The sequence below is a fragment of the Ischnura elegans genome, chromosome 1 (genome assembly GCF_921293095.1).
Source record: "Ischnura elegans chromosome 1, ioIscEleg1.1, whole genome shotgun sequence".
Lineage (NCBI taxonomy): Eukaryota > Metazoa > Arthropoda > Insecta > Odonata > Coenagrionidae > Ischnura > Ischnura elegans.
Window position 1 is genome coordinate 34,633,560 of NC_060246.1, and position 108,956 is coordinate 34,742,515.

Below are 108,956 nucleotides of genomic sequence, written 5' to 3' on the forward strand. Positions count from 1 at the left end.
AAGCAGATTAGAAAAAGAAGTTTGAGTTTTGAGATAGTCCTATGATCAATTTATTGTTAGTAGAAAACTCAAGCTTCGTGATTTGTCACCGGGCATTGGTCACATATTTTAATGGCAAATTAAAGATCAAATGAGGGTCCATGATGGGAGATAATTTCCCAGAATAATTTAGCATCTTTTTCGATTTAACCGGTCCACAATCTATCATCGTTCGCGTATTCGCATCGACCTGATTTATTTTCCCATTTCAGTCTCATTACTTTACCATTTATTTACTTCTCTTCACCTCCCAGAATACAGCACATTTAAGAACTTTATATCAGGGGATCAGAGCTAACAACCAACAACGATGGATTATCACAAGCACCCATGCCCTGGCAAGAGAGGAATTAACCCCGTCGGCACCGAGGCCTATAATAACAAGGATTAGGTGAAAAAGCGATTTACCAGCAATCCTAGTCACTGCCATCGGGCCCATTCTATCAAAATCTTATTATCACTCTTAGTATCTTAATACTCAGGTTAGGATTTTTTTTACATATTTTTACCGCGTTCTCATTGTAAGCAACCTCCGTGGAAAATTTCACTCCAATTAAACGTATTTACTGTCTGCCTTTTTTGCAAGAAAGGTCTTGTCTCCAGACCGAAGGAGTGACAGAGGCTCGGGTATATGGTAGCGATCGGTGGGACCAGGACAGCGTTGGCCTCAACGACACAACCCCTTTTCCCACTCCGCCCCTCGTCCACTTGATCTCCCCAGGGGACACAACTCTCTTCTGCTGCCCATGCACCCCCCATCCATACACAGCCGCTCACCTCTCCTGCCCCCGCGCTCTCGATTCCCTCGTTTCGGGTCTCCTCTAAAGCGGCATCCGTCTTCTTCACTCAACAGGCGAGCCAACAACAGTGTTCCCAGTGCCCTCGTCACAGTGGAAGGACCACCACCACCGCTGTACGCCATTGAGGAATCCTTATCTCTCGTTAATAATTAGTCACCTCTCTCTCTACCGCCTACTCACTAGAATTTGAGAACAAACAGGCTTATTTGCATTCGCTGGTAAAGAAAATATTCGAATAACTACATGTTTGTGTAAATTATATCACCATGAGAATACCAAGTACCATTGGAAGATTCAATGATGTTGACTTTCAGAAGAAAAATTAGTTGCAAAAGGAGGAATGTAAATCCAAGGAGGTAGAAAATGCCTTTTATGTTTCATACCTTCTTTAAGTGTTCAATCCTTTGATTGATTTGAATTCATATCTCATATCATCGCCATGAGGAACTGTCATCTCCTCCCGGTCATTTCCTTCGATAGGATATTCTTCTATTACCTTTCTTCACTTTTGCCACTCATTGTGCGAATATCAAAAATTTTAAACCTGATCCATAGCTCCCTTGGAAATTTTCTGCACAAATTTAGTTCCAAAAATATCCTAAACAAAAATGTCCATCCCGCAACAACGTAATACACGAAATGACGCGGGACAAAAATCTATTGACGTAAGGATGAATTGCACTACATAACCTAATACATAGAAAAAGAGAGGAGGTAGAGGAGATGAGGGAGATAGAGACCGACACCCAAAAACATGCATTATTATAATCCTAAAATCCATTTCGTAAAAAAACGGGGTTTCTGACAAAATCGATCCTTCATGTATCTAAAAGTTATGCTTATCGACCAAAGCTAGAGACGTCTGAATGTTTACCATCAAGATAACCAAATTCGCTTCCTAGGGAAAAATGACCTCTCAGGAGTTATCAGTGACTATCGAGCGGCATATCAGAATTATTTGATCAACCGAAATTCTATTTAAAAGCATTCTATTGGTGGCACGATAGAGAGGCTAAATCGAAATGATGAATATCACAACCTTATGTTTTCCTTTGTCCACTCAAACCAGAGATATAAAACACTCATATTTTCATACGCAACATAGAAAACACTAATTTTTACAAGAGTAAAATATGCATAACGGAACCAAAATGGGCCGATTACAAAAAAACGATGGAATCATCATTTCATTTTCATGGAACGCAGCGGTATGGTATTTGAAACATTCGTGAATAACTAGTTAAGTAGGTAGTGAAAAAATCAATGATGAGGTTTCATCGTCTTTATCATACGTCAACAATCCTAAGATTGGTTTCACGCAGCTCTCCTTTCGGCTTTCGCATCCGCCTTTTCATAGCGACGTATTTCTTCTCTTTTACATCCTTTATAACCTGTCTGTGTAACTCATGCAAGGCCATTACTTACCCTTCTTCCCTTCTACCAGTCCTTCTACTATTGTTTTCATCAGGCCATCATGCCTCATGATACAGCCAACTAAGTTGTCAACAAGAGTCAACAACACAACTAGAGTATATATATCAAATGGTCCCATCTTTTCCTTTGGTTTTTTTTTTACTTACTCGGTCGTTCCATTTTAACTTCATCATTCTTCGGTAGCACCACTTTTCTAATGCTTACTCTCTCGACTTCTCTGAACCAGTCAAAGTCCAAGCTTCGCTCCCATAGAGTATATATATCATATGGTCCCAATATATAGATTGTATTCTCTTATTTTTGTTCATCTTCAGTTGATATCTGGCGATTTCCCTTTCCATAGTTATCAAAGTCTTTTTCAAAACATGATGTCTCAGCTATGACTGCTGCAAACGGCCTGTCTTCGGCAACTCTCAGCACACTGATTCTTTCGCTGTCGATACTGACAACTAAAGCCTTTTCTTTGATGCCATTGACTGTTTTCTCAATGTAAACATTAAAAATTACGAGGGACATCGTACGCTCTTATTTCACTCATTTTCCCATCCTTGCTTCTTCGCAGTTGGGTCCAAATTTAATCATGGCTATTTGGTTTACAAATTTACTGTGCAGAATGTTACGATAATTGTAGAGAACACCAATTTATTTCATAATTATAAGCATTGAATGCCATTCCACGTTGTCAAAAGCCTACTCTAAGTCGACAAATACAATGAAAGTAGGTTTGTTTCTCGATTCTATTACGTACGAGCAGCCTAAGGGGCAAAACTGCTTCTCTTGAGCCCTCGCTTCTCCTAAATCTGAGTTGACCCTAGCTCAGGAAGTATTCTGCTCCTCGTTATATACTCCTGTAAATAATTCTCGTCAGTACTTCGACATATGTACCGTCAGGCGTATGTTCTCAAAATTTCAATGATCCCTATCTTCACACTTTTCATCTCTCTTCTTTATAGAAATTGGAATGATGATGTTCTTCTGGAAGTCTCTTGGCACATCTCCTATTGATTACTTTTCGCAGATGGTTTTGTACAGCTGAATTAAAGTCTTCTTTCCTGTGTTTTTGATTTCCTCTGCTAGAATATCATCCATTCCTGGTGTTCTACTATATTATTGAGTAGTTATTTTAATGTAGCATTAAATTCCTGGTGCTCTATTATACTAATGAGTGGGTCTTTTACAGTAGCTTTTAATTCCAATCTTAGGAAGCTGTCTGCAACGTCATCCTTTTCTACTTCTTTTCCGAATGGAAAATTTTTGCATTGAGTTTGCTTCCGTTGAATATATCTCTTCCAGGTATTCTTTCCAACTCTTCACTTTGTCATCGTTTTCAACGAAAATATTCCAATCCTTCTCCCTAATGATATTACATATTTTACTCCGTTCCTTGAAATGGCTCCCCACTATTCTGTAGGCCGCTTCCACATTCCCTTGTACGAGGTTATTTTGCACGTCCTCGCATATGTTCATCATCTACGTTTCTCTAGCTTTCCTCGCTTTGCTACAAATCTCGTTCCTTATTCTCTTGTAAAAAGCCTGTCCTTCCTCAGCATTCGCATTCTTATACTTTCTCCGATCTTCAATGAGTTCTAGGACTTCATCCGTGATCCGCTTTTTCTTGACAAATTTGCTCCTTCCTAGAACTTCTCCAGCGGCCTCCTGAAGCCCTTAAGAATAATGCATTTTAATCAGTTCATTCACACTGGGACATGCTAATTAAATACAAAGTTGTACATAACTTTTTTTATTTCTCTGAGGTATTTTGGGGGATCTATGCCCTCATCCCCCCCTTAGTTACGCCGTTGCCCTAGAGCCCCATGTAATACCAACATGCGCGTATCACAATGACTCAGAGAGTTTATGATTGTTTTGATAGGTGAGGTTAACACTCTACCATAGCCAAGCGGAAGATATTTGTTTATATTTAGTCCAGCCTATTACGTAGGAATGTTACATTAAAAATTGACCAGTAGCGTGTCCTGGTAAAGCTCAACACGAGGAATAAAGGTGTACCAAAGTGTGAGGAACTGGTGAATGAAACTTATCTCGAATATTTAAAGCGAAACCAAAGGTCAGCAGTCCAGCCATCCACTAACCCCCCAGGTTACTTCTAAAGAGCTATCATTGAAAAAAATCCTTGATAGCAATTCTAAATTCTTGATTATCAAGCAACAGAAGATGATATGAACCGAAGATTGAAATGAAAGAAAATGGGGGGTCGATAGTGCATGATAGCTGAATGAGTGCTGCCTTCCTCGCCTTAGGCCCACATTCAAATCCAGGCGATAGCAGAGATTTTTCGTAGACTTCCCGATCCCTACTCGGGTGCTTTGTGGAGGGAACTTCAATTAAAACATTCTTTCCGTCGGATGGGACGTTATGCCGTGATCCCTTTGGCACCTTTCACTAACGATAAGAGCTATTTGGACTCAGGACTATAAGCGCCGACGCCGAATTTCTCACCGCCATTCTTTCCATACCCCTCGCGGGTGGCGCAAATGACGTTCGCTGTCGGTTGCCTCTTGCCAACACAATAGCATACTAAAGGAAATAAATACATTAGAGTCTTACGAACGCTACTAGGTAAAGCACGCAACTGAAAAGTGTACAGGGCCCTCAATGAAAGGCTCTTGGTGGGTGGACAACTCAACGAGTTGCACTCAAACTTCATGCACGCGACGTCGGATATGTTCTTAAAACTCGCCAACATTGAACGCCTAATATTCATAATTTAGGCCTATTTTACTCGTGATAAACTTTGATTTCGAGCATATATGGATTCCCAAGTACTCACTGCGAGCTAAGGAGGCCGAAATTACCACCACTCAGCAGACGGGTTTGGAGGGATGACACACACTTCCTACGGAGTTAATGAGACAATCGAATGTAATGAAATTTAAGAACGAATGCAGATTAAAGCTCCAACAAGGAGAAAGGAATAATAAGGTCCCTTAGCCTTAACGGATGCACATAAAATACGAGCTTTAAACGTCACTTATTGACGACAAAACAAAATTCCTTTCTGGTGGAGAGATTCCTTTTCTTAGGAATTCATATCAACTTTGCTGACTGAACGGTCATACCAATGAAGGGAGCAAAGGATTTCAGTTTCTTATAGTATAATTCGGAAAATAACACAAATTACAAAAAATAAACAAAAAAATTAAAACAGAATTCCTTTCTGGTGGAGAGATTCCTTTTCCTAGGAATTCATATCAGCCTTGCTAATTGAACGGTCATGCCGAAGAAGGGAAAAAAGGGTTTCAGTTTCTTGCATTATAATGCGGAGCTTCTTGCGCACATAGGATTTTTTATACATAAGTAACCATTTTAATTTCAAAATCATAAATTTTTCTCAGTATCTCAGAAATATGGCGATTCCTTGGTCGGAGTAAAGTTTTATTAGATTTTGATGGCTTGAGATCCAGAAATATCGGTGGTATTTTTCCAAGCTAACACACCAAATTACAAGTAATATGAGTGCCGTTTCAAGATTTTTAGTGGACATATGATTTCTCATATCACTTTCCATAAATATCGTAGAGAAATGATGTAGAGCTCCCTAAAAATCTCAGTAAATGTTAAAAACAAGTTTATATTAGTTTCACTGGGTTTTCTATTTTTTATGCTGAAGTAGTGGAATAAAGTTAACTTCATTGCATTAACAAAATAAAACCACTTTTAAGGAGAACAGCAGGTAGGTAATTTTTGACTTGATAAAATAATCCCAACTCTCTAGATCCAAATATTAGGTTATAAACTCAGAAAAGACACAATTTAGGAGACACACCCTGATGATTATTGAAGCATGACGGTCGGAGTAACCACAACTCCGAATTTACGAGTGCACTTTTGTTGACTTTTCCGTCGCATCAAAGAAGCAGAGAGGAAAAGTAACTGGATTAATAATTTTATTTCCCGTTAAATCAAGAATAAGACAGAAGTATCAGTGCATATGGTTTTCCCAAAGTCTGATAATTTATATGAAAGTGGACCAACGACATTTTTTACCTTCCAAGGCCTACCGCATTATTAGAGATTCCTCTCATGAGCTTCCACTTCCTGAATTTGTGAGTTTACTTGCCTTCTGCCTGCAATTTGTGGGAAGAACCCTAACCTGCTCCCTCCCTGGATCCCTGATGCCTCAAATTCGATGAACTCCCTCGTCACGCCGGAGATGTGCGTGATCAACGTGTCATGCGACGTCAGTTGTGCTCGGCAGGTCTACTCGTCCTCATATCCGACTGTAACATGATTATTTCCCGCTTAACTCCGACTTATCAATCCTCTTCCTTGTAATAATTGAATGCAGATTTCTCGAGAGGTATTTCAGGCTGAATTACACATAATCGCCAAAAAAAATGCACGGCCACCAAATATTATCCTCTTAGCATCCATGGTATTTTCTCTTGTTCCTACACAACGTCGGATAGGTAACCTATAACAGATCAGAGGAGCATTGAACTTAACCTCGTTGGACTTAAATTTGCTTATTGCCTGTTCAACCAATTCATATCCACTAGATATCAATAGGTGCATACTGAAAAAAAAATTATGAAGAAAATAGAAGCAGGTACTTCCTACTCACCGTAACGAATAAATCATTCATATAAATGTATTATTCATCCCAATATCCTTTTACTTACGATTGAAATATATGGTAATAGGGCACAGCACAAGTAATTAAGATAGTACCCGTGCAGCCTTTAAGGCATAGCTTATATTGATTATTTATTTTTCTACAGCACATCAATGCACCTAAAAAAATGATTCCCTTCCGATATTCAATTGCCCTCGTTCCTCCGTCTCTTTTCCCTTGCGTTTCGTCTGATGTCGACGCCTTCGCCCTTAATTTCCTCAAACACGGCAGCCTGCCATTAGGGGGAGTTGGCTCGCTCCCTCCGTCGAACAGGTGCAACCAACGCCGTCGTCACATGCCAACCCAGGAGAAGCCTCTTCACTTGATTGCACCTTGTAGAAACTCCCTTGAAGGGCGGTTATGGCCATTTCGATGGGCCTAAATTCCGTGCTCATAATGCCACGCTCCCAAGTATTCCGGAAATGAAACAGCCACGAAATAAACATGGAGCCAATACCGCATAAGCGTTCCTCCAACCGCAGAAACACAAAGAACTGCAGATGTATCTGACGTCCGACCTGTCCATGTACTGAGTAACATATCGTTTGAGCCGTATGGGTAATACTTCTGGAAGTGCTATGGAATTAAAAGATGAAAGAAATAGCGATGGTTTTGTTATTTAATTACGTGGAAAAATTAATATAACCTTTATAAATTTTATTACGTAATGTGACCTTTTGCAGTAATGCCACATTCTTATTCTGAAAATTACTTAATGGGAGTTCATAACTAAGTATTCATTATTTTTTTCTATTTTTCACAGTTGATTCTAATAAATACGTGGATTCAGAATGAAAAGAAATTATAAATGGCCAATTTGATTTTGATTTCATTTCACTTAAAAATTCCTTCAGATGAGTCAAGGAAATACCAAATTTCCCCCTCTACAATATCTATCTACATCAACACTATCTAAATAATTTACATCTGAAAGACGTTTCATTTTTTAAAAATGTATTCTTCCCTCGGGCAAAGTCTCTACATTTCCGTCGCGCGGCGGGGGTACAACTGCAAGCACAGAACGCACATTATAGCCTTATCTCACAATGATAGATTTTATCCGAATTGATGCATTTCATTTTCATATTCCATAGCACGACAGAATAAGCTTTCTAACATTTCATGGCAATACTTTATTCTTCAGGTATATTCACTACATAGTCCCACTCTTATGCCAGATATCGAAATAATTTATTTTTCCGTTCATTAATATTCATCAGTGCTTTTTGAGGAATATATTTATTCCTGATCCCATAAATGATCTGTCATGCAGTTTTCATACTCATCTACCTAATTTTCTATAAAAATATCTTTGGAGGAAATTCCTTAATAAAATTGAAGTCTTTATTTTAACAATCAAAATCTTTCATTCCGAATCCAACCAAAATGCGACTATGAAAGGTATGATGATACTGCATTTTCTAATTTAGATCCAAAACCAACGTAATACGATCGTATATATCGTGGCAGACAAGTGTAATTAAGTCACAGGTATTGCAAAGGAAGCGTAATTAAAGTCAAGGAAGATCAGGAGATAAATTGCCGGGTAAGGTGACCATAAGATTTATCGATGATGAACGGCTATTAAGGCTGGATGAAATAACCTCTAATACATAAAGGGTTATATAAAATTAAAATGCAATAACAAAATAGTGAAAAATGAAATAAATTTTAAAATTAAGAAAAATTTCTACCGCAAAGGGGAGATGGAATCGCAGTTTTCAGCATAGGGGAATATACAAAGACAAAGGCCAAAAATATACAAATTTAGGAGGCAAAATTATGGAAAAAATTTCTTCCAAAAGGTTCACTCATTGAAAAAGTTTTACCAAATAACTACTAAGTAAAAATTCTAAAATGAAATAAAAACATGAAATGAGGAATTGAGGAGTAATAACTCTGCCTTCCGGGCTCGGCAACACGTATGAATTGGAGATAATGTAAGTTAGATCAATTTCGAACAAAGCCAGAAAATAATTTGGAAATACTTTCAGAACAACAAGAATTAAAGTTTTCTTTCAATTAAAAAAATAAATACAAGTAGAGCAATTCCGTGAGCATAATTTAGGCCAATATCTTCAAAACCAAAATGTTAAATTATCTATTCTTTTTTGCCGATTAGAATTTAACGATCTTCGAATCTCAATAGTTACTCAGGCGACTGAAGTTTTATAAGCATGCAAATGCCAACATCCCACTGTCTCGGTATCTTTCAAACCACTATATAATGTTAATGGGATGCTTTACAATGCTGTAAAAGAATTCCCAAATAGGTATATATACATTACAAAAAATATATAACACTTTCACACATATGTATTTCCAGCCATGATACGTAAAAATCAGTCAATTATTCTTCTTCATCAAATTCTTTCCTAGCTACACAAACCGATAGCCATACTCGACACATGGTTCAGAAAAATACCTACGCATTCCTAAGGAACGCGAGTTTCACGGTGCCCCGCGAGAATTTTATTCAGTCGCTAGATATGGAAAAGCGGAAAAGCGTTAAGTCAATCCAAAACCTAGATCCGGTAATAATTTTCCCGGGCACCCTGTCCCACCGCTATGCACGCCGACTGAAACTTCCCATTCCCGACCGCTGCACAGACATTTCCCGAGAAAGAGCCGAGTAATAATGGTAGAAAGAGAGCACGACCCATGGCGCCACCCTTAGGAACGCCGTCGTCCGTATACCTACTCCGTCCGCCGCGCGGCATCGAATCCTCACCGAGGCGACAGCCTACAAAACGGGTTATCGGGGGCCATCGACAGCTATCAACGTCGCATCGTCGGCCTCAACCACCCGACCGACTCCGCAGTATCCGTCCAACCTACTCGTCCCCCGGCCACCTCGCCCCTCCCCCTGCTCCAACCCTTCCCACACCCTCGGGCCATTCCCGCAACATCACTTCCCCCAACCCTCCACCCACCCTCTGCGGACCCGAACGCAAACATCCCCACCCCGCACCCCTCTCCGCATCTCTTACCTTCACGTGGAAAAAGAACAGTCGGACCCGTCTCGACTTGAGTGACCCTAACGAGGAGCTCCATGAGGTCTTCAAAAAGTCACACGCCCTAATGCCCACCCAACCGACCACCCACTTCCACCACCAAACCCACACAAGCATCCCTTCCCACCTCTCTACAGTGCTCATGTATACCTGTATGGAAACAGCCGACCGCAAAAAAATGAGATTTTTTTTCGTGAGACTCGAATTCTTGAGGCGCAGTAACTCCTGGCTGAATTTAATTCCACGCGAGCATACCTTTCACTCTCACTTATCTATCTCTTTCTCTAGGACTCCCTCCATAGCATGTCCGCTCTATTTCCTTTTCTCTCTTTCTCCTCCTAATCCTTTCTCTGCTCGCAACGGCATTCTCTGGATATTCCCAGGCTTTTCTGCACATCTATCCAATGTAAAAGGTCTCATGTACTGTTTTTGGGTTTATTGCAAATAAGTAAATAAATAAATAAAATAAATAAATATCTATATCCCAAAACTCTTCCCCTCTCTTGATCAGCTAATAATGAATTGAGTATGATAAAAATGTTTATTCTAAATCCCAAATGATCGTGAAATTCATTGAAAGATAGACAAATAGAAAAATCAGTTGTACAGAATCTCTTCACCAATATAGCATAAGAAATAGGGCATATCATTGCTATCACACAATATGGTCATCGCCAGACAGAAAAATTGTGCTTTGTATGGATTGAAATCAGTGCCAATTAGAAGCATTTTATATTTTACAGCTTCAAATACATTCGTTATTCTGGTAAGAGAATGAACATTCTGGCATTCTCTGCAGTCGATAGATACTGTTCTCACAGGTAGCCCAAACACAACAAGAGGAATAGCCTAGTAGAAATCTTGTTGCCTTTTGGTCGGAAGTGTGTAAAAAGTTGCACGCTTTTCTGGGTTGAAATGATGAATTTTGATGGGGGTCTCAAGATTTTGAATTTTAATTTTCAGTTGTGATGTCTTCGAGCCATGAGTTACCTAAAAAATGAAAAAATAGTAAAATTCTGCCGTAGTCTTGGAGTTTCAATCCTCCAAGTTATTCCAATATCTCAGTTTAATTTGAAGCCAAATAATATCTATTTGGGAGAATGTAAATATCTATCACAGTTCGCTATTTCATAAGTCAATTAAAACATTTATAAGCACTGTTTCAATTTTGAGATCAAATTAAACGTGGAAAAATACCTGAAAATATTTTGAAAACCAATTGAAGAAAGATACCACACATGCCCACGGAGAGTAAATAGGAGTAATGTAATGGTATTGCGTGTTGAGTAACGCCTGGACGTATAGGTAGATTAATCACAGTTAAATTATTTCTCCTAACTCAAGCAACGTCTATTGCAGTATCCTCCCATGACCCATGCACTCTCTGATCTCCAGATATTCCTCCGTCTCCATAGCGCCTCTCCCTCCCCGCCAAGAATCCCGCTGTGAATCTCCCCTTCCCCCAGGCTCAGTCGCATACACGCTGTACGCTGGACGGAGTGGGAAATCTGCTCGTATCTACCGATGGAATCGGAAGCCGCGCTAGCTATACGTCAGCCGCATTGCGGGATAAAGGACTTTCGTATTCGATCGCCTAAGCCTCGGAGGTATGGACGCTGGGGCGCTGCTTGGGTTGTCACGGCTTATGGGAACGAAACGATGGGAAAGAGTGGGAGAGGAAGATGTGAGGCATTATGCTTCGCTCTAGTAGAGTTTAGATACCTGGGAACAGAAATAGCCTACTTACGGATAAGGGGATTCCACAAACGATGATAATGCCTGAAGACGCTCACTTCTATTTGCGGTTTCTTCCAAGGATAGAAATGAAAAAACGTGACCTCTCCATATTTTTGGCGTGACTTAAATTCGGTATCTTTTGTCCTCAAGAATTTGTGTAGAGATGGTTAATAGTTATAATCACAGTCATACAACTTGACAACAAGCATTATTGTACACCAAATGCATTATTTTAGAAATACGACTTGTGCCGTGAGATACTTAAATGCTATCGTATTCAGCGAGAGAGTCTTTTTTCTAGCAATACAATGAATCATGAATACGTAAATGAACTTATCTAAAAACAAAAACTATTAAAACTATTCTATACACTAAATACTACGACCTATATACTATATACTAAAGCCTACTAACTAAATGAGAGCTATTGACGGCCAGAGAAAATAATATAGAGCAAAATTATGGATGTTAATTTAATAGACGAAATAAATACGCATTATTTGGCAATTATAGACATTACAACAAAAATAAGTGTCGTACAATAACAATTCTAATACATCTCCCTGAGGTAAATGACTAATTAGGTTAAATTGTCTCACATCGTAGTGAAGTGAATGAAAAAGATTTCTACAGTGAGACCTGAAGGCGTAGCAATTCTTTCGAGCGCTTTGAAATGAATCGCTTGATCTCACTTCAGATTACATCGTACCGTGTTTCTTGGCATAACTTTATGGACGCTTATTGCTAGAGAATCTGTGTCATGCGTCAAATCATGTGCTAACAGCATATGCTCAGTTGTCGCAGGCCGAATAGCAAGTCGTGTGAAAGAAGGCGGAGAGCAATTCACAGAAGATAATATCTCACGCATGCAAAGGCAGTCTGCGAAGCATTTCGCAATCGGTTCGAACAGAACAAAGGAATAGGAATGATTCCAATTTTTACTAGTAGCCACTAAATTCGATTAAATATAACCAAATTTAATTCTTTTTGAAGTAAAAATATGTAAGTGTTCGTATTTTGCCACCTTTTTGTTCGTTTGATTTCTTATATTTTAAAAAATAGGTTTCAGAAATCAAAATGATACAGTAAACAAGTCAAAAGAATGCTAAATTATGTATATTAAAGAATCACAGTCCTGGCGTTGGATACGAGGGAAATACCTGCAAATAATTTTGAAATACATATCATAACATATTTATTAATCAAGAAAAATGAAAGCTTTGGTCAACATTCTTTCCAATACAAAGTAAAGAACAATTGACCACAGTGTTAGAGGGAAAAGATGCTAAAATTATCTCCAACTTTGAATATATACCGTAGAAATTACTGATTTATCGAAATTTTAGAAACACCTGGTTCAGTTATGGAAAAAAATGCCAGTCAAAATCGATTTCTCAAGCAATCGATTTTTAGTCAAAATGATGAACTCGACTATTAAAATTTGAACCTAAATATCCATTATTCGAAAAAAAATCACGTTTATTATGCATCTGAAAAATATTCAAAATACACTTTTGAGATGCAGAAAAAATCTACGCGAATAAGATAAGAATAAATGCGTGATTTATTAGCAGAAAAATTTACAAATGCACGCACATTAAAATATTGGGATCGCCGCTTAGAACCATACGGTTTCAATAAATTTTTGGAAAGATCGATTGATATCGATGGTTTCTTGATGATCGAGAGCGTGCTTTCCAATTTCACCGGCCTTCGTTGAAAATCTTTCACTGGGAAAAAATGACGCTCTCATAGGCCGATTGTGACGCTGCTGAGATCAAACAAAATAGGCAAGATCGAGGACGAAAAATGGAGATTTGATCGAAACTCGAAGGTCAAGGCTCGGTCTGAATTTCCTCGATCTGTGGCATTTAATACTATATTTACGATTTTAATCGCAATCGATTTTTGCATCACGAACCCGGTTCCCTCCTATTATTGGCAATATAGGACGCGATAGAAGCGGCTGCAATCTACTGCAATCGTCTCAGCAGATGCATTTTATTCTAAAAAAATTTAAACACATGAACTTTAGCAACATTTTTATCCACAAGTGCCTCGCAAATCTGAATCAACTGCAATTGTAGTAAAAATACACACCATAGAGGTCGGAAATATGAAGAGAAACTTAGTAAAACCAAAGTACCATTGGGAGAAGAGGAAGAGTGAGAGGAGAGTGAGGAGGACACCAATATCTGAGAAGGAGTCCTGGGTCTGGTTGTTCGGACGAGGTGCGAGCGAGGAACAAGACGAGACGAGGAAGAGGGAGAATATCAGAACCCCTTGTTTGCCATGCAGATACGCGATCTCCTTGTCTCCGACTTACCCTCTGCTGAGTTTTGGAATCCCGTGGGCGCTTTCTTTCCTCCCCCACCCCCACCTCCAACCCCATCCCCTCAACTATTCCTTCACTCACTCGTTCGTCTCCCGATCCCCGAGACTTCTCTACAGGCCTCTCTCTCTCTCTCCTACGGAGCCTTGTCGCCTTCACCCTTGGGGAGATAAGATGTTCGGTCGAGCACTCTTTGGGTCCTCTGGGGGGGTGACTGATCTCAAGGAGGAGGAGAGGCGGGAGGGGAAGAATTGGGGGTGGGGGAGGGAGTACGAGGGGGAGGATGGGTAAAATTAAAAAAAAAGGGAAGGGTTTGGAGATTGAGAAAATGGTAGCAGAAAGCCTCGGAATAAGTGACACCTCAGTGGTGACACCTCGTCAATGGACAAGGGCTGATTTTAGTTAAGGACACAGTCTATTCCTCACAGCTCATCAAAAACTGGTACGGATCTCAGATGAACCGACGGAAAGGGGTTCGAGGGGTTTAATGGGCGGACCGGTACATTAGGACCATAAGGTTGGAAGGAAAAAATCTAAAAAAAATCATTTATGTCCTCATCATGCCATTCGCTTCACGGCCGATTAGTTTTCTCTGCCTTTCATTGAGGACCATAGTTGTACGCTCATTCCGTCGATTTGTATTTAAAAAACACCAAAAAAAATACATTGATATGTAACTTTTGCGTACAGAAAAGGATGCTCCTATGGGAATGTAGCGGTATTTATAAAATAGATTAACTATTTCTATTCATTAGGGATTAGCACAAATTGTTAAAAATATGGGTCTCACCTGAGCCTTATCAAAATACTGGCGAGTGTTTGACCCAGCCCTCTAGAACTTCCTATCCTAGCCCATTGGATCCCATGTTCCTTGTTTGAAGCCATTTTGTTTGGCCTATGTAACCAGTGAGAAAACGCACGTTACTTGTAATGCAGTGTTGCCCAGAGTAATTAGCGTCACTACTGAGACTGTAAGAGGTGGATAGCCACACAACTTATTAAATTACTGCGATCATTAAATTACCTCCCACCTTTGCATCCAACAAATAATGGTAAATACTAAATGCGAAATAATTAAGTTCAATGTCTTCTTAGCCATGATAATTGTAACAAAATGCAAGTATTCAGAAGCTGAAGTTTTATATTATCATCTTCAGGACAATCATATACGACAATTCTTCCCGAGCTGAAATGTTATTAATTTTATTTTGAGAAATGATAACACTATTTCTTAATGGGTTGAAAATATAAGGAAAATATCAACCAATATGTACTAATAATTCTTTAAATTATGAAAGTCATTTTCAAGCTGTTGAAATCTCTATGTTATTTCCAGAGGTGAAAAAAACAGAGGATGGAAGAAGATATTCTTACGCTAATTCGACGAAGGTACAACAAAACGCGATTTCCATATGCATATATATTCGGCGCGAACGATGTTCCTCTGACATGACATTTTGGCAGAGCCAGGGCTGCTTGGCGCTCATTTCTGAATTATACGTTCGTGCGGAAGGAAGGCGACGGAGAAAAAAAAACGTCAACACTCATCTCGTGGCGCGGAGCGAAGAACCGGAAAGTGAAGAGATGTGGGGAAGCCGAATAAAATGAGCCATTCCATTCCTTAACTTATAATACAAACGACCTCATTTTCTTGTGAGAGAGTTCTATGCGTGCCCACACGAACTTATTTACATTTACCTACTCACGTGACAGCCTATCGTCGTCATTCGCTGCGCCTGCAAGTGGACGCGTTGGTGTGTTCTCAGGAACGAGCATAGGGGCGGCCGATAGGAATAAATGACAGTGACTGGGTGGCTTCCTTGTTATTAAGCGAGTCTAACGAGCTCACTTATCGGCCCAGCTCTCACATGACCGCTCCGCTGACTACAGAAATCTCCAACAGAATCTGAGTGAGGATGGGAAAGGAGGAATAGGGTAAAGTGGGGACACGAAGGTAGAAGAAGGAGCCTAATAGCTGAAGGCCGAGAGGAAAGTTGAGACAAGAACCGCGAGATGTCAGCTGGGAAAAGCACTAGAAAGAAACTATTTCAAAAATAGGACGCGACTAAGTAATAACTAAAGCAACTTGATGAAGCAATCGAAACGTGGTGAAGCATGATCCAGATGAAGCATGGCCCAAGCAAAAGCTTCAGAGATTGCCTTTACGTTCACTCCAAGCACCTTCGGTGTCTATCGGGGACAAGGTAATCGTTTTTGACATGACTCGGGGTATAAGAGCATAGAAAATTCTCAAGCGATGAGAATTTTTCATCTAAAAGAGTCTATTATTATCTTTAATGAATGATGGGCTGTAATATCGGGGGACTATTTGTCAGCTTTGCAGCAGGAGGTATTCATCATACTTCCCACACTACGACCCATTTGACAATCAAAAATGTAGTAAATAGTGCAGATAAATCATTTATAAAGTTTTGTTGAATAAGGTTTAAATAGGTTTCTATCGTAGCACTTATGCATACAACCAGCTTTAACATTTTTCAACTCACATTTCCATCAATTCCCGCGAAAACTATATTATTATCCTGCCATTAGCCATTTATAGACAAATAGATTTGTACTTGACATTTGTCCACGTTTCAAAGAGTAGTTTATAATAATTTATTTTAAAAATATAATGCAGAAGAGTTTGCAAATAAATATTAATAAGAATCCATAAATTTCAAGCTATCACTAAAAGATAACTAAGTCACAAATCGATTTAGAAAAAGAATTAAAGGGTGGAAAAGAATTCAGCTGTTATTTTTCACATTATTTAAAGGTTTCTTTATCCAAATGTTTCATGTAGGCACTTGCAATTTCTATTTGCCAGGTAAATGCTAATAACTTTCACACTATATTTATTTTGAAGACGAAGGACGGGGGATCATTGATAATTAGTTGTGATGATTCCGCTACATAAATAACGAGAATTAAGCCCCCATGATTGCAATTTGAAAAATTTGATATAAATGCTACCTTTACATTAAAAAATGAATAAAATCGTTGAGGTAGCTTTTGCAAGAAATAGACGCGCACTGTCTCGTAAGAGAAATTCATAAATCCCAGGCCACGTATATTCCACGCCATGTAGTGACTCGCCTACGGTGAAAATCTCTGCCGGATGCAGTTCCAAAGTACAGTCATGCTTAGCTCCAATTATAGTTCTAGAGAAAGCCAGTAAGAATAAAGTAACTAATAGAGAAGAAAAGCAGTCACTAGCAGGAGAAAAAAAAATTCACTCATTGGTTACGCTAATGTTGGCTTGGATAGGTGAGGGTAGTGGTCACTCCGGACAGGCGTGCAAAATTCATACACTCAGGGTAAGAGGGTCGCGGTCTGGACCGCGGTCGACTGCCTCGCAATACGAGGATTTTTAGGGTGGATGTCCATAGGCTTTACTTATGATTTCAACCGAAGACATTTCGGTCAGCAGCCAAGCTGCTGTGAGCGTTTTCATTGGGAAAGGTATTGAAAAATAACAATTCAGGCAATATACTCGAAAGGAAGGCCAGACTGAATAGTCAGGCGGAGAAAAGATAAGCGGATGAAATCTACTAAGAAGCATAAATAGGGGAGAAATATTGCGTGGATATCTTCTCAGCTGATGGTACTGCAACTAACACACGATGACAAGGGGTGTCCTGCCAGGCTAAAATTTTATCAGAGTGACTTATCTGCTAGAAATCCTTCATAAATCCTACTTTTGGTAATTTGTCTAAATACTTGGACAAATAGATGACAAAAATCTATTCGGACCCTAAATAACTTCGACAACAACTCCCTGATTTTTAGATACTGCCTTCTGACATTAAAAAGAAATGCTACCAGAAGAAAACCTATACGAAAATGTAATATTCTTTAGAAAAACCAGCCATTTCATTCATCTTTGGAGAATAATTCAAATAAGTTGTAAGGAATTCTTAGAAAAATAATTTTTTTTACGTGACAAATTTCATATGAGCCATATCCGCCTTGCAACAAGGCTATTCAGAAAGAAATTTCAGTCAAAGATTAAAGTAATACACAGTTATTCGACAGAATTATTTTTTTAAACTCTGAAGAAACATGCCTTACCAATTTTTTTACCGGACTGCCACTTTTATTTATGCATTTTTATGCTGAAATAATAGATCCGTAAATGCCTAATGAGTCACACGCTGCCGTAAAGCGACTGAAGACATCACTCACAAAGCACTGCCTTTTACGCCTTTTTTCACAATGAGAACAAATATAAATAGCATTGAGGCAAATTAGACTGGCAGGGTGGATGGTCGAGAATACTCCATCCAAAACTACCGAGAAACTTGCAAATTCACGCTTCACAATCATCCCTGATCTCAAACTGCAAAACGGATATCGGCAGAATTTTGGTCGCCATCGGTTAGAATGATTAAAAAACTATTGGGAACGCAATGTTTTGCGGGCGAGAAAGTCTATTACGCACTATCAGCATCACTATTTAAGAAAGGCCAAAAGGTATCTATTAGAGCAATGATATAGACAAAGAGCTTTAGCTTTTTTCAGCTCACATTTCAGTCAATTCCTAAGAAAACTATCAACTATCTTAAAGTTACCCATCGTAAGAAAGTAAATTTTCAGAATGCTGGTACAATTGAATTCGATACGTAGTATTCAAATCTTGACTTGACAAAGGATGTAATAACAGGCTAAATACGCATAGCAATCACGTAGAAAAGGGATGAAATATGTTACATTAAAATAATATAAAAAGACTAAAAGGACATGAAAGCCAATTGCTATTTTTTGAAACCATATAAAAAAAAGTTATAAGTTTCTGTCCATTCAATTGCTCAAACGCAAATTTATTGGCGGTTTGGACTCGTCGCGGCTACACGAGAAAAAACCATGGCAATCGATTTTGTCGGCTCTTACGATATACCTTATATTTCAAAGCAAAGCTCCGCGGAAATTCATATTTGGAATTGATTTAATCTCTTAGCAAGAAACAACACCATCCACTTCCTTCCTTAAACAAAAAATGACTCCGATGCGCTACCTTCCAAAAGGCAAAATGAGAGGGACTGGGAAAAATCGTCTGACCGAATAATGAGAAAACTAGAGGAGAAATAAAGGGAATGGTGTGAACTCACGGCAACCGCTCATCAATCGAATGGAGGGGTGCAGGCGCGCGGCCCTCTTGTTCCTCGTGTTGGCGGAATCTGCGTATAGCGCCATAACTTCGCTATTGCATATTTTATATTTGTAACTTCATTATTTTATGGTTCATCGTGTTCAAGACTATATTCTGCACCTCGTAGGTAGCCACTAAATCCGTTTTCAAATGTTTTCATGAAAACAGTAATAAGATTTTAAAAAACATTTAACCAATAATTACTGGAAGGTTAGTTAACAAGTTTAGAGCAATTTATATCAAAAATTTATTGGTATAGAAAGCTAACCTTCTATGTCCGTTTTCCAATTTTTTCAGGAGTGCAGTATTAAGGTTTAGAAAAACACTCAACCAGTAATTACTGGAAGGTTAGGTAACAAGTTTAGAACATTTTATATCATAAAGTCATTGGTATAGAAAGCTAACCTTCAAGTAATTACTGATTAAATAAAAATAATCTTTAAACTAATCTCCTGAAAAATTAGGAAAACGGACATTGTGTCCTTCACCTCCGAGGTACAGCATATAGTCATTTTTACTTTGTTTTTGTTTACAAAGTAATAAAAATTCACCCTGGCTTTGACAGAAATAAAGTGAACATCGCTATCAAGTTTCAACTTTAGTTTTACTATTCTTATTTCGGGTTTATATTTTTAATTTAGTCTAAGAAGCCTTATGCCTCTGTGGCATCTGCTATGCGGCAGGGTAGAATGAGTGATAAATCAGCGTTCGCAGCCGTAATATTAAAACAATACCGCTATAGAAAAATATTTCATGAACAGTCACCTTAAAAATGAGTGAAAGATATGAATAAATTTTTATCAGCAGTCAGCAATGTGTATGTATTAAATCCGAATGAAAGTTGGAAGTATATTATTCTTGTCCTGAAAATGTTCTCACACTGCATGATGATTCACTTGCTGTCACTAGGCAGCGAGTAAGTTGACCTACGATTAGTAAGGTTTCTTCAAAGTAAGTGAGTTCTATTTTCTTCAACCAGCATATGTATTCCATGTGCTATTATGTTTACACCGGAGGAGAAAGTAAGAAGTGGAGTGAACGGGAAACAAGAGGAAAGTGTTATCATACCAGGTATCGGATAAGATAGGATAAAGATAACTCAGATTAATATTTTGACTTTTCGATCGATATTTAATATTAAGGAGACATAATACAAAGAAAACGGTAATTAGTTTTTGGACTACGCTAATGGTTATTCCATCCACGTAAATAAATTGTACCAGAAACAAAATCCCTGCTTTTTACCTGAAAGAGACTGAGAAAGAAAAAACATATCACCATAGAGCCTGGTAACACTGATACGATTCATAGTTTCTGTACATACCCTAAGATGCTTGTTTTACCTAAAGTGTTCGATATGATTGCATTGATGAAAAATCGCAAACTATTTGCGAGAAGATACATATTTCCGTGCCTCCGCTAAAATTTTACGGAATAGTCAGACGCAAAACTGAAGGATTTTTTTTATAATGCAGGACTTAAGTAAAATTTATATAGAACCAATAATTGCAAAAACGAAAACGGTTCATACGACGATAAATATATACCCCAAAAAGCGTAGGTATTTTGGCAGGGACAAGCAGAAAAATTCTCCCTGCCAAGAATATGGAACGCAAATTTCCGGGAAAATACAACCGAGCCATATCTGCGGATTATAGCTGATATATATATGATATAGATGAGAAAAAGGCAGTTAACAGAAGTAAAGAGCGTTGAAGAGATACGAAAAAAGAAGAATATCATAAACTGCACACAGTGTTATTCCCCATTAAGGTTTTATGCCAATCGGCACGCAAAAAAATGGAATTTTCCCAACTTGATTTATGAATTCCTGATTCTAAAAACAATTTTTACGAGCTAAATAAAAATCTTTGTCACATTTGAAAACAGAAAATCAAGCTAACAACTGGCATAAATATTAAAAGCAATGTTTATTAATGAATTTTCTTCATCAATTTTTATTTTCACTCTCAAGATAAGAAAAACAAATTTCAGATATTAAAAATTGTCTTTTTCACTGTATGTATTAGGAAAACGGTGAGGAACTGCAAATCAGTTATCATTTGAATAATTTAAAAAATTATTGGGAACATAATGATTTGCGGGCGAGGAAATAAATAACGCATCACAACCGCCAATCTTTGAGAAAAGCCAGAAGGTGTCTATTAGAGAACTGATACAGACAAATGTTTCACCATTTTTCATACACTCGGGCACAGAAAATTTTTCGCTAAAACAACATTTACAATTTCTTCTAAATCATTGCCAAGCAAACATGCATTTAAAGCATAATCTCTAAATGAATAAAAATTCTACACCATGAACCTGAATAGAGCCACTCATTTGACCTTACAAGAAAAGTAAATAACACGATTCCGACTCTTCAGCGTGGGAAGATCCATCAATATATTTAACCCTCCGTCGGTCGCGTCACATTATGGAACGCTATTTGTCGCGCGGCGTCTCACAGGCATATTTTGGAAAGGTTAAGCAAAATGCATTAAAGTAGAAATAACTGTTTTAATTACAATAAACCATAGAATCCATGGAATACTTAATTTCATGAATGGACAACGAATTTAGGCATAATAATGATGGAGATATTTATGATAATAATAAAAGACTGAGTACTACTTATTTTGACGCTTCTTACAATATTTCTTTCATTGAAATTATATCAACATGTTTAATTTGGACGGTAAATGCAAAAATATTTTCCACTGTTTCACAGTACGAATTTTGCTAATAACCTACCAAATAATTTGGACTACAGGGGAAATTATTGAATTTGGAGACATTTAATATTGACAGCGCGTTCAATTGCACTTGAACAAAAATATCTCCTATCAGATTAGAAAGTTATTATTCGATGCAACCTCAAAAATTGTTATGTATACATTTACAGTTAATGTTATGTATCTACATCAATGTAATAAGCCACCATAAACGTATGTAGAAGAGAGGATGGCGGTGATTTATTTGCCAAAGTTCACTCAAATTATGGGAGAACATTATGAAATTCTTCGCAATAACAGTTTCATTCAGGTGTTAAATTGATTACAATACATTCGTAGTAGTAAGACACATATCCAAAACTTAATGCTTTGAATAGTTGTTAGTATATATTACAAACGTATTTAAAAACTTTGCGATGAATATCACGAAGCTATTAGCATGTAACGTATTGTAACACACGTTGTCGCATGGCGTCTACCAGACTCCAAAAACAGCAAATTATCAAAATTTATTCCATAAAGTTGACAAAACATATTTGGGTGACATCATATTGGTGACTATTTCAGAATCATACAATAATAAGATACAAAGAATATAATTTTCCTAACTATGAAAATACGATGCGGGCAAAGAAAAGAAAATTGCCTGGCGTCTGGCAGACGCTAGGCGACCAACGAGGGTTAAAGGTACCATTAAATTGGTGTCGAGATACAAAGTCCAAGCACCATATCAGTCAATATTTTGACCTCTCACCCTTGAGAAGATACCCACAAAGTCTCTAGCAAATGGTTCTCAGCGATGATTTCGTTTACAGAAACTAAGGCTCCTAATTCAACTAAATGGATCGGAGTACACGCTACCTCAGGCCAAGAACATGATTCCTCCTTAACAATCGTTTAATATAAAAATTGAAATCAGTTTTCCAATCCATCAATAGCTTAAGTACCATCATTTTCACACTAATTTAAAATTCAGTACATCAATCGCCATGAGTTCATGTACTTGTTATTTCAATTTACACTACCTATTTATTCGCATCAAATTTTCAACCTTAGCCACTATGACCCCAATTGGGTTCTTTGAGAGAGTCGTAGGAAAGCAAACATAGAAAATGCGATTCCCAGCCTCTTTCATCATGTGAACGTACTAATTAACTGGAATAGATTCAAATCTGATATTGCAATGGCATGAACATTCTCATCTAATGAAAATACTTCCTTTCCTATTCTTAAAAGGAGACCGACTACAAAGCTGATGAAAACCAAAACTAGAGATTCTTATTTAATAGGATTTCCAGATGACTTCCCTAAGAGAAACTTCATTATCTCTGTATCTTTCAACTTCCGGAAGGAATATCCCGGCAGAAATGAGTTAGCAAAGGATTCACATGAAAGGCATTATATCAAGATTGCCTTGATCGATGTTGACAAAGGTTAACCGGAACAAGCTCCTGCATATCGCGAAGACGGATCCACAACGAAGCAGCTTTCCATTGCGGTATAGATTCGTACTAAAATATTTACATTATTAATCCGATCATCAACTGATAAAAAATAAAAATTAGCTTACAACTTGTAATTTGGAATTATTCGTAAGTCCATCGAGCAGGGAATCTGCAAGTTATATCACGTTAGCTACATATGTGTTTCAGATAAAATATAAAATATTCCGCATAAAATTTAGCACATCAAAGGTATTTCAAGCCCCAAGAATTTATTCTGAATTCATCAGTTAATACGGAAGGTGAGATATTCCTCGTTATAGTAATTCATATACATTTCAAGCACAATTACAAATCAATCATTGACAATCGCTCAATTTTTCAAGGGAATTACCAAACACAGCAATTAAATTTTATGTAAAAACCAGAGACTTGTTAGCCAGGTGAACCTTAACTGAGACACCAGGGGGTGCAACGAAAATGTATATGTACTCAGGAGATAACTTCGCCTTGGGCGAAACTCCATCCAGAAAACCTTAACTTCGCGCCGCAAGTTTTAACCAATTATATCATCAAGGTTAATACAAATAATTAAACCAAAGTTATGGAATCCTGGTTCAAGTCCAGAGCGAGATGAATAAATTGTATTGTGGAATTTTCGTGCAACTGTAATAAAAAAGTTTAGCAAATGCAATGACTATGCCATGCAATCGAATATTATGCTTGCTTAAAGCCATTCGGTCCTCTTAACAACTATGGAGCAGCTATTTTCTCCGATTGGAAACTTATAATTTTAGGCGCTGGATACAATATTTTAATGCACTAAATTCATTCATAAATAAATATTTTCAAGTATAAAACATACTAGCAAACATAAAAAATAATTTATTCCCACGGTAAATCACAAACACACGGAATTTTTTTTACCTAACTGGGATTCTAACAACGGAGCAAAACTTCTAACATTTTGATTACGAATTACGAATCTGACATCATTAAGCAACCTCTAAAGTTGAACAACACTGGTCATAATTAAAATACTTGATAAACAACATTTGTACTAGGTTGAACTTCACGACATGGCCTACAAGGTTTATTAAGGGGTTTTTTCACCAATATGTATTCCGTTGACAGGCTTTTCTTAACTTCTGGTGATCCGTGCGGATTTTGATATAGAATCGACCAACACTGCCAATTAGTTAAAAGCAAAGAGCCCTTAGTGCCAATTATCATTCAGTACTTGATGTGAATCTATAATATCCAATTATGGTACCACTACTTAAATTATCGAAAATATAAATATTATCGGATAGAAATAAATACAAGAGAACGAGTATAGATACATATAATTGGATAATATATAATACAATAGAACAAGAATACATAAAAGTTTAATGCATACATTAATATCTTCCAACGTCTTAGAACAATAATATGGCAAAAAAAACTGCATTACTTGCGATGAAAAAGGAAAGCTAAAATTTCGGCAGAGCTCAAGCGGATTATATCGCATGATAACACCCATCTATTGAAACATGAACCCGATTTCCTAATTAGCCATGCATATAACATTCAGCCACTCGTTCTATTGCACTACAGCAATTTTAAACGAAATGGAATTAAGGTATAATTTTCTTCTTGCATCAATGAAATAGTTTTACTATTCAACACCTGAAACTCCTATATTTAATGCTGCCAAAAGGACAAGACATTGGGCGCGCTTGTCTATCGTGACCGTTATTTCTACACTACGGACGTCGTTGACGAGATAATGATTTACACACCAATTGAACATGTACTCTATTTAGGGATGTAGAGAGGGGCCAATCCTCATCTATGCTTTGCATCCCGACTATCCCGGCCGATGGCTATCGTGGCTCACGATTCAGCCCCCCCCCCTGCCTCCCTCAACCTCCTTCCTTTCCTTCGGCCAACTTCCATAACACTTGCCTCTTCCTCCTCATTCACCCCACCTTCCCACCCCTTCCCCATCCCTCCGAAGTCTCCCAAACCGTGCCCGCCCACTCGCTGTTCAGCCTCCTCCGAATTACAGATACGACGAAGAACATATCGAAGTCAACTTATCGAAAAGGGTCGACACATGGAAAAAAGGAGGATTGAAAAAAAAAGACCTTTCTCTCACGATCAAGTCAGCTTTCGGTGACATGTGTTGATTAACGGGGCGGAGTTAAATGCTAAATTGTGTCAGCGTCCTCGCCAATTCTTCCGCTCGCTCAGAAATATCCAGATATATTGTGTATTCGAACATTTTTCAAAATGCCACCTCTAAATGACATGACGCGAGTTTTGCTCTAAATTTAGCCACCTTAGTTTATCAATTCAGGCTTTAACGAAAAGATACTTATTAAAGTTCCCGGAAAACATCAGGCAACAGATATTTTTCCAAGGTCGCAGCGAACCAATGCATCTCATTGAAGAGATGTAAAATAAAAGACTTTTTAAAAAAAATTTAAACACAAATTCATTTTTTTAACACAATTAAGAAGTATTTTTGGGATTAAGTAGTCATGGCAGAAAATATTTAGTTTATGCTCCATAAAAGCTCAAAGAAAACAAAGAGACCAGAAAATAATAAAAAACTAAAGTTTAAACAATGATGCGGGAACAAATTTTATTTTTGAAGACATAAAAACTTAGTCGTTCAAGAGGAAATGCAGTGCTGTTATGGAAATAGTTGGATTATGTAATGAAAAGGGTATGAAATCTAACTAAATATTTCATACCACACATTAATAGCTTTCAGCGTTTTACAGCAATACTGTGGCAAACCAAACTGCATTTATTACAACGAAAAAGTAAAGTTAAAATTTCATCAGAATGCCACTGGATTAGCTCATATGATTACACATATCTATTGAAGCATAAACCGATTTCCCAATTACTCTTTAGCATAGCATTTTTTGCAAAAACAACCACTCAGCATAATCATGGATTATATAATATCAATCATGACTATGTTAACCGCAATACTCTGCAAATACCGTCAATTTCAGCTTCCAAAGTTTCATCACCATTATCATAACGGTGAAAGTATAAAAGGAAAATTAGACAATTTCTTAAGGCCTTTTGAAATAATGTTTCGTTTTTTGTTAGTAATAATGCTAACTCATCGGTCTTTATTAGGATTCTGTAACAACGATAATTTTCCAAAAAAAAAGAAATAAATTCTCTTGTACTACCAGTGCTGTTGGAAGGAAAAGTTAAGATCATCGGGCTGGAATGAGTCGATGAAATCACAAGAATAATGCGACGCATTCTTCAAATCTTGAATATCGTATTTTCTCTTTTACTACTTTCGCCTCTCAACACGAAGCAACGAAGACAATGGCGCAAAAATGAAATAAGAGAAGCGAGACGGGAAGCTCTGGGCGAGGCTGCTTCGACTTCGAAAGGAGGCGAGCGAAGAGGTGTGGGTGAGCGAGAAGACAGGATCTTTGGCGTGACGAGCGGTCCATTCGAGGAAGATACGCTGGGAAGACGACGATACGGTGGGTATAGCAACGAAGGAATGGAGAGGCTCAATAATGCGAGGGGAGGGGGAACGAAGACAGCCAACCTGCCTTCCGCTCACCTGTTCCGCTGTTTTCTAAAAAAAATAAATAAAAAATAAAACATTGGAGGCAAAGATGAGTTCGAAAAATGTTAAGATAAGAAGTTATACCGCTTGAAGAAGCAAAAAAAATATTCTGATACTCTTGTTTCTGTAGCATGCGGACGTTTTTGAGACACTGTCACATTGACGTGAGAGAATATTGGGAATTTAAATATAAAAAATGGTTTGCATAAAGCATGAATGAATTAAACAATGGTTGAAATGAGATAAATGAAATGCATTCACTGGGAATATAAATGTTGATCTTAATTTAAGTGGGCCAAGGTAAAGACAGGCGTAAAGAACCCTGAATAAATGGATAAGAGATTAATTTAATTAATCTCTTATACACAATAATAAGAGATAATATTTAATTTAGCCTCCTGGCTAAAATAGGCAAATGGGCACTGATGGTATCCCATTTTATTACATTTTTAATCTCGAATTACATAAAAAATAAGCCTAAAACTATAATAGACATGATTCGTATATCGTACGTCCCCAAGAAAGGTAGGGTATCTATGTATGAATTAGTTTTTAACACAATCACTCTCGAAATGGGCGGGAAAAACACATTTTTGCGAACAAAAGGATATCATTTATTTGCTGTCATGGATTAAAAAAAAACAGTTTTGTGGTACTATGTATATACGCCGTCTTTATTCCTGGAATAAGTATAACATTTCGGTTGAATACACGAATGATTTACACAGGACCATTATTCAAATAATGCCAAGAAAACGGTATATAAAAGAACAAATGATGAAGTATATTTGGATTCCACTAAAGTTGCGCAATAAAAGTGAATGGCTTCCATTATTAGGATCTATTCTCACATTCTTGCTCCGTGAAGTATTCTCTTGATTTGGATTGAATAATTCGAGGAGAAACATTTATCAACCCCTCCAACTGTGGTAGCGAAAGATGTAACTAAGTAGAGAGTGTATTAGTGTTCACGAGAAAGATAGCTTACTATACTCACATTTATGAAAGAAGCCTCATAAAAAATAATTACGAAAAGCATATCTTGTCCGACATGATTATCTACATGAATCTCGAGTTGTCGCGCGCCTTTGCGTTTCCTACAACGCAAATATACTCTAAGATTTACACTGCACGTCTTTCTTCAGAGTCAATTAAAAGGCTTTATTGAACCGCAAAACGATTAGATCTTACGATACAGAAATACCGCCCTCTAAGAAAGATACCGCTTACTCAGAGACTATTCCTGAGACGAAAATAAAAGAATGTCATTTCCACGCTTAGATTTAGATGTGATTAAGGCTACTGCAGTGACAGCGATTGCTTCCATCGTGTCCATAAGTAGAGAGACCAAAGGAGATATCTCCTTTTATCACTCCTCCCTCGACACTTGGCGCTGAGCGGGGATTAATTCACTTTGACACAAGGGAAACGCTGGGGAATTTTCAGATGAGACACAAATGATTGGAAAGAGATGTGGAGTGGAATCAAAAGGTATTATACCTAGAGGTTTGCAATACAAACTTAGGACAAATAAGATTGATATTTTAGCATTCACACTTAAATATCCATTGCGAATGCAAACATTTTCAAATCACTCAAGCGATTACGCTTCGATAATGAGATGAGCACGAAATAATACTCCACGGCAGGGGCCACGGAGTTTTTCATTCGTTAATTACAAAAGATAATGAATGAACCTATGCGAAATACGATTTCTTACAACATTTGACTGTGAATCACATATAAGGCGATCATTATGATCAATAATAGGATCACAATAATATGAAACGGAAAACCCACATAGAAGTATCAAACAACGATAGAAGATAATACATCTCTACGTCAGCTGATGTGCAGTCAAATTTTAAAATTGTGTAGTTACGATGAAAAAAGTAAAATGTAGAAAAGAATTTTTTTGGAAAGACATCTCTGACTATTCACGGAGGAAGTTCATTTAAAGTAATGTATGTTCTTCGATGAACGGAGGCATTGCATGAAATTCTTACGTGGCGATCACGTTAACTTGAATGAATATCTTCCTGAGCTTTAGGCCAACTAAAATAACCAGTAACCCCTTTTACCTTTCAGTCGAATTCCGTCATAATTTGCCGATAAAACAAAATGCTAGGGGATTGGAGAGGGAAGGGGATCTGCACGCACCAACAGAAGGCACGGCATTCGACAGCTTCAGGGTCTATTCGAGGAGTGGAGACCGAAAAAATTACAATCGATACAAATAAAAGTCAACCGCGATGCCAGGAAAACGTTTGACCGCTTCCCATCGGCGGAAAACACGGTTATTCTCTTCACTCATTATCAGTAAATAAATCACAGTAATGTAATGTTTCTGAATTGGTCGCACAACACTAAACTTTCAGATAAGGTTCTCCGGAGTTTTAAGTTGTGAAATAATAGGCATTGGATTAAAACCAATTTCATTTATTAACAAACATGGATGAAGCACTAATAAAATGAAATCGAGTACTCTTAATCAAGAACAAAAGCAAAAGGCCGATAAGGTCGTGATCGTATTACTATGTTGTAAACGAACAAATATTTTACAATCAAAGGAGTTACCCATGTATTATCCTTCAATTTAATTTTGCTTAATAATCAGCTTAGTAAAACCTCATGTCTGTTTCCACACACTTTTATTTAAACCGACCATGGTTTCGGCAACTCGAACCATTATCAAGGTATCACGCCGGACACTGTATCTTTCATTGCTCCATAAATTTTAATTTCAAGTGTGTTTGCGTATTTTATTTTTTATTTATTATATTTTATGTATCATATTTTTATTACAAAATGTATTTGCATATGAATAAATCACATCCTTCGAACATATTACATTCATTTCTCGTCTCAAACTGCTGAGTTTTTTTCCTTAGCATTCTACTTCTAGCCTCTATTCACACGCACCAACCAACCACGATTCCGTTTCGAAATTGCGTAAAGAAGTTTCTTTTTCTAGCGTTGGATTTGGTGGACTTCCTTGCTAGTTCTTTTACCCTTTCATCACCGTAATTCACCCTGTCATATCATATTCAGAGGCCATGCATCATATTTTCTCATAATCCAGTCAGTGTTTCTCCTCACTGAAAGCTTAATCCTGATCCAGCCCTTTCATAAAAACCAGTCTAAATATTCCCTCATCGATAAATAAGAAGAGACAGTAAAAACTACTCGGTACAAGCGCCAGTGCATTAGCGAAAAATTGGATGTAACATGATGCAAAAATAATTAATCTTTACGCGGAAAGGAGATATTTAAAAAATATCTCCGAATAATTTTTCCTTGGTGGTATGAACCTTCTTTTTGAAGGAGAATTGCTGTATGTATTAGAGCAAACTTGCCTCTGCCAACTTCTTTTCTTTCACACCCTTTCTTCGACAGGCGAACAAGACGTAAACGTTCTGAGAATGTAAATAGTAGTAGGAATGACGAAACAAAAACTGTAAGATACCAGCTTGCGTGGTTGAACTGGAAGAATGACGTAGAAAGAACTGACAGACATCGGTTAAAAAGTTCCATTCAGAGCGAGTGACAGTTCGGATAGCGGACATGCAGGTACCCATGCGAGAGACTCTAGGGATTGAGGAGGGAGATGTGGAAGCCACGTTCGTAGAAGGAATTCCAAGCAGTGGTTGAGGTGAAGTATGCGAGGGGATAGGAGGCTCAGGGCGAATGCCTTCCTCCACCAATACCCGCTCTGGGTGAGGAGGCGAATTCCAATACTGGAACAATGCAATCGACTCACACAGCAAAAGTTTGGATTTTCCTAGCTGGACTTAGTACGGACGAGGCAAAAAAAACAAAAATGCCTACGAAATAATCAAAAAGGTAAATGTTATATTGCTTAAAAGGATTGGAAACAAGAGAACACAAGTAGGTTTGTTGCGCGGAAGCGATGCTTAACTTGCCACATGTTTGCCAATTTTTTGCTGGTATTTTTAAAAAATTCATACGATATTATTTATCGAAAATTATTGATGAGCGCTCAAAATAGACATTTTGTGTACATGAGAATATCACAAAGATAACCTTCCGAGTCACCAATACTTTTTAATCTACCGATCACAATACCGACAGTTATTTATGCAGTGTAATTCATGTCTTCATTGTTCCCTGTCTTTTAAGAAGTACCGTCAACTGGGAAAACTATGACCCAACTTTTCATGATATCATGGAATAAAACGAACTTACCCAATTTTAAAATTAATAAACAATGTATATGAAGTGGTTAAAATTGTTGACACATCATGTACTTTCAATATATGTTGTTTCTGATCCTCGAACTATTTAAAAAACGAGGATTTTGGGGTAACTGTGGCCCAATCTGATAAAAACATACAAATATAGTTCTAAACCATCAATTAAAACAAAGATACCCACACAAAATATCTCTTAGTGTACTGTTTTAAATTGGTCCTTGATTATAATCTCTAAATTTATTTTATTCGGGTAGAAATGAAAAATAAAAAACATCATTTCTGCTAGAAAAGAACTATGAATATTTTTACGTCTCTGGGCCAAAGTTACCTGGAAAGGGCCAATATTACCCCAGAGAACAGTATCTAGAAGATATCGATTGGATCTTTGTCTACCGAAAAGACTTTTTCTCTTCGGTAACCATGGAGTGGTAATTACAACAAAAACTTGGACTATATTAATTATTTTTCGTCCAAACATCTGTATAATGGCGCATAGTGAAATGAGCTAAATCAAAAAGTAACGCACATTAGCACAAAATAATGGATTAGATAGACTGGGCCTACTTCGATTACAATATTAACAAATATCCGACTGCCGGAGCCAAAGCAGTGATGCAGTTCGAGAAAGTCGCTAGAGCGATGCCTAATTAGTGAAAGCAGAATTTTGAAGAAGCTATTGTAATTTATAATTAATTATTACAATTGACCAATTTCCTTATTGCTCATTATTAGTTAAATTTGACCTTCGTAGAGAATTGCATTAGCATAGGAGGCGTTCATGAGCAGGAAGGAGCTTCTGAGAGGATCGCTATGTAAGAGTTTAAAGAAAAGGTTCGTGAAGAGTTTGATCAGGAGTGTAGCGCTCTACGGTGCGGAAACGTGGACATTGAGGAAAGACGACGGGAAAAGATTGGAGACATTCGAGATGTGGGTATGGAGAAGAATGGAGAGGGTGAAATGGACGGAGAGGAAAAGAAACGACGAAGTGCTGGATATGGTTGGCGAGGAGAGGCGGCTTTTAGATGAGTTACGGAGGAGACAGAATGTATGGATGGAGCGAATACTTAGCGGGGAGGGGATGCTGAAAATGGTGTTAGAGGGTAGAATGTCAGGGAAACGAGGGAGGGGAAGGAAAAGAATAGGATTTTTAGATAGATTGAAAGGGAGTAGGCCTAACAGTGAATTGAAGAAGGTAGCGCTGGAAGGAAAGGGAGGCTTCCAGATCACTTCTTTAGTACTCCATGGAAACCTACCTTAATCGGTAGAATACTGTAATAAAATAATTGCTGGTTTGCATCATCTTCATGACAAAATGGACATTTCCAATGGCGTTTTACCTAGTATTTTATCTAATTCTGAAGGATAATGATATATCTCTCAATAATGAAAATCGTAATCAATATTACCATCGTAATTACCTGCAAGAGAATCTCTGCAAAAATGATTAACAGGTTCTCAAATTAATTTTTAGGTACTTCTACAACTGACTAACTCACTGAAATATAGTTTCACCATTTCTTACTTAGGAGCTTATCCATTCCTTTTTTTTACTGGCCCCCAGTTCAATAATACAAAAAAGATGGCAAGGATCTATTGCCACCTATATCTTAACAACGTAAACTAAAAATCGATACCTCCACTGCAAAAACGCTCAACAACCGCCCACCGAATCAAATCCGCTCATCTAGTAGCCCAACAATACGAATCCGCTCAGCTGGCAGTGTTCGGAGCATAAACGCTCACCTCCAAGCTTGGAGAATAGGAGATGAACGTTTATGCTCCGGACACTGCCAGCTGAGCGGATTCGTATTGTTGGGCTACTAGATGAGCGGATTTGATTCGGAGGACGATTGTTGAGCATTTTAGCAGTATCGATATATTCAACTGGACTATTTCGATCAAATACCGGGCTACTCTAATCAATCGATCATAGCTAAGGACAATACCCTATTCCGGTTTCCTCTTCAAGTTAAATTATCATTTGAAAAATAGTTCAAAACCGTAATGGTAACGATAGATATCACAAATGAAAGGAAAATATATTAAACATATGGTTAAAAGCGGTCGTGCACGGTTTCATGACGTCCGACTGCTTTATTGGTTGCAACAGAAGTTCTTTCAAACAATTTTAAATCCATTAAAAATTTATATCATGATTGAAAACAGTAATGTTCCTACCCATGAGTTTTTATAAGCCACTGGCCGTGCAAGCTTGTCATAAAATCTGGGATAAAAGTTTCATTAATTCCGTGTCCTCCTTTTCCTACGTAAAACTAAATTTGCTTTCATTAGACGCGCCATCACAATTGCAGTAATACTTTAACATTTCACAACATAAATATATAAACAATTTCACGGAAAAGGTAGCGTGAAGTTTTTCTAAATAACTTGCTGCGCATCAAAGTTTTATCTGAAAAAAATCTTACGTTTCAATATTTATGATACTCAGTATTAATATCAATTATCATTATGTAAACTGAATGAATAACTTCCAAAATTAATCTCTCTAACTGGAAACATGGATTGCACAGACTGCTATTAAGTTTCATTCCAAAAATAGAACCTTTTTTTTTGAGCGAATACAACTGCTAATCATTATCCTACAGAATTAGATAAAATACTAGGTAAAACGCCATCGGAAATGTCCATTTTGTCATGAATATGATGCAAACCAACCATTAAGGCCGTTTTACATGGGGCACGGAATTGCGCAGGTTAGAACTGCATTAATTTCTACAATGGTGTGGAATTGCGCGAATGCATGAACGAAATTAGAACAGGCGCTATTTTGCCTGTGGTATTCTCGCATGTGTTCTAGCAATTCACCGCTTTACACGACGCAATTTTGACTGCGCCTTCGTACACACGTCAGATTGTGCAAGTAGGTGCCCCAAGTAAAATGGCCTTTACGAATGTCATTTTAACTAATAATGAAAAATAAGGATATTGGTCAATCAAACAATAAAACAAAAGCAAGCCATAATTTCAGAAAATCACTCGAGAGTGCACCGTTTCCCAAGAAACACGAAATGCGCCTGAAATTCGCGCGGCATCGCCAAACCCTCGCTCCGGGGTTGTCTCCCCTTGCTCTGAATCCGAAACATGAGAAGCACCAACCCGAACACCTTCCCCACTTCGCTTCCAACATCTCCCCGTCAGGGCCACGGGATTGGCCCGGAGGCCAGAGTCACATGACCCGCCCAGAATCCTATAGTCCTTCCTCCCCACACCCACCACCGCACTCATGCAGACCCCCTACAACGCCACCTAAAGCGAGCTGACAAGAGAGAGAAAAGAGAGAGACAGAGGGGGGGGAGAGGGGGCAGAACACAAAAGGGGGCGGCTGCAGCAAGGGATGGATTATGCGGGAAAGAAGCCTTTTCAGATTCGCCTCACTCACTACTGCTCGCTCGGGAGCCACCCTTCCTCAGCTCATACTCGATTTCCCATCATGCTCCATTTCACTCCCATCCCCCCCCCCCCCCCCCACCCCTATCCTGAAAAAGTCAACAGATGGAGAGAGCAAAAAAGGGAAGATCATACTATCTACATACCTATGAAAAAAAGGTAGGAATTAATAAACGATTTTAATTTTTTTCTGGTGAATATTTCTGACGAATATTTCTCGGGTTTGCATCCAGGTTAAAGCTTTTATACAACCAACTTTGCCAAGCTCAACGTTAATGGGACCGCGTAATTAAGAAAGCAATATAGATCCGCCTTATTCCTAAAAATTTCAATCGGGACACCGGCTTTCGTCTTAGAATTACATGGAGACCTGTAATCAGCAGTATGAAAAACATAAGGGTTAAACGTAAAGAATTTCAAAAGACCTTCAGCCAATCGGACGACACCTGAGCCGTATTGTTGTCCTCGGTAAACGGTCGATCCAGTTCAGTGTGAAATTGGACTTCCATAAAGTAACACAGCCTTGAGGATATCACGCCCGCCGCAAAGCAGCCATCATGGGAGTACGGAGGCATCAGTTATCATCAATGCTTGGAAAAGTGAATCTCCCGCAACACAGAAGAGTGCATCTTCATAAGACCATAATTCGGCCCATTATTTCATACGCAGCACCAGCATGGATTGGTCTTGCAAGCAAATCTGCTCAGCATATCCTGGAAGTAGCAGAGAGAAAATCGCTTCGGGTTGCCCTTTGTCTCGGATGGACACCGCATAATGACGTCCTATGGCCGTTAGCGCGGATGGAGCCGCTCGGGGAGACTCTTCGTTTCCATACACAGAAATTTTTCCAGGAGGTCGCGAGGTCAAAGTTTCCGGAGCTGCGACGGATAGCAGAATTCCCTGTGCGGCCCTGGGACAAATACAGAAGACCCTGCGCCGGAACCGGACAAACAGAAGATCTTCCTCCGAAGGAACAAAAGAACGCGGTCCCGTAGCGGGATTTACGGCCTCAACACAGGAGGCTTTTACAGGGAATAAGTCCCTTGGCAATGTGTAACCCGAAGCGAATCATAATCTGAAGAGCCCAACAGTGCTGAGCAGATCAATACCAATATAAGATTGGTATGAAGTACCGCGCGTCGTCGGAAGACAAGTCGTCTTCCGAAACGTCAGCTTGTATAAAAGCTTTAACCTGGATGCAAACCCGAGAAATATTCGTCACAAGGTAGGTATTAATTATGGCGAGGACTTAACCTCGCCAGTCTTGACAGGCAGCGGGGTTAAGTCCTTGCCTGCCACGCAAGAGGTCGCGGGTTCGAGTTCTGCCTATGTAGATTGTCCCTATCCTTATCATAGATGTTCGTGTACGTTTCATTGTCGGAAAAACCCGATGTAAAAGGCCAATGGAGCCGTTTTTGGTATTACAGGAATAAATAAATAAAAATAAGAACGCACAAATCCATCAGCCCAAACTCTATCCTTCACTATTTAATTTTTCTCAATTTCATGAAATTGCATAGATATGTAATTTTTGATGGGGTTTTTTAACGACAAAATATTTTGACAATGCCACTGCTGAAGTAAAGAAAAGAGAGTATTGTTCCCGCGTCGACTCCGAACAGTTGACTATGGGCTGTTAAAAGATAAAAACTTTAGCATCCTTTGATGTACATATTAGCCAAATTTTCTTCCACATTATTCCTTATATTAAAATAAGCTAATAATAATTCAGTATCATAATAAGCTAAATAAAAGATTCAGAAAAATATACCTTAGCCTTCCAATTGAAGTCTATCCAATAGCTTCGCCCTCTAACACCACGCTAGGGGCCATTCAACCATCTTTTAAAATTGAAATGTTTTTTTACCTGACCGTCCCTTTTGACCGTCTTATCACACTACAAATAGTTCGAAAGCGAAGATCTGATTGAAAACATTCATATAGTTCAAATCGGCGGTGCAAAAAATCCTGGTCAGTGTCTTATCCTTGTAAAATGCTACAATTGGTGCTTAACAACAACATCTACAATTTAAACAATTTTCATAGGAACGATTTAAAGAATGGGTCATACTCAACGTAACCATATTTATTAATAATGTATGTTGGGAATGGATATCGTACCATGGCTGCTGAGAAAATGAACTTCGGACAATCATTTTCGTGTATTTGTGTGGCCTCACAGGGTAAGGATTTTGTATTAATTATATTTTTAGAAGGTCTTCTTCACCAAACGCAGAATTTTGCAGGGATACGACGCTAAAAAAAGGTTATCTGGCCACCATCAAGAAAAAAGTAAGAGAATTTTAATTAGATCTTTGTGTTGAAGTCCTACTGCAACTCCTGCAGGAACTACTTTCATGAGTTTTTTAGAAGCTCCATTATAGTCTACGTCTATGTGAACAGTGGAGGAAAGTTACAGACGTGTGAAAACTGACACCACTGACACCAAAATCGTAAAATTATTAGCAACGATGAGAATTCATGAGCTACATAGGTAGATGGGAAAATGTCTCCGCGAAAAATACCTCCAATTCCAGCGACTCAATCGCATATTAAAAGAAAAATTTCGCTGAATTGATAGCACCCTATATTCATCCATTTCAAAATATGAAAGTTAAATGAAAGATTTTACATGTGAACCTTGCGACCAGTTACTTTATTATTCACCAACTCAGAAGTGATATAAATCATAAAAGAAGCGATTATTGAAACTTACATATCCCACTTCACATTTCTGGAATAATAATTTGGCCTATTTGACATCACCATGCTTCAATAGTAATACAAAAAACTATTGACTTAACTCGTAAAAGTAAATTTAGCGACTCTGTGGAATTAAAATCAGTTAAAGCGTAGCGTGGGTAAAACTATTGAACTTCCGGAGATTATTAAAAATAAGTAAGCATAATAAATGCGGCAAAGAAATACCTTCGATAAATATAATTTACACCTTACAAAAATACCAACCCAAAACTGCCTCACATACTCAGTGAAGGGGTTTTTTTATTATTTATTTACTTATGAAAAATATTATTGTTTGACTAAACAGCAGTCATAAATTGCATGAGAGGCTTGGTATAGCGAGTTCGAAGTCCTGAGCACAATTTCCGTTTAAACATTGGGTTAACATTAAATAAACTATCTGGGCGTAATACACGCTTTTCTGGGTATTATCATTCACATCACCATTCAATGCTCTCTTCTATTCTCATCCATAAAAAAGAACCATAACCAATAATTTTCTACTTACTATTAAGAGTTCGTTTGTTCCCCTTAGTTGATAAACTTTTTTTTCTCTAAGTACTCTCTCTGAGTGATTAATCAATCCGTTAATACTTAACTATTACCAGCTTATTTGAAGAAAATTTGAAATGCTTCATTTTTTTCAATTTTTAGCGAAGGAATTTTTACGAGCAGTGCCTTATTTCCAAAATTATGTTTTAGATGGGAAGCATGGCAGTTACATTAAGAGAGAAAAGTTGTAACTGACGGTCAAAGACGGTGAAACGCTGAACTAAAGTGAAATTTTGGATGGAAATATAACGAATGAGAGATTACAAAGCATTAAAAATTGAAATAAGTGAAAGTGATACAAACCCATATCCTTTGACAGGTAAAAATGTTGGGGGAAATCCGAGAAAAAATATAGGAACTAACGACAATTGCGACCACGTTAAGATGAAGAACAATTAACTTACGAAGGCTTGGAGAAGAGACACTCTCTCAGTATGTCATTGGACGAGGGGCATTTCACTACTAATCGACTCTATTTTTTCACGCATGCGTAGTTATTTAATCTGAAAAAAAAAACAATCCTTCCAAGATTTCCTCTTACTTCCCAATAAATGAGTCACAATTCTTGATAATCTTCTCAGCATCCAAAAACCCACATTACCAAATCATTAAACACAAAGGATGGCTGCCTTATGAGGGACTTCAAGGAAATGAAGCGTTCTCGTATGACTTCATTTATCATTTACAATAAGACGAGGCCCAGCGGAATAATATCCCGACCATAAGGAGCATGATGTGGTTATTTGTATTCGTCTTTGTGGGGATGATCACTTCCGTCATTGATCCCAGGCGAATGAGGGACGCTCATTGAGCGCGCATCGTCGGATAATCAAAGCTACAAAAAAATTAATTCGCTTTAAATATCTTTTCCTGGGTACATACCGTATTAGCACAATAAAATTCTTCTCTGACCCGTGCGTTGCATTGAGTGCACCAAAAGAGAATCACGTATAGTGTGAAATAATGCTTAGCGTTCAATGTCGAATCTTAGTTAGCATGAATCCTATGTGCTAAGCTTCTACTCAGAAGTTATGAGAACAATTGCGCAAATATTTTTATATCCTTCAAAGGCTTCTTCATAACATATTCGCTCGGTTCTCCCAGCCTAGAAAAATTTCGCAAGCATTGCACAAAGACCTCCTGTCAGCTTACCAACGATAAATAAAAGCTATTGTTTCCCCCGTTCAATGTAGTACTTAGATACCAGCCACTGGAAACTTTTGTGACGTGACAAAATAAAAAATTGACCAAACAATAAATGATTAAAGAATTAACAGGTAATACAAATAATATAACTATGAAAATGCACCACAATCCCATACAAAAATACTACCTTGACTGTTCAATGTTCACAAATAAAGTAATAACGACGAAAGCATTCCAGTGTTTCCGAAATGGCAAGACGAAATATTTGCAGATTGGCGAAGATTTTATAGATTCTATTGAAAATAGAATACTCGTTGAATTCTTGTTCCTGAGCGATTCCCTCATTCCAGAGTTTACCATTGCTTCCGCCCCCCAATGTTGCCACTGCGCGGCACTACTTCCCATTCTCGGCATTGCGCTTCCAAGGTGCATATATCGCGGTCGCTGCCATTGCAGACGGAATTCTCCAGTTCCTTGGTTCCTCGCTCCACCCACACACTCCGTCCGCGCTATCTAACGCCCTACCGCGTCTAACGACCGCCCACTCCCCACCCTCCCTCCACTCCTCCCTCACACCACGGCACGACGGAACAAGGCGCATCCCCCTCCCCCAACCCCTTGGGTCACCTCTGAAGTAATCCCTCGCATGAGTACGCCTCCTCGTACGTAACAGGGGGCGGCGACTGAGACATTTCTTTCTCTGCCATCTTCCCCCCCTCTCGCCAGACTCAAACGCCCTCCTCCCAACTGTTCCCCACCAACTCTTACATAGCTTGCCTTTTATTCTTCTTATTTGTGTATATATATCTCGTTCCTCACCCTCTCCATCCCTCGATCCCCTCCTCCTCCTTCTTCTTTCCTCCTTCCAACGCTCTTCCCCCCCCCTCCCTTCTGAATGGCACAACCTCCTCCCCCACTTCATATACCGTCCCCCACACCGCAGCCCTCAGCCGCCGCCACACGCAGTTGTGGCTCAAAAGAGCGGCACGACACACATATAACACTTCATTCCTCCTCACCGTTTTTCTCGGCGGTGGCCGGGCACGCAGCAAGCGGTAACAAATCGAGGACTCACGCGAAGTGCACGAGGAAATATTTTTTTTCTCTCTCTCCCAGTTAAGTATCCCAGCAGAGCACGAAATCGCCACCCTTGTCTTCGGGAGAGGCCCGCCGTTTCGGAGGGAGTCGATGGCTTCCCGGAAAAAGTCGACGGAGAGGCTCGTTTGGTGTTGCGGGTGGTGAAGGACTCGAAGGAGCGTGGGAATCCGCAGTGGACAGAGAGGTGACTGGGGGTGTGTGAGCCCCTTAAGACTGTCCGGTGGACATGAGTGAAAGGGAAGGAGGGAGGGAGGGAAAGGGATTCTTCTTTCGTTGGTGAGGGGCGGGGCCACGGAGCGCGAGGGATAATGATGTGAGAGAAGTGTTTGAGGATGTCACGAGGAGGATCCGGGAGACAGCAGCACGTGCTCAAGAAGACGATGCCGTCCGACTATCCAGCGCTTATTTGCAAAGACTGTTGTGTCCGTAGTTTACGAGCAATCCTGCACATTACATTCCTATTCCCGTGCCACTAAACTCGAGTGCTTTCCGACGCAAAAATCTCCCTGGACGAATAGTCTCGGAGTCTCCGACAAGCACACACTATCGGAGCACGCTCGAGTCTTTCGCCGAAGACCCGACTGCTCTTTCGCCGCCCGCCTCCGCTCGAGATAGCCGGTGAAGAGGCTCTCCGATCCCCCTCACCGCCGATGGTCGACGCTGGTCTCCTCCACGGTCATTCATTCCGCCACGGCGGTCGCCGGACGTGGACGACGGATGAGGTGAGAGAGAGAGTGCAGTGTTGTGGTCGCAGGAGAGCGGGCGGAAGACGAAGGGGTAGAACGGAGGGAGTGGGGACGAAGGCCGAGAGGCAGTCGCAGTGTCGCCACTCGACGGCTCGGCGAGGTGGACTAACGAGGAGTATCTCTGTGGAATGCAGAGACGATCAGAATTTGTTCCTCGAGAAAAGACGAACCTAATAATAATTTTTTGAAAAAAAATAATATCGACATTGCCACGGAAAGTGCAGTTAGCTGAAAATCGGGACATGCTCGTGTGAAGCAGATGTGGATCTGAGTTCTGAATCAGTATTGATTGATATATGCGCAGCTTTTACTTCATAAGAATCCAGACATTCACCAGGAACATTTTTTAACGAAAGAGCACCGGCAAGTGGAAGAACAATGCCTTTTAGATGAGTGAATATATATGCGGGTGCTTGGACTTGAAGAAAGATGAATTGAAAAAAGATAAACATTGAAGTGAAAGTGACTACTAAAGTATCTAAAGAACCACTACAGCGATTTATGGGGAGTCCTAACAGTAATTCACAAGTGTGTTATAGAAGTCAGCTGAAGGCAATACCGAAGAACATGAATGCTAAAAATATGACAGCAATCCCGAAATACTAGCATTAGCACCATGTGCCGAAATTATAAAAGTTATATCACCTTTGCCTGTTATTAAAAGGAAACGCAACTGACTGGAAAGGGAAAATATTAATACTTCCGGGATGATGACGATGAACCTAGCCACGGGTGCATACGGAATGTGTGCAAGTGAAGTCGGGGGCGGGTATGGACACACTGCAACACCGCAGCACCACAACATCCACCATCCACACCACGTGCCGCACCACCACTCCCACGCGCACCCTTTCCATCACCCCTCGATCCACCCCGTTCACCAAGGATACCACCATCACCACCACGGCGTCGCGGGCGAGCCGCCGGCGGCAGTCCACGCCGCCTACTTCGGCGAAGACGCCGAGGGCGCGGGAGGGACTTACGGCGGATCGGTCGCCGCATCCACGCCGACGCCTCCGACGACTGGAAATCACCATGTCCACCCTTATTTCCATCAGCATAACCCTCCCACCTCCGAGGACTTGCAGCACCAGCACCAACAACAGCCTTCGCATCATATGCACGAGTCTCAAAGACAGCAGAGAGAAGTTTCGAGACCGCAATCGAGCCAGGAAGAAACCTCGCGCATCATCACCTCGGATAACGGGCTCAGCTACACCAATTTGGACGCCAACGATTACAGAATACCCAATCCACAGCACCAGCAACAGCAAAGTGAGGATGCCTCGCAGCAACAAACGCCGATTGCTGGAGCTATCGTACCGGTACAGCACGAAAATGCCAGGCTACATCAACACCACCACCAACAACAACCCGCGTCCACGGTGGGACAACATCAACACCACAACCCTGTGTCGCCCACCTACACGCCAGGTGGCTACCCTCAAGAAGTTCCAAGCATCCACGAACACACCCTACACCATCAAATGCACCAAATTCCGACTCAAGACGCTAATACAGGTTCGCAGGTTTCGTACGATTCGTACCGATCCCAAAGACTGTCTCACGAACGACCCATAAACCAACATATACTAAACGACAATACCATGTCACCATGTACAGCGACCATGCCAAACGCTCACTTTCCCTTGGAAGGGCCAAACGTCACACTGTCTCCTTCTATGACCCATCATCATCTAAGGAATCCTCACAACCATTCTACGACGGATTCGGGGAGATCGGCTGATATTTCCTGCAACAGCTTGAACGGAGTCAGCGGAGGATACCAACACCACCATATGGCAGTATCTCAAATGCAACAAAGCCATCCGCATTCGCCGATGCAAATCTCACAGCTCCACCCGTCCGTGCTGCACCCGCAAGGTTCCCAAATATCAGCGCATCAAATGTCGCCGCATCATCAGCACCATTCTCAACTTCAGCACGTGAACCAGAGTAATGGTGTACCCGCTGGTCCGCCGCATCACTACAACCACCATCCTGCGTCCGCCGTGGCTGCAGTAGCCGTCTCAGGTCACCTACTTCAGCAACAGCCACAGCAGCACACGCGTCATGGCAGGGGCCAGTCGGGTCAGCTAGACCAGGAGAGACAGCAGCAACAGCACGCAAATACGTCTGCCCAAGCAGTCCCGACTTACAAGTGGATGCAAGTTAAAAGGAACGTACCTAAGCCAGGTCAGTTCTCGTCTTTTGTTATTATTACACTCTTAGACTATTATTATTACACTCACTCTCTTACGCACATGATACTAAAATACGGAAGTACCTCCGGAAACTAATTTTTTTTAGAAAGTGTAAGGCACTAAATACGATATTAAACCCCAATAAATAAAACCAAATGATTGTCTACAATATAGAATTGGGATAAAATGAAATTCTTGCTTCACTTCGCATTAATTTCAGGAGAATACGTTTTTGAAATCTAGAAATGTAGAAACAGTTCAGTAACGTCAAAGCAAATAGCAACAATAATATTAGACCCTACTTCATCGGCCCTTTACTGAGCTTTCTAACTTGAAAATTCTCCTTGACAGTCATTTCTTTCAACCTTTATGCGAAAATTTTAATTTCTTTTGCTACTTTTTCCACTTAAAACCAGTGTTTAAACCACAAGGGCAAGGCCATCAGAATACCACAAGTTTTCAGTAAATGCTAATAATCATTTACTCTCACTCAAATTAATTTTTTCCGCTTCCATTTGCGGCGTTAATCTTCAGAAGATTATGGCAAAAGTATCTATTTAAATGGCGAATTACTGCCGATTTCAGTTCTATGCAGTATTATAGCATGAAAATTAACCATTTCAACATAAACAAGAAAACAAATTTTTCATTCACTGTTTACGGAACGGTCTACGGTACCTCATAAAAAAGGAAACATTTATAGGAGGGTAATTATTCCGAGTTAAAAGAATGTAATTATATTTTTTCATTGATGCAACAACTTTTGCAACCAATTAAGAATTTTAAAAATCCACTCAACCCGCTTTTCAACGATTGTAGTAATTAAAATCTGGCAAATCGTTCAAAACATTGTACAGGTATTTCAAAGACGGGCACATCCTATCGCGGACTTAGGCAAAAATTATGCTATAAATTAAATAATATTTCAGTTGTGCACATGAATAACGTAATAAGTAATTAATCAGAACAATACGTTTGTACGCGAGTAAAATTTAGATGATTAAATATCGAAGACATATTAATCTCTGGTGAAACAAATCATGAGGTGGCAAAGTCCCTTTGAGAAAAATAATGCAGAACAACCCAGCGTATCTTCATATAGTTCGTTACCAACCGATTCACCAGAGTTTCAAACGTCCATATCTAGTGTTGGATGTAGTATAATTTTTCAATGATACATACTGTTAATACATCCTTCACATTAATTAAAATCATATTCATTTGACTATAAAAGGGCAGTAAAATAATCAAAAGCTTATGCATTGGGCAAGCGGCCTTACCCCGTAACAGCAATGGTTTATAAAAACACACATTCGTAAGCGAGCGAGGGAGTGCTTCTTAATATGCCGTAAAATAACCAGAATTTCAAAAGATATTTCGAAAAATAGATTCATCTATGAACCACAATGAACTACTTAGAGGGAAAATATATTTGATTAATAGTTTCGTAAGAAATTTTTAATGAGTAAATTAACTACCCGTTTTCTTTGGCCCATTGCTTTTTGAAAGAGAATCCCAACACATTTTGATGGCAATAAAAATCACCACAAATATTCACCCTAAAAAAACTGTAAGCCTAGAATAACTAATACCAAAATCAATTAAAAATAATTTCATACCTCAACTATCTGGCGGGGTGACAAAATCATAATAGTTTTATATTGACCAAATATCGCATAATGTACAACAATATGGCAATGCTTATTTTCCAGAAGGATTGAAGGGCTTTGTTTTTACCTATGTCTTCGAGTTCAAATTCACCAAATAAATCCTCCCCAAAAAAATTCAATAGCTATATATGATTACAATCAATGTCATGCAAAAGCCCGATTATTTCATGAGAGTAATTTTTCTCAAATCTCAAAGTTAACTGCATCTAAATTGTGTCACTTCAAACCTTTCCACCGTACATAAGAGATATCAAATAAAGCATCTTTCCGTGGTATTAAATTTGAATAGTTACATTAAAATCTTATTCTTCGATATATCAATCATAAACTATGAAAAAAAAATAATTTGGGATCGCCAGCATTCAATTCAAACATTAGTCAATCGAAGCTGAATTCAAACAACAAATCAATGTGAACAACTAGCACAAAAATAGCTAGCTTCATTGGGAACTAATGCCTAAGAAACTCGATTAGTACTAATTAGTACTAATTTCTTAAACCAATACTACATTGACCCTGGCTTTCAGTTGATGTCCTAAGAAATAAAAAGAAATGAGAGAAAAGAGATTTTTATGGAAGCAATTATCCTGAAGGAATATGAATGTAAATGATTTTATAGACACTGCTAGGCACGTTTTACGTCATTTTGACGCCCGGGCTTCAATCTCAATTTCAATGTAATACTATCACAATATAAGCTTTTATAGAACCATGTTTTTTGGATGATACTTATTTATATTGGATATAGTTCTAAGAAGAATCCGCGGAAGTATTTCAGTCAATCTCCAATTTAGCTGCAATAACTAATCATCGACAAATTTTATCACGGGAATCTTTGGAGCTTATGAACAAATAGTATGAAATGGATGAAGACTCCCATGATTCGATTCAGTCGTGGTATTCAGATAGTCATAAGTTTCGGTGCTTCCGTATGTCTTAGTGCGATCCTTGGTATTTTTGATAACCTTACCAAAGCGGTATAACACACAGTTATCTTTACAGTACTTCGTTTGTTCTAGAATGAGAAACGCTTTGGTGACCCTTAGAAAATGCTTTTTATACATAATGATTCTTTAATAGGCATGGGAAATGTAAATACTCATGCCTTGTTCACTAAACACTACGTAAATCGAGTTGGAGTTGTCATTGTATGAGAAAAGCATAAATTTATCCTAATCCTTTATAGCACAATGTTGCTTCTAAGCAACATCATAAATGTATACAATTTCAGTTGCATTCAGGAGAGATTTAAACTACGTGTTCTTTTGTGGTGTAAAGTTTAACGGCGAAATATGTAGTTACCACAATAATTATGATTGCGTAGAAAATTTTCACATTTTTAAAATGAAAAGCCTCGAAATTTAATTTATTCCAGAAACAGCTCTGGGTTATTAAGGGCTTACATTAGATGGTGGAAGGTAAGGTAGTAATCCCTATCGACAATCGCACGAAATATCGAATGTTTCCTTAAATCGATTCCATTATTGATACGTGGAAAGAGTGTTGCACTTTAATGTCTACGGGATATTCAGCCAAGTGACACTGCTGTGAACGGGGCTTCAGAAATTCGTAGCTAAACTCAAACCCAGCCGAGTGAGGACAAGTGCCTGAACCGTACCCTATTTCCAGAAGGAGACAATTTGTACTCGGTGTGTTTAACGCGCGATGTATCTCCTGCTCAAGTTAAACGACGTGATATAGTGGAAGTTAGACATGTTGAATGGAAAGGTTGTTGCACAATAATTTAATGCGTACGACGCGTTTCGGCTCACAGAGCCATTATCTGGTACAAGACCAATTAAGTACTTGTGGAAAAGAGCAACTACCTTTCGTTTCAATATATTTCCAACTCGTCCATGCATGTAATAATCAGCCAAGAAATATTCTGATTATTGTTAACGTCAACCTTCGATTTATCGGTTAAAGAAATCCCGAGTGTTATTATTATCGCTTTCGTTGAATTTGCTGTAATAATTATAACCCAAGCTATGAAGGCATTACCGGGCGAAACTTACAAACCATTACTACCGCATATGTCTGAATGTAGTGCCCCCTTTTTTTTTAAATGCCCGTGGTAAAAGTAAAGGGGGGGACTATATTTAAACGCATTTTTTTAACTTTTCCCGAAACTGAAGCTTCAAAATTAGGGGGGAGGACTATATTCAGAGGGGGACTATACTCGGAGAAATACGGCATTTGAATGCAGGGTTACCGATGAATTAAGCGGAAATGTCTTTTCAATAAAACTGCTCCGATCGAAAAACCCTTACTATCTGTTTTTACACAAACTTCAACTTCCGAACTTCCTCACCCTCCGTTTCAGAACCCTACTCTCCCACGTAGCTATCTTATCAGTCGAGGCGACCCTCGGCAGCCAAGCCAAGCACAATGGGATTGATTCCATTGGACACTATCAGGTATCACGGAGTGAATTCAGACGTTCCACACTCGATTGGAGTGGAGCCGTTGGGAAAAGAGATCCTGATTCTGCAATCGCCTGTAAGCCAATTCTCGGAGATCGACAGAGCCATTGGATTAAACCGTTCAAAGGTAAATAGGCTCAACTTTATCTTAGTTAGTCACTACCCTATTTCTGCCTAAGCAGGAAACTCTATCTGCTTTTGTGGATATTTCAGTGCTTCAATCAGATATAAGTAAGTGGATACATAAACTGCCTACCATTTGATTATCAGTGTTTCCATTATTTTATCTTCGTGATGAGGTTAATAAAGGTATTGGAAATAACACTCATAAAGAATTTACAAAAAGATAAAATTTAATTCAATATTAGTAAATCAAACAATTTTTATATCGTTTCCATTGAATCTGAAGTAGGTACATATATTTTAAAGTTCGTATTTAGGACACGAGTTAGCACAGCGTTTCTATTTTATATAAACTTAGTATTGTAACAGTAGTATTCCAAGTACACTACTCTTGAGAAAACTAAGGAGAAATATCGCGCTTACCAATTGAGACTAAAGGTACATAGCCAAATAATCAGGTACATAGCATAATAAATATCATAGCCAAAAAATACTGACTATTTCCAAAGATATGATACGTGAATGCACGAAAATTATTATTTACTTGTTACTGATAATAGTACCTATACAATTTCGACACAATGAAAGTGCTATTACTTTTTATAGAATAACGGAAGGCATCTACAAATTTGAAGAAGCAATCAATATTGAAATCTGAAATTTTTAAAGGAGTGAAATAAAATGAAAAAAAAATTCCCAACCCCTACAAAGACAATCACGTTAGATTTTAAGGTGACATGAATTCTTAAATTTAACTCCTTCATTATTTCGTGTACATTTAAATAAGAATTGGATTTTAGATCAAGGTAAATTTTTAGTTAACATAAGGAAAAGGTGTCATTCCAAATACATGATAGATGAAGCTTTAAAAATAAAATATCTCATAACAAAATATTCTTCAAAGATGAATTAATTTCTTAAGCCCAAGTTCAATATGGATTTTGGAACTGTGAAACCAGCTAAAATTTCATATTTTTTTAATAAAAGGGGGGACATAACGTGACACATGTTAGGGTGCAAATGACAGAATTAACATGTAGTATACATTAAAACTGCGATTTTAACTAGATATTATTTCATAAACTTTGTGCGCCTGTGTAAAGAGAATTATTCGTTGTGGAAATTCGATTCTCCCTTACTACTTAAGCTCGTTATTTTATAGACGGTAGAGGTTGTTTTTTTTTATTAAAAAAATCAATGCATGAATGAATTCAGTATTTCTAAGAAACATTTAAATACCTCATTAAAATGAAAGAAGCCAATTTTATCAGTACCCTCAAAAATTTTACATCAACATGGATAATATACCCAAAAACAGCTAACTAAGGTATTATAAAATGTACTTCGGAGGCACAACGAGCACCTGAACGAGGAGACTGTGGGAGTCTTACCTACTGGGGTTGTAAATCAGAGGTTACATGGATTATGATAAGCTATGAAAACAATATCGATAAGATTATAAGTACTCAATAATATTGGCATCATGCAGAGCGGAATCAAATAACATTCTTTCCGGCAAAGTTCGAACGCAATCATATAGATTAAGATCTCACGACCTTCCTATACCTACAATTGGCTGTCAGGGAAAGGAAAATGGGATAAAAAACTATTTATCAACAAGAATCAAAAACTTTATCACAGTCTAGAAAATCTCTTCAAAGCAGAACTATCTACTTTATGACTTTATCTTCGATTCTATACAACTGCATCAGTGACAACTTAGCGCTTCCTTTTCCTGCTTTACATGTAGAAATAATGAAAAATTATTTTTCATTTTATTATTTACTGCATAAAACGTGCCACTTGAATTAAATAACACGATTTGCGCGGAAATTTACAGTATTCCAGAGCACTGAAAATAGCAATAACTTTTTCGCAATTTTTCTTCAACACTAATGCTAACGATAGAATAAGGCACGGGACAATTAATAATTACGAATGTCCCGACTCGTACAAATAGCTGGGGTCACAATGAAAAATAGCAACGCGATAATATTCTAAATATTATTGACATTACTCCATAATTTTAACGTAAAATGTTTTCAATGTTACACTTAGGGGCACACAATGATGTGGGAAAATGATGCATGTAGCATATAATATTGGTAGTTCAATAGCGAGTCACTGTCACTAAAACACAAACACATAAAAAGAAAAACTCACACGTGAAAAATTATGATTCGGAGCTTTCGAAACGGTAGCTTCTTGCGAAGAGAGGATTAATTATTGAATAAAGTTCTTATAGCCTATATCAATTATGATAATAATAATAATAATAGTAATTTTGATTCCTTTCTCATTAATTAATGTGAATTCAAACTATTTATGAGCTGATAAAAACTTTTCAATGTCTGAAGAAGTAGCCAGTTGAATGAATTTCTATAAATATCAGAGGTAAAATCTTCATCTAAATTCCATGAAAGCACAGAAACTACTACCTGTTTCCCTTACTATTACCCATAAAGCAGAACTTAAACCAGTTTTTTCCTTCAAAATGCCTCTTATAATGGCATATCAGAGGCCAATGAGATAGATGTGATAAAACAGTTTTTAATTTAATTTAAATTTACAAATATAATTGTTTACATCTTATAAAATAGTCAGATATGAAAAAAATTAAAATCCAAGATATGAAAAAACAGCAGGAAATTTTTAATTTTGGGAAATATTTTTCCCACCTAGTTCGTACTGTGACAGAATTCCTACGTTGCGAACAGTAAAATACGATAAATAATGCAACCATCACTAATCCAATGGCAGAAATAATCACAGAAGTTCATGCTTCCACAACATCACAATTGTTGACCACTATCTCAAAATTTTAAAAATAAAATAAGGCAAAGCGATTCAGGTCAACAATAACACACACTGATTGCCAGCAGTTGGTATCAACTAAGGTACCGTGAAAATTCAACTTAGCTCTAGCATAAATAGTTAATAAAAGAAAAAAATGCTTTCAGATAATTATCATTACCCATTTAATTCAACCAGGATCGAATAATTCACCCTCTTCCGATTGCTAATATCTCTGACCCAAAATTTATTGCCAAAATGTCTGACGGATCACCTTGTTTCTGCGAAAAAAAGGATTGCCAAGGAAAGAATTTATTAACCAGGTCGTCACGTCCAACAACGTTTTTCAGCATTCTTTTTACGCAATTGTCTACTTCGACTGCACACTTAGGAATGATAATTTCATTATCTAACTATATGATACAAATAATTTCAATGAGTATTCCGCATAAAAGTCGGAAAATAAGACAAGACACAAATGCACCTCATTTAGATACCAAATTCATGATTTCCAAACATTCAGTTATGAGAAATAAATATATAAATCTATTTAATACAAGCTAAAAATTCTAACCTGCTTCCATAAATGAACTCATTTATGTGTACTGAAAAAATAACCAATGAGTTTTCGCGATACATGGTTAGTCTTACATTGAGTAATAAAATAATATTAAATTATCACTTCCGACCTCTCAAGCTGCCAGCCTTTTTTATTACGATAAATGACAATTTAAATTCTTCGTCTGATACAGAAACAAAATTTTCTCACAAGGAAACTGAGTGAAGCAATTTGATTTGAGCCCCCTCCTCTATGCGAAGAACGCTATGAAATTTCCTGCGACGATTTTTCAATGGTCAATAAAATACAATACACAGATAAGAGATTAAATCTAAGGGATCATTATTGCTACGCGGCGATGCAGGACTTTAGCCCGTTGTTCTACTTGGACTATTCCACCACAGTTCAATGAGAAAGAGCATATATTGAGCGTCAACTAGGATCTGTTAACTAAACATTAACGAGGAAAAATCAGCCGCCAGCATTCTCTGAGGGCCTTCTGTTTGAGGGACGACCAGATTAAAAATCCTGAGATGTTCCTCGAATGATGGAATACGTACACTGTAAAGTGTACCTACTAGCTGGATGGTACCTCAAGTTTCACATTTTCCCCATCTGAAAGGGAAGCTTGTTCTTTCCTCCGTTTGGGCTGCTACTTGGGAATTGTAACCGTAAACCGAAATTGCAAATTTATGCATTTTTTTTCTGACCAGATTACCACCACAAATGGCCCTGGATGTCAGTTTTCCTGCAAAATAATTCACCAACCAGCTTCCCTAAAGGCGAAAATGAGCTTCAACATAAGCATGTAAACCGTTGAGGATGGTCAATTTCAATATAATTCCTCTCAATTAAAGAGCTAAATATTTCCAAAATGTTTTAACTCAATTTCGCTACATAAAGGCAGCAAACTTTCAACTGACCCCTGTTGAGGATCACCTAATGGATGCTTATGGATTTATGAAATAATAACAAAGGGATGCCTAACGGTCGTCACTTCAATTTTCAACGCAAACATATTCACGATACCAAAGAAAATAAATACAGGCTGGATAAAAAAAATAGGAAAATAAAGACGAATGGCAGCAAGATGTTTTGAACGGGATAAATGACTACATGAAAAATAATCCAAATCAATGCGTTACCACAATGAAATATTTTTTAAATATATTATTTTAGCCAAAAAAGTGAAAGGTCGCCGTATGGAGAGAAAACAGTTAGCATATTTAAAATACAAATCAGGTCAGTTAAATTAATTTTTAAAAGGCCTGGACCAAATCTGTACAGACATGATTCAAAATTTTGTTCATAAAGAGTTAACTATGAAATAATAAAAAACGCTGTATTAAATTTATCATAAGAGGCTATAACGAAAGGAAATAAGGAATAAAGAAATAAAGGAAAACAGGGAATAAATAAATAAGTAAATATTAACGAGGTAGATTTCATAGAAAAGTTGATAGGGAAGAAAAAAATCATTATTCAAGGTAAATACACTTTTTTCAGCAATGCAAATTACATGTTTAGATACGGCGAAATCCATTAGAAAATTCTGTAAATGATATACGCTAAATTAATTGCGAGCCAACTAGATTACAAAGTCATTTCCACTTTTAACCAAATTATAAACCATGATCAGATATTCGTTTTTCAGAAAATAAACTATGGACGCCCACAGAGGTAACCCCGACATGAGTATTTAGTGGACTTAAAGCTATTGTTTAGAGCCCGGATTTTGCTAGGGTAGTTTCAGAAGATCAACTGAAGCAGCCAAATTCCTTTTCGACTAAAATGTTTTTCGAATCATGTCTCCCATGAGACCGATTGCGGCACGCGATCATGGAACCACGAACTCTCGGTTCAAAAATCAGAGATCCGAACAGAGATAAATGATATTTTGGTACTGTGACCTTCTTCGAGGGGAGAGCATGCTCATTCAAAGCATAATATGGCTAAATAAACAAAATCATTTCCGCGCTTGACTTCTGTTGTCTCACGCGACTGGAACTGAAAGTTCTAGGCGACCCCTTCCAAAATAGCGAAAGCAAAACTATGGAGTCGTTAAATCTGAATAAAGTTGAAAAGATAGAAAACAATTCCATGAACTTTATGGTTTAATAAAGCGGAAATAATACCTTTAAGTAATCATTGTTGAATATGCTGAGTCAATTCTTAAAAATAAACTAAGACAAGCATTCATAATATCGAATTGAATCTGTATTGCGTGACGTAAATAACCTACGCACCTCATTATTGAACATAATACTCCTGATTCTATCATTCTATAAAAGCTTACTAGCAACCGCTCCAATTGCGGTCCAACATTAACAGGTCCCCTGCTGCGTAACTCGAGGTCATGTAATAAATCTTACCTCTAATGACTGAAGGTAAACAACTTCAAAACATTCAGTCAACCGTGGGAATTTGAAAAAAGAGGTGCACTTATCTAAGCGCCGCAGTAGCTAACGCTGTAACATCTGTATTATTCTGAGTACCATCATTATCTATATCATTGTTTCATCATTTTACTTTTTCTAAAATCACTTCATTAAAGACCTATATCACTTATACCCGATTAGAAAAACCTTCCAGGGGTGCTAATATTTTGCTTCTTCCCTGATCGTCGAACTTTTTCCTTCACGGGGAAAGGCTTTGCCACATAAAACGAAAACTACCAAGGTATCTTAGTGGTACTGATTGACCAGCTTCCAAAACTGCCTTCCATTATAAGAACTTTCAAATAAAAGAAACCAAACCTTATGCGGGAAAAGTTAGATCCTTACAATGTTTGGTTCTTCACATAATGCATTTAGTCCTGTTACATTGATTCATGGTCTAATGCTCCCAAAACTATTGACATTATGGACAAAGGAAGAAATAACTAAAATATCATAAGGTATACGGCGATTAAATTTATATTGACGCCAAAATCTCTTCCCTGACGAAATATATACAGCCAGTAGGCACTTATCAGCACATTGGAGCGATGGTTTTCATCTGCTATGCACGTGCGATGAGAGATGCATAGGCGGAAAAAGTTATTTGGAATGAACTAACTCTATGACACCCTTCCACCTTCATTTACCTTTACTGGAGATCTATATTTAATCTGTGCGAGAAATAAGATTTCTTGGATATTTCACTTTTACCTATACTACTACTTTTTTACAGAACGCGACCCAAACTGCTTCAGCCAACGGTTATTCCCAAAATTTAACAGACAAATTGATATTTAAAAAACAGAGAAGGTTTGCTATCGACCAAATGTTTTCGGCGGACGAGAATAAAAAGAAGTAGCGGTGCACAGTGACGTATCTCGATGCACATTCTATGAAAATGCCTCATCATTTACCTAGAGACAAATTCTGCATGGCTTCTAAACCTAATACCACTTTGAGAAGACTTCTTGTAAAATGAAAGGATCCAATAGACCAATTAGACAAATTTGCAACGTATTCGTTGAAATGCAGCGATTGTAATAGTGTCTACGTGGGGCAGACAGGAAGAAGCTTCGAAGTGAGGGAGAAAGAACATTTGAGTGCTTACAACAATAACAAAGATGATAAAAGTAATTTTGCTGAACACTTAATTAGCAACTGCCATAGGAGCGATTTTAAAATAAATAATTTAAAATAATGCAACGACCGCCGTGAATTGGACTCTAGAGAGCAGTTTGAAATTTTAAAAATTATTGAAAGTCAGGACAGCACTCTGTTAACCGAATATTTTACCCATCCTTTCCTCCTATTCTGGCGTCCATTTAAAAATTCATCTCTTCCCCCTTTAGGTAAGTAGGTAACAAGAAAAAGATAAATGCATCATAATTTACGTCTGAAGATGATGATTACTCATCGAAACCCGGGTCGCGTTAAAATAAAAAGTAGTGGTATAAGTAAAAGTAAAATAACCAAGAAACGTTATCATTTATACCGCACAATTAAGAGAGAGTTAGTGAAATTTGTACGAGAAATGTTAATTTAAAATAATGTACATCGGGAATTCTGCTGAAGCCAGACAAAGGGATGGGCAGCTAGGGTCATGTTATCGTCTTGAACCGAACATCCCAACTATTCAAGTCAAAAAGCGAGAACGTCTTACCTCGAGAAAAAAAATATAGGAAAAACATTATGGAAAATAAATAGGAGTTTGCCGGAGAGTTTTGGGGAGGTACGAACAGGGACTGGTAAGGGACCGGTAGGTGCGGAGGGGATAATCGTTGGGGAGGCTCCACTAGGTTAGCCACTTGAGCGAAGATGAAAGGATCATCGATGCCCAAGGAGCCAAAAGAGTCCGGAAGGGTTGCCGGGCGCACGCAGGCCAGCTAATGGGGATTTAAAAGCAGGGGAGGATAGGAAGACCATCGTAAAACATCGTGGTATGATTAGTTCAACTTTTAAAATCACTAAGTATATGTCAATCGTGCATGGCAAATTTCTTTGGACCCGGATAATCATATTATATTTTCTCTTCCACCTGATTGTCTCCCCCTTCAATGAGGGAAGAGCTCACAGCGATTAGACCCAACGGCCAGGCAAATCACTGCTTCGGCCTTAGAAATCTCTTTTTTCTCTTGAGCGGCCATTTATTTTTTAGCCTGTGCCGCTTCTTATGAGCAGGAATAGAAGGATCTCACCTTGATATCACCTTGATAATGTTACTCTGTAACGGAACCATGGTCGGTCTCAATAAATTACCCTGTGGAAATAGCAAAGTTGTTGATCCTTCTATTATTGCGATTATGGATTTCCACCAAGTTACGCCCGCTAATATTAATTAGCTTCTCGCAAGTTCATGGACACTTCCTTTAACCCACTGAGTGCCAACCTATTTCCTAGGTGAAGAAAGATCTGAGGTCTTCCCGGCGTATGATGATGTTGAAGTTATTTCGGGTTTCCCACCGGATGAGGTTCTCCATCTCTGCCGACGTTTCGATGGTCGTGTCGTCCATCGTTATCAGGGCTATGAAGACAAGCCCTGATGACGATGGACGACACGACCATCGAAACGTCGGCAGAGATGGAGAACCTCATCCGGTGGGAAACCCGAAATAACTTCAACAACTATTTCCTAGGTACTACGCTAAAAGTGCCGAGGCCTTGTTGCTGATTTTGCAGTAGGTTAAGAAAAAAAATGAGGTCTCAAAAACAACTAAAGGTATACATTCCAAAACTCTAGGAAATATTTATTATATGTGGTTTCACGTTTTTAATGTAGTACTTGACAGTTTTTGGTAATATGAGATAATAATTATAATATAAAAAAGTTGCAGGAGGAGCGCCATCGCACTCCTGGCACTTTTAGCGAGAGATAGGAGGAGTTACCGGCACTCTAAGGGTTAAACACGGAGATGTAATAGTTCTGCAAGATACGTCTAGTGAAAAAAGCCTTTACAGTGCCTTGAGAGCTCCATACTGGTAAATTGTTGGACTATCCACATGGTTATACTTCAAAGATATGTGATCACTCGATACAAAATATTTGTCTTTACCCTTCCCTTATGAGCTCGAAAAATTCTAGTTTGGCACTGTATGGTATTTGTACCGTGATAATTTAATTATGATGTAATTTAACAGTTCATTCGAGGCTTGGAGAAAATTTATTCAAATACCACTTTCGGGTGGTTATTTCGGAAACGCGAGGTTACCCAGGGCTAAAACAGATCAAGGCGTTGTGCTAAGATAAAAATGTATCACAGACTCCATTTAAAAAACTAATTTCGTTATTCCCGTAAATTAAAATTAAAATCAAATCAAATAATGCTACCGTCCAGCCATCAAACCTTAGGAATCGTAGCCCACCATTTGAGACTGGAAGGTATGAAACATTCACTGCGTTAAGTGTAGTAACGATATCCAGAAATGACCACTGCATGATTGACTTGCGCATCCAAATCACAACTACAGCAACACATTTTTTTATAGATTTTACATCGAGGTTACATTTCAGAGATTAATAAATAACAAATAAACACAGCTATTGGAATCAGCAATCTATTAAAAATAAGCAGCTGATTTAGTAAATCTTTTCCTGATTAATTAACTCTTTCGTTTTGTTCGTTCCCCATCTTCTAAAAAATCTACAAGAGTTTTGAAAATAAGTCAAGAAGGATTCCCTCATTTCCTCAAATGGTACCACAATTAAGTCCGAAACGAATTAAAAAATTAAAGGAGAAACATCTGAGAACAAAAATTTTTCTGCTTGCGATAAACACATACACCTTGAGAACGCACAAAATGAGAAACTAATGCCAAAAACACCAATCTGCTTCCTTTCTAGGAAATTAAAATCCGGGAATATTGTTACTGTTTCAATTGAAATTTGAACTGCAACTACTATTCAGTAAAGTATTCGACCGCCTCTCTTCAATAACAGAGCAACGAGAAGAAGAAGACGAGTAAAAATACCACAATAAGGTTTTTTCAGGAGATAATATTGTGTATTCTCACTGTGGCCGGTCGACGTGTCACCCCCTTCACCGCGACTGCCGTGTGTAACCCTCTCTTCATCCACCCTAATTTGCCTCTCTTGGTGCGGCGTCAATCCTGTCTGCTGCTCCATTAGCCCAACCCCTTCCCACTCCACACGCCTCACCCCGAATGCGATATCAAGCTCCCCCACCACCCACGCTACCCTCCCCCACCACCTCCCCGCCACCGCAGAGATTTGCATCCACTCGCTTGCCAAAGCCAACGAAAATCCCAGCCGCCGCCGCCGCCAGTCCCGTTCCCGCTTGCTAACTCAACAGCCGCCCTCCCAAACAGTCACACGAAATTCGACACTTCGACTCGTCGTCTTGAAGAGCGGACCATCTCCAATGGCTCACTCACGCGCGAAGCGTGAGAACCTAAAACGCTTCACCGTGGTTTCATTGGATGGTGAAAAAAATAGGTAATTTTGTGGGGGTATGCATCTAATCATTCGTAAAATATGTCCGTTTTAGGCGTTCAGCATATTGATCAGATACTTTTTTTACCATATATGCACCTAAAATATTCCAATACACACCTTGCGTGGGTAATATTTTTAAGTTTAGCCAACATGAAAACACAATAATTGAGTAAATTATTTTCAAAATTAATCACAATCGCAATCATAAAACAAAAAGAAGATAATAACAAAAAGTAACATTAATTACCAAAATGGTCAAGGCCGGTGGAATGCCGCAAACAAATTTTTGTACAAATTTATAATGTCGCTAACGTCGATGATATCTGTCCGCGAAACATTTCCTTATACAAGTTTATATTCATTTCACCTGAAAGAGTGTTAAATAAGATACATATTCTATTGATTGCTGCATCCGTACAAATATTTAGCATAAAATATTAATGTTTTTGTGGCGTTGTAACCGAAAAAAGTGTAGCTCATGTGAATGATAAGGGTAATTGCAAAATTACATTAATAACACACCGGCCTCGGTGGCGGTGGGGTAAAGTCCTCGCCTGCCAAACTGTAGGTCGTGGGTCCGAATCCCGCCTGGGTAGGTGGTCCCTATCCAGGGCATGGATCTTTGATTTGTTCTTTGTTGATCCTCCGTTGAAAAGACCTGTATGTGCTGTATACGGGGAAGTTAGAAAAAAAATAACATATCCATAGTGAAACCTCTGGAGGAAATGTGATGGCGAGAAAGGCTTTCTTTGAGCAAGGATGAGCCAAATGAAAAATTAAGCGCTCTAGTTACTCTCAGATTCATCTTCCAGATTCATCTTCAAATATCTACCCACTTGCATTGTAAGGAAGAGACTATAGTAGTTAGGATTGTAAATATATCCACTTTATAATTTAATGTGAGTAACTAAGATATTGCATCCAGCACTTTCTGCCAAAAAAAATAAATTCAACCTTCGTAACACGTATTGAATGAACGGACCATTTCTCCTAGCTCATGATTCAGTAATTTTTATTTCCCTCGAGTATTCAAAGATAGAATTCTAATGAAGAAAATTTAGAGTCCTCACACAGAGTACGGAACAGCATAACCACCAAAAAACTGCGCTCGCCAGCCCACGTTCTTGCTTTCGTAAAACATGGTAATACGTAACTTTTCGTCAGAGAAATACAATTCTCTTATGCAATTGGCTGCAATCCATACCTATGCTAGATATTATAGCGGGACATTTCAGCATTATCTTGTGTAAAGGTATCGCATAAACTGTATTATTCCGGTGAAAATTGAGAGCCATGAATTTGTGGCAATGCATCGTTCAAATGCGTTATTATCAATTAGAATGAACAAAGTAATAATAAGTGATATAAACTTTTAGAATTCGGTGAAGGAATCTAAATTTATTTGTTATTATCATAACCGTGAGTAGCGAGAGAGCAAAGGGTTTTAGCCTAATTTGTTTTAAGCTGATGTCTAAAACTTAGTTAAAAATAAATTCATGAGTTTGATGCACACATTCTCTCGTATTGCATTTGATATAACGACAACATAACTTCGGTGACAAATTTTTTCCTCTGAAATCACTGGCAAATGTCCATTAACAAATAGTCAACAATTATATTTATTGGAGAGCATTTTCTTACACAAACTTTTTATTTCAAAGAGTAATACATTTAACGCAAACCAACGACGAGGTATAATTATCATCTATGCATGTCATCAAAGAGGAGTCGTAGAGGAGTAGATAAATAAATGGGCGACATATCCGCGTTATTCAACTTCCCCAGCTGATTTCTCACAACTGACATACTAACTTGTAAGAATGCCAGAAAGTATATCTCAGTAGATTCCAATAGTATAAAGTATACTATATTTTAAAGCATCCCTGATGCTCATAACAATAAAGGTAAGAGGCATTTCATAAAGTCACGGAAGCAAACCCAAAGATCAAGTTCCAAAATATCCATAATAACTACTTCCTTCAATGCAAGGATATAATTATCACGAATCCCCTTAGATTTCATCTTTAACGGATTTTTGATCAGTTGAAAAATGCTCAAAATGATGATAGCAACTTTAATTTCATATTCTGAATGGAAGCGGGCATATTTAATACTGATGATTTCTATCTGTAAACGGTATTATGGATGCGTTTATAATTATCATAGTTACTTAACATCATACTTATATTCATCATCAAATCCAGGATCACTCATTTACAGAATTTTCGCGTTTTTGTTGAGATAATACTCGAATAGAAGAGCATCACATAATTACAGGATGATAACACGCCTCGAAATTTCAACGAAACAAATTCACGGATGCTGAAGACATTAAGCTCCCTGCCACATTCGTGCACCAACACAATCAATTAAACGAGGCTCTTATGTTCCCTTTTCATTTAACTCTGGTGGACAATTCCGAGCGCACCGCGATGGCATGGAGGGGGAGGGGGCGCCAATTATAATCCCATTTTTCACGAAAACGGTATCGCCCGCATTCAATCTCCTCTTTTTATTACTCTTTTCTCACCAGGCCACCTTCACCTTTCATAAAAAAACCCGAGGAACCAAATATCCTTTATCCCCAAAATGCATTGCCACCTTCTCACCAACACGATCCTTCTCGAAAAAAGAGAGAGAGAGAGAAAAGCGCCTCTTGTTCTTTGCCTTCTTTTCCAGAAGGACTCAACTTCTTTCAACACTTCCTATTCGTGCGAAGCATATTTATAACCCCACCCACCCCGCCTCGCTTCCCACTTACCTTTTGCCGCTCTCCCCTCGCACAACCTCTCTGAGGTCGGAAATTGGGAAGGCACGAATTGGATCCCGAAAAAGGGAGCGAGGCACGCAAAGCAGTCCTTAAGGAAGACGCGGGAGAGGCCCGCCCGCCTTGGGCGGCGAAGCGGACGCAGTGGAAGTCCCGTCGGGGGTGAGTGAGGGTGAAAGGTGAGGGGATTAAAATAGTGTGCAAGGGTGCGGGTGGTTAGGGTGGACGCTGATGATGTGGCAGACCCACCCACGCCAAGGCCTCGGTCCTCCACTCCGACTAATACCGTATCGTACGTGGCAGGACGCCCGAACCAAGCGTCGGCCTTTCTAGGTCTCAGAGTGACGCCTCCTCCACTCATCAAAAAGCCTCCTGAATAATCTCACATTCGCGTGAAATCAGTGGTTTTCGAGTTTAAGTTTTACATTGATTTGTGATACCGCTGAATGTAATTGTTTTTGTATTGGAAAAACCGGTAGAAAAATAAGTTTACATCAATCCGAACATTTTAAATATTTTTTAAATTTTAATAGCAAATTTATATTTGCCACAATTTTTTTAAATAATAAACATTACTCTGGGTTTATTCTGAAATTTTGACGTGTTTGTGACAAAGGTAAGAAATTGAATTTTATGGAGAACTTTGAAATTTTATCATATCTGAAGGTAGGTATATAAGAATGATGTATTAAATAGCCTCGTCCCTTCTAACCCCTCGCCTTTCTACTCAGTACCCATCCCCCCACCACCTCCCCCATGGTCAGATATGTTGTCATTGACACACCAGTTTTTTGTCTGTTCACTTGCCCTCCCTCCCCCATTTTCATAGATTCCCCATTACCCACTCACCACCGTCTCCCCCATTCAATGGTTGTGATACCCAACAGGTATATATACCGCCCCGTCTGTACGACTATATCTCGTACGACTCATACATCTATTTGTTCACCTCTTGATAATTATCTCAAAATTTCGAAACCAGTTGAGTATTTTTATAATACTAGGTGGAATACAACAAAGTTTTCTTTATAATGTATCCCCTTACATTCGTGCTCCTAAAGTCACATTCGTGCTGAGGATTTCCTCTAATTCAAGGCGCAGGTGAATGACAAAAGAAATTACAGAACCAGAAAAACGGAAGTTATCAGTTAACCTGATAGAGTCTTTGGCCATTAAATGAAAATGAAACGGGTATGCAAAGCCAGCCAAAAGGTAACCTACTCCAAAATTTTCATCGAAAAGAAATAAAACTTTGATTGAAGTACCACTGTGCCCCAACAGCCGTCGAGGGCAACTTAATTTAAGTGTTTCAGTAGCTCCCAACCAACCGGAAATCTTCCGCGTGTTATTTCTGACAACGAACGGATGGGTTAATTTCGGCTCTCGCTCCTCCGAGGTGAGAAATCTTCATTAGCGTTTGGTCAGGGATAAATTCTCACGACTGATTTCGATTTTCGAGCGACAGGTGGGCGCATACACCAATTAAGCTCAGACTTAAAAAGCGAATTTTAACTCTCACTAGGAATGTTACCGACTCGTTACCATACTATTACTAAATGCTATTACCTAGGCATTCTGACTACCGAATAAACCGAGAATTTCATCTTCAGACTATATTATATATCTCTTTTCCGGCTTAATCGTGTAAATCTTCCACGCACATATTTTCTGTTCCACTTAAAACATTTCTTATCACTCCTAGTCCTTAAACAATAACTTATTACTATATTGAAATAACACAGTTGTTATTTTCCACACAATATCCCTCAAAACTTTTTTTACGTACGTATCTTTTCTCAGTCTCCCAATCTCCCCCAGCTCAAGGACCGAAGCCACTGACGGCGTATGGGCGTCGTGCGGTCTGCCAAGTATTTCGCGTGGCCTCCTCATGTTAGGAGTCATAAATTTGGAGATTTAAATGAAACATTCCATTTTCGGAATTGAGAATCATGAGTGAATGCTATAAGCGTCCATATACATGATTAACCGCACATATTACCAAACGGGAAGATTTACAAAAACGATCCATTTAGATAGCTGGCCTTCCCTTCCCAAACTAATCAATAGAGGTAAATTATAGTATAATGTTTGGGTGAGGCAACCGACAGCTTAGATCACTTTCGCCATAGGGGAAAGGTAGGTAAGGAAGGGTGGAGAGAAACCCGGCGTCGTCGGCATTAGTGTGCTCTTAACGAGAGGCGTTAAGAGGATCACCTCTTAACGTCGCATCCGACGGACGCAGTGCTGCGCTTGAAATGTCCTCCACAGAACATTCAAGCAGGAATCGGGCAGTCTCTGAAAATTTATGCCTCCGCGGAGATTTGAATACGAACCCATGGAGTGTGAAGCCAAACACTCTAGCCACCACACCGACCCGATCCCTTGAGGTCAGTCCACTTGGGCATAGTTGAAAACGTCCCTCACTATCCTTTGACTTCTTTCTTGGAGCTGGTTTAAGCTTTCAGATGTGACAATTTCTTTTCCAACTTTATGTGATTCGTCTTTATTTTCACTTTTACCGAATTTTCTTGCACCCTATCAAATGGAGTACGCCACGCCAACGGTGCGGGCGGTAGAATCCTCAATTCCCCACCATACTCGCCAGCTAACTCGCAGTCCAGCCCCGCATGATGGATTAAAAATCTGTCATAGCCTGAGCTTTTAGGCACGACCTTATGGTTTCATGTAAGTAATATTATGCTTTATGCATGTCAAAAGAAATAACAGGAAAACTTTACTATTTGGGTCTGCGGCAGCAAACGTTTACTATTTGAATGAAGTCCTAACTAGCCTCTAGCATAAACCCAGGAACGCTTACGATATGGGAAAATATTTCTAATTGCACCTGATTGGTGTCCATAAAATTTCTAAATGTAGCATTCATTCAGCAATTAACAGGGTGGCTGTGATGAGTGACTGAATATAAAACGATTCACCGCGCGTCTGCTTATCCGTGTAGTTTCTACATCTTAATCCCTGATTCATCTTCCTGCCGCATTTCTTTTGACACCTACGTCCCAAATTTGCTATTCCCTCACTATTCTCTCAGTACCGTTCCTTCTAAAACAGGGTAATATAAAAGCTTGCTTATGAAAAGTTCTCTCTGAATTTCTATTCTCTATCGTATTGCCGATAATGGCACGCATTTACAAGTCATAGAACCAAATTTCAATTCAGCCAGTGCATGGATAGTTTGGAAATACAAACACAATACCTTAGGGTTGACTGCTATTTTATGAATGCCGCTTCTGGCATGAAAAATTGTGTAAACAAAGAGTTGAAAAGATTCAAAGGATTGAAAATAAAGATTGAATGGGCAACTCCTGTCGGAGAAATTAAATTCACCATGGTTACTTAAGTACTGGAAGCGTAAAGGCAAAGTTAATAGAAATACATAGAAGACAACTTTTACCTGTGTCAGCAACCACTGCGAGCTCCCTATTGTCAGTCCTGAGATCAATAAAGACCCACGCACCGAAAACAGCCTGCAAGTAAAAAAAGACATTCAGTGTTTCCATCCCATTTATGCAGATTTTTTAAATCAAATGATTAATTTAAGTACTAATATTACCAGTAGTGTTTCCTATTATATTCTTGATTTCATATAAGAGTAACAAAAATTCATTCAGTCATTTCATATTGCTCAAATAACATCCTTGAAAATTAATGTCATTTTTGTCAAGAATTTTGCGCAGTATCAATTATCTCTAATGGCACCAAAGTACACCATATCAATGTAGATAATTTGTTTAATGGCCTTCTGCTTTTTCTTGGCGATACATTTTTTAAGTGGCCATTGCGATTTCCCATTAACAAAATGGCACCTTATAAAATCGGAACAATTTGAAATCACGAGAGAAGCTATGCAAGAGGAATAAAAACGTAATAGGTACTGAAATTGCGGGGGAGAATGAAATGCTGCAAGAAAAGGGCCTCAGATACTGTAGTTTCTTCCCAGGAATCTCCCATAGCTAAGCCCGAAACGCGGTCGTATCTGGAGTTCAAATCCCTTTGTCCAAACGTGGCTGCCGCATTTGTTTGCCCACCGCTATCTCGCGCCGGACCTGGAGCACGAGGGGAAACGTGATCCGAGAGCGACGGAAAAAGCAGAGGAAAAGCACACGGGCTGCCCACGCCGGGAGAAAAACGAGGAAAAGCAGAGGAACGGAGGAGGCTTTCGAGAGGAAACCATGAACCAAAAGGGACGACATCACGGCGGGCAGCAGCGCCAACTTGATCCTTCCATCACAGCGCCGGGCGGCTCCTCCTGGTCACTCGGCTAAAAAGCGACAAGCCAAGAAACACGGAGACGCTCTCCACTCAAACCCATCCCATATGGAGAAGAAATTGAACCGAGTGTTCGACGCAAAAATAAAAGGAAATTGAAATGAAAGAGCCTTCGCCATCGTGTTCGCTCTTCTTCTTTTTTGCCAGCCGCAGTAAAAGGTTCCACTTCAACGGGAGCGCGGGCAACCAGGTGAATGCACGGTAAATTTAAACCAGGGTAAACACATCGCCCGTCGACCATACACCCACCCACTCGAGAATGGGGGAGAGGAGGAGGAGGAAGAGGAGTCAGGGATCCCTTTAACCTCTCCCGGCCTCTCCCGCTCTCCTCTCCGGCGTTTCCACGACCCCTCTGCGGCGAAATTCGTCTACATGGAAGTCAAATATTATTCGGAGGAGGAAGCAGATGACACCGTTGGAAAGGCAAACAGTATTACAGCATTAGAAGGGAGTACAAACACAACAAAGCGGAGGGAGGTCAAACTTTGGAAGAAGGCGGTTTAGTTTTGGGGTTTTTTTCATCGTGGAGTGGAGTGGAGGGTACGAAGCAAGGAATAACATAGGAAGAAGAGCGAGTCCTTCAACCATGAAATTAACAAATGTCGAGAGCAGTCCGAACAAACGAAGTGTCCATGCTAAAAGCAATACACCTTCACCACGTGGAGGAGTCCACCTTGAAAAAGGCAAAAAAGTATTTTAATGGACTTTTCGATGCACTAAACCGAAGGTTCCTCTCTTCTTATTGAAATGGTATTCTATAATATTCACATAGCAATTTGACGTCCTTCTTGGTTTTTTTTCTATGGAAGGGCATCGGCATATAAGTTTTTACCAGACATGTCTCAAACAATTTGACGCACGAAGATTCTTTAATACACTTTTCAGCATATGTTACTAATATTGAAAATGCTTTGCGCACGAAACTAGTTTGTTTCTATAACCCAAGTATCACAAATATCTGCGACTTTGTAAGTGCCAATTCATAGCACCTCGTCAAATAGCAATCATAAATTACATGCCCATATAAGCGACATCGAACCATCCCAACAGGAAAATATATTGCAACATATTTGAGAGCAGTTACCACAGGAATAAAACAGGCTTGTTGCCGTTACTAGATGGAATACGATCCTTCAAAAACTTCAACCATTAAAACAATTCTATACTTCATTGTTTTATCTACAGCCCCAAGTTTTTTCATGTTAAATCAAGGTAAACTTCCCTGCAAACGTCTTTCTGCTATATATTGTTGCTTTGTCCTAATTGCTGACGATGTTTTCACTTAACTTAACCACTTTCAAAGATGTGTATCATTTTATATGCCTGTCAAAACAATTGTCAATTTGCCAGTAGTACTTCCCATACGTTCCTACCAGCATTCTATAAGTCATCTCCGGTCACTAAATTGCCGTTTACTAATCTGTATTTTAACCAAATAGCGTGTTACGAAATGTCGCATTTTTAAGAAGTTCTTTCTACTGTATACGAAGTGGCCGGTTAACACTTGACGTTATATTCTAATTAATCAAGAACAAAATAGGGCCATTTTAGTCCTAAGCACAAAATAGAGAGTATCGCATTCAACTGAAAGCCTCTGAGAGATAAAGCTCGGACGTATAACAAACTCATGCAACAAAGAGACTTATATTTGATATCTGACAAGATTTCTAATGCCATATTATCCATTCTTCAGTTTGAGCTCAAACTGCCTTTATGAGTGCAAGTGAAGAAGTTTTGCTGTATTCCAGTGTATCATACACATAATCTAAATCTGTTGAAATTATAATGCTGAAATATTTAATAGGAAAACATTGATTCAGAGCGAGCTTACTAGTTAGATGAAGAAAAGGATGACTGCATCTGCATACTATGACCACAACTGCGAGCGCACGGCCGAGCTCGAGTCAATGGATCTATCACTCTCATTTCTCTGAATTGATAAATCACAGAGTTGAATCTGAGGGATTGCGCCGTACGCTTGCGACGGTGCTTCTGTCCCTCCGCCAATTGCTGAGAGAGCCAAAGATCAATGAAATCGTAGGAGCACCGAGAGAGCTACAGAGCCTCAACATTCATTGAGATCTCTCAGCTCAATTGAAGTGGATGAGACGCTTGAAGGGAAAAAGAACACAGGCGTAGACGAGCGATTTGAAGATGGTAGGGAGAAGCAAAACGAAAAAATTAATAACGGAAGACGCGAATGAAATTCACCGATATGCCGAAAGAAAACTTACTTTCATGCAATTATTTGCTACTCTTTTCACACTAATTTGGAGTGAACTTCTTCGTTGTAGTAAAAAGACAAGTTATTGACTTAAGAGAGTGAAAGTCAGCGAATTACTTCGTCACTTTTATCGCCATAATGTTACACTCATTTGTTTAATTGAACGAAAAGATGCCTTCAAAATGATGAAACCATATGTATCTAAATCCAATACAAGAATTAAGGCTGGCCATATTAACGCTATGCATGCAAGATAAAGTGTCAGAATAAGATTTATTAATATCAGTCGACTCATTCACAGTAAGGACCAAATATGAATTGCCTTCAATTTACAACGATTTGATTTTAAATAAAAAGGAGTACGTAAAAGATAAAAAAATCGGTGTTTCCAAGAAAGGAGCATTGAGTTTCTTTTCCTAGTGCTTAATAGCCAACATTTAAAGAAAAATTTTCTATAAATAGCAAAGAGAAAGCTAAAAGATAATTGAAAGAGCCATTGAAATGGAAAAAAATATAACATGGAAAGATAAACTAAGAAAACTGAGGCATTATAAAGGAAAAAGGAGACGAGGAACTAAACGGTAGCGGTCGTTTGAAAGACGAGAGAGGGAGAAAGACGCGTACTACTATAGATGCATGAACAAAGATCAGTTCCGAGAGAAATCACAACAAAAACTATAAATGAACGGCGAAGTTGAAGCAAATCACAAAAATGAGGGGCAGGAAACTGAAAAAAGTAACGGTAGTTACAGATGTCGATGGTTGGTGTAGCGAGGATAACTGAAATGAACGAGGGGGTGCAAGGAGGGGGGTAGTGGCGACTAACGTGAGCATTCGACTCGATGGTGGCAATTCGTCTCGCAGGAAGGAGTCAGCCGTACAGGAGTGCGTCGGGGTTAAACAGACGCGTCATTAATCACGTATAGCAGCCGGGACCACTTAAACGATGAGCCAGGGGCACGAGCCGGCGGCGGCTGATTTAAAAGAGTCGCGCAGATGTCTCCACGCATTTCATGAAAGTAGGAACGGGTACATGTATACCTCATGCAACGATTGACTGACAGCCCGACGAAAATCATTCGCCAGTTTTGATGAAATTACTCAAAAGATAAACCGCCTCTCATTATGCATAAAGAATAGAATGGGATATTAAGCGGTGCTTCAAAAGCTGAGTTCCGATCCGATTTTGTATCATAATGGGCATTATTAAAAAAGCAAAACTTTATGTAACTGAAAATGGAACATTTTTTGCACATAGAAACTCAGGTACCGTCAAAGTTTGGTTCCACGTATATCTTAACAAGAAAGTCACAAAACGAAATTTAGGACTACAGGCGAAATTAGGAGAAAGGGAAGCAGAAGCCGAAAATATTATAGCCGATTGTTGCACACTATATGCAAGCTTACAAATTTGATCCTACAAATTAATGCATAAATTTCAAAATTTGTGAGCATATTTCACATTTTACGATGAAAAATGTAAAATTAACCTCTGAGAATAACGTTGGCTTCTTTGTCACTACTAAATAATGAAGGGGTCTAGGAAACGCATAGATTTTTAGGTGGGATGGCAAGGAAATTTACTGCGACCATCAAGGGGAGGGTTAGCGAAATTCGACCAAATTACACGGTATATTCCCTAATGACATATTATAATTTGTGAAGACACCAACATGGGCGGATGGCATAGCTGTTCGTGAGTCAGAGTCATTATTTCCGGGTGATCACCGAAATTATTAGTTAATTGTGAGTGTATTAGGTTGTCTTGGGCCGGCCACCTTATGTTTTCCTCCATTTGATACATCATTGTGTTCTAGTAAGAAAGCCATGCTAATAAATGCTATGGGGTACTGAGAAGAAAATTTATAACATACCTTCTTAAAGTTGAATAGATAGAGACGGGTATTTTCGTAGAATAAAATCTGCCCTAGTTCTGTAACTTTATGCGTTTCCTTCATATTTTGAGGAAGACATCTTTAATCGAATCCACATGGATAAAATTAACTAAATTCGGCGTTAATTGGGGGAGCGGAGTAATATTCACGGTAGAAAAAAGCAAAACCCTAAGTACTGTTCCATAAACCTTTTTCATCCACTAGTTTTGTCGGAAATGTCGTCATTATCTGTTGTTTCTCAGCTGTGAGTCTCGATAATGACGCTATAGCCGTTGAACTTAGTCGATGGGATTAAAAAAGTTAGGGGAACAGCAGGTACCTACATTGTATTTTGCTTCTGTTTTACCATGAGCATCCACACGGTTTAAAGTCAACGTATTCGATATTTTGATACGGTTTTGGAAAAAGTGTATTTAACTCGTTTTGCCTTCGTTCGAACTGGTAACAAGAAGCAGAATTCTCAGCAACCAGCCGCTCCGTTCATTAAGTGGTTTGCCTTCAGCCATTTTAATTATGGACACGTCGTAAGTCCCACTCCCTTTGCTTCCGCCTTAAACGACTAAGGTCGTTTCCTCGCTCCCGTCCAACCGTCCACTGCTATCAGAGTTCTTGACTAATCATATTTCCAACCCTCTCGTTCGGAGGGTTCCAGAGGTACGACTAAGGTGATGTTAGATCATATTATGACAAGGACTACTTGTTTAAGAAGGTGCTCCGACCACGAAGGAAGATTTTGACGATGATTGAGAGCGGATGATAGCTTAAGAGGGTGGGGAGAAGATTAAATTGTGGATCTTGGTAAGACGCTGGTGCGTCGCGTAAGGCGAGTGACAGAAGGGACGGCAAGGTCACTTCGCGGGTCGCTTCCAGAGAGTCATTAATTAAAGGGTTGAACTTGTGATACACTTTTGTTAAATACCCTCACGGCTCGACATCGAAGAAAGACTGTCGAAAGGTTTTGACGGTCCGATTGAAAGGTTGGAGGATATGTAAGCCAGCCGTATTGCCATCGTGAAAATTGCCAAAAGATTCCCTAAAATAGAGATATCGAAAAGGCTTGTAACGTTAACGTTAAATACTTGTAAACACCAGTATTTTTGTTCATTGACTGAGATGGGATTGTTCCCATACAATAAAAATCGATAACTTTCCCTATTTGTGAATTTTCAATTAAACTTCACATGCTCCTTTTACGCAAAAAATATTTTATGATGATTTGAAATAGTACCTTGCATCGAAGTGAACGCTGGCATATATTTTTATAGGCATGCGATTTTTTCCGTGTGATGACACAAATTCAGGAATGAAACCGCTAATGACTCCACGCGATCATATATGGAATAGTATTGGCCGAAGGTGCTACCGGAAACTAGAATCGTAATCGAATAGCAATGTCTTTTTTTTAATTAATACATCAAAGCTACCATGGAAACCTTCACCCACTAAACGGTGGGTCGCATACGAAAAAACCGCATGAATTACGATATTTAATTACAAATATTCCACTCGAAAGCAAAAATACTATTTGCTTCAGCTAACTATGAATGTCTGTCGTTGTCAACTCTTCCAAGGACTGCGGCTAAGATTGGCAGCAAAGGTCACCACATTACAAATGCGCAGTCTCCCGCTCTTTACCTCCCCACACACAGCCACCTCTCTCCCCGCAAAATTCATTGCATGTCCGTTGGCCATTTCGGATCCCGCCGCCTCCGCCTCCGGCACACCGCCGCAGGAAGCAGGCATTAGCCGACAAGTGGTGCCGCCCGAGACGCCCTGCGGTGATCATGCTTGCTCCACGGTCAACTCCTCCGTCCCCTCACAATTCCCTCCCCATCCCACGCCGCAATGTTCTCCGTTGAAATCGAGTGCCCATTTTCATAAGGAATCAATGGTTGGAGAGTTACTTGGTGGAATTTTGACATAATAGATAAAAATTAAACTTTGTTGAAACTTTTGAATTGAATTGAGCACAAAAACATTTCATGACGCTGATGAATTACATAATTGTAATTAGTTACAGTTCACCGACGATTGCGTGCCTAGGAAAACGCACCATTGTGAAGTCGTATTCATAGAAATATGTAAGTGTTTAGATTTGTTCTTTGCGAGTAAATTTGCACTTGAAGCCTGTGAGTGTTATAGAGTGAAATAGCGCCTTGAATTTTAACTTTGAATATACAGACTTAGTTTTCTAGGATACATATGTGGGTATAAATAGCTTTATAGTGACAGATATTTAAAAGAGGTGAAACACTATTTCACCTCTTTATTATGACCTGGAAAAGTCAAAACCGGTCGAGTCTTATAATAAATATGTATGGAATACAATAAAGTTTAATTTTTGCCCATTTTCATTGTCTAGACTGCTACCTTCACTCCCATCATTTCGTAATTGGAACTTGTGAAGCTATCGATATCCTCGCCCACCTTCCTCTCCTAGTATTGAATCCGAAGATTGGTCGGCAGCAGCTTGTATGGTTGGAGCTCCCCCTCCTCCTCCCCCTTCTTCTCCGCTTTCCTCTCGGTTTCCTCGTGACTTTTGCATTCAACATGCTTAATTATTTGGTCTTCCTCTGGGCCTTTTTCTATCAACATGTTCCTCTAGGATTGTCAAAAGGATCTCCCCATGCCTCATTACATGCACAGTAAGTTGGACTCTTTTATTTACGACCGATTTCATTATACTCTTTTTCCTCTTTCATTTGATTAAATACTTCTTGATTTGATATTTGGTCTGTCCTCGACCACCTATATGAGAACTATTCGTTCATGCAACATACCCTAGATCAGACTGCCTGGCGGTTCAAGCATTATCACTCTGTAGTAGAATGACAACACGGTCTTCTTGATTTATGCGATTATGCAGGCACAAAGACACCAGAAAATGTCTCTCCTGCATTTTACTCGCACGAAAATAGCTTATACGCTTTATTCCTCAAGAAAAATTGAGCGGCAATCAAACTACGTGCAAAAATATGGTACTCCATATATTAACAGGAGAGGTTCACGGATGTAATATGTTATATAATGACGAAAATACGATGCTAAAAGATATTCAAGATACAAAAATCTAAGTAAATCTCTAAATACGTCCAGCAAAATTATAAGTTATTCAGGCATACAGCACGGATAATCATAAATCCACGAAAGTTTCACAGGACTATAAACACGATCGTCAAAATAAACATGTATGATATCATAAATTGATTACACGAGTAAGTATCGGATTCTTTTCATAAAATACTTGATATTACTATAGCTAGGCTAAGGTTAAAAAGTATAAAAAATTCTAGCGATAAAAACATGGATATTTTAATTAGGCTAATCACAAAAACATGGAATGCATGAATTCCTCAGATATCTCCAGAAGGAATTTATACGTAAAGGTAATTTTAGATTATTCAAAATGCCTATTTTTTAATTATTTCCGACAATATCCTATGCACCATGATGCCTTGGGAATATTTCGTAGATTTAACATGGGGTCGTCGTAATTAACGAGGTTCGCATGGCATGAATCCATAGAGGTATGAAGCTAGCAACAGTGGTCCGCGCATTCATCTATATTAAATCTCTCAACTTCCGCTCGCATGCTGATCTTAAAAGTCTTAATTAAAATATGTCAACCTTTAATGAAAACTAGATCGCTCGATCCCGACATAAATGACTTGACTGATTAGGAATCAAGCAACCATGCCTATGAAGCCTATTTTATCTCCCGAAGCCGATAATGAGGTCTTGTGTTTCCATGGAATTTTGCGTGCAACAGGATGATGAACAAAAGAAGCCACTTTATTTTTTATTAGGATATCCGAAGTTCCTGAGAGATCTCAAACGACATCCGTCATGACCACCCCATTTCCCAATTAGCTCCCCATGAGGCCTTGTTACCGCATGCACTACTACATGGACCTTGAAGAAGTCGTCTCGAGTGGTTTATGCATCTTATTTGACTGCAAATGAGCCGCCACACGACTCCATGCACCTCCTCCCCTTCGTCGTCGTAAATATCGTCAAATGCGATGGCCCTCCCTCTCTTTCTCGACGCGTCCTCGGCACGCTTGAACCTCGTCACCGCGAACGAAGGCACCTCGATGGCGTGATCAAAGACCACTCGTTAGGAGCGAAATGAAGAAGGAGGCAGTTGGGCGGCGGGCGGTCGGAGAGGAAGCGGTGGCGGAAGGAACTTCCTAGGGGGCCGGGCGGAGGAAATAAAGATAGGAGATCCGATTAAGGAAACCCTGACGGGATACGTTAAGAGAGCGTACGCGATGCGAAAGATCTCTTCTCCGTCAACGTCGTCACATGGGCTCAGGAAGCGCGCCAATGCGCTCGAGGGAAATTAAATAAAGTCAGTTCGATAAAATATGGGAGGGAAGACAGCCGCTCCGCGAAAATTTATAAATTAGTTCTTGGTGCTAAGAAAGAGATCCTTGAGATGCTATATAACCTCAAATATTTTACGCATTGAATTGTTGAGGCATTAATCTATAGGAGTATTCCATTTTAAGTTTGAAAAATAACAAACTTAGCTTTCTACAGCTTAACCTTTTATCGTCGACTAGTTTCGACACACGGTATCATTTTCACTAGTCTTGAAAATTACACAGTGCACCGAAAATAGTCGACAATTAAAGGTTAAGTAATAGAAAGCAAAATTTGCTATTATTCCTATCTCAAATATGTTATCCTGGAACTGCAATGGGAAATAATGAGAAACGTCCAATTATCAATGATTTATATCACATAAATTTATTTCAGTCATACGATGGGGGACCCAAAAATAACAGGACACAATTTTTTTAAATTCAAAATTTAATTTTTTGAGTTACAAACGCTAGTCACCTTCGCAGTACTCTCCATTCAAACTAATACATTGATTAATACGTGTTTTCCACTGTTTTATTTTGCCATCTCACGTCCACGCATTCTCGCATGTGTTCTAGCAATTCACCGCTTTACACGATGCAATTATGACTGGGTGATCGTACACACGTCAGATTGTGCAAGTACGTGCCCCGTGTAAAACGGCCTTGATACTCGTTTCCGATGCCTTGCAGGACCACCTTCGATTCCATTGTCACCTCCGTAATGTGATGAAAATATTTCCCTTTATCACCATTTTCCCGGGAGAACAAAAGCCAATCACAAAGTGCGAGATCTAGCGAGTAGGGTGGTTGAGAAAGCAGTGCCATGCAATTTTTTTGCGAAATCTCAAGTCGCGGCAGGCAGCAACACGTGTCGCATTTTGATCAGGAGTCAGCAAACGGGGGATAAATTTCTCCGCGATTCGTCTCATTTGCTAAAATTCAGCTTAAATTCACTGCAATGAACTCAAAGAAAGACCAGATTGTTCAGCAAGTTCGTAAATAGTTAGCCTCTTATCCACGCAAACGAAAAATCCAAACACCCATTCCAAATAACACGCCTTCACAGCTATGCTTTTTCCTAGCTAAGATATCTTCAGCGCACTGTTAGTAATTGCAATTATGTAATTCATCAGTATCATGAAATGTTTTTTTATTCATTCTTCCGGGTCATGTGCCTTAGCAAAAGAGCGTGAAGAACTCTGAGGGAAGAGTATGATATAAACCAATCCCAAAATTGCGAAAGAAAAAAATACTTCGACAAGAGGAAAAGGTATGCCCGATATAGATTTTCACGAGGCAGGGGGGAAATAGAGAGACTGAGCATGTCAGGAAGGTGGACAAAGGGAAGGTAGGAAGACCAAACGTTGGCCGAGGGTGGGTGCGAGTAATTTTGATTTTTTTCTCTCTCTCTCTCTCTCTCTCTCTCTCTCTTTGGGGTACGAATGCGAGTGAATGAGGAGCCGGAGGCGAGGGTGGGGCGGGGGAGGAGAAGGGGCAAACGTTGGACTGAGCGACCGAGAAATGAGAGTGATGCCGGCGGAGAATGAGGAGGGTGCACGGGCCGGCGGGCGATGTGGAAATGACCAGCAAGCCTTCCACCCACCACCCCCTCATCCATCAGAATCAACCCTCAGGGTTTCGCTCCTCGAAAGAGAAGCATTCTGTGGCATAACTCGGCCCCTCTCTCTCTCTCTCTCTCCAATGCATTGACTTCGCCTCCTTCCTCCACCGGAGAACACCGCTCACGTCTGCCCCTTTTGCTTCAACCTTCGCCCCCAACTCTTCCGCACGTTTCCTCCTCCGCCTCCAGAAGGGGACACTCCCCCATGGGCTCCCGGACCCCTTCCTGTCCCACACAACGCCACCACCTCCATCCCGCCCACCCTCCTCCTCGCCCACCGAGTGCGCGCGACCTTCCACTCGACCTGACAGCTGCTCGACATTCTCCTGAAAATTTCGCTGTCAAAAAACTCCCAAAAGCCCAAATTGTCCCATCTCCAGGGTAACGACGTCTTCGTGAGGAAAGAAAAAATACATTGGTTTTTAAAAAGCAAGCGCTTCACATTCGTGGCATCTAGGTTATTTGCGGGGATGTCACATCATCACCGAATTCAGGAGTTACTTCTCAATCAGAAGGGGTAAAATTGTCGAGATGTATTCACCGCAAGAAAACAGCATGAATACATGCACGCACGGTGCCAATGGCAAGTTAAAAATGTGCGCATTTTCGTAGGTCGCAGCTGCACCGATTTTAGGCGCCTGTTTATGTAACATTGGTTATTGCTTAGTATAATTGCATCCCAATTCTACTCAACGAATATAGGTACCCTGAGCATCGCCAACTTTGAAAGTTTAATGATACTAACTACAAGATATAAGATACTAGCAATATTATCATGACAGCGCATTAAGCCAAAAGCCTTAGTGCAGACGATGTGCGTATCAAAAGACTTTCCTTAAAATGATAACTTCAATGCTTATATGCATGACTATATAAATTATGAAAAACGTCGAAAATGTATAAAAAATAGAATATATAAAAATAGTTTACTATAACAATCACCACTGCTTTAACGGAAATTGAAATCGTCATAATAACAACCATAATGATTATTTTCCTAAAATAGATGCAGGTTTTAATGTATTATGGTCGTGAGCTGATAGGTCTCTGGACATCTAGTCAAAATTTAATGAAACCGCAAGATAACCCTTATAAATAATATCAGTGATAATTAAATCAGATAGTAATATTGGAACATTGTAAATGTTCCATGTTTTCGGCATAAAAGACAAAGAGAGACGAATGTTTTTCTAATGGATAGTAGCAAGCGTACAAGATTTACATTTAAAAAAAACAGAGCCATGACATTCGTTTTGAGTTATAAACTAAAAACCCAGTGACAAGCACGAATTCAGTACATTTTACATAAGCATACATATTTTAGGAAAAACATTATAAAATACTGTCGTCATTTATACTTCTTGCGTTGCCAAGCCCTTTAACTGCAGTGTTTTTTGCTAAAGTAACCAAGCACGTTTAAAAATATAAAAATCAATTTTGCTATCTTGATTTTTTAATAACGTTTTCCCGGTCTAAATTTTCACGGGCCAGAATTTTACTGTCAAATTATTGACTAAGATCAATACCAACTCAGGGATTCACATAGTTTTTAGAATAAATCTTCATATTTGAATTTCAATAACCACAATATGTGATAACAAATATTTGGCTCTTTCTCTACAAGTACTTATTATCTATTTAGAGCATTACAGTAACCTCAGATTTTATGAAAAAATACGTATGAGACTTGCCGTTTCAGCAACTCCCTTTCAAATTTCCTAAATTTGGCACGTGACATTTCAGACATAAAATGTTGCTATTAATAGAATAACCGTCTTTACAATCGCAATTTTCGCTATTCTCAAAATTGTTCTCATGAAATACGAAATTGAAGTCAAATTATAATACAAACTGTAAGAAAAAATGGGCAAGGTGAAATCAAACGGGAATTAAAAGGTGATAAAAAATATACGCTGGCTATATTTTTTCACAACATGTCGTTTATGCTTTCTTGTGATATGGAAGGATTGAAGGAACTTTGCCTGGTTCCGTCACTCCATGCATACCTATGGACAAAATCTAAGTTATTCATCGAGTAGGTACGCGTACCGCGGTATACCGTACATATTCGAGGTCAAATATTACAGAGGCAGAGATGATCGTATGAAATGCAATTAGAGCATGAAATATATGCAAAAAAATAAATTGGCCTCTTACGAAACATAACCCGAAATAGAGGCAAAATTGCTTATTGGGGTCTTTCACAAATGAAGAAAATAGAAATTCTAACAGCTCATGATTTATTTCGCATCAGTTGAAATTTTCAAATGAGTCAAATATTTTACGGGGAAATTCTTTGCATGAATAACTCTCAATAACACTCACATCGAAATCCCTAAAGCAGCTTCTGTCACACATTTATGAAAGCAAGTAGCTAATCACTTATAAATGATGCGTTCAATTCCGTTTAAATCACCAAGTTAACATCAGAACGAGGGCAAAAGTCAGTACAATCCAAAAATTATAAATAACTTTTATTTATAATTAGAAATAAAAAATAGCTAATTATAATGAAACAGCTGATCCAAGAAGAATGGTGGGAATCATTTTCAGATAAATACGATAAGGTATGAGGTATTACCCCTAGGTTTTACTCGTGAGAAGATATTTCGACCACTAAAACCTTTTTGATGATAGCTTCCATATTGCACAGCGTATCTTTTATCGCCCATAAGCTTCAATATCAAGGATTAGGTTGATGCGGATCTTTCTTGATCCTCTGACAACAAGGAATTTAATCGACGGGCGAACTTGTTCACGCCGCCACTGGGTAAGTTACTCCCCCCGTTAACTTACCGAATCCCATGTGACGGTTTTATTATGAAAGGAAAAAGGAACTCTATCAGCTACTGCTATATAAATTTCGTGCAACACAGTGTGCAGTAACAAATAACTGACTAGTGGAAAAGATTTTCAAAATGAAAGCGAAACATAGAACTATAATGCTACTTACTGATCATACAACATTCCTCTCCGTGGGATATAATTAAAACTTATTTTAACTATATTTTTAGAATTTAATATGTCGTCGGGAGCATTCGAACAAATAATGCATGATCTTAGGTTTACCCGGCGTATCAACTGCAGAAAAGTTTCTCGGGTTTTTTCCACCGGTTGATGTTTTCCATGTCTCCCGACGTTTCGAGCAGTGACTTGCTGTTCATCCTCAGGGTATCTTCCGAATGAAGGCGAAATTCGTAAGATCCCTTGAGAATGAACAGAAAGTCGCTGCTTGAAACGTCGGGAGATTTGGAGTACATCAACCGGTGGAAAACCCGAGAACTTTTCTGTTTCTGCATTCATGCAAATAATTTTTCTGAATTTAGCCAATCAAAATTATCGATTTACAGAATGGTAATGTGCACCTTTTCCTTGGATTCTACACACGAGAAAGATACGAATATTTGAAATTCAGATCTTATATTCTTCTTATCTTATATTATTCAGATCTTATACTTGTAATTATAGAGATTACGTCCGTAATCAAAGAAGAGCATAAGCTTCTCCTGAGGAAGCTTTCAAATGTCATATATCTTTTGAGTTTGAGTACGATTACATTCAATTGGTTCGATATTTAAGAGGCCTTTGATGACAGGCTGACGGCTTTGTAAAAAAATCAGATTTTAAAATCGGATTTTAACGAATGCGATTAAATTAAAACTCTTACGAAAATTATAACTGATAACTTCAAAGTTCAAGGTTATGAGCCTAATTGACCTCTTACAACCAATAAATGAAGGAAGGAGAGAATGTTTTCGCTAGATAAATTTATATTTCAGTTCCTATAACACTTAAATAACATTATTAGACAAAAAAACATGTAATCGGAATGCCCAAAAGTAAAAACTCCAATTTTGGAATGCTTCTTATCGAAAGGGGAATTCCAATGCTTATCAATTTTGAGAATTAAGCTGATATATTTTCCTACATTTCCTATTCATCTCCATTTTCCTGTTATTTATTTTTCTCAAATTTATAGAAGATCAATCCGCATTATATTCGAAGAAATTTTTCGAATAGCTCAGAAAGTCTCAGCTCCAGGAAAAATGTAATCGGGCTAACCTTCAATAGCAAGCAACTTACTGTAGAACATCACAACCACATCATTATGACTGAGAAAACTCTCAATATGTTGTAATAACAGGGAAATATTCATTCCGAAAATACACAAGATGATGTGGGGTTCACCTCTCATTTTTCATGAAGGTGCTTAAACCTCACCATAGTGAGTATTTCGGTGAGGAATGAGAACAATGTTCTGAAAAGCGTAGTCAGAGGGAGAGGGACATATCAGCTTGTCATGTACTGCACTGAAAATGAGATTGAATTTTACATATTGAATAATACCCCAAAGGAAATACGCAACTGCATCCTTTCATACTTGAACCCCATTAATATCACACTCCACAAGATCAGTAACTTCTGCTTTTCCAAAGCGAAAACGAACGTGAGAGTGGGATAACGCTTAACTCTCAGTGAGTAAGTTATCACGAAATCTCCGAATGCTCACAATGCGGACCGCATAAGCCATCGTTCAAAAAAAAAGGCCGCTGCCGCCGCCAAATCGTCAAGCGAGGTCCTTTTTGAAAACCCACCTCCCCTACATTCAAAAGGCAAAGCTATACGTACTACGTATTTGCCGCATTCCCTGAAACGTAAGGCGTGTGTGTTCTCTCGTAGAGATTGGGAGCAGAGAGAAGAAAGAGAAAAACCGTGCAAGGCCCCTTCGAGGCTCAGACGGCGGGAGAGTGAAAGAGAGACAAAAAAAAAGAAAGAGGTTCGCCGAGGGCACAAATACACACATCAATCTATGGTGGGAGACAGCTAAATTTCCTCCCACAGTTGGCCTTTATTCCCTTTGACTCCCTCTTGACTCTGCCACCTCGCCAAGTTCACCGCGCATACATACACATTCATGATTCCTTGCTCTCTCTCTCTCTGACGACTTGTCTCCCCTTCTTAACTTCCCTCCACGAGCCATCCTACCTCCCTCCCCATTTTCACACAGTCCGTTCCGCGCACTAGTTCAAACCCCCTATTCCCCCCCATGTCACCCCCCCCACCTCCCAAAGACCCCCCTTTTCCTTTCTGTCCGTCCAGCTCCTTATTTTTTATTCACGGTTTCCTTGTCCGAACCGCTCAAAAAGGCGTCCCACCACGGTCCCGACCGAGTCCCATGGGAAACAAGGAATACATTCACACTTACATACACACACTCGCGTAGGATCGGAAAAAAGAGGGGACGAGCGAGGTGGTGGTTTTGTGTCTCCCCCTTTGCCGTCCTTTCCTCTCCGATTGGTAGACGAGAGCGCGACGTGAATACGACAGAATAGGTGCGGCTGATTGGACGAAAGCTGAACCGCAACCGGAGAAAATTTCGGATGAGCGATGGCCGACGCCCGCAGATTCCTTCTTTGTGTTTCCATGGTAACGGGATTGGGATACAAGGGGGGCCTCGAGCAGTAGGAGGGGGAGGGGAGGAAGGTGAGGAGGACTAGCATGGAAAAGGAGACTAAAATTGTGATTGGGAAGTTTATCCCATTATTCCCCCTCCCAGGAGGCTTCGCTGGCCAAGTCTGGACTGAAGGGAGGATACGGAAGAGCAAGCTACGCATGTTGGCCAAAAAAAACAATATATCAAGATCAGCCGATCGCCCATCGTGTGACCCAAAATATATTCAGGATAGATTTTGGAGGAAAATGGAAAACGGCATAGGAAATTGAGCGGCTGCCGAACATCGGGCCATCTGTTGTATCATAAGCGGCCCAAAAGGGTAATTAACTACGGTTATCGATCACGTTCCGTGTCGAGGTATAAGCAAACAAGATCGCCCCGAAAATATTAAATGAGTATCCATATTGTAATCAGGAGCAAGCCCTATGACATGGCTGCAATCCCCGCTAGAGTAAATATTTTAAGAGAGGAGTTTGTGAGGAAAGAGATTTCCACCAAGAAAACGGAAGCACAAAACGCTATCTTCCAACCCAATCTAAAAAGTAATAATTCAATATGCGATATGAAAAATGAGTTATTACTGAATATGGAGCACACAACAACGGAAATAGACATGGGAGCTAACGACTGGCACGGAATACCCACATAATGGCTATCTCAACGCGAATTAATTTAATTCACATTTCAAAACACCATATTCGCCAGCATGAAATACAGCAATGTCCAAAATTTCATGTGACGATCTACGAAGCACGGAAAACCGGTTAAGTTGGTTTGATAAATACTGATACTTAAAAAAATCATTATTAATAGTACCAGCTGAAGGCTGAATATTTTTTATGAAAATAAATATTTTAAAATTGTATGAATAATACACTTTCCACCAGGTTATAGCCAACTTTATACACATAAATCAGAATTTATCTCATTTAGGCTACTTTAAAACAATACATGCTGGACTATAATCTAGAAAGGAACTCCCATAACCTCCACCGTTAAATATGAGGTGGCAGGAATGTCACCAAATCATAAAAATTATTTCCGCAATGCACTATCATCAAATACGTTTTCGGGGAAAAGAGAAGTCCACATCCGACTTTCAACTTTTCCATTAGCCAAATGGAAGGGAGGAAAACGGGATCCCGGGGAATATTTTATTCCCCCGTAACGCCCAATTTAATATGAAACTTGATCTTCCTGGAGAGAGGAAAAAAGCCCAAGACGCTCCACCAAGATATGAATATCGACGAGGAGGGTTTGTTTTTACAGACGGGCCAAGCGATTTAAAAGGGCCCCGCGGAAAATGGAGGGGGTGGGGGTGAATGGGGAGAAGACGGAGGAGAGTAGCAGATCGGATGGAGGAGGATGTGGAAGGCGGGGTAGCGCGCGTGTAGGATGGAGACGAAAAGGAATGAGATGGAGGCGGTGACGAGGAGTGGAGAACGCCCGTCACATGCGGAGAGCGAAGAACAGCGCACGTACGTCCGAAGAAAGACGTGGCTGCAGCCTAAAAGGGCCACGGGTGAAAAAAAAACCGCGGGATTGAGGGGTAGGCGAAATTTCGAGGCTGCGAGAGCTAGCGGAAAACGCGGTGTTAAGGGATTTGTCCCCGGGATTTATTCTTGAGAATAAAGGAGGAAAACTCCGAGAACTGTCGCTTGGAATCAGTCGTTTTTTTATGGGATTACAAGAGATGAAGTGGATTTGGCTATGGTTTTGGATATAATAATAGCAATCCATGAATTTTATTTCATGCGGCATGAAGGGAAGACCCGTCTTCCGTTAGACTAGTCGTGTCAATAATTTAATGTAATGTAAAGACTACAATTTGCCAAATTTAAAACTTACAAGAATATAAAAATACTCAAGCACGATAAGATATATAATTATCAATGGGTGTCATGCTCAAAATAAAATGCCGAACTGCAAAAAACTCTTCAGCAGTTCTCAGGCTCCTCCCACAAACTGCACTGGATTGAGATAGGTATTATCTTCAGTTGGCAGGATTTAATACTTGGAAAGCTATTTTGGTAGAAGAACCAACACAAAAAAACTAATTCGAAAAGAGAGATACATAATGGCAGGATAAGCATTTTCGCAGCACGGAGGAAGGGCTGTGACATGGCGGAGAGATAGACCAGGCTACAGATCGAGCGGAGAAAAATGCTACGGAGAAGGCTTCAGCGGTGAAAGGCAGGACTGGCAGCTTGACGGTTCCGTCGGAGGACGGAGGGATGGATAAGGGAGTCCTGAAACTGGTATTGAGAGGCGATCGAAGCAATCACAAAGATGGCGCTCAGAAAAGTCTTTGGGATGGGTTTTGGGAACTCTCCAGAGACAGCCAAACGAAAGATTTAGAGTGAGGGAAAAGCGAGGGGCTCCGGCGAGGGGCGGGGCGACAGGGAATGGATATGGGGCGGAAACAGGAGACGGCAGCTCGATTGGAAGTGCCTTGCTAAAAAAAAAAAACTATGACGTACATCATAGAAAATCCCACATGAAACCATTTGCGGGCCGGGCGAGTATTTCCATTTTTATCGAACTGGAAATAATCTGTGCAGGTTATCGAAAGAAGTTCCATGTACTACGTCACATAAGTTGTGTAATTACCTATACACTGTATACAAGATCTCTGTGTTTTATGATGTTCACGTGCGCTATAAAAACATACCTACATGCAAAAAGAGGGAATAAACTATGAACAACGAAAATCTAGCTACTTAAAAGTTAACCGCACGCCACTCTTTAGCGTTCTAAACCATCTTTAAAATTGCTCCAAAAATATCGTACATAAAAACGGAATTAGAAACGACACTGAACGACAACTCAGTTGATATTAGTGAAGTATTAAGTGAGGAGGGCATTAAACTGTTTACGTACTTCATTTTTAAATTCTAGAATTATTTCCACGTAAATTGAAATATTTCATATGGGAGATGAATACGTTAAATGCATTAAGATGACCGAATATGTTAACTTCAATGTGGATAATTCAGTCTTTATTCCTCAAATCTTATACACGGACCAAAAAATTCACAAAATATCGTTATAATGAAATTGTATATACCTTAAAGAAACAAGCAACCCAACTCACCAATGAGACACTTATCCAATTGTAGGTAAATAGCTCAATATCATATGAATTCAAACAATGCAGTATTTTCATACGTCATCACGTCAAATAAAATAATATACTAGTCAATAAACTTTTACATCCACCCAGACATCGAATAGAAATATAGTAAAAGTTATAGGTTGGTATAAAATTCGAATTTGGCAGAATAGCAACCTATCTTCGGAAAAATAAAAATCAGAAGACCAAACTGTCAAAAAGGCACATACTAGCATTGATAAATCCTCTTTCCCAAATTATTGAAAGCGAATACAAATATCGACCGGATGGAGATTACTCCAAAACAAATTACTCCAAAATTACAACCATATCAATAAGTCAAACCCATCCTTTTCATGGTACTGGTGAACACTTACATGCAAAAATAATTTTTCATGTCCGCGTAGGAAATTCATTGCAGTCTAAGATTGTCGTGTATCATATCCCACATTTTGCAAGCGGATCATCAACTAATGAAAGGTCATTCACAGTTTGAATTTCGAAATAAATGCTATAGTAAAATAGGTTCGTAAATGTAACTCCAATAAGTATTGCAGTATTAGGAATATTCAAGCACAGCATCGGAAACGAAGAATGGAAATAGGTGGAAAACGTGTCTAAACTATGGCATTGATCAGAAGGGAAAAAAGTAAAAGATGGAAAAGGCGATAGTAATTTTCATGACTAATGAGAAGGAGATTTTATGGGGAAGGATTCGATGGAAATCTTAGGGCAATACCTTCAATCCAAATTTCAATTGGGAAACATGAGAAGACCAAAAACGGCCTCTCAACAGGCCACTCACCGTGTCACTCACGCACTCAACCACACGCACACGCGAAGACACTTGTCTTAATATACATTATCACCTGATCTTCTTGAGCTTATTCTCCTGTTATTTTCAGCCTGTATGTCTTTGTGTATACGTGTGCGTGAGTGAGTGATCATCGAGGCTTGCCGGTTGAGAGGCTGTGTTGGTTCAAACGGTCTTAGCTCCATTCCCACACACTAATACCACAGAGTAGGGATATACAGAGAGGACAAAACGGCTGAAGGCGGTAATCAGCTCATTGCGCATTTATAAAACAAGACTGTCAGTTATTTACATAATAACTGCCGGATTTGTGCGTGCGATTTGGCGTTCCTTGCTCTACCTTTATTAGTAAAGAAATAATTAGGCTACTTTGAATTTTAAACCCTCTTTTTTCGGTGGATGGTAAGTCGTTAGCACTATTTGGTTTGAATTTACAGCATAATTTTACTTATTTTCAATATGGCTGCCATGCGCATTTTTCATCACAGAGAAACCTACGGTACAGCCACCTAATGTCCCCTCTGTATATATCTACTCTGTGCTAATACAGTATGACCCGGGTCGGTGTAAAACGGACAAGTGCAGTACGTTATTCAGGAGCACTTCGTCATACAATTTCTATTCAAGGCCGTGGAGCTCAAATTCTCCGCTGTTCACAGCAAAATTTTCAATGTAATTAATGACTCAGAGATAGCAGGAGCTGGAAAGAAAACGGAGTCAACGCCAGCGAGTACAGAGAGAGAGAGAGAGGGGGGTTCGGGAATAATGGAAGCGCGCAGGCGTGTGGACAACACCGCTCGCTGTGTCGTCGGGCCAACCCCATTTTCCCACAAAAATCTTCTCCGAGAAGGAGGAAAAAATGGAGGAAATCCGCGCGGGGACCAGGAAAGCCGCAGCGGAAGGTGGGAGAAGAAGCGAGAAAGAGGAGTGTCCCGAGTGTCGGGATGATTTTGAAAGCGCGCGCCCCGCCTCACAGATTCAATCACAAGAGGTAACCGGGCGTGCATTTCGGCAAATTCACACGAGGGAGGAGGGTAATTAATGCTTTCAACGGCAGCACGCTCGCTTCCTTCACCATCTCGATTAAGATAAGGACGCGCCTCTCAAGGGTCCTGAATTCCTCGGCTAGGCTTCGGGCGATTCATCAGTTCCTGAAAATCTTTTAAGGTGAAACCACATCCTTTTCTAAAAAGTGCTGAAGTATTAACGCACAGTATATATAGCTGAGTCACTTCCTACTCACAATCGTGTTGCTAAAAAGCCGTTTGAAAATTTGCAAATTTTTCTCACCCGCATTAATCATCCCTAAGACGAGTGAGCAGAGGATTTTCAAGATCTAACTATTCGATTAACTTCAAAAAGTCACAACCACCTGAAACTAAATAATTTACTTAAATCAGAGATTTTCTCTATTATTCACCTTGCATCTCGTTTGAAGCGCATGAAGTAAACATATTCATCAATAGATATTATTTTAATTAAATTAGAGAAATTTAACTCCATGAATAAAACTAAAATTTTTATCATACATATGAATAGAAATAAAATTATATCATGATTTTCGCGTACCAGATATGACATGAGGTCGTAGTGAGAATCTGTTCTAGCCGAAAAATTATATAAAAATAATAGAGATATCAAAATGCTTGAGCATACTTCAAAACATCAGTTGACAAATTTATCTCCAACTTATTTCAAAGTAACAAACTACATACGTACTTACAGTAAGAACGATAAATGCGGACACCCAAGAATGATTTTAATGTGCATTTTAACCTTAAGGAAATAGCATTCAATAACAACTTGAAATACAATTAATTTAGAAGCAAGTTCAACAAAATGCATTTATTCCCAACGTAACGATTAGGTTTTGAAAACGCTGATTTGAGAATACATTGATTCCTCAAGCAAACATATCTATCTCACAGCCGAATATGTTGCTTTAAAATTACAGTATATGTCAAGCACTTTGAGAGACGTTTTGCTCTTTGGAGCTTGCAAAATTTTGCTGATGCAATTCATAAATATCGATTTATTTACTTTCAAACATACACTACCTGGATCCGAGGGTTTCTGGAATGTAAAAGGGATAATACACCCCCAACTTAGTCACAGTACTGTGGATGTAACCTCTTTGGAGCAGAGAGCTTTTTTCTTTCCTTGCCAAATTCACACGACCAACTCACACAGCGTGAAAATTCGTTAGATATTATTTAAAACGAAATTACACAAAATTCATTAAAAATACAGCCTTATCTGAATTTAAGTCATTATTAATGTAAACAAATATTAATCAAAAGAAACCTTGGGGACGTTGTACCATGTTTCCTATGCAATGTGCAGAAAGTAGGCAGATAACAAAGGGCTAAGAAGCATTTACACGGCTGTAGAGCCATAGCAAATATGGAAGACATCATTAATTATATAATTAACTTTATCACAAAATCAAAGGTGGAAAACTCGATAAACAAGCATCTTTTTCATGTTTTCACGATATTACATTCCCATAGTATTGTTGCTACCATTCTGGAGTACTAATATAATACTAGTGTGCGATAAAAATAGAAATGTTGTTTTTTAAGTAATATTTAAACCACGGGGACTAGCCGTGATGATTTCATATGGTTCAATGGCAACAAACCGTCGCCTCCTTCCGCCGAGTATTTTCATGCTGTTAAACCGATTGATACATCAAGAGAGTTCAAACGAACAGTGATAAATTTCCATTATCCCACAGTAAATCACCAAAAAACGCTAACAGTTAGAGAGCAATGCATATTAAGAATCTCTATCATAACATATTAATGAAGATGCTGAGAGCTTATAGATCTCTAAAACAGTTGACGTTGTAGTGGCATACTCTTTTGCAGCAACCACAGAGCTATAGCCTATGTCATCCATAATCTTATTTCATACAATATGTATCCAAAATACTTAATTATGCATCCGAACACGCAATTCGGAGTGTAATAAACGGGTGCATAGATTACAGCAGCGGTCATCATCACTCATTAGACAATATTCTTTTATATTATCCCAACTTCCAATTCACTACGATTTCCATTTCATAACAAGACATAAGCTCATTGAATATATCTTCATATCCATGAAAAGCATTTAATTTTTTTCATCACAATTTACCATTCGCCACCATAAATGTCTGTCACCGGTTTTGACGACGATATGGTGAAAACTGGTGCAAAATTATTGATAACTGAATGGTGCCACCAATAAATTGTAAATAAAGTTATGGATGAATATTTTGTGCTCTGTGTAGCGTAGGATAAATAATATTTTGGGCGGGCCCAAACTAGCGGTACAAAACGAGGAAAGGGTTTTGAAATGAGATACGAGTGAATGGAAAACATGACAGAGGCATTAGTGTGATCACTGTTTGCGACTTAACGGACAAAGGGAAACTCGAGTTGAAAGTTGGAAGTAATAAGTGAATTCAAACAAAACTATACCAAATGTATTCCACCAGCTCTATGTATTCTTCTGAAGCCGATGAGCACTCTCATCTCATCCGAGGTTTCTCCTCACTACATGTGAAAATTTAGACCTTAAATCCAATATTCTAATATCAGAGCCTGATTAAAGAATACATTATAATTCTGGTACTCGTATTGTTATCAGAAGCAAAATTCCGTATAAATGAAAAAAAGTAGTTAACCATAAGATAAAAACACTTTGTTCTATTTCACACTTCATTTTAAATAGTACGACCCGGGTTTCTGCATATCATGCTATCATCAAATAATAGCATAATATGCAGAAACTAATAGCAGTAACTGATGATAGCGTGATATGCAGAAGCCCGGGACGTACTATTTAAAATAAAGTGTGGAATAGAACAAAGAATTTTTTATTTAATGATGAAGCAGTTCCACAAAGTAACGCCGGAGACCGTGTCTTATATCAGAAGTACTTAATTTTAAAATAAAAAGGCATATTTTATAATGTAGCTGGAGTTACACTACAGTTACGATTCTATAAACCTTACCGGCAGAACCAACAAAAATAAGTTCCTAATCAGAAGAGTGACATTAACTATTGAAACAAAGCATGAATTGTGATATAAACATCTTACATTTTCTTCCTAAACCAATTCTTTTCGTGTATTCAACATAAAGTGTCCCATGATGTATCAGCTTGCTGATACATCACGGGACACTTTAATTGGGACACATGGGAGACAATGAGTTAAAAATGAAATTATTCTCCTAAAAATATTTGTTTCTTCCAACGACCTAAGTATATTTGAATATGTCAATATCAACAGATAGATCATTGAATGACAGTAGCTATTTCCCCAATTTCAAACTCGAACTGCAATTCTTGCTTCCGAAAGTAAATTTTCGTCGTCCACAGACATTAACCTCTTCCAATGCAATATCATCCAGACACACAAAAATTCAGACACACAATTTTCATAATTCAGGAAAGAGAACCGTTGGAAGAAGTAGCGGAACAACTGCCATAGGGCATTTCATCCCGAACTGCAATTCAACGAGATCGTTCAATGGAATCCCAAAGCATAAGCTTAAAAGAAATAAAACATAAATGTTGAACGAAGGTGCAATGTAAGGTTTAAAATCACATCCCTAACAAAGCGAATCCTTCAAGAGCTTACGCCTCCAAGGAGGTAACGCTCCCCAAGATATCACTTTTCCCTCTTTCTGTTGAATGTAAACTAGCCCCTCGCTTTGGAATTTATTTTCAATTTGGCTCAATATATCTTTCAAATGCCTAATTATGTGTGCCGTGGTCATCTCTCTCGCGAAGGAAGTGACTATCCATCTCACAAAAAATCTACATCGGCTAAAAATGAGAGTGGAATAATTCATAAATGGCCCATAATTAACCCATAATGAACCCTGTGAGAAAAAGTTAACAGTTTATTTACTTTAAAAACGCTTATTAGTTGCATATATACCTAAAAACATTTCTAATTAAGTAGGATTTTCTTGAATGTGATAATACCTCAATAACAATAATCACTGCCACAATTAGAATTTCTGTATTCACACAACTTGCAAAAAACATTTACTGAGAAACAGATAATTTTATGCATATATAAATAGTTGATTCAGGTTTTAACTGGTGGAATTCTAGCATATTGCAAAATTACTAGTAATATTCCAAAAGTACTTATACTCTACCAGTCTCAATGCATTTTGCGTTATCGACTCGTGACGATAATACAAAATGTATTGGCACCGGTCCTAAGAATAAAAATGTTTGCGGTAAATTGCTAGTAATTTATAATATAAATGATTGATTCACTCTTCGAAATTAACAAATTCCTCGCGAATTTGATACTGATGTCATCACTTGGGCAGTCATTGAGTGCACTGAAAACCTGGACACATTATAGCCAGTCCGCTTCGTTATTTTGACCATCATTGTCTTCTTTAATTTCATGTCATTAAAATTAAGGACGTTGACGTTGATAGCTACTTTTGGAGAAAGAAATAAAACCTAGATATGCAAGAAAATTTACCCCCGCACATCAAAGAATTTATTAACCCAAATAGCTTCTTTTGGCCACTTCTTTGAAGGAAATAATACTTCTCTATAGTAAACCCCTCCGGGAAGGAAATAACCAACTTGCCTACAAGTTACAGATTTGACAGGAGATCAAAGACAACACAACAGCAATAGGGAATCAGTTGGGAACAAAGAAGGGAGCAACAAAGGTTTTCACCTCAAATTGGGGGCGATTTGTCTGACATCTTAGTGACCCTTATTACGGACAGCAAGAGGACTCAGGGCCGGGGGACGCGGAAAGGGTTGGACACGACGCATGGTCAGCAGCCATAGGTGGGCAGACCCCAGAATGTGGATGACTCACTGGCCGGCATGACGGACATCACCCACTCCACTTGATTATCGCGGGCCAAAGATGCCCTCTTTCGGGCGTCATTCAAAGGTCCCTCATCTCCCCCTTCCAGCTCGGAACCACCGCTCCCTATCCTTCCACCCACTGTCACCCCTTTTGCCCACAAAATATATCTCCCACACCCTCCCGGAAAGTCCTTCCATTTTCCCTATCCTCCACGAGCATACGCACGCATACACACAAACACACCACCGGCCTTCTTTCCCGTTTGCCTTCAACTCTTTCCCCTCAACCTTTGCTCCTTTATTTGATCTTCTCGGCCGAGTTAACAGGCAGAGTGGGGGGGGGGAGGCGGGGAAGAGATGCCGTAACAGCTGCCTATGAGAGGTCCGCAGAACAATAGTTGTAGAGCGCCGTCTCGGACGGCTTAGTTGGGACAACATGCCGAGTATGCACAGGACGGGATGGCACAAAAACGGATGGGGGAGGGGGAGCTGAAGATGCGAAATATGAAAACACATGACCTGAAATGGGCCGATGACCGAAGCTCATGTGTACGCATACCTACTCCAAGCTCTTCAGAGGATCACAAACAAGCTCCTTAACAATCATTACTAACGCAAGTACGCAGCAGAAACAAAACAAAAAAAACAAGCATCCAACCGTTGCGTTGTTCGCAACAATTGGCACCCCTAGTTTGCGAAAAATATTCTCCAATACCGAAGATGGTGCGGGAGATAAGTAAAGAAAGTTAAATAACTGCCGTCAGCATTTTCAATTTTGCACAGTGGGGGTATTAAATTCAGACCCGAAATCCCAATCCATTAATATAATTCGGTAAATGGCGTGAAACGATACGTCACGACGAAAAAACTATATTCCCCATTCAGCCATTCGCTCGTAGGAGTAGAAAAATAAAACGCGAAAGTTGCCGCCCCACTTATATGAGTTGGTGACGTCTTTAGAGATTGTGAGTGCAAACAACGACGAACCACGGCCCAAGCACAAGATCGAGGAGTAGCGGAGTAGCCATGTAAAAATCGATTTCGATTAAAATCAGAAATCGAGATTTCATAGTCAAAGATTGAGAAAATAGAAATTGAGGCATGATCTTCGAGTTTCGATCCAATCTCGATTTTCAACATCAACCTTGACAATTTCGATTTATCTCAACAAGTACCGGCCTATGATATTGTCATCCGTCCCATGCAAATGATTTTTCTCTGAGGACGGTAAAATTGGAAAGGACGTCCTCGATCATCAAGGAAGCATCTCCATCCGTTGAACTTTATTAAAAATTTTAGTGAAGCCGAATGGTTCCAAGCATTGAACCCGAAACTTTAACTATCGTACATCTAAAAAATTTTATTACTTATAACTCAAGCATGTATGTCCTGAGAAGATATTTTTCTACTACTCAAATGCGCATTTTGGGTATTTTTCAAAGCAATAATAAACATGTTTTTGTATAAACTTTTTTAAAAAAAGAACCGCATACTTTTTCGATCAATCGAACTTTTGGCTCAAATTTCTATTTTGGTCGAGTCGAGGAAAAGTCGAGCTTTTCATTTCGATTAAAATCGATTGCTCGAAAAACCTATTTCAACCGATATTTTTCCATCACAATAGCGGAAAAGCGACGGCACGCTCGACATGAGTTCGCAACATCATCAACTTGTCTGCAAAATGAATAAGCCCTTCGATTTTTCTCCGACAATGGCTCGAGAAGAAGGCGATTGATCGAAAAACGAGAAATAAGTTTCTCCATATTTTCCAAGCTCTATAACAAATTACAAAAAAAATTGAATTAGTGAATGATTCCATTATTCGTCAGACGCTATAAGTTTATAATGATCAGATAATTGTTGTTCCAGCTCAAAAATACGGCAGCAATGCCGGATATAACTTGAGCGCATCAAGATTTAAATTGAATCTCTTTTTGTGGAAGATATTATGTTCGTACTTAATTGATAATCCTTAGTTTAAGTGTATGCAAGCGAAGTAAGGATTAAAAGTGGTTTTGGAGGAAGTCGGAGAGAAAGACGGGTCTTATGTATGGATGACCATTAGGAGTCACGCAATCACTATTCCTTTAAGGAAGGAATGAATGAAGCGAATATTAAAAGGTTGAATGAAATTCTGAGACCAAAAGAAAGAGTCATGGTGTACAATTCCACATTTTTTGCTTATTTTTAGGGTCCCATGCATGATAGTGCATGATTCAACATGACGAATTCTTTAATTTTCATCTAAACTAAATACGAACTGTTATTTTAAATTTTAGGTCAAAAACAAAAAATCACAGACTGCCACAAGCTTAAGTGTACAGAGAAAAGGGCATTACACACTACTAAACTTCACAGCATATGTTATTTAGATAATTGTGGATTTATAGTCATTAAATAAACGAGAATAAAACAACTAGAGTGGCATATAAAACTATAGAATAACGCAAGCCAAAAGTAATGCTAAAACAGTAAACCTTTGATGGACCATCTCTAAATTCCTTCAACTAGAGTTGAACTAACTAAAATCTCGTAGCCGTCTCAATTATAACCCAGGTGTCATGATCTAGCGGATTCGTTGAAATCACATAATTCCATCGGTATTAAAATATAATAATCCACAATAAACTTTGGACGATCATATACTAGTTTTACTGTCATACATAAAACTCAGTGTCATACACGAGGGGGAAGAACATGTTCATTTGAGGTGAATACCATGAAAATCAATAAGGACAAAGGTAAAAACAATACCATGTCACTATGGAAAGGTAGTAGTGTACCAGTCACCGCAAGTAAAGGTGGCTCCACGTGCACTCCCTATATCAAAGGGTCTCATTTAATATAGATTTCCGAGAATATTTAAATCAGTCCTTAAGAAATAAAAAAACCTCCCCAACCCCGACTACGGTCGCTGCCTTTAATGGCGTGCCTTTTTTATAGACATGCAAGCATCGAAGACGTTCACGCGATACGAAAAGCAAGGGGAGGGGCTGCACATGGCAGTAATATCTGGCGTGAGCTGGTGCTCACCCAACCAATTTATCTAACAGTCACCAAGTAATTTAACCCGTTAAATAGTGTTAGGTATTTTGATGAACCACGGTCGACGCTGGAAGTTCTTCATTAGCCAAATAAAAACTTAATTCAAATGAGTCTCTCAAATTAAATGGAAAATTGGTATTTTTTTAATCGAAAGAAATGGACATATTGAATGCGGCTGTTAATATTTTGCAAGCATGGCCGGGTGAAAGTGGTCAATAATGCTTAACCTTATTAGTGTCACGGGCCAATATATCAGCTCGAGCGTGGACCGGATTTAAAATTATAAGTCAATACATTTTTTTATCTCTCATCCAAAATATGAATGCATTGCAGCCAACAAATTACTCCTTTGTTTGTAAAATAAAAAAATGTATTGATATCTAATATAGTAACTTCGTATTATTTTTTTCATAAATTAATACAAAATTGTTAAATTTACGGTGGCACTTTTCAATAGTACCACCAAATTTCGGTGGAATTTGGAGGATTAAGAATTATTTTTAATCCCTCCATTCCGTGCTCTTTAAAATTTTCATTCTCGCTAAATGAAAATGAAAAAATTCGTGCACCCATTTATAATAATTGATAAACTTCCACATGAATATAGATTTCGGTTGTTAATAATTACACTCAAACATCTTGATTACAAGTGCACAAATCCCAGCGATCAATAACGTGTTCATCGATGATGAATATTCCAAAGAATCTCAGGCTATTAGATAGTGTTAATTTTACTCCCTAAAAATATGCTCCTTTCCTCTTTCCAAAACACATAAGGAAAACCTCTAGCAGCTGAATTTCAACACTGTTCATACCAGTAGATACATTTTAAAGAAAACTTCGTTCTTCATTCACGTTAAACATGCCTCCGCAATCCCGCACAGAAAAACGTAAACAAATACAAAGATTCGATTCACAAAAAAATAATAATATCTTCCAAGGTAGGAATATTCAAGCGGGACACGGCATTTTATTCTTTCTCGCCGAGACCACAATTTCATTTTTTCACTTTTCCTGGAGTGAGAACAAATGAAGTGGCGGGAGCGTGGCACGCCACGTCGCGAGGTGCATTTTCGGGCGGATGCAAACGTCGCCATCGTCAAGGGGGGAAGCAATTGCGGGGAGCGCGCGCCTGGCGGAGAAGAGAGAGGCCACGTAAGAGGGCCCTTTTTATGCACACTCTCTTCTCTCCCTCCCTCTCTCGGGGAGCAGGATATAATGGTGGTGGAATTGCCGACCTGGAGGAGACTCAATTTTTTCCCAACTCCTGATGGAGTCCGGGGGACAGGAAGTCAGCTTGTCAGCCATTTCTGAGAGCCTATCTCTTCCGCATCTACCGATTCTTATCCGCCGTATATAAGGGGCCGCTCGCTGCCAGTACCGTGTTAGCGGTTGGTGTGGGCGACAGTAGCCCTTCAGTATCGGGAATTCCGCTCATGTAATATCTCGGGCCACGAAACACGCAACGTACCTACTCACGGTCCCTCCTCCTTCTCGATAGATTTTTTTTTCTACATCCAAACCCTCCGCGCGCGGCCCTCCCATTTCTTCCTTCCCTTCATGGCATTATGGTTTTTAAGCGACGATAATCAATTTCGAGCGAGGGATTTTTTTTTAATTATTCAATTCCCAGGTTTTCCTCCGACGCCAAAAATTATCATCCTTTTAGTCGAGGCAAGGGAAGCGCTAAAGCCGGAAATTTTAATTTTTGAACCGTCATTGTGAAATAAAACAAGAGAGAAATTTTCCAAAACGCAATTTTTCTGAATTTACTAGTTTCTGGAAATTGTTTCACCAATACATAGTATGATCACCCCTGAATATTCATTTTAAACCTAAGGCACAATACCACACAAATTTATTCAGTATGTACCGTCAAAAGAGCCTTTTTATTTCAACAGGAGTAAAAGTTAAGTTATAGTACCGCTATTTCACCACTGAAACCAAATTATATGTAACTCCTTCCGTAAGCAAAACTTATTTCTGAGCGAAAATTGATCATTAATCACAATGATTCTTTCAAAAATATTGTTCGGATCTACTTAGTGCTAATTTTTCAATATACGGGCTTTTTATTGATGGTTAGCTCAAATAAATTAAGAATACAAATGTAAACGTAAGACATGGTCCAAGTAATTAAAAAGCAAATTGGGAAATCGCTTTAACTAGGAAAACTTTCCCCAGTACAATACGAATCTTATTCGTAAAAGCTTATTGTGGGCGACGTTAAGTTAATCAATTTTTAGATTTGATGTTTTTTCGGTGGTTTTTGGAAATCCTGTATTTGCGAAGAATAATAAAAAAGTGACGTTATCTCTATATGGTCTACTGTATCGCGTGCATTTATATCAGTACAAGTCTTAAAAATAAATTTACCGCCGAAACAGGATGGTACCAAATAGCAGTAGGTATTACCATTCGTTAGCACTTCTTTCTGAGCTAAAATTGCTCGTTCATCACCATGAGACTTTCAATAATATTATTCCGATTATACTTCATTGAAACGCAGAAAGCTATGAATTACACTCTCTCAACATTAGCAGGTAAATATTTAGATATGCAACTATAATTCTCATATTTTACAATCTTGTTGAACCTATTTTGGACTAAAGACTTCAATATTATGATAAACTCTTCGGTTAGACAGTTTTATTGTCGCTATTAGTATAGCAAATTCATCAACTATTTATCGGTGACTTTTTTTCAAGGCTAAGCGCGTTGAGCATACTTCCATTTACAGGTTAAGGAACTTAGAGAACAGTTACTTTTAAAGCGACGGCATTTTAGAAAACAATCTGTGGAACATAATAAGGAGCCACTTTTTACTCCTTGCAGTACACCGTAATTCTCGTTTAAATCAGCGAATCGAGATAAAAAACGGATTGAAAATTTCTTACTCCCTTATTGACCCATTGCCACCAAGGAATTAATGTTTGCTGTGTAAATTCTCAGTGATTTATTGTATTCTTTCAAACGATATTATTTAAAACACCTAAAGCAAGACAAAAATTGAATAAAAACATTAGTATCAATTTTTATTCCTGAAAGTGAAAACAGCCTATACGAGCTGAATTGCAAACCTCATTTAATGTTCTATGCTTTTCCCAAACGAATTAAAATTATATTTCATTGAATTAGAAGCAAATGTCACATCAAACCTACCCAAAAACCTTCTATGTACCTATGTCATGAAACATGGGTGAAAAGTTGGCTGTGATTGATGTAGCATTTTTATGCAGCTATTGTGCACAACATTAAAACCTCCATGCTTTTATAATATCCTTCGAAATATCCTAGGATATTAGATATGGTAATATACGATACAGTACCTACTAGTAAATTGATATAATATTATTGGATATGATGATATTATCAAACCTATTCACTGGACCTGTCCTTAAATTAATTCTCACCCTCGATATCGTCGATATTGTCGATCACCTCGTCCAGCACTTCCTATTTACGTCCATGCACTCAGTTATACGAGGGGCACTCCAAAACTAATGCACAGAAATTTCCTGACACCACAATTGCCACTCCAGGAACTTCCAATTGATTCAGTGCATAGAAGCATCCTTCCCGATTCCATTCAAATTTATTTGAACGCTATATCGATCTTGACGTAGTAGCAGTAGTATTTTAAGGTGGCGGCTGCACTTGATGTCCGTCAAAAGCAACACGCTTTTATTGAATTCATTTGTTGTGAAAATGATACGGTCGGAAACATTCACAAATGGTTGAAGTGGGTGCATAGAGATGATGATGTCAATCGTAGTACAGTTAGCCAGTGGGTACAACGAGTATCTGGTGAGAACGGGCGCGCCGATACTGAAGATCGTGGACGCTGCGGTAGACCCCAAACTGCACAAACACATCTCATTGTTCAGCGCTCCGAGTCAGAGTTTTACCGAACAGAAATACATAACTTAGTTCCAAGGTAGCGTAAGGCTATTGAAAAGGACGGAGAATATGTTGAAAAGTGACCTAAAGTTGTTCCTAAGGGATGTTTTAGTGCACTGTAAAAATTGTAAGTGCCTAGAATAAAATCGTGGTGTTATGAAATTTGACTGCATTAGTTATGGAGTGACCCTCGTTTGTTCAAATTGATAAATAAAAGTTATCAAATCATCATCAATTATTTACCAGTTAATCACCAAAATTCGAAAAAGTGGAATAAAATAGAGTCGTCTTAAATGTCAACTTAAGAGATGTAATCGTTCCAAACAAAACTATACTTCATTAGAACTTTTCAGGCAAAAATTACATATAAGAAAGGGAATAATAAAAAGGTAAACCATTCTTAAAATGGCAACGCCAAATTCCACGAGCACGGTCGATTAGGAAATATTTCAATCAAATATTCAAATATTTCATTTCAATAATTTTGTCAAGGGCGCACCTAGGATCAAAACTAAGGGGGGGGGGAAACCATGGTTGTTCATGTTATAGGTAAGGTTTAAGCATGGAAAAGGTGAATGAAACCAACATTTTAAGGAAACTGTAACAGCCCTTTATTAGTTTTTAAAATTATTTGCTTGAAAAAATATTATTTCCCTTAAAGACAATTGCGATTTTTGCTTCTAAGGAGGGGAGGGGGCAGCAGCCCCCTCTTTCCCTTCGCTGGGTACGCACATGCACTGTGTTGATTATCGGCTTCCAATATTTACTTGCTTGATTTTATTTCTTAAAATTGTCGTCTTTCGAATGAATTAACAGTGCCTCCGTGAACGCGGGTCATTATAGTGACGCTGAAATTAGCACTTGAGCTACTTGATGGGTCCGTTGGGTATTTGGAACGACACTGCCACCTCTTTTCACCCCCACACTCTCTCCCCATGGGCCCTCTCGCCCCTTCCCACATCTTTTCCTCGGGGCCTCTCGAGTTGGACGCGACTAACTCTCTCCCGCAGGACGTTGCCAATTAAGTTCGCGTGCCCACCCTCCCCCGCCTGTCCACAGTCCTACCCTCACCCCTCCCCTATATTGATATCCCCCGGGCCGCGCGATGGCCTTCCCTAAATGAAGCTCCGAGGAAGACGGATCGGGATGAATCTGTTTTTTCACCTCGTGTGACGCCATCCATCTTCCGAAGAAGGAAGCTCAGAGGGCTGAGTTTGAGCGTGTGTGCATTGTCGTGCTTCTCTCCGCTGGAGTGGATGGGAGGCTAAGAGGACAGAGAGAGGAGGAGGGGAGGGGGGTAGACTGCTGGTGGGTGTTTAAATAAGGTAGATTCGGGATGTTAGAGGCGGAGGACACAGCAGCCCTCGGATACGATCCGTAATGCGCGCTCTCCCCTTGATTAAAGATACGGACATTGCGAAAACCTTCTTCGGGCCAAGGCAACGCACATGTGCATACATTATGGAATCATTGTGAAATAGCTTACAGCTGTGAAAGTAGAATCAGAGATAAAATCGAATCCTGAAAAGGTAGCAAAGAAGCCGTGTCAAGAAAGATAATAATCTTTCCTAGATTAACACTTCAACATTTTTCCTATTCTCTCTAACTCAAGAACAATGATGTAATAGTAACAAGAATGTATGCGTCACGAATTTAATCGATTTCTCAATAACCTAGAGTTTCCATTCGTGGTTCATAACCTCATCTCACTGATTTCAATACGAGATTGAAAGACATGGGATGTAAAATTCCCATAAATAATGAGAATTAAGTACGGTAAATTACAGCTTTTTCTTGACCTAATCCCATGGTTTGTTCCTTGATTCAATCTCATGGTTGTGGAATTGAAATATTCAAATAATTCCGTGAATATCTTCAGAGAGGTTGCTCATTCCCAGTGTTTCCCCGAATAAGTTTTCATTTTATCATCCACTTGTACCCTCAAAAATGTAAAATGAGAAACTCGCTGGCATTTGGGAGGAAATAAATTCAATTAATATATTTCCTTACAAATTAAAATTTTGGTAGGACGAAAAATAAATGCAAAAGAGATTCTTTGCAAATATATTAGAAACCGTAGTGCTGGTAACTGCAAATCTTCATTTTAGTATCTAACCCTTTCTAACCCGGAGCTGCTTCTGGGGGAATTCAAATTTCAAGATTTTTCATTTCGAAAACTTGAAAATTTTGCAGTCAATTATAATTATCGTGACAGCTAAATATTCCTTCTTACAATTTACACCACAAAATAATGCGTAGTTTAGATATTTCCTAAATGAAGCAAGAAAATTTATACATTTTTAATGTTGCTTGGAAGCAACATTGGTTTAGAATGGGTTAACAGGTAAATACTTTTAAAATTGCGTTTTCAGGACTTAAAATCAAATACCTCACTCATAATATGCATTTATAAAATCAATTAATCGATCATATTTGAAATTTGGATGAAAGGGTAGTGCGAGAAGCAATAACACATCATTTGCATTTCATAGTCAATCTAATGGCTTCCTTCTGAAATTTTTACAGCGTTTTTAACGATTACTCTTCTTTTGAAGGTCAATCGATATGAATCAATTATGTTTGCTTATTCATAATTATCAATTTAAATTAAAAAAGAGCAAGTAAACGAATATTCTACCAGTACCCTTAACAAATTTCACTGTTGTGACTTTATAGAGGAGGAGGAATTTAGGAGAAAATAATGTAATGTAAACGTCAGTAAAAATTATTTTTACTGACGGAGGTATTAAGGAGAAAATAATGACTGTTAATTTTGTCTAACGAGGACGACGCTTCCTTAGAGAAAAAAGGAATACTATCAATTAAAATTTTAATTATTACTCGAGTACCTCCCGAAGCGACATTTGGTGAGCATATTTTGTCTATTCTTGCGACTTTTCATGCGACAAAATAACCTAAACGGAATAAAAACCATAAGAATTTAAAAAATAATGCGGTAATTATACGATATAAAGAATTCATACTTATGTGATGCTTGAGACAACGGTTAACTAGCAATTTCCAGGCGTCGAAGCGTAAAAATATGTGAATATAAAATAAGAATTAACGTCACCAGCTTTGATAAATACATGCTTATGATAAAGCAAGTTTATCAAAGTGCCAAAAATTGCAGTATAAATATACAACTAATACGGTTAATAATAAATTTTAAAATAAATTTTATAAGATTTTTCCTAAAAATATGATTTTTCTCTTCATGTTTACGAAACAAGAAGACGAAAAAAGTTAATTATTCCCGCCAGTCTTCCACAAGCTTGAGAGGAGGCATCTTGAAATTAACACTCAAAAATATTTTCCACCTTGTTCAATCACTCGTTCGACTACCTATCACAAATGTTTTCGGATTAGTTTTCTATGAATAATTAGAACAGAAATCGGTACCAATCGCATGAGTAACAGTTGTTTGCTTAAACCACTTAACTAAATCATGTTCGTACACTAAGAGCATACAGTGGCGGATCTATGAGGAAGGAAGGAGAAGGATAAAATCGAAATTTTTAGAGGTTACCACTTTGCACAAAAATATTTAGTTATATTTTCTGGTAAATATACCTACTATGACGAATTAAATTTCAAATTAGTTTTAAACTAAGGGCATATTTTAGTCTTCTTTTGTCAAAGAATTAGCCTAAAACAACTGTTTTTGAGCCTTAAAAATCCCAAATTTCCAAAATTTCCGAACCCTCCTTCGGCTGGGAGGAATTCCCTAGACTCCCAGATTGCCCCATCTTCGTCCAAACCGAGATCCGCCACTGACAGCATTTAACGTGAAACCATAGTGAAAATTATTATTGTAACTTCCCCATTTTCCTTCAAATGGTCAATTTAGATTTAAATCATTATAATCAGAAAAACAGCACGTAAAAAAATCTTCATTCACGGGAGTTTACGTTTTTAAACGCAAAAATTCATCCAACAAATTGTCTCCAAATTGGAATATAGCCTAAAATATATTTCTTTCTTTTTCAGCTCCTAAACCTGCTGCCGTTGACTACGGCTATGGAGGCGGTGGAGGCGCAACGTTGGGTCAGGCGGCGCCGAGCAACGCGAGCGGGGGCATGGCCATCGGCGGCGCGATGGGTCCCCTCGTCGGAGCCGGTCCGACTTGTGCGACGGGCAACGGGCTTGGGGGCAGCGCGGTAGGAGGCGGCGCCGTACCTGGGAGCACCGGAATCGGCGGCGTAGGAGGCATGGGTGCGGCGGGCCTGCCCCCGGGCGCGGGTCGCACCAACTTCACCAACAAGCAGTTGACCGAACTGGAGAAGGAGTTCCACTTCAACAAGTACCTTACGCGGGCGAGGAGGATTGAAATCGCGTCGGCGCTGCAACTGAACGAGACCCAGGTGAAGATATGGTTCCAGAACAGGAGGATGAAGCAGAAAAAGCGCATGAAGGAGGGGCTGATCCCTCCGGAGCCGCCCCTGTCCGGGGGCAGCGCATTGCCGGCCCTCTCGCCCACGTCCATAGCCTCTTCCTCGACTGCAGGCGGCGGCGGGGGAGGCGGGGGCAGCGTGAGCGGCGCGAGCAGCACCAGCAGCTCGCCGGCGGGTTGCGGAGGTCGGCATGGAGACGGCAGCCGGGGAGCGGAGCTAGACGGAGGGTTCGCGGAGGACATCAGCATCCAGTCCGGCGGACAGGAGGCGCGGGGATCGCCCAGGATGGGGCCGACGTGACCGATGAGGAGAAAAGATTACCGCCCGGCCTGAGGAATCTGCGTCGAGTTCAAGTGAAAATGAATGGCACCTAAGCTTGAGCGATTTTTTTGGGAAGTGAAGTATCTGCGGGAAATTACATCGCTGGAAAAGGTTTTCGATGGAAATTAATTTTTAAATTTTCCGGGATCCGTATTCCGGAAATACTTTCTTTAATCGAATGAAATTCACTACCCAAGTAAAAATATCCATTGAACGGCCACGAACTTTCACCTAACCAGCGGGATCCCCTATATAAACAAAACAATTAGTGGGAATAACGAGACTTTCAAATGTTTACTCACTATTAATTGGATATATTTCCAGGATCCATGAGAACGTGTGGCAATGTTTTCTACGAAACATTTTCTATGGAGTACCATACATCCTCCATTTCGTGGTTCATTCCGCAACTGACAATGAGTGAATATCAAATTATCTCCGTGGATCATTCATTTGCATTATCCAGACAAAATATGTTGTGTTATGAGTCAATATTCCTAGGCTTTGACTTAGCTATGAAGTACCAATGGTGATAAAAATTACTATATGGGACACTGACGCAAAGGTTGAATCATCCACTAATTTTCCATCACCATAAATTATTTGGTGTGTCAAAGGAGTTAATAATCATCTCAGGGAATTCTCAGTGAAGTGATCGAACTTAAAAGAGATCTCTGAATAATGGCAGGCGTTAACTAATATGATGAATGGAGACCCACGTAATTTCCAAAGAAATTTTCTAGCCGTTTCCTGCATAAACCAGATGGTCTCAATACATTCCATGGATTACAAAAGATTGTCGCCCTTAAAAAAGGGGGAACGAAGTGAAAATGTACCCAATGCTCTAAATATAAGTGTACGCTTCAAAACTGATTAAACAGGTGGAAACTGGAGTAAATAATCGTACATGTTCCTATACACATCTTTGGTTTAAAAGTGATAAAAACTCTAGCTGGGAAGGAAAATGTTCTACAGAAAAGCAATGCGCTCATTTTAGTAGTTCCTTGATTCGAGCAATAAGAAAATTGCTTAAGGGATGTGACTTTCATGCCCAGTTAAGTTAAAGTTACGTACCATAAACCATATTTGTGGTAATATGCTAAGGCAATTATGCTAGAATATGTGTGAAAAGAATTAGTACAAGAGGAATGTATGCTCCCTACTCTTTTCGAGCCGGTGAGAAATCATGAATATATGTATCAAGAGAGGTGTTTTATTTATTAAATACATGGATTAAAATAAGTGTCGGTATTCTCTTCCTGTATAAATACTCCTTACGTCCGCCCTACGTTATTAAAATCAATTGCCTCAGTCAAAATCAGGCATCATCTTGTAGTCAATTCCAATTTCATATTTTTCACAATCTTGAAACCATTTATGACGCTCTAATGAGGAAGAGGTTATCATTTTGTGCTCTGGCCGCCAAATTCCAATGTACAATGAAGTCAACCCAAGCCTTACACTTGTGTTGTAACTTAGATATAGCCATTTGAAAGTTTGCTATTTCTCTAAATGTTTTTCTCGATGGCATGCAATCCCGTCATCTATAGTATACATTAAATACAACAAAAGTAGGTACCTCAAAAACTTCAATATACATTATATAGAGGGCCTAATAGCATCTCTTATAAATTAATAGTATAGCCATAGAGGTCATTATCAAGTACCATGATAATGACCACTATTTTTCGAAAATGTCGTACGGACGAAATAAATCAGTGGAAATCAACGAAGTCTCCTTTTCATTTTCGAGCCTATTCATCACTGCTGGCCCAATTTGGAGCTTAACACCGTCGTAGGTGATCCAACCGCATTATTCTAAGCTACTTAATGACTCCTCTGAGTCACGAACTACACGATATTCCATTTTGTCCTGCAAATTTCCGTGCATTCCTTCTTTAGAAATTTAGGACTTATTTCGCGCGCCAATCAGCTTTTTCAGAGGACCTTGCACTTCTCGCTTGAATCCGCTAAGGAGCCTCTGGGACCCGGAAAATCTGTCGATGAAACACTGCCCTTTGAAAACACCTCCGGAAGACGGAATGGACTACAGAAGCATCGCCTTAATTTGCGATAGTCAGAGTCTTCCATGTTCATGCGAATCACTTTTCTCTTAACTTCTCTCTGGTATTGGGCGTTCCTTCTCATATAACTAACTTTATTTTTTGTGGTTCCAACGAAAACGACAACAAGATACACAATGCAACCAATACTGCACATAGTTATCTCTTGTATCGTTAGCGGTACTCATAAAACCACAACACCAATCCATTGGGCCAGCTTTGATTTATACGTTAAGCAAATATCTCGTCCTAGAGTACAATGTCAAATTTGATAAAAAGACGTGATCGTAACTTATCGATTCACCCACGTTTAAAAAATACATGTTACGATAAGGGGTTCAAGACAATTTTAGTGGAGTAAATAGATGACTGCCCCGTCATAATTACCGGCATAATTTCTACCCACCAATGGAAAATAAGAATTTAAATAGATAAAGAAATAAAAGGAAGATTATTCCGCATTAAGTTATGCAGCCATGAAAATGGTTGACTCCAGTCCTTCACTTTTACCTTCTCCCTGAAACGATACGGAAGGAAGTTAGTGTAGGTATACGCATTCCACCTCACATAAGCTGGTTTCAAAAATAAATCGATAAGAACACTACAACACTTCCTCGAGTTTGGAAATTTTACTACGGCTCAGCGACTAGCTATTCAGTTGGAAACTAAATGCTCTGATTTGAATGGCAAGGTTCAAGAGGATTTTTAACGGAGACATGACCGTAAGAAGCGGAGATCCCTGACGGCGAGAGGAATGAGAAACACAAAGAGAGCAGGAAGAGTAGACATTCCTTTGAGGTCTTGGACAAAGCTCCGTCTTGGACAACGTGTTGTAGAGCAGGACACGTACATACAACACGGTCCCCGCCGCAGACATCTCGGATCAATCGTATCTGCCACCGCCATCTATGGACCACCCACCTTCTAGCCCCCCTCACGGCGGGTGGCAAGGCCGATGGATATAAAACCACGCGATCTAGAGAGCTTAAGAGCACTACATTCACTCCCACAGAGCATGTAGCTATTCATAGCGTACAAATCTGAGAATAAATTTTGAAAACTCGCAGCGGTCTCAAACCTAACGAAATTTTGTCAAGTAAGATAGTAATGCTCTTTTTATCTCAGTTTGTGTATCTTTATTATGTTTTAGTACGCTAGCAGGATTATAAAATATACATTACTTCATGACAACAATCAAGGACGAAAAATTCTTTCGATTGTCTTCACCGTAAATAAATTTTATGTTTCTCTAAGAATAAGATAGTCACAATAATTGAATTCCTAAGTTTTCCATACATTACATTCAAGCTGCATTGATTCTCGAGCCAAATCCACTTTCTTCATCAATATTTTCCCGTATAAATAATGGCAACCAGGGAAATAGAGTAGTTTCAGCATCCTAGTAAGTAATGACGCGAGAACTTCTCAGAATAATTCAATTTAGTTACTACAAAGACATCGAAATTTTATGAACAAAACCTATACCGCATCCAGCGGGTCATCATTCCATCCACCCACCTTTTATCATTCATGCTTCCTACCCCGCAATCCGCGGCAATGGTAAAAGGCGCGGGTTGTTTGGAAACAAGACACGCAACGTAAGATTAATTATGAAAGTAAACATTCAGCGTTTTTACCTAAATATCTTTATTATTTAATAAAATAAATTAAAATATTTCTTCCCATATTTTTCCGACACCAAAAGAATATCTAAATCCCGTCTTAAAACAGCCCATAAAACACGCGAATTATTTTACTGACCACAGGCAAGCTTTAATCTCCGACTGTCTGATGGATCCAAGCTCAAAAGGAAAACAAAGGAATGAAATTTCTCGCGATCAGAAGGCAAGAGAAATATATCGACAAAATTGAATATGATGTAAGTAAGAATGTGCAAATTTACTCGGGAAAAAAGCAAATGTCCTAAATTTACGTCCAAAATCCTCGTCAGCAAAAAGAGAGAAAAAGAGCATTATTTAATACAGCGTACTAGAGTAGTAAACAACGACCAAAACTCGTCGTGTGTGCCAACAAGCAAAGAGCAAGGGAGCGATGACGACTGGGTGGAGATGAGACGCGAGATAATATGCTGGCTTAGTGAAAATGCGTGAGACCTAAGTGAGGGCGATTAAAGTGGGAGATATGGAAAAGGCGCAAAGTCCCTCCATTCAGCTGCAAAGAAACTTCTGTCGCTTAAAAAAAAATCCCCACTAGCAGTAATCCACCCTATAAGGCGAAAGCTAAAATAAAAGATACCGCGGTAAAAGAACAAGCACTTTAGATATCCATCAGACATGGAGATTGAATTCATCCTCTTAAAAAGCTCTCGTAAAATAGGGCCGTTATTCGAATCTTGTTCGCGACGAAGTTACGATGCCGTTTCTAACTGGGAATACGATAAGGCATTCAAATGCCGAATATTTTATTCGATGCAGCACGTGCCAATGCGCAACCGTGACGTATCGTAGACATTCAGATATTCACATAAAAAGAAAAGATAAAGAGGGGTTTCGCCGAGAACTAGGTTTCCATTCAGAGAAGGTGGGGTCGACTTACAATACAGGCGTACGTTGATATTGACTTATTACACATATAATCACATCATTTAAAGTGGAATTATATAAATTAAGGAGATTATGAAACGACCTGAGTAACTTTTATTTAGTGAGTAACAACAGTGAAATCATCTCATACAATTTGGGCGTTTTGAGGTAAGCAGCATTTCTTAATCCGACAATGGAGCGTCATTGAAAGGTGTCCAAAAGGTAACTCACTCAATCAGAGCATAAACCAGAGCGTTGGTCTCACAGCTGACGATCGAGCTGATGCCACGTAACGTCACTGGAAATATTTCCCAACATAGGAACGCTCAGACAAGGTTCCTTCGAAGTGGAACCGACGATTTTTAAGAAATTCTGATCGATCAAAGCACTAGGTACGATGTATTTAATTCGACAAAGTCAAAAGGCTGCACTCGGATTTAAACTAGAAGCACTTCCGCAACAGTGGCCACTGAGCGTGATTGCCTGATAATTTGACGTCCATTGTACCGCTTCATCCATATAAAGTCAGGGTAATATTCCTCAAAACAGCACCTGTTTTCATTCGTATACGATTTTTCCGGATCCGTTACCGAAAACACCTTTAAAACAAAATAAGTAAAAAAAAACAAACGTTTAAAGACTAATCTCGAAGAAAGCGGCAAAGAAAAATAGATAGGCAGCCACCGTGGAACAGGAAACAAGTAACAAAGAAATATAATTATAGTAATTCTATTTGAAAGTATACATCAATAATTTACAATCATCTAGATATGCACGGGACAAAAAATAAGCGCCGATCAGAGACAGTATGGAAGGGCAAGCAGTCGTAAACAATAATTACGGTCACTGCCACCAAGAGAAACCATATAGAAACGAACTGCAGGAATTTGAATCAGTCTATGGGAGATGGAACGATGGAAATGAAGTTGATCATCATGGGCTAGAATACTGGAGAAATCGTGGGAAGAGAGTCATTGAGAATGAATAAACAATATATCACAAACACTTAACCACAACAATGGTCATTAGGACTAATGGACCAGTCCGAAATATCCAAACACACACATAAAAGACACACATATCCCTGAGTTTACAGAAAATAATAAAAGACACAAATCATAGCATAGAAACCAAATTTTATAGTGCTTCCATCTCTCACAAAATTAGACCTAAAGAAAGAAAAAACTAAACTGTGATGAGAAATTTTTTGCGACTTTTGATGAGCAAGCGAAGAATTCAATTTCATGGATTTAGATACAATAGTCTAGGTTGAAATAAATATGGTGAACGAGCCGGGTGTAAGCGATGAAGCTCCTTTCTTAAAAAGCAATTTTTAATGCGTCCTAAATAACAAACAGAACAAAATCATCTTAAATCATTTCTCTCCCATGATTGCAGGTTGGGTTTAAGTTTAAATTTTTCACCTAAAAAATAGTTCATGATTTGGAGTCACAAGGAAAATTTGACGCCCTCGACTTCTCGGCGTATGTTATCTCGTATTTTATGTTAATCGATCAATATAAAATAAGAATAAGATGCATAAGGATAACTTTCACTCATTTAGTGTTTCACTCCGATAGTTACTCAGATAGGTTAGAATCTATAAACCCCATCCCGAGGCTCGCCATTGGCAAATTAATACTATACATGCAGGCTATGGTGGCCAGATCCTTGAGAATAATCCTTGGGCCACCTGAATTTTTTTCTTACAAATCTTTGACTGACTATCTCACCGTAAAGATTTGAGAGGTGAGCATCCAATTGCTGCAGTTAGATTTAAGTAAAGGGCACATTTACCTAGTCAGATACATAATTATTCATCTCCCACCTCCGTATTAAATCACAAATTAATTTAAAATCACACTGTGTGTATTTTTAAAATATAAGGAAAACAAGTTCGCATACTTATTTATGTGATGGATGCAGCGAGGAACGTCACAAATACACGCTAATTAACTTGAGAATAAGTTCACTGGCTCTTCCAAAATATTTTCTTTGTAATTCCTCTCCAAATGAAAGATAAACTGAGGATTCACAACCAAGTACGCTGATTCCTTCAACTTACCTATGTATGAAGTGCAAGCGTTCTATGTCTCCACGCCAACTACATACACGGGTGGTATTTCCAGATTAAGAAAAAATTGAATAAGGTAAATACCAAAGTACTCAATATTGGACACCAATAATGGATTTTATACTCCAATTGGCGTATTTAAATTGAAGTAAGACAAACAGATTCGAATTACAAAAGAAAAATGTTCACAAAGCGACAATTTATGTTGAATTCAAGTAATAACTAACAATCATGTAAAAATGTTGTTGGTTGAACAATATAGTGTACTTTATAAGGTTAATAAATAATTTTCGAAGTCCTATAACACTGTGGGTCGATTGAGGGAAATTGCAAGGTTTTTTAATGGCAATATATAGCTATATAATCATTAGATAGCAGCTATTTACTTTATACTTCTGATTTTTATCTGGTATTTTAATTATTACTAATTAACTTCCTTCGGGTAGCGGTGGTTACGACGGAATAATAAAATCCCCTCCGCCCTCCGTAAATAATGGTATTCCGGCCACGCCACTAATAGATGGTCGGTGCACCATCACGATTGCGCTTGAAAGGTTCCTTGGGAGAATTTAATTTAATGAACTTGAAATGTAGGTACTTTGGCTTCTACAGGTGCGGTAAGTTCGCAATTATTCCCATCCTCCGGCAGCAGGGTAAAATAGAAATGGGACGAACATGGAGACATCACACCTTCCATCAAACTCGAAAGGTATTGGAATGGTATTTGGAGAAGGCGACC

General features: G+C 38.8%; 1 protein-coding gene across 1 annotated transcript; it reads left to right on the plus strand.

The window, feature by feature from the left end:
- Nucleotides 1-40,388: 40,388 nt before the first annotated feature.
- On the plus strand, nt 40,389-102,759 carry LOC124174124 (homeotic protein labial-like). The gene is made up of 2 exons (XM_046553251.1): nt 40,389-43,021; nt 100,813-102,759. The coding sequence occupies exons 1-2, from the start codon at nt 41,533-41,535 to the stop codon at nt 101,514-101,516; spliced, it is 2,193 nt and encodes a 730-aa protein (XP_046409207.1). The 5' UTR covers nt 40,389-41,532; the 3' UTR covers nt 101,517-102,759.
- Nucleotides 102,760-108,956: the final 6,197 nt, after the last annotated feature.

What these genes read in the sequence shown, in the direction of transcription:
- LOC124174124 (XM_046553251.1), top strand. Translation starts at nt 41,533, where the DNA reads ATGATGACGATGAACCTAGCCACGGGTGCATACGGAATGTGTGCAAGT. An exon ending in AAGGAACGTACCTAAGCCAG is followed by an intron (nt 43,022 to 100,812) that starts GTCAGTTCTCGT and finishes TTTCTTTTTCAG; the next exon opens with CTCCTAAACCTGCTGCCGTT.